The following is a 144,179-nucleotide window of genomic DNA, read 5'->3' on the forward strand; positions in this document are numbered from 1 at the left end:
AGACAGCCCACTATAAGAACGTATTTCACATAGTTTCTCTCAGCGCTTGCCTACCTTTCACGCAAGAAGCCGGTTCGGGAGACTCCATCGCGGCGACCGCGCGCAGTGGCGTTCACTGTGCGTATTCCGTAAAAAGATAGCGTCTATAAACGATTCTGTGCTTTCAGTTTGCCCAGGATTGTTATATGGACAGTCAAAAACTTCGCTCGTTTTGAGAGTACCTACATAAATGTCCAGGAGAGCTGCCACGTGTTCTTATTGAGCGCCGTAAGTGAAACCTATGAGGAGCGCCGCGTGATCGCTCATACTACGCAAGGGAGGCGTTTCCGACAGATGGCGACTCCGTAACTCCTCGCCACCAATACATATTCGTAAAAAAGAGTATTACACAACTTTAATAGTACATAATTCTGGTAATTCAAAGGCTACTCAGTGAAGTCCATGGTCAGTCAAGTTTATCTCTATAAATTAGTGCAACATATACACACCACAAACATATACAGAGACAGTGATATGGTAGTTGAACATAAGTACGGGTTTAGGCAGCATAGGAGGAGGCTTCCGAAGATTAGGACAAATTACAGGGAACAATCGGTAACAGATCAAGCTATACAGATTCTAAATAAACAGGAAGACATAATAAATTGTACAGACAGCCATGGTAAACTTACAAGAATGTACAAAACGTTGCTTGTCAGAACAGCATGTGTATTGTAGACTGTTTTACATTACTTTCTACTATATCCATAACATTTCTGATTTTCTTTTTTTTCTGTTTTGTAAGCACAATGTACTGGTACATAATCGTTCTCTACATATCTGTAACATGATAAAAGGTCTACTAGCTATCTAACACATGAATCCTGTGTGATCTTTTCTATATGTATACCTGCGTGATCTGTGTGCACATGTATGCATCTCATACTTCTTATCTGATGTATTAGAAGTCACTTTTTCCTTCATCGGCTGCACATTCAGTGCAACTGTAATTTTAATATAATGTGCACCTTATTGTATATGTTATTGTACGCGTGAATGGTGTATAAACTGAACGGGGGCAGGGGCCCAGTCAGGCTATTTCAACCTTTAGTCTGTCTCCGCAGGAAATGCCCTGAAATAGTGATTTTGATTTGATTAATTATCAACTCTGTAATTAAGACATCGGTTAGAGAGTATACAATACCAGGCTTGAAAATCTTAGGAATATCTATGGAATCCTTAGTATTGTCATTTAACTCGTACTTCTGTATGATTGGTCAAGCAATATCTAACTTACCCGGAAAGGACGACAAACTCATTTGGTTTCGTGGACATCACAGCGGAGGAGATAGTGTCCGTAGCTAACGGCGTATCATTCAAACATTCTACTGGTCACGATGGAATATCCACAGTGGCCTTAAAGCATCGTATTGATATACCGTGCAAGCCATTAGAAAAAAATATTAAATCTCTTTCTATACTGCTACCTATACAGACTTATTAAAGATCGCTAAGGTATTTCCAATTTACAAAAATGGAGATCATAATTTGTTAGAAAACTACCGTCCTAGATCTGTCTAAGTTGCTGAAACACCGTCTTTGAAAAACTTAGCGCCCAACGAATCACTTCATTTCTTGAACGTGAATCCATTTTGGCTTATTGCCAGCATGGTTTTCGAGCTAAAAGATGGACAAACACAGCAGTATTAGCTTTGTCTGCCTACATAATTTCTCACTTGAACAACAACAAAAGTGTCCTAGGCATATTTCTAGATGTGCGAAAAGCGTTTGACACTGTAGATCATGACATAATACTAAATAAGTTACAATGCTATGGTTTTCGAGGTCTAACTCTTCAATTTTTTCGCAGCTATCTCAAAACAGAAAACTAGTTGCCATTGCAGATACCAAATCCGACATTTCTGACATTGTTACAGAGGTCCCACAAGGCTCGGTACTGGGGCCAATGTTTTTTCTTTATTTGTAAACTATCTTCCTCATGCCTTAGAAAACTTCTCTGTTGTAATGTATGCAGACGACACTGTTTTACTTTGTGTGCTAGGCTCCTTGGACAAAACATTTCAAGTGGCTAATAATGAACTTCGAAGCGTTAACCAGTGGTTCGCGTCAAAAAGCTAACTGAATACCAAGAAAACTAAATATATTTTCTTTACTTCTTGTGGAAAGCACCTCTAAGAGAACGTCATTCGCTTTCTCTAAACCATAATATACTTGAGCGGGTGAGTTCAATTCAATACTTGGGTGTCACACTAGATGAGCACCTTCATTGGAAGCCTCACATTGCATTGCTGTGTAAAATGTTAGGCAAAGCTTGTTTTATGCTTTACAAATGCCATTACTACTTCGACACTGCCACTCTGAGAGCAATTTACTTTAGCATATTCCATAGCCATCTATCCTACTGTATTGCACCTTGGGTTAACACATACGTTTCAAATGTAGACCCTATTGTACTTCTTCAGAAACGGGCCTTGCGACTTGACTTTTTCATATTACAATGCTAAATCAATGCTGCTGTTTCAATGTTTAAATATAATGCCTTTTATTTATTACTGAATTTTAAAACTACATTACGTACTCATAATAGCATAACCACTAACTGCCCTTCAAGTTTATCAAATTTTTTACCTTCCAGAAGCAATACACGCAGTGCACTTAAGGGAAATTTTCTCTTGCCGAAAATGCATAACGTATATGGAAGGAGGTTAAACAGCACTGGAGCACTCCTATGGTACAGCTTACCATCGGAAGTAAAACAAGCAAAATTTTTTTCAATATCAGTGAAATCCGATTATCACTCACTACTATCTCGCTGGTGTACATATCTGTATTTTTTTTTTCACTTGCAGTGTAGTTACTACAAATTCCTTTCTGTAGGTTTCTCGTACCTATTACACGTACCCTGCCTTGTGTTTATAAATGAATATTTATGTATACTTTGTCATATTGCCGTTATGATTGTGAATAATAACTAGGTAGCATGGATTCCAACTAGCCTTGAGGTAGGGATACAGATGTCCTGTACAATATTTCCTGTGTACTTTTCTTATTTTGAATAAACTTCAACTCCTATAATTAGTTGGAATACTGTTTCAGGGGCCCTTCAGGAGGAAAACGACGACACTGGGCAGGCTATATAATACAGAGGATATAACTGATGGTCTATTAGAGCTGCAGAATGGGTGCATATATACTTGTACACGCACGCACGCACGCACACACACACGCGCGCACACACACACACACACACACACACACACACACACAAATGGAGAGAGAGAGAGAGAGTCAGCTGATGCATGATAAAAAGATCACTGGGAGATGCTTTTGTCCTGCAGTGGATCTAATCGGCTGATGGTGACATGGGCGTGCTTATTGTTCCCACATACAATGCACGTCTTAGCTGTTCCCGCACGTCAGGCCCTGAACTGTGCGCAGATTCAGGAATTAGTTGACCAAGGGTCGACCCCTCTCAGTAGTCAATAAAGACCAAAGTTCTCACGACTTTTACGACACTTGACTAACAGACCTTGGACATATTCTGCTACAGAATATGGTGTGACAGCCAAGACATATCTGAGCTATGGCATTGCAGCCTTGTCAAATATATCATTATTGAACATAGTGGGGAACTCGTTTTAAAGCAGTAAGGGGTAACAAGCTGGGCTAGTTGGTTTTTGTTTAAAGGCATTTTTTAGCTCAGACCTTGGCAGCGCAGCAGGTGCTTCCATTGATGGATGCGCACGCGGCATCGCGTGCGCTTCCACTGCCGAGAGGAGAGTTCGGCCATGTGACCCAAAGCTCAGCTCCTTGCAACATCACCAGATGGTCTTGCCTTCCGCATCACTACTCTATGCATCACAGGTGGCAGAACCCAGATTGTACCGGCAGTATTATTGCTGTAATATTGTGGAAGCATGATCATGCCATGAACTGTCATGGAGAAAGCAGGAGCTTCAGATACTCCCCCAGCAATTCGGCAATGCTTAAATATTCGCCTTACACACTTGTGACCATCGTGATTTTTTTTTTCTATAAAGCCTGCATTCGACTGCCGCAACTTGGTGTCAATGACTTTTATGCTTTCTTTTATGCATCAGCTGAAGACGGGCGTTTCAAGGCCTAATGGGGCTGTCTGTTACTTTGTCACGTGGGCAGCTGTACCAGAACGCTTAAAGACATTCATGTTTTTAAGGAATAACCCTACAGCTTACGTTCACCTTCCACTGTTGTTGACAAACACATATTCCCCTGGACATGTTTACATGTTTAGTCATCAAATATTTTTTGAAGCCATCACAACTATGCGCACTGCAACTTGTGGAATAGGGAACCAAAGATAACAAATATTAATCCCAGGATGATAAGATGAACAAGAATTTGTCACTGCATTCTTAAAATCAAGGACTCTACCTTACTTAACTGTAGAAATTATTGTCACAAAGCGTGAAGTTGCATACAGAATGAAAGTCAGAGGGCATGCAGATGGGCTTTTATCTAGTAGGCTTTGGCACCATGGCTTCGAAAGAATCACTTCCTGTTCGATTCATTGCAGGTTATTCAAAGCACCTGCCCATTACAAATCTACAAAACTGTGTTGCCTCCAATAATGATAATCTCAAACTTTACCTTTATCCGTCCAACAAGACAATCAGGAAAATGTTTCCAGGCGTTCCTCAACATGCCCTACTTACAAGCAGTTATACATTAGCCAGGAATTAACTTTAACTAGCACAATGAAGAAACATCGAATACTAGGATGGCCAAGTGGTAGCAACAGAAAGCCAGTTATGCTCACGCAGCGCCCTCCGCTTCTTTTTCTATCATCGTTTTGCTAGGAGGGCTGGTGATGAGGCATGCTAGAGTATACCTCAGAAATAGTATTTTGGATATGCCACAGGTAGTCAAGAAAATTGCAGAGACACAAGTCCACTTTGGGCACAAGCTCAACTTTATTTTTTAAACAGTTCTTGCTCATGAAGAGAATATAAAATGTGAATGATTGCTGTCCCGCAATGCTGTGGGCCAGCAAAGGTACAATGGAAGGCATATCCACTTTAACAAGGCGACTGCCATTTCAATGGTCACAAGTGCAGTGAATGGATGAAAATAACAATTGCAGGCATTCTTAAAGAAATGAGTGGTGAAAATAGTATAACATGCTGCATGCACACCAGGGCTGGGCAAGAGAAAACTGTTCAATGCAATAAAATGTTTGCACTGTTGATCATGTAAAATGATACAGAGCTTGCCATATGGTACTTGCTATAGCTACTTACTTTTGCATAGTATTAAGTGTTCAATACTTTACAGAAGTCGCACCTAGAAGGTTGTGTAAACTAAGGTTTCATTCATGCTGATAAACTTTCATTAGATAGCATGTATAATAGTTTACAGCTTGTACTGGTCCTAAAGTGTTGAGAAAAAAACTGCACTACATTTTTCACAACACATCTGGCATTGTTAAAAATATTGGCGCCATGGAAAATTTTTTGCACTTAAATACAGGCAGGAGAGGGAACACTTTCCTCAAAACGAGTCCACCTCTGGACTTGCGAGCCCAGCCCTTCTGATGGCAAATGGAAATGAGTTCTCACAAGAAAATTTCGTCAAAATGTTCTGAATAGTGCTATGTACAAATTACAAAGTGCTCACTCAAAAGATGCAGTTGCGCCCTTCTGTGTGCTCAAGTGAAATGTGACATATATGATACATGAAGTCACATTCAGTGTTGGTGTTCAGGTCAAGTTTTGTACCAATGAACTAATGTGATATATATATAATTGAGAAGCACCGGCAACATTTATTTTCAGCTGACAACCAGAAGCTGTTTTTCCTCAATGCCACCCTAGAGTTTCGTTTCTGTGTATATCCATGAATAAAAATACACTTGAGAAATAACCAACCCTTGCCTTTTTCAAAGCTATACTATTTTGACAAGCCAATAACAAGAGGTAGCTCCGAGGAAGTGTCTCACAACTTGCATCTTTGCAAGTGTTATTCATTTGCAACAGAATTGCTCACAACTCAGCCATACACTTGGCTTATTCTTTTTTTCACCCAACTTTAACAGGGGAAATAATACTCATATGTAAGTGCACCGATTTTGATTGCTCAAGAAGGCTACAGAGGAGTTTTCCATGTTCAGTAGTGCACAATTCAGGGTAGTATGCATGTTCTGGCAGCTATCATCAGGCAGGGAAGTGTTTTTTGAATCGCCCAAAAGTAAAGCTACTTATATGAAACTAAGAGGAAGACTTATGATCATTCAAAGCCTGCCTTAGATCTGTCTCGAGTAGGTAGAGGAAGGCCCATAATTCTTCAAACCAAATTTATACTCTACTTCCTATAATGCCACACTGTCCAATCTGTACCATACATTATAGCAAATGTTTTGAAAGCAAATGTTTTCAAGGCAACCTTTAACAATAATGGTGTTATGCTGCTTGATATGGCAGCACTTCTCCACTATGATCGAGATCTAGATTGTTCACTGCAGATATGAGCCTTCTGAACTGTTTCCTGCACATGTAAAGATGCTTAAGCACATATACGATCAACGCCCCCTTATATGGGCTTGCGATGCCTTCTTGTCAAAACTCGGCCACCTGACAACTACGTTTTTCAAAGGCGACTTTTGTGGTAGAAATCGGGTTTAAACCAGCTTCATAAATGCTTAATAAAGGTGCAAAAATCTTTTTACCTGAAAATGAAGGGCCTTATTCATATGATGGCTGCTTTGCAGAGAAAAAACAAAAACAAATGTACTGGGAAAGAACGAGCAGCAGGCACTGCTTCGAGAAAGACGACGACAATGAGTGGTCGGAAGCCTTGTGTCTGTGTTGCATAAGCTGTGTGACTGCTCAAGCCCTCGTTTATTCCCTATGAACATCACTGAAGTTGTTGCTGAAGGTATCGCCGTGCTTGCCTCCGGAACTGCGCCTTTTAGTTTTCTTTCACAACTGGAGGGCGGCGGACGATGGGGGACAGGGAACGTCGACGGGGAGATGGAGACCGATGAGTGTTGAAGCTTTGAGGAACAGGAGATGAATGAGCAAAGTGCGGAACTGGTGGCGAATAGCAGGACTGGGAGTCAGGAGCACTCCCTTAAAGTCTTGCAGTATCGGGAGGATACCAACCCTGCCGGCGGCAGAACCATGCCACATGGCCAGCAAAGCCACACGCGAAGCAGATCGGCCGGTTGTCTTGGGTACGCCACGGGTTGTCAACAGGGGGCCTAGGTAGGGGTGCACAGTTCTGAGCTGGGCGTAGGGGCTGCGGAGGCATGCAGAAGCCGCTTCTGGGCAAGTATTTTGCACCTGCAAAAGGCGAGGCGTAGAAGCCACTTGTGGCCGTGTAGTGCGCGACTTCGGGCGGAGGTCTTGGCCTGGCTACGACAGCAGTGTACGTGAGCGGAACCGGCGCTGAAGGTGGCTAATTAGCGAGAGGTAGTGCGTCGCTGACTTGTTCATGTATGACCTGTCGGAGTTATGGGGACAAAGAGGACTCAGACGACTGGGTAGCAGGCAGCAGTGACAGTTGGCGTGCGACTTCGTGAACGAATTGCTCCATTTGGTCGAGGAACGAACAGTGGGCGGGAGCAGCACTGGAACTGTTGGTTAAAGCCGAAACCGTGTCGCCTGGCACGGCAGATCGGCGCATAGTAAGGCGTTGTTTGCGGAGCTCATCGTAGCTCTGGCACAGGGTAATGACCTCATCGATTGTTTGAGGATTTTTCGCCAAGAGCAGATGGATGGCGTCATCCTCTATGCCCTTCCTGACATTCTTGATCTTTTCAGAGTTGGGCATAGAGAGATTAATGTGCCGGCAAAGGTCAACTACGTCTTCAAAATAGCTCGTGAAGTTTTCACCCTTTTGCGGAGCGTGCCATGCAAGCATTGTTCTGTGCGAAGCTTGCACACAGCAGGGCGACCGAAGACTTAGAAACAATGCGTAAATGCTGTCCAGGTGGAAAGGTTGGATTCATGATTCCGGAACCAGAGATTAAGGAACCCAGAAAGATAGAAGATGACGTTAGTCAGTTTAGATGTGTCATCCAATTTGCTATGCGCACTCACGCGATCATATGACGAGAGCCAATCCTCGCGGCCGCTGAAGATTGGGGGATCTCGTTGGCATAGAGCACTGGAGCAGACGACAGGCAATGCCAAGGGAGGATCAGGCTGCGCGGCGTCCTGAGGCATGGCAGAAACGGTAGGGAGCGTCCGGCTGCGGAGTTCCAGGTTTGTAAAGGACCAAGCACCTCCACCAAATGTCAAGAGGCGTTATAGTTTAATTGGTAGAACCCTCAGGTAGCAGAGCACCGCAGCGAAAGGTCACACAGCTTAGGCAAAATAGGCACAAGGCTTCTGACCACTCGTTGTCGTCTTTCACGAAGCAGTGCCTGCTGCTCGTTCTTCTCCAGTACACAAAAAACAATACACTGAACACCGAAAGAGCTTTAACACGATAATTTTTACAACTCTATCACCAGCCTGCTCACCTGAAGAAGCTTAAAAAACAGACCAACAGTAATAATAGTGGTGGTTATAGGCGAACACCTCCGCCTATATTCCATCATTATGCAATTCTCAATAGCACTCTGGAAGCTGCAGACAGCTTCAGCCAATAAATAGCATGGACACTTGTTTGCGTGAATTCACCTGTACCTAGCATGTGCAACATCTCATGGCACCCACAAATGCTTCAGTGCACAAATGATCATCACTTCCCCACATATCCTTATACAGGGTGTTTCACATAACTTGAACCAAGGATTTGAAAAAAAGTGGTTGGCCACAGCTGAATGAAACCAACGGCATATGGTTTGCGTCATGTGGCACTCCTTAGAATATCTTTTATATGCCGCTTAGTTAATTAACTAAGCTGAATTAAACAAAATTTGTAATATTCACTTTAGGGCCAAGTGTGTTTCGTTGCTTTGTAGAAGAGATTCAGAAACAACCGATTCAGTTTTTTTAGCAATGTACATGCTGCTTGGCAATTTTTTGCTGGCGTTAAAGAAAGCCCGTCAAATAAGAAAACCATGTGACTGCGCTCATGCGCTATGTTATTGCAGCGCTCTCAACCGCGCTTTGTGTGAAAGAAACATGTGCGCGGACCGTGGCGAAGTTAGCAGCCATCAGTTTCATCAGTCATCAGTTTCACAGGGCGCCAGTATCTTTGGTGGTGCCACATGGAACAGAAGCGCTGTCATTCCTGATAAGTGACAGGCTCGACGCACGGCTGAAAGCTCTGCAATACGATAGTGCACGAGCGCAGTCATGTGGTTAGCCACAGGCACAATCTGAGCAGATCTACAGCTTTTTCACGAAATGCACAGCCCAGAAACTTTTGATGCCAACTGTATGTCTTTGTGCAGTTGCAGACTGACTTGTGCGGCTGTTTAATACAGTACCCACTTTGGTAGTGTTGAAGGGAAATGCTTACATGGAGCACAGGAATACGAGTCTCTCGGGCACAAAATATGGCCTGAAGCTGGTGTCCAAAACACTTGTCTTTGTACAACTACACATTTTTGAGCAAGTAAACATTTTTTCACAGCTTTTGACCAGATCTCGTCAAATGCTTCCATAACATAAAATGGAAAACAGTTAAACTGTTGGCTGAAAAAAAGGTCTGTACTTAAGTCTGAGCTTATGCCAGCAGAGAGAAAATACAGGAGCTTTAGCTGTAATACGTTCTCATTTATGTATATACACTACTTCAACCTAGCACAAACTAGATTGATTAGACGTAGCAACCTAACTTGCTGTTGTAACAAAGTGCACCAGTAACCATGCCACTAGTCAATACTGAATTTTGTTGGCAACAAGGTAACACAGCAGCAGCAATGTGACTGACGGTCAAAGTCTGGGAAAAAAAAATCGACAAAACTGCAATGCAGCATTTTGTTTCACAAAAAATTATCAGTACAATGTGAAATCATAACTTTTAGCTGTTTGTAATAGCTGGATTAAAATTCAGTTTATGCATGCCATATTCAGTTTTATGCACATAGCGAGAAAAGCACACAAACATTTCCCCATTATTTACAGAAATAAATAAAACTTTAATGAGGATGGCTTCGCAGAGCATGATACATGCAAAGTTGGCATAATGAAAAGATGACAGTGCTTGTATGTGGTAGTACAGTCACACCAAGAGGGCCAAAGAATGTTGTATACTTGGTAGGTTTAGCGTGCTCATTGCATACTAACTGAAACCCTTTCAAGGCATTTGTTTTGAATATTCTCACAACTAAGCCCAAAGTACAAGTCACACCTTCTCGATACAGAATTGCACTGCTATTCAGAAAAAATAAATAAAAGGCAGAACTCAAGATAGTGCTGTAGATACTATTTTGGGAAACGTTCAACAGGTGGGCAGAGCCAGCCTCCCAATTCTCTGGGAGTCAATGACAATGTGTTCCCTTTTGTGTTTGCATGCTTTCGCAGAGGAAGTGGATGGTTCAAACTTGCATAATTTGAAGTGATTATTGAGCACCGTCACAGCATCGTGCATGTGAACAGGTAAAAGCTTGGCAATTCAAGCACCTGGAAAATGGATCACAGCTCATTTGGACAATACTGCTAGTCTATGCCTGCAGCTCATCTTCAGAACCAGTTATCCAAATATAATGCCGTGTCATGCTATTGAATGCTCCAGTGCACCAGAGTAGCATGCGCTTCTCTGTGCTACCAGTGTACTGGCAAATATCATCACAAGTGCGTAGTACTTGGAACCATCTTTGCATGCTGCTGTGGCCTTCTGAAAATTCTAACCACAAGAGCACTGCAACTGTGGCATGCAAGCAGACATGTCAAATGCTTGTTTTCTTCACATTTCACGTACTTTCTTTAAGATGCAGAATAATTACATAACAGGCAGAAAATTAGCAGCTGTTGATTTACATGCTTGCTAGAATGCTCAACAACCTTCTCAGTGGGATTTTTCCCCTAAGGTTTATACGTACAAAGTCAGTTTATTATTCTCAAATAATTATGCAATTCTGCGGAGAACAAAAAACATTGCAACATTCTCTACAATTGCCAGTAACCTGCATTTGGTCGCATCCTCCTAGAAAGTTTCCACATATTTTTAAACATTGGCTAAAGTTAGCTGGGAATCCTGAATATGAGCGTATTGCAAACGCCATGCAGAGGTTGTGGGTTTAGCTCCCAACAGCAGCAAAGCTGCCTTCTCTTTCACTTCCATTTTTCCCTTATATGAATGTTATGGTAAGTTTTAACCTAGTATGTATTTAATTACACAATTTAACAATAAGTTAGATTTCCCAGTGATTTATTTGTCATTTGTCTTGCCAGCACATGGTTATCTTAATACGTATATACTATATTGTAAATACTTGTGTAACTCACCCCCCCCCCTCCCCACTGGCCATGAAAAACATTTTCCCCCCCCCCCTCAAGTAATCATCGCACTCTTGGAAATTGCTGCAGCAACAGTCATCTGTTTGTTCCGGCATCAGTGTTGACGCAGACTCTGAATAGTTCAGGCCAGAGTCACTTTATTTATCCGTTTAGCGACTCTAGGTTCGGCTAGTGTAGAACCTGTGATCTTATTACAAAGGTAAGTGCGGTTTGGAAGTAACATTTAGTTTGAATTTACAGTGCCAGGCACGAGAAACCTAATTTACAGCCACTTCAAATTTTTCTATTTACCACCTAGAACATTCCACTGGAAAATTTTCTCCGCATAATTATTGCACCCCCCAACTTCATATCAATTTCCTCCGAAAGAATGTCTGACCATTAAGCGAGTATACAAGGTGTCCCAGCTTAACTTGGACCAAGATTTTGAAAAAACCTACGCGTTCTTCAGAACAGAAATCACATCGATGTTGCTAGCGTTTATCTAAACTTAGAGTACCATTTTTCTGCTCATCTTTTTTTTTTAGTAATTGGCCGAGGTAAATTAATTAACTTCTTAAATATGGCTAGAAACGTTCAGGCGTCAATAGGAAAGTTGTGAAGCTCCACAAATATTGCCCAATCCAGGCACTTCAAATGAGATAGACTTTGTGTGGCTGTTTTTTCTTAGGAAAAACGAAAGCCCGCGGAGTTTAAAAAATACCATGTGACAGCGTGCTCTGTGCGCCTGAATGCACCACGATTAGAGTGCTCTCAAATGTGATTTGTAAAAAACATTGCTTGCTTTGCACCTTTCGTGCTGCCCACGACAAAGCTTTGCATTGTGCTTTGTTCCGAGATAAACGCCAGTGGGATTGGGCGGCAGTTGAAGTACAGCGCGGCTCCCGTTTCTGCGGCAATAATTGCACTCTCACACTAGCAGAATGCATGCAGAGGAAAAATTACAAGCTCATGAGCTTGAATATGGGAGCAAGACACCAACAAGCACACATGCATTATAACAAGCTTGATAACGCCGTGTGAATTACGCTGGTTGTCATAAAAGGAAGAATTGCAAACTGACACGGAAGGTTGCTTTTTAGCTTCCTGCCCATTCCTTGTCAGCAGAGAATTTGTAATTTCAAATTACTTACGTGCCTTTTCCACGTGGTACAAAAGTTTCCTACAGATGGCTCTTTTCATGGATAACGGTTGCAGAGATTTATTCGCTGTGATGTCTGTCTAAAGAATATGTTCGAACAAGTCGCCACCTGCCATAATGCAGTATTGGCACCTTTTCATCACGTCCGATGTAGCTTTTTTGATGATGCAAGACGTTTAGCGTTTCTGGTGTAGTTGTAGCTTTGCGGTACACTCGGTCTTTCACATGTCCCCACAAGGAGAAGTCAAGAGGTGTCAAGTTCGGTGACATTGCAGTGCCACTGGTCCATGCCGCCCGACACACTGGCGTTTGAAGGCTTCGTCAAGCCAGGCTCGGGCAAGGCTGCTGCTGTGAGCTGTTGCACTGTCGTGCTGATACCAAGTTCGCTTTAAGAACGCAAGAGGAAGATCACAGCGAAAATCTTCGACTGGGCTTCCAAGATGTCATTCACGTACCGCTGAGCAGTGAGCATATGGTAAAAAAATATGGGGCTAATTATTCTTCCATCAAAGATACCACACTACACACTGAATGACCATTGGTACCGGTGTCTGGCCTGCGCCATCCAATGCGGGTTCGTATCGCTCCAGTAATGCACATTGTGGATGTTGACTTGAGAATTTCTGGAGAAGGTTGTCTCATCTGTCCAGAGCACTTTGTCAACAAAATCCGGTATTTCGTCACTGTTCACAAGGATCCAATTTGAGAAATCAAGCCGCCACTGCAAGTCTCTTTCTTGCAGCTTTTAATGCAGTTGGAAGTGATATGGATGCATTTCAGCCTTCCTAAGAATTCTCTACACTGAAAACTTTGAAATGCCGACCTCACCGCTCGCATCACACACGCTGGAATGAGGGTTTGCAGTCACGAAAGCCAAAATGTCTCCTTCAGCCTTTTCACTGATGATCTCCTTTCTGTGCCGCGTCTTCTTGAAGCTACTCGTTTTTTTTTTCAGCGTCAAGTAACTCCTCATAATTGTGTTCACGCTAGGTCTTCCCCCACATCACCAATTTCGGTATATTTTGGCAGCTGTCCTCTTGTCGCCCCATGCCGCTCGCAAGGCTAAGACCATGTTCACCTTCTGCTTGCTTGAGTACAGCATGCTTTAGGCACTGCAAACAAATTCTTCGAAACGGTTGCGCAGCACAACAGTAATAGACAGTTGAGCTCACATGCATCTAGCTGCTGGCACAGCTTGGAAGAAAAGCGGTGTTGCAACGAATGATGCTCTCTCTGGCACAGGTTCCAGATGTATGATGCATTTTTTATGTGTATTTTTTAAATTCCGCATCGACTTGAACGCTGGAAAAAAAAAAAAAATTTGCTCTTCTCGTCGTATCGGAATAAACTGCTGCTGACGAAGCGCTTTTTCGGAGCGCCATTGCCAGCCGCTGCCGGTAATGCCAGAGCTGAGCAAAGGTTGAAGCCCTTTCTCGTAAGTGAAGGGAAGGCGTGGCGCTGGCGATGTTTTTACGAATCACTCATGAGGGCACTGTAATCGTGGTGCATTCGGGTGCACAGAGCGCTCTGTCACATAGTATTTTTTAAACTCCACAGGCTTTCATTTTTCTAGAATAAAAACGGCCACGCTAAGTCTATCTCGTTGGAAGTACCTGGGTTGGGCAATATTTGTGAAGCTCCACAACTTTCCTATTAACGCCTAAATGTTTAAAGCTATATTTAAAAAGTTAACTTATCTCGACTAAATACTAAAAAGAAGACGAGTAAAAAAATGGTACTGTAAGCTTAGATAAACGCTAACAACATCCATGCAATTTCTGTTCTGAAGAACGCATAGGATTTTTCAAAACCTTGGTCCAAGTTAGCTGGGACACCCTGTATACGGTACATGGGGAGAGAGATAGAGATGAGCAAAAGAGGAATGGTGATTGTAGTGGTAGTGGTGCCGGTGGGGGGGGGGGGGGGGGGGGGTTGTGATGGGTGATTACAAACCCTCCTACACCGAAGTAAATTTCTGGTACTCCCCTTTGTTTCAACATTCTTACATTGGAATGTAGTTTGTAAGAAAAGCGACAATTCTGGGCTGTTTCAACAAGGCCAAGTGCTTACAGTCCAAGCACACTTGTATAACAAACGCTCGGTTATTTTGAATGAAGATAGCATGACAGCTATAATTTTCATGCAGTCTATGGCAGCACGCGTGTCAGCTAAAACGAACATGAGCCCTTGCCTGCTTTGAACAATCTGGAAACCACAATCATTGGATCGGCATTGAAGAAGCAACGCAAGCTTACAGATTATGCTGGAAAACATTAGATGTTCTTGCTATTTCGTTGGCTTATTGCTGCATGTCCACTTGTTACAAACACTCAGCTATAGCAAACGTATTCTGCTGACAGTTCGTATGCAGAATGAAGTTCTTACAAGGGACATAGGTTCTTGCACCATTTTTCCATGTTACTGGTGAGCTCTCCTTTTTCGTTAAAACAGCCCTTCTTGGACTTTGCTAACCCATTTGGCTTGAGGCAAAAGAAATCTAAGCCATTGTGCATTCACACACTTGGCTAAACAACCAATGCTTAATTTAACTATACTCTGTTTCAGCAGTGCCATGCAGCACTGTGGAAGCTACAGGCTTCTTCGACCAATCAAGAGGGCAAACACATCTTAGAAATGTGTTTCCGCGCTTCACGTGCCAAGCACGACTGCAAAACTTGGCTGAGATGCTCACAGCAGCGTATGCTATTTGAGGAGTATGTTTTTTCGCCAAGCTCGCGGGGTGGTTCAGGACTTCTTCAATACTTTTGTTTGCATGTTTTTATTTAAACAAGTGGAGAATTCTATTTTCAATATACTAGAGCCGTAATAAACATATTAATAAAAAATGAAGTCAAACAATAAACCGCAGCTGTGGCCTGCAGAGAAGCTTCCAAGTAAACAACTGCGGACAAGATCACTTGTCAAGGCCATTTAGTCAAGCAACGGGTTCTAAACTATGGCACTGCCTCTTGCTACGCAAGAATCTGTGCTTGCAGGTCTCACAGCCTTGGCTCTGCTGTGAAGAACTACTGAAACAGAGTATAGTCTCAATTTGAGCACAGCAGCCTGGATGAACAAATTTGCATGGTGTTGATGTCAGGCACACAATGAGTTTGGCAAGAGGTTCTACAGTCAGTTCTATACTTTCAATGTTGCACAAACCAAACAGCAGAATTTCTATTGTCATAATAATACACACTGTCTACACATATGAATCGAAAGAAAAGGCGAAAACATGAGGCCACAAGTCTTTGGGAATACTTAATTGAGATCAACTGGCAGGTTTATAACTGTACAAATATGATGCTCCCTGTAGACATTGTTTTGCCATATACAATGCAATGGGCAACTTGTTAAGATCTATATGAGAAATTCCACCAAAAACAGCTAAAACACAAGTGCAGGTGTCTTGCTTAACTACCTGCAAGACCTTGACCCACCCTTATGTGGCCAAAGGTTTCATATAGAACACTCAGATGATTCCCAGTAGCTATAAAAGAGCATAAAAAGGCTACTGCCTCAGAACAAATAAGTTTAAACGATATGTCCACTCGACAATGCAAAAGCTGTTAACTACAAAGTGAAAGTGAAATATGGCTCCCAACAACACACACATAAAAGGATGTTCTGAGCATGTCCCACATGGAAGACCGTTGTTATCGGTGAGATGTGGTTAGGTCTACTGACACCAGTTATATAATAGTCTGGCCATATGGTATCCATTCTGGCAATATGTACAGCAAAATGATAACATCCATAAATGTCGCACAAATCAGATTTGCACGGTCTTTTTGGGCATCCTAGATGCAACAAGAGCTCTAGAAGAGCAGAAAACACTACACCACTCTACCAGCCAATATTAATTTTTCACATGTTCTATGGAATACCACTAGCTCCATATGTGCATGAAAAACATGTTTATACTCTAGATTCCTTGCTTTCGTGCCACTTGATTAAATTTGCATTACCAATTCTCCACTTTCAATTCACATAGCTTAACATTCTCAAAGCAGTCACTTATAATCTTTAAAAGCAGTTTCAGAGCGAGAAAAGCTTAAAAGAAACTAAATGAGTTCAAAGGTTGGAGTTCTGGACACATTAAAATGACTGCACTTCAACATAGAGCCCAGGAAACATACCTGTACCTTTTCCCACTTAAATGTGTTTGCTGGCAAACAAAACTGTATGAAGCAGCGATCCAGCTCAGGGCTATATAATAATGGTAAATGTACAGAAGGAAAAATGACAAAAGCTGTGCGATGAGAAAGAAGTAGTGCTAAACATGAAACAAGAATTTTCTAGAAGGCAAAACTTCTCTTTCTGTTGCATCGTTGTAAAGTCAAGAGTTTTGCCTGGTGATGAGGTGTTGTCTACTGCGTGGGGTTCGAAACTGGTGTATTAGAGCTTGTGTATTGTTAATGCTGAGAACAACAATGTGCCAGCTGCAAAGCAGGCTTGACACTTTTCAGAAGAACCCATTGAATATAATGCAGGGTTGCGGTAGTCCAACTTCACGTAGAGAGAAAACAGTGGAAAAGAAAGAATAAGGAAAAGAAACATGTGGACAGAACTCCCAATACCTGGCTATTTCTCTGACACTGCTTTCCACCTTATGTGAAATGAACACATTGGCTACACAGCAACTAACAAGAAAAAGGAAGAAGTCATATTAATAGTTCAAAAGATAGGTTTTGCTGCACAAGTGATAAAGAATGCTCATTTGGTGCATTAAGTTATACTTCTTAATTCAACTTCATCTTCCTTTATACGTTCAGCAGATATACTGAAGCTGTATTATAGCAGATATATTGCGTTCAGCTTTGAGGTCTGAAGGTACCACCAAAGATTTCGGAAAGCACAGGCACCTGGTCAGGTAACACATGCTTAGCATGCCTAATATTTAGTGCACTTTTGTACAGAAACCCTACATTTTCCCTTCACCAGATGCATCATGACTGGGCGGCCCGTGCCCGCTAGTGGTGAGATACCACTAGGTGTACCACTAGGTACACCTAGTACCTAGTGGTACACCTAGTGCACCTAATGGTACACCACCTGGTGAGATACCTCTCCTCAAATGTTCCGTCCTCCGTGGCACAAAAGCACATCTGACAGGGGGGGGTTTCGAGGTGAACCTCCAGTCGTAACAATTCTACACCAGAGGAAAACCCACATGGCAGGTCATAACTATGAACTGGCCTTCGCACCTACTTCCTCAAATTCACACAGATTTCCTCACATCGATACGCCAATAGCCCTGTCCGCTCGAGGAGTGCCTCAGAGGTCGTCAGCTGCAATGGATTTCAGCTCGACAGGGTGCTCCACCGACTCCTGAAGCTCAAGCAGATGAAGCAGATGCTTCTCCATGATTGGCTGGTTCTTGTTGATCACTGTCTGAATTATCTGCTCGGTGTCCAGGTCGAGCTGAAGCTTCTCTCCCGCAAGAATCTGCACGGAAAAGGCCGAAGGTCAACAGTTGTAGTTAAAAGCCGCACTCACCATTTATGGTTGAAATGCAAGAACACCAAAGAAAGTATGTCAGATTAATATTCTAAATTTAGCTTTCACCTGTGGTGGCCTGTATCATTGCACCTTACAGAGAAAAGAACTGTGCAAGAAATTGTGCTGAGGAATTTTTAAATGTTGTCACATGGATGGAGCACAGGTTTATATAACATGCAAAAGGCATAAACTGACGAGGAAGAAACAAAAATATAATTTTTTCTTTCTCAACGTGAAAATTACAGAGACACTAATGAGGAATATAGGTCGAACTGTATTAGTAAGTTAACCATCTACAATATATCAAAAGGCCACCCTTACCATGACAGGATGCTTGATAAGCCAGAGGAGACGCGAAAACAAATGACACGAGTAGTGATTGCACCTTGAAGTTTTCATATTAGCTCGATGTGACATCATGCATTTTGATGACAACTCAAGACTAGTTAATTTGTTACTGGCAAAAAAAAAGGGGGGGGGGGATTACACTGTATTTTAAGAGAGCCAAAGCATGAACTTGGCAAGTTTCAGGAACTTTTACCAAGTCACAATGACCCAAATATGTGAAATACCTTGGAATCCCTGATGTCACACTGAAATGGTAGTGTTGGGGCTTCAGGGCAAAATTATACCCATGCCACACGGGTGCAGAAAATTACATTCATTTGCTAATGCTGTTGCCTAAAGGCATCTTTCTTTTTTTTTACCGCAGCTGCCACACGTACAAATTTAATGACACGACATGATGATAGCATCCTTTGAAGTGAGAACTTTTAGAGAAGTAATTAAGAATTAACTATGCACTTACAAGTTTAATAGTGAAATATAAAAATAGCTGCACGATGGTGCCATTAGCTTGAGTTTGTTGCTGTCTTTTACAACGTTGAAATTGACCATAGCAACTTCGGCCATTGCATGTCAAATCCAAAATCTAAAATAAAAATGGCACCTGCCGCTTCGAAGCTGTTGCAACACCAACCTGAGGAAGTTCACCAAATAAAACTCCTGGCAAAAGCAATGTAGTTGAAAATTATGTATAAAAAAATTTTTTTACATGATAGAGACTGTTTCAAGTAGTACTTCAACTTTGCAGCAGTGTGCGAGCTATCGCGATGAAATTACGCATTCCTCAGTTCTACCGAATGCATTTGGTAACGAATGACACTAAGGGAAATGAAATAAAGCTTGACCGTGTGGCATCACGCAAACTGCAGTAAAATTTAAGGCATTAGCAAGTTAATGTCATTTTCTGTGCCAGTGTGACCAGAGTATTATACGCAGGAAAAAAAAAGATCTGTTTATTAGCATGAAATTAAAAAATACTTTTGAAATAATTCTTTATCAGCCTGAAGGAATTAGTGTGTCTTTAGTGTCCCTTGAAATGGTGACCATAATTAAAATGATGGCATACTTAAATGCTTCTGGAATGACTGATTGATTTTTTTTATTCGCAATAAACACTTTGCAAAATGTATGGTCAAGGCTATGAGAGTTATTGTCAATATCCAAGTTTGTTTTGCACTTATTCTGCTATAAATAACACAATGAAGCAAACTCCTTTCTCTAACAAGATAACTACTGTTTGCATGATGTTTCGGCCCACCTTTTTGGGCATACTAGCGCACTGCTTGTACGATGATGACGATTGGATGCATCTCATGATCAACACTGCCAGTGTAGTGGTAAAAAATTTAGCTGTTTAACTGAATAACAACAAGCGAAACGAATGTCATAACATGACTACAGATAGAGTATGACCGGAAAGCTTGTAAAAGTCATGGTAATGACACTAAACAAATTTAAAAACCTTACATGTGAAAAAGCCATCAACAAACTACAAAGTGCCTCTCTGAACCAAACTAGTACAAAAAAGTAAGTCAAGACACTGAATCCTGCATGAAAAAATCGAACTAGTGAGTCAGTGTGTCATCATTCATGGACTATATACAGCTTGATAATTGGTCTTCCATGGAACAGACAAGTTGTGTGAGTAACCTTTATGGAATCTAGGAGAAAACAAAGGGGCGAAAATGGAGCAGTAAATGAGTTTCTTCCTCTTGCCACAATGTATGCATGCCATTAAGTATACACTACAAGTACCTTAGAACCTTAGCAAAATTGAAGATTAAAAGCATCCTGTAATACCACTTGTAAAGAGAAAACATGCTTAGTTGCTAGGCAATGCTGCCATAAACATTTGAGCGAATTATTATACTATCTGTGGATGGAGTAAGGAGCCTATAATTTTGTTCAAGAGACTGCCTGTAGTATGAATTTCTTGGAATCCCTGCCACTTTTCATGCATACGAATTCCTAAAAAACACAACAGTCATTGGTAGGATTTCTTTAGTTGTCATGATTAAGGAATGTTTCCAGTAGATGCAGAAAACAGAAAACAGAAAAACAGAATTGTTACTGACGAGGCAGTGGCATCCCATCCAGCAGCAGAGAACTATGCCGCTTGGCCAATGTGCTACCGGCCAACCTGAGCGACCATACCAGGTGAGAGCTCAGCGCTATGATAGACAGAGCGTGGCATCACTAAGTGTGACATACTAGAGTGTGAGAGGACCAATGAAAAGGCCATGAGGGTAAGGCAGGGGCAGCACTTCATTGACCACAACTCCACTCATGCAAGATGCATCCAAAATCTTTTTATATTAAAACACTCGTGAAGAAATGCACTTTAAAGAGGCCCTGAAACACTTTTCTAACTAATCATAGAATGAATTACTTAAGGGAAAATGAGACATCCACCCAGTCGTAGCAATTGCTACAAAGGAAACTCATACCGGTTCCTAGAAAGAAAAGCCTCGCAGTTGAAGAAAAATTTGGCCTGGTCTGGGACTAATTTTCCCTTAACTGCTTCTCTCCACCTTGCGGGTTTCCGCAGAACTATTATGTCAATCACAGAATAACCTCGTTTTTAAAATATGTCGACCTACAAATCTCGTGCCACAATATTTGTTAAATCCAACTACAAGTGGAGTTATCGCACCAATACCTGGCTTTCTCTCTTTTCGCCTCCGCTACAGTTGCGCTGGAAGCTACACAGCAGAGGAGTCAAGACGGCAAAACCCTGGTCAAAAGTTGAGTGCCGCAGAAGCGAAAGATTTCGCTACAGCACCTCGTGATGGCCGCGGTAGACTATGCTATGCAGCACGCCGCTGCCATCTCGGAGGTCATGTGCAGCAGACCCAGCTACGCGTACCAAGATGAAATTATTTTTGTGTCTTTTTGAGATCGCAGAGATATATTTTTCTTTTATTTAATGCAAAATTATCAATTATGTGTTACTGAGAATGTTTTTGCGATCACGAAATAAGCCAATAGTGTTGGTGGACTAAGTGCTTTCGATGATGGCACTGCGGATTCGAGAGCAAGTGGCCGTTCACTGCTTTGGACATGACTGTAAATTCCCTGCTGCAAGCAGTTCAATAATATTTGGCTCACATGTTCACATGGCACGGTAGAATAAGAGAGGTGGCCAAACGAGCGCCACAAGCGCGTTGCCGTACCTCTCAAGTTTCTACAGCCAATGCCAGGTGGCCAAAGAGGTTTATCGGCTCAAAGACACACATCGCAAGCTTTCGTTGTGCTGTAAAAGGTTGGTTATTATCGCAATTTTTCTGGCTTTAAAATGCTGTTTATAATTTTACTAGTTTGTAGAGGCTGGCTATTGGCCTTGCCCACAAAAATAAGTATGTCAAGCTCTATAGTATTTGAAAGTTTCTAATTGGTGCGGGTAATCTCGACAAGACTGAATCAGAGCGGCAATCACAAGGGATGTGCATAAATTTTTCTGTAAGCATAAAATTTCTTACCAGCGCATGTAGAGTGTAAAAAAAAAGTTAAACATTTGGTTTTCATGTCATTGTGAGTAGCATTGGGCTTATGGACGTAGTCGATTTACGATTGCCTGGCTCAAACAATATTTCACTGTGCACTCACCAATTGTTTAATTATTGTTCAGCTCCATATAGAACAGAAAGAAAGTATGCAAAATAAAAGTAACAAAATATTTTATTGGCAGTTAACTTGTGAATACAATTACGCTATGCTAGAAACTGAATACTTTTCAAGGTTGCAGTGTACAATTAAATAAAATGCACCACGAAGGCACAATTGAGTGCACGCAGGAAAGTATATGAACACGAAATCTCCTACGCCTTTTGTTGCAAAGCACTAGTTCAAACCAGTTTTGATAGCTTCCTTAGTTTTTTGTCTTGTCCTCCGCTTTTCGATATTTTTCTTTTGCATACTGGCGCATTCTCACTGATACGTAGTAGTGCAGCAAATGAACCACAATCACTTCCTTGTGATCACAGCATGCAAATGCAAATGTATTGATTACGTATATATATGTATCTGTATTTTGATTAACACGACAACAGTACTTCTGGGAAGACAGTAAATACTCTTTCTGTATAGACACGTACATGCTAATAATTTTTCATTAATATTGTAAAACGAAAGAAGAAACAGATGTACTTATTGATCGTGAACATATCAAAAATATAATCGTGTCAAACATGATTCATTTGACAATGATGCATTAGTCACCACATAGTTCTCAGAACCAATCTGTATCCAGCAAACTAAAGAAATAAACAATTAAATAAACAAGGAATAAACGACGTGTGTGAAGTCATGCGTAAATCCGCGAGAAAAGTCCGTTTTAGGCGACGGTAACTATTCAGTGTGATTGAAGATCTGTCTGGTGTACGGCACTACATTGCGGAGCTCTTTCTCAAACGTCAGAGATGTAAAAATACAGTTTGAATGCTTGCGAACGCCCGCCGCGTACGTACTTTCAAGTATGGTGCAGCGGAGAAATGGGCCCAGACTACCCTGCTGCCACCTTGCACAAAGCGGCCGCAACTGAGAGCCGTCACGTATTGCGCGGCACATCGGTGAAGCGGTGCCGTTTGGCCACCTCTCCTATTCTACCACCATGTTCACAGGAGCCTCTACGATAGATTGGCAACGTTTCTTTACTATGTTCAAAAAGTTTTTCAGATCCCCTTTAACATGAATTCTGGGGTTTTACATGCCAAAACCACAATTTGATTATGAGGCACGCTGTAGTGGGGGAATCCAGATTAATTTTGACGACCAGTGGATTTTTATAACGTGCCCCAATGCATAGAGCATGAGCGCTTTGCCATTTCGCCCTGTAGTGTCCATGTATGGCACTCTTTGGAATGAAGGAAGGCAACCCTGGGGTTCAAGGGAGCTTCCAAGATGGCTGCAGTTCCGTTGAAATAAATGTGTGTGTGTTCCCAACAGAATCGGTCGTAATCAGTCTCAATACTCGAGCTACCATACGTTTCAATGGCGACCAAGATGCGTCTGAACTTCGTGAAGGCTGCCAAGCAACGATTTTAAGCAGAACGAAGATACTAACACACATTGTCGAAGCTTCTACTTTGCGGTATGGCGCACAACATGTTTCCATCGTTCCCTTTCTTCAACGCGCGTGCCACTGACGCCAACAACGTCGGCACCGAGTGGTTGAAGTGGGTGAAACGCTTCGAAAACTTCATCGTAGCCTGCGGTATCACAGCCGATGCCCGGAAGACGGCCATACTACTACACTACGTGGGGGAAGAAGTGTATGACATATACTGTGCACTACCCGATCCTCCCGCAGCCGCAGCTGCGTCTACCATTTCAAGCACCGGTGGCTCCAGTAACGCAACCCCTCTCTACACCGCAGCACGTAGGAAGCTCGATGACTATTTCGCACCTCGAGTAAACACTACCTTCGAGGTTTACCGCTTCCGTCAAGCCAAGCAAATGGAAAACGAGTTGCTCGACGCATTTTATGCCAGGCTACGAGAGCTTGTTAGGCACTGTGCTTTCGCCCATGACGACACCAAAATCAAGAATAAAATATTGCTGTCTACAACGTTGACACGTCTACGCCGGTATGCCATGAAGCATGACCTCGACTTGCAAGGAATTCTCAAACAAGGCAGGTTATTTGAAGAGGTCGAGCACGACATCTCTGTGATCGAGCAAGAAAGCCGGCAGTGTAAGGAAAACTCGGCGTCAGCGTCTACACTTGCAGTAAACTCCGAGCGCACTTCGCGACCTCATCAGCCGAAGCACCATGGGAAAGAGCCGTCACGGACTCGTGAGCCTCCGCCCATCAACGGGCAAACGCGACATGCTACAACTGCGGAAAACCATGGCCTCACAGTAAGGGACGCTCTAGTTGCCCCGCTCTCGGCAAACGGTGTACTGCGTGTCACAAAACTGGGCACTTTGCTAGTGTGTGTCGTTCAGCACACAAAGCCATACACGCAGTCGTGCGCGACAGCAGCCCTGACAGTGATGAACACGTTTTCATGACCTCCTCTCACTGTCACGCAGTCACGGGATCTCCACAGGTGGACATCAAACTTGATGGCGAGGACGTCCGTTTTACAATTGATACTGGCGCTACCGTGTCTGTCGTCGGTTCGAACAACTTAAAAAATCGTCTAAGCAAGGAAACGCTGTTCAAGACATCTAAGAAAGTATTTGCTTATGGGGCAAGTTCTCCTTTACCGCTACTTGGAAAGCTTGATGTTGTCATGACCTACAAGGAGAGCAGCAGCCATGAAACTCTCTACGTTGTGTCTGGAGACTGTGCACCACTGCTCAGTTTCTCTGCAGCTTCCCGTCTAGGACTAGTCCAGATCACGTATAGTGTGGGACAGGTTACCAACAGACTGGATCCGAGGATGGCCTACCCAGACCTCTTCAAGGGAATGGGCTGTCTAAAGGACTTCCAGGTGCACCTCCATGTTGACCCCAGTGTTCAACCAGTAGCCGAACCTCACAGACGCATTCCCTTCTCTATGCGAAAGCCACTGGAAAAAGAACTCGAAAGGCTACAGTCCCTTGGCATAATCGAAAAGACTGAAGGAACAACCCCCTGGGTATCACCAATTGTCGCAGTACCGAAGCCACATGACCCCGAGCACATTCGAATGTGTGTTGACATGCGCTGTGCCAACCAAGCTATCCAGCGTGAGAGACACGTCACACCCACAGTGGACGACATCTTTGTTGCTTTGAACGGCTCCATCTTATTCTCTAAACTCGATCTGAAAGATGGGTACCACCAACTCGAACTTGACGCATCATCCTGTGTGATCACCACTTTCTCCACACATGCTGGGCTCTTCCGATAAAAGAGACTCAACTTCAGAATCAACTCGGCAGCCAAAGTGTTTCAGGACACCATCCGTCAGGTTCTAACTAACATCCCCAACGTGCTCAACGTAAGCGATGACATATTGGTGTATGGAAAGACTGAGAAAGAACATGATAAGGCTTTGAAGGCCACATTGGAATGCCTACTTGCAAGTGGTCTCACACTGAACGTCAAGAAATGCAAGTTCTACCAACGAGAACTTACATTTTTCGGGCATGTGTTCTCCAGCAATGGTGTGCAACCGGACCCCACTAAGGTGTCTGCGATCTTGGGTGCATCACCACCTTCCAGCGCCACTGAAGTGAAGAGTCTCCTCGGGCTCGTTAACTACTGTGGTCGGTTCATACCCAACTTGGCCCACCTCACCCAACCACTCAGGAAACTCACGGCCAAAGGAGAGGACTGGTGTTGGACAGACATACAGCAAGACGCCCTGGATGAACTGAAGAGAAAGCTTTCTGAGGCCACAACTCTCGCCTACTTCGATCCAGGAAAGAACATCACACTCATTGTAGATGCTGCTCCTCATGGCCTTGGTGCCATTCTCACGCAGACACCCGGAAGTGAAACCAGAGTGGTAGCATATGGGAGTCGTGCTCTTTCTCCTGTGGAGGCACACTACTCTCGAATTGAACGGGAAATGCTGGCCGTGGTGTGGGGAATCGAGCATTTTCACATCTACTTGTATGGGACAGCATTCTGCCTACTGACAGACCACAAGCCATTGGTCAGCATTCTCAGCAACCCTCGCTCCCTGCCTTCAGCACGGCTGGAGCGTTTAGCACTTCGAATTCAACAATACACCTATGAAGTGCAACACACTAGTGGTCCAAGTAACCCATCTGACTACTTGTCCCGACACCCAGTAAACTCCACATCACCATATCGGTGCATGGAGTCTGTCGCCGAACAGTATGTGAACTTCATTGTGTCTCATAGCCTGCCTCGTGCCATGACCAGAGAGGAGGTAACCGAAGCAACGCTCGCTGACCCGGTGATGAACTCGCTCAAGAAAGCCCTAAAGCAACCCCAGCAAGGCAAAGATTGGAAGACCACAACTCTGATGCCCTTCTCTCGCGTTGCAACAGAACTGTCAGTTTCCAAAGAAGGCCTTGTGTTAAGAGGCACGCGGATAGTACTGCCAGCACAACTTCACACTAAGGCAGTGCATCTTGCACATCGAGGACACCAAGGCATTGTCAAGACAAAACAGCTGTTGCGTGAGAAAGTGTGGTTTCCAGGGATAGACTCTTTGGTGGACCAGACAGTTAAGAGTTGCCTGGCATGCCAAGCAAACACGCCAGTACACCATCGAGATCCCTTGCCAATCCAGGAGCTGCCTCGAGGCCCGTGGACTGAACTGTCGTTAGATTTTGCTGGCCCTTTCCCTGATGGCAAGTATGCCATGGCAGTGGTGGATGATTTCTCCAAGTACCCAGTTGTTAGCATCCTACACACTCTTGCAGTACCTACAGTCATCAAGCAACTGCGCACTGTTTTCGCTCAGTTCGGCTGTCCAGAAGTTGTAAAGTCAGACAATGGCTCACCATTTCAGAGTGAGAGTTTTGCAGAATTCGCCAGTGAGCTCGGGTTCAAGCATCACCGCATCACTCCACGGTCGCCAGAGGCTAATGGGGAAGCAGAAAGATTCATGCGCACCCTCAAGAAGTCTATACTCGCAAGTCGTGTCAGCCACTTGGATTGGACTAATGAGCTTCAGTCGTTCCTCCTGGCTTATAGGTCCAGACTCCATAGTTCCACAGGAAAATCTCCGTTTGAACTTCTGTTTGGGAGACCCATGAAGAATCTTCTACCGACACTTGTCGCTGGTACTCACAACTCGGCTCAGCATGAGGCCAGACAGAATGACACTAAAAGAAAAGCATACAACAAGTGGTACGTCGACACTCGGAGGCATACGAGCAACAACCAGCTGTGTGTGGGACAACAAGTCCTCTGTAAACAGGACAGGTAAAACAAGTTTTCGCCTTGCCATGACCCACACCAATACACAATCACCAAAGTCAATGGCTCCAGAATCACAGCATCCACAGATGGAGTGTCGATTTGTCGCAACTCAAGTTTCTTCAAAGATGCAAGCACAGTTCAAGTGGAATGACATCAGGACCCGACCGACAATGCCATATCTGGATGATGAAGCTGTGCCGTGTAACAGTGACCTTCCAACCCCCAGCATAGCTACTCCTAGCCAAGCCATATCAGCAGCTCCCAAGACCGTCTCACAGCGATACCCCCAACGATCCAGGCAACGACCTAGGCACCTGAAAGACTTCGTGTTTAAGCAAAACTGATTTTTCCTTCCCTGAGGGGATGATGTAGTGTCCATGTATGGCACCCTTTGGAATGAAGGAAGGCAACCTTGGGGTTCAAGGGAGCTTCCCAAGATGGCTGCAGTTCCGTTGAAATAAATGTGTGTGTGTTCCCAACAGAATCGGCCGTAATCAGTCTCAATACTCGAACTACCATACGTTACACGCCCCCACTAAAATGCGGCCACTGCTTCCAGGATTTGATACCACAGCCTCGTACTAAGCAGTGCAACACCATAGCCACTAAAACACCACAGCAGGTGCCCCCTTTAACATCAAATGGACTTACCCTCACAAACGTTGTCAATTTAATTTTCTCGCCATCGCATGGCATCACCAGAATCACAAAGCTTCCATACTAGCTTCAAATGCAGCAAGATCAGTGAATGCTACCACTCACTCTCCATGCTTCCACAGCCGTGTTCTACTACGCAAGCGACTACCGTGGAAATGTGCAACTGTGGTAGCCCTTTGCTGAGGCCATTTCAAGGTCAATGCTGTGTGACTGTAGCTAGTATGTGTGCACTCAGACCACCCTCCGTACGACTTACTGTTACCAGTAAACGAAACACCACCTTTCAATAAATTTCCTTTCAGCATAATCCTCATGACATGTGGTGCTGCTGTAGAGATATGTAGAGCAACAGACAACCTTCAGGGCTGTATCAACAGTCGAAGCTTCTCTGAGGAGTTCAGCTCATTTCCTACAGAAAGAGAGTGACAGCTAAATTGTCCACCAGCCCAAAGTGTCATTAGCTATACCTGCTTAAAAGAAACTTGACACACTCTTTTCCATATCTTTGCCATTTTAGTCCTTACTCCTGTGGAAAAAACACCACCAAACGATCTCAATGAAAGAATGCGGGCATTAATTAACTAAGTAATTCATTATGGTGTTTTAGTTGCCAAAACCACAATCTGATTATGAGGCACGCTGTAGTGGGGGACTCCGGAATAATTTGGACCACCTGGAGTTCTTTAACGTGCACCTAAATCTAAGTACGCAGGTGTTTTCACATTTCGCTTCCATCGAAATGTGGCCACTGTGGAATTCGATCCCGCGACCTCGTGCTTAGCAGCCCAACACTATAGCCACTGAGCAACCACTGCATGTGTGGGTGTTCATTAAGGGCTGTGCATCTGTGCTTCTTACTCGACCATAGGTCAAACAAGTTCGGAAACTCTTGGTCTAGTCAAGACAATGCACAGCACAGGACAAATTACAATGAATTGGAAAGGTCATGCACTGCACTTTGCCCTGTTCATTTAAACATTTGCTTTCCTTGTTGTGCTTAAGCTAGACATTCTAGACCCATGCAGTGGCACAACAAAGACGAGGATTGCTACATAGAGCTAACTAAAGTGACCTACAACACAGAGTAAATTACTCTAGAGCCAGAGCCTAAGACATCCTAACGATTTGTAGCAATGTTAAGAGCAGAAAGTGTACCATTTCAAGACCAATTGATATGCCCTTGGAACAGCATTAAATAATTTGTTGCACTTACCTTTCTCTTCCTGTGTCAGTAAAATAAAGCTCTTAGGCAGCACACCACTAAACCCCGTATATGATTTCAGCAGAAGGAACAGCGGGTGGCCTGCTTTTGTACATGCAGGCTAGTTGTACATGCAGACAAACACAGGGGTCTAAAAGGTACTGAGAGCAGTTTGTTCTATTAGTACCGAAGGAAAAAACACCACCATTTGCTGTACTTACTCAGTTCTAACGTCCACTTTCTCTTTACTGGAAAAATTCACTAAAATATGACCATGCACATTAGAAAAGAGTACAAAACCAAAACTACAATAGGTGACATCCAAGCCCTCCCCCTTCATCAATGTCAAGTTCAACCTTGGAAACCTCAAAGAGCAACAACAAGTGAAGCGTTCTCCACTCTGAAGCCCTCTCCACCTTCCCTTCAGACGCTGACATCACATGTTATTCAGAATTTACAGAAACTGTTCAAACTTGTATTCTATCGTGACACCTGCCTTTTTGTGTATACATGTTAACCACCCCTTATGTAATATCTTGAATGGAGTCTTTAAGGTAATAAAATGAAATGAAATGCAATAAACTTTCTCCTACTTGCGTTCAGTCGCTACGGCATTGCGTTACTGAGCATGAAGCCAAATTTTTCTATTCCTATCCATGATGACTGCATTCCAATGGAGGTAGCATGCAAAAACATGTGTGCTGTACTGTGGGTGTCCGTAAATTAACCCCAGGTAGTCAATATTCATAGAGAGCCGTCCCCTACAGCATTCCTCATAACCCGTTGAGCAGTTTTGGAACACTAAACCACACAATTTATACAGTAGAACCTCGTTGATACGTTCCCGTTACGTACATTTTCCGGGTGCCAACATTCGCAATCGAGAACATAAAAAATGACCCAATAGAGTTACACTCATTTTTACAGCTTCATACGTTCCCGGAAAACATGATTTTTCAGCACCAATGTTCAAGTACGTCGCCAAACTGCGATCATGTGATACACTTTCCAGCCGCTAGAAGATCCCATGTAAACAAGAAAATGTGTGAAGTGCATGCGATCGAGAACAGTATATAGCTGGCCCCCGCAGAAGCTTCACAATACTCGCCTGCTCATCTCACGTGAATACGCCGGTGTGCACTCACACAGTTTCTCATTTCGGTACCAGCAAATCTGCTTTGGCATTGTCGCATGTGGCATTCACAGCTACCACTACCAATCCTATTGCAATAAGCACCTTCGCCCATCTGTTTCACAGCACGTGGTACCGTCGGAAGCATAGCGTGCACATTTAATAGGTGGCAAACGAAATCCGCCACTGTTCCCTGCCGCAGACTGCGATCGTATACGTTTTCCGACGGCTAGAGCTCATGTGAACAAGAAAAGGTGTGAGGCACACACGATAGAGAACAGCATATGGTCAGCTGTCTCACATGAGACGGCACGCACAGATTCTTATTCCGGTGCCAGCAAATCTCTGACTGGGTTGTCGCACACCACATTCACAGCTATCACCGCCAAACCTATTGCGATAAGCATCTTCACCTATCTGTTTTACAGCGCGTGGTGCATAGTGCCATTGGCAGTGTACTGCATGCTTTAAGTAGGTGATAATCCAAACGCACCGCCGTTCCCTGCTGGAAGTGGCGCAGTGTCGGCACCACGTTTCGCTATGGCGGCATCCAGCGTCGTGCAGCAGCTCGATTTCATTTCGGTTTCGCGTCGCCTTCTTAAAACACTATGCAATAGGGAAAACAACAAAACGAGTCTCATGCCGTTGGAGCACCACCAGCTCGACATGCGTCGGCGTCTCGTGCCGCAAAGATCCGCGCGACGGTTTGCACTACATAGATGTCAACAAGAGTTGAGTCTGTCAAATTTTTTCAGTTACTTCGGATCGTATGTTTTCCCGGTTAGTATGTCTTTTTTCGCGCGGCTTTTTCCGAAACTTATGAATGAGGTTTTACTGTATTTAATTTTAAGATTTGTTTTCTAGGTGAGAACAAATCACTATTTCTCTCTCTTACCACAAAAATCTGGTGAAGAAGTGAAAAGTGTTGCGTTTTGCATTTCATGGATTATGAAAACTGGGATGGAGTGCATTACAATTGAGAGCACATTAGAATCGAGTAGATACGATACTTTAAGTACAAGTAGCTGCACAAATCTATTACAGACAAAATGCCTTGTATTAGCTTGACTAAGTTTTTGAATCTGCGAAGCTAGTTTCCAAGTCCTTGCACATTACACACACACACACTAATGCCTTCATAACAAGCGAAATAATAATTAGCAACTAATATTTGGGGAGGGTTTTGCCTGCTAAGCAAGGTTTCACTATTTTCTGCGTGCATTTGCTGCATGTTCAAATGCTATTGCCAAGCATAAGCAAGCAGCTCTCAAGCAATATCCACTGCAGTAGCTTAATAGCTATGGCATTGCGCTACTGAGCTTGAAGCTGCAGGTTCGATCATGGCCACAACAGCGGCATTCCAACGGGAGTCAAATGCAAAAACACTTGTGCGTCGTGCATCAAATAACCCAGATGGCCAAAATCAATAAGGTGGTGCCTCATAATCAGATCACAGTTTTGGCACTAAAACCACGGAATTTCATTTTTTTTCTAACTCTGAAGCAAAATGCACTGATGTGTTATCTGTAGTGTCCTTTTGGCGTAGGTCTTGGTGTAGTCAAATAGCTTATTTATCACAGAAACAAGCACCTTTTGCGCAATGTCCAATGTACATATATACCCCATATTTATTCTGAATTTTAACAAAATAAATATATTGGAGCTGGCGTAATGTGCATTAATAAGGCATTTAGGATAAAAATGAAACTTATTTAATTTATTTTTAATATAATTGCTTTGTCTGTGTGCACGTAGCATTACAGAGCTGTTTCTATCATTTCCACTCGCAACAGGTGTGTGTTTAATGTGCTGCAAGCTAGCAAGACAAAGAAGATCATGGCAATGGGGCACGTCAAGAAGATTACTCCCTGGTACGTGAGCAACCAAACCCAAGTACTAACAGAGAGGACATCCACAGGTTTCTTTACTTCTAATAAGCAAAATCTCTCCTGCCTCTGCTCAAACTTGCGAATTGGCAAAAGCTTACGTGTTACTAGTGGAATGACAGATTTCTCCAGCTATCATGTCAGCCTGGCACTCTCTACAAAATAATAGGACAAATTGCTCTCTTTCAAGTCGGTTACCTTTTCCAGGCCAGTTCGTGGGATGGTTGCAGAGAGGTCAGCAGCAATCTGGTCAACAAGGCGCTTGACAGTCACCACAAATCCTTCAAGGTCACGCGAGTCACTGTCCAAGCGTTTTTTCTTCATCACCAGGTTCATTATGTACTGGCGGGATTTCTTGCAAGTGTCCAGGAGCCACGACATGGACTTGCCCTGTACAAAGCAGCAGTGGTAGCTGTTTCCATGCCATGCAGTGATTTGATACTTTACAGACATGACCGTAATTGCATTATCGACATGCCTCGCTTATTGCTTTGCAATGCTCAAACCTGATCAGAGGCCCCTTATGAGCTGAGGATAACCTACATAACTGCTGTAAAAATGCAAAAAGTTATTCATTTCCTGGAGAAAAACTGAGAATCAAAACTTTCCAAGCAATACAGGATTGCAACGAAGTACAGTGTGGTCCATTATTAAACTGAGACACTCATTGGTCTTCAAGACAACATAACTTGAATTTCTTCAGTTTCAGAGGGCAAAAAGTATTTGATTTTATTCAAAAGACGTTCTCAGGGTAAAAACTTTTCCAGGCCTTCACATAAGAACTGAGCTGTAATTGGTGCTGGCATACTAATTTGATGTATGTGTCGACTACAGTACCAATGTTACAGATAGCTAGCAAGATTCTTGTTACGCTACGAGGGCAGACTCCCAAGCATGCACAACAGTTTGTTTCGTTCTTGTACAAAATTAGCAAGCACCAAACTTCATGCTAAAATTTTCCAATTTAAATTCAATATGCAGCTTCTTTTTTCTTCATTTGATTCAATATTCAACTTCATTTGAAATCTACTATTCAGTATTTACACATCCCTAAAAACAGGTCTGTTACTGAAAATAGCACACACGTGAGCTTTATTTATGTCTAGGTACAAAGTATTCAGGCTGCATCCATCTTTCTAAAACTACCCAGCTGGTGCTGTGCTGTCACGGCATGTGCTGTCAATAATTTAATGCATGCTGAGCGAACTGTGTTAATCTTTAACACCTCCGTCTTTCTTTTATGCAGCCCTGTGAGCCATGGTGCTCAGCTGCGTGAGTGATTGTGTTCACCGACCACACTACAATAAGAGTCGCTGACCGATAATTCAGACTCTGCAGACTGTGTAAAGATCCAAATAATCAGGTAATGAAAATAATGAATTCACCACAAAATAAGTGCCGCAAGTTCACAAGTGACTAAACAAAGCTTGCCAACCACCTTTCTAGAAGACACATATACGCAGATTTGCTACAAAATAGGCATCTTTATTTCGCAGGTGTCTAAAAACTTTTATTCATAGATTGTTGCACGCACATCCACTGCATGCAACCTGTATTTTGACCATTGCCTTGCTGCCACTACATACAGACGAAATTATGGTACATGAACCAAATGTCCAGCCCCGGTCAACAGAGGTTGACCGTGTTTCAACAGCTGAATGATTGCAGATCTGAATGATCACAGTCAATGTCTGGCACTTCTCGCTCCATCGCTAACCTTGTCGGTGGTGTTGGCGCCATTTGTAGCTACTTGATGGCTAAAAAGTTTATAACAGCAACCATAGTTTTTCACAATATTGCCTAGAGGGAAAAGTGGCAGTGTAATGCTGTTGTATGCATAGGAACTGCTGGATGTGGTGGCTTCAAATCCGCATCGTTCTTGGAGAGCCAGGACAACTTGAAGGTGTGCCTTACTAGCACCATTCTGTCTGTAACAATGGCTCATTTTCTATTAAAAGAGCAAGTAAAAGGCAGTTTTAACTTAAATCTTACACAAAAACTCGTTTTATATGAATACGAAGACTTGAGCTTGGATGTAGAATTATATGAAATGTAAAAAGTATCAGCGAGTTGCTAAACTTCAAGGTCAGACAACAAAGTCCATGCTCGCTTTGCGACGGTTTGTCATCTGTTCTTGCTTTTGTTCACTTGATTATGCGCTGCAGGTAGATGTGTATGCAACAAATTACAGTTTTTACTTTTTTTCAGCAAGCAATTACATGTGGTTAGTTACGTTATTGGAGAAACAAGCTGCAACAGATGACGTAATTTTGAGAACCTGAATTTGGCACGAACTAGACTAGAATGTGTAGACCGATCAGCTTACTGTCCGTTGCCTACAATGTATTTACTAAGGTAATCGCTAATAGAATCAGGAAGACATTAGACTTCTGTCAACCGAAGGACCAGGCAGGATTTCGTAAAGGCTACTCAACAATAGACCATATTCACACTTATCAATCAGGTGATAGAGGAATGTGCGGAATATAACCAACCCTTATATATAGGTTTCATTGATTATGAGAAAGAGTTTGATTCAGTCTAAACCTCAGCAGTCATGGAGGCATTACGGAATCGGGGTGTAGACGAGCCGTATGTAAAAGTACTGAAAGATATCTATAGTGGCTCCACAGCCGCCGTAGTCCTCCATAAAGAAAGCAACAAAATCCCAATAAAGAAAGGCATCAGGCAGGGAGATACGATCTCTCCAATGCTATTCACAGCGTGTTTGCAGGAGATATTCAGAGACCTGGATTGGGAAGAATTGGGGATAAAAGTTAATGGAGAATACCTTAGTAACTTGCGATTCGCTGATGATATTGCCTTGCTTAGTAACTCAGGGGACCAATTGCAATGCATGCTCACTGACCTGGAGAGGCAAACAGAAGGGTGGGTCTAAAAATTAATCTCCAGAAAGCCAAAGTAATGTTTAACAATCTTGGAAGAGAACAGCAGTTTACGATAGGTAGCGAGGCACTGGAAGTGGTAAGGGAATACATCTACTTAGGAGAGGTAGTGACCGCAGATCTGGATCGTGAGACTGAAATAATCAGACAAATAAGAATGGGCTGGAGTGCTTTTGGAAAGCATTCTCAGATCATGAACAGCAGGTTGCCATTATCCCTTAAGAGAAAAGTGTATAACAGCTGTGTCTTACCAGTACTCACGTACGGAGCAGAAACCTGGAGGCTTACGAAAAGGGTTCTACTTAAATTGGGGACGACGCAACAAGCTATGGAAAGAAGAATGACGGGTGTAACGTAAAAGGATAAGAAAAGAGCAGATTGGGTGAGTGAACAAACGAGAGTTAATGACATCTTAGTTGAAATCAAGAAAAAGAAATGGGCACGGAAAGGACGGACATGTAATGAGGAGAGAAGATAACCGATGGCTATTAAGGGTTACGGACTGGATTCCAAGGCAAGGGAAGCGTAGCAGGGGGCGGCAGAAAGTTAGGTGGGCGGATGAGATTAAGAAGTTTGCAGGGACAACATGGCCACAATTAGCACAAGACCAGGGTAGTTGGAGAAGTATAGGAGAGGCCTTTGCCCAGCAGTGGGCGTAACCAGGCTGATGATGATGACAATAGAATGCCCAAGATTGCGTCACACAGCAGCCTTGCGGATGTAACGTTCAGATAGGCAAACCTGGTGGCTCAGTATCTGCTTCTTCGTGTTACCAGCTCCACCAGATGTTGGCCAACCTATAGAGTTCCCTAAAATATACTAGCGGAAGCTCTGGCGCTGCAATTGTTGAGCCACCATGGGAATGATGGGAAGTACATACATTTGTCTGATCTTCGTGCTTGTGGATTCGGACGTCCTTGTGGATTAATTTATGCTCTGTATGCCTTCATTGTAAATTTCAGAGCCATCTATAAAGTGCAGAAGATGCTGCAAACATGCATAATCGCTGCTAATTGCAACAGTTCAGCTTGTCGAGCTGGCTAAATAGAAACGCACCAAGCATCTAAAGGCACTGACTTGCCTGTGAAAAATTTATAAGAGCGTTATATGCCGCTTATCCATGCATGCGTCCGCAGGGTGATGGTTTCAATATCGAGCTTCTGTGCTAAAGGTTCTGTGTTCAAATCCTACCATGGGATAACTTTAATAATGTGTACTCAATTATTTATTATGCAGTACATTTCATTTCATTACTGTAAATATTCACGGAGGGTGTAACATGAGGGGTGGCAACAAGTATTCAGATGACTTACAGTGTTCGATACAATGAAAAGTGATTTGTAATAATTCCCACGAAAGTGGATGAAGACGTAATGACAGCACTGTCGTTGGGATAGGTCATTCCAGTCTGCTGCAACACGGGAAAAAATGAGGTGGCAAAAGTGACAGTGCGGCCACATGGCCGGGAAACTTCAAATGAATGACGCGTGCGGTAAGATATGCGAGCTGGCGGGACAATGTAGGGTGTGCAGCATAGTGCATTGCGGAAAAAGTTGTAAAATAAGCAAAGACTGACAATATGGCGACGGAGTGAAAGTTGTAATAAACCCAATTCCGCTTTCAAGGATGGTACACTGATGTCGTATGAATATGAAGAGTGAATAAATTGGGCTGCTCTGTTTTGAAGCAATTCAAGTGCACTAATAAGGTAAGCGTGATGTGGATTTCGAATGGGTGATGCGTATTGTAATGTTGATACGAGAAGAGTTCTGCATGCTAATAATTTCATGTATTGAGGGGCATGGCAGAGATGACGCAAGAATCCAAGCGTTTTATTAGCAGACAAAATTACATTAGTAATGTGCAGGGCCCAGGACAAATTCTTAGACAGGGTGACACCTAAGTATCTATATGATAGGATAGACTGTACAGGCATATTGGCTATTGCGTATCGGAAATGAAGCGAATGATGGCGGCAGTGGCAAGACAGGCATTTACATTTAGTATCAGGATTAAGTTCCATTAACCAATCGTCTCGCCATTTCTTAATGCTGTTAAGGTCATCCTGAAGCATTTCTTGGTCAGCGGTATGAGCAACAGTGTGATAAATCACGCAGTTGTCGGCAAAGATGTGTATATTAGACAATAATTTGGTCAGTAAATCATTAATGAAAATTAAATATCGGAGCAGACCTAGTACCGACCCCTGGGGAACGCCGGATATTACAGGTAGGGTAGGGGAATTGCGATCGTTAATAGCAACAAACTGAGCAATTAATCAAGAATTCTTCGATCCATTTTAAGATTAAGATATTGGGCGAGATGTTCAAATAGGAAAGTTTCAGTAGTAAACGTTTATGTGTAACCTTGTCGAAGACTTTTGCAAAATCTAAAAAAAAATGTTGTCGGTCTGTTGGTTAGAATCGAGATTAGTATGCAAATCCTGAACAAAGATAAGCAGTTGCATTTGACATGCGAAACCTTTTCAAAAACCGTGTTGTGAAGAATGGAAAAAGTTGCTCGAGTCGAGGAAGTTCATAATACGTGTGTAGATGACGTGTTCCATGAGATTGCAGGGCACGCTAGTAAATGGGACGGTAATTAAAGGCTGAATCTTTGTTACCAGATTTGAAGACTGGAATGACCTTTCCGGTTTTCCAGTCATCTCGTGGTCGTCCAGATGAAAGTGACTGTGTGAAAAGTAGACATAGAAACTTGGCACAAATATCACTGGTGTTCTTAAGAACTTCCGAGTCAATAATATCAATGCCAGAAGCGGATAAAAGATTTAGGTTTTGAATTAGTAATAATATACCCAAAAATTGGAATGCGAGTGGTATCATTGCATGCTCGATTCCTAATAATGGCCTAGGAAGCGACGTTTCTGTTTAGTTAGTAAAAACGGATGAAAAAGCGGCGTTGAATAAGGCGGCGCACTCAGTGTCAGTGATGATTGGACCTGTTTCATCGGTCAGGGTTATCTCTGGTGTGTGATGCGGATTTACAATTTGCCAGAATTTCTTGGGGTTACTGGTAAGCATATTAGGTAGGTCCAAATAAAAAAAGCACGTTTGGTGTCTCGAATTCCAATCAGATATGTTTTTTTCAGCCTCCCGGTATTTCGCCCATGCGTCCCCTGTTCCCCGAGTCCTGGCCGAACGGTAAATACGTTTCTTCTTACTTTCCAAACGTTTCAGATCGTTATTAAGCCACAGCTTTTGTGAAACACGAAAACTGAACTCGGGAATACATTTGTTAATTAGACTGTCAAGTTTATTTTTGAACAATGACCAATTTTCGCAAATGCTTCGAGAATAAAAACTAGGAGCAAAACTTCATAAAATGCACTAAGTTCATTATTTATCATCACATAGTTTCCTTTGTCATAAAGGCGAATAGTTTTGTTATATTTTGGGCGCTGGACCGGTGTGAGCTGAAAGCTAGCATGAATGACTTTGTGGTCGCTAATCTCAGGGAGGTATGTAATTGGCTGAACGCTATCTGGTATATTAGTTAGAAGGAGGTCTAAAGTGATTGCACAGTTTTGTGTAATTGTTGAAAATGACAAGTTTACAAAATCACGAAGCCATTTGAAGACAGAAGGACGAAGTTTAGGCAAATCCATGCACTTCCCATAATTCCTATGCTGGCTCAACCACTCCCATTTCATTCACTAGAGTTCCCTCTAGTGAATGTATAGGGGGTTCCAGCAAGTACAGACGTGTGCACAAGTAAAAGAAATGCGCAGGACAACTCTGGACTTACAACTGAAATTTACTGCGAATACATTCCACAAATCTCCGCCACGCATGTGTAGAAAACCAAGAACAGTAACAAGGTTTACAGTGAAAGATCAACACAAAAAAACACACAAAAAAAGCCTGACCAGACCTCCTCCCTACAAGGCATACAACACTTGGATTAAAGCGATACATTTAAAAACTGAAGTTTATTATCCGTGAGATGGACCAAAGGTTCCCTCACACATATATGTGCACCCATCTTTCTGGTGCAGAATGCTTCGCTTATTTCTCTCTCCAGTTTACTGCGCTCTCTCTCCAGAATCGATGCACTATCAAAAACTGGTTGGCATTCATGTTTTTTGCAATGCAAGGGCAAGTTCCCTCCTGTACCAGTAGGAAGCATATAGCGATGCTCACCTATGCGATTCCCTCTAGTAATTATTGTATGAAACTCTATGGGCCAACCAACTGAACCAGTGCTAGTTCTGTCTGCAAACGCATGTCTGCATAGCAAAGGCCACTTAGGACGTTAATGCCAAGCTATCACCTACGGTTGATTTTTACAACTTTCCATTGGCGTGTCCAGGAGGGTCTTCTTCAAATTCCAGCAACAAAGACACGCTGTGTGTCATAGAGGAACCAGATGCTGAGTAACGACAATCCTGCTCACAAGATGTCTGCACATTACAACACCGCTCTGCCTCACAGCCCACACATCCAGCAAGTTTTCGGTGTCACTGCTGCTGTCTTGACAAAAACAAAGGAATATGACAGATCTGTCAAGAAATATATAGAGCTGCAGAGGAACGCACTGAATGTGCCAGGCTGGCTCATTCTGTATATGGTACCTTTGCAATGTTATTAAAAGTTTGGAGTAATGTAGAAGCAATCAATTGCTCTTGAGTAATTCCTCAATTACTTTCATGGGGCAGTAATAGGTAACTGTTATCTATTGCATTTTTGATTGCATTGTAATCGTAATCGGTTACTTTTTTCTATAATGTGCAAAAGACTGACTACAGGTCAGTAAACATCATCGAAAGATGTAATACAGGTGAATGGAAAACTTTTACAAAGATTTTATTTTAAGAATGCATTGTCTGTGCAGCCATTCATGTTTTAAGCCAAGCCTCACTGAACATCGGCCAACACAAGCCTCACACACCCATTCACCATCATTTCTATACCGGCACAGAGCTCACTAGGAAACTCCCACAGGCGGTGGCACCATATTTCCCTCTAGGTACCGTATTTACTAGAATCTAACGTACACCTTTTTTCCGGTAAAACGGGCCCAAAAATTGCATGTGTGCTGGAATTGAGTATGACCCTAAATACACATTACCATATCGCCATTGGCATTCGAAAAATGGCTGCCTCGTAGGTGCTTCTAGCCTAGCTGCCGTAGCTTCCTCCATGTGCATACCTCCTCATTGTACGTGTAACCAGGCGCTGGTGTAACCTAGTCTACCGCCTGTCTTCCCATTTACTGCATTTATTCAATCAGCATGGAAGCACCAACTGCGAAAAGATGGCGAGTCCACCATGATGCCGCATTTAAAAGGAAAGTTATGTGCGCGGGGACGGATGGAAATCGGGCAGCATCACTGACGTTTGGAGTTCCCAAAACTTGCGTGTGGGACTGGCTCAAACAGAAGAATATTTTCACCAGCAAAGCAACAAGGAAGGGTTTCAGTGGACCGAAGCAAGGCCGCTTCGCCGAAATAGAAGAGCTGCTCGTGGAATACGTGCAAGAGCAGCGAGCGGCACAGCGGCCTGCAATGACCGATCTGAGTGGAACTACTGAGTGGGCACGGTGGCAACACATGAGTTATATGCTCAAACAAGTTTCTGCTTTTTCCACAGGCGCTTCTCATCTGTGCTTCCTTCCATGGAAGTGCACGGAGCATGCACCTGACCGATCCGGCTGCTGCTGCTGATTCTGCCGAATTGGAACCTCGCCTGTGGATTACCGACAACCTCGACACCAGGAACCATAGTGAAACATTGCCGTGGGAAGACCGTAGAAAGCAAGCATCGCTGCCGGCAGCATCCAGTGGGCAAGGCGGCAACGCATGGGCTATGTGCTCAAACAAGTTTCTGCTTTTTCATAGGCACTTCTCATCTGTGCTTCCTTCCATGGGAGTGTACGGAGCATGCGCCTGACCGATCCGGCTGCTGCTGCTGATTCTGCTGAATTGGAACCTCGCCTGTGGATTATGGACAGCCTCGACACCAGGAACCACAGTGAAACAATGCCGTGGGAAGACCGTATAAAGCAAGCACCCTTGCCGGCAGCATCCAGTGGGCAAGGCGGCAACGCATGAGCTATGTGCTCAAACAAGTTTCTGCTTTTTCAACAGGTTAGGTAGTTCATACTCGTGCTATAGGAGTGACAATCGCTTTCTCGTAGTGCTGCTATGCCCACGGGTGTTTTCTGCTTTTGCATCACTGTGTCTGCTGCTGTCGGGAGACGTTGAGACAAATCCTGGACCTGAATTAAAAGTACTTGTGCAAGGGTTGTGTGAAGGCCAAAAGGCAATTCAGGCCAACCTAAGCGGCCTAAGCGAGAGACTTAAGGCCCTGGAAGACATTGTACAGCTTTGCAGGGGCCAAGCAGCAAGTCTTGCTGAGCTAAAAGAGACAAACGAGAGGCTGAATTCAGCTTTGGAAAAACAAAGAAAAACTTGCTGGTTTAGAAGATAGAATGCGGCGAAACAATCTAATGGTGTTTGGAATATCGGAGAAGAGCAATGAAACTTCAGAAAAACTTGAAAAAAGAAGTAGTTGAACTATTCAAGAGAAAGCTCGGTCTTAACTTGAAAACAATAGAGCGGATGAACAGAACCGGAAAGCCACATAAGAACAAATCCACAGAAAAAAACCTTGACGCTTCGTCCAGTAATACTGAAGCTTTATGATTATAGGGAAAAAGAAAAGATTTTTCAAAACTGCGCAAAACTGAAAGGAAGTGGTATTTCTGTTGGCGACAACTATTCAAAAGAAACACTGAATAAGTGCAGGCTACTCTGGAAGCCTGCGTTGAAAGAAAAAGAAAAAGGCTTGCGCGTGCGCCTGAACCGCAACAGGCTTACTGTAGATAACAATCTCTACGTATGGGATTATACCAAGAATAGCTGTGTCAGGATACAGAAATTGACACACTCAATACTACACCGACAGATAGTAACCATTGAACCGATACAGCCTTCCAGGAAACAGTCTTTCGACTTATAAACCTTAATGCTCGAAGCCTCACGAATAAAGTTGGCGATATAGAACATGTGCTAGCCAGTTATGATCCCCATGTAGTTATTGGTAGCGAAACATGGCAGCGACTAGAAATACAAGATAGCGAGTTGTTACCTCCAGGTTTTAAGATAATATGTAACGATAGAGAAACTAGAGGAGGAGGAGTTGCAATCATAATACAAGAAGATACTGAATGTGTAAGGATGAACGGTCTCCCTAATCACAAGAGCGCTTGGTGCAAAATCAAACTGGGAACTACTTCAGTCGTAATAGGAGTGATCTATAGATCCCCTAATGCATCGATTGAATATTTAGAGGTCATCCAACACTACTTAGAAAAACATTAGGTGCGAAACCAAAAGGTAATAATTGCCGTGGATTTTAACTTGCCAGGGGTTGACTAGAACTCGATTACTACAGAGTCATGGGAACGAGCTCACTGCAAAGTGTTGCTCAATATTGCTTTCGCCAACGATTTAACACACCTGGTACAGGAAAGCACTCGAAAAACGGTAACAATGCAGTCCATATTGGACTTAGTATTTCTTGATGGACGGTTTGAAAATTATCAGGTGGCAGTTGAAGCTGGCATATCAGACCATCAACTTATCTTTGTACAAATTAAAACCAAGGTTCCTGCAACAAATCTTCAAGAATGCACTACCCTCGTCCCCAATTTTGATAAAGCTGACGACACGAGCATCATTGATTATTTGTCGTTTCATCTAGACAGTCTGAGCTCTGACGATGCCCTCAATGTGTTGTGGGCAGGATTCAAAACCATTATTTTGCACTACGTAAACTCATTCGTACCATTAAGGAAAAAAAGAAGAAATCAACGTAATCCCTGGATAATGCGAGAGATTGTTCGACTGAAGTGAAGAATAGGAAGACAAAGGAAAGTAAAAAATTGTGGAAAGATATCTAACCTACCAGCACAGCTGCGAATAACGCTTAGGCAAGCAAAAATGAAGTATTTCGAGGACTACGAGCCACAAGAAATACTACGAGCCGGACTGCGTCATACAGCGGACCCTGACCTGTGTGTAATGATTTGGGCGATTATCCACGAGGAACTTCAATCACTTGGCTTTCCATCTCCGTTGGTCCTTCCTCCTCAGCCTTCTGGTGCAGCGTTGCGCGACGTCATCAAGGAGGAGCTCGCATCCATGACTTGCTCTGCGCATGTTGACCCTCTTGCTCCTCGCCCCTTACCAACATACGCCCAAGTTGCTAGTGCGCCTCCAACCGGCGTCCGTTCAATGTTGACTTTACCCACATACACGCAGGTTAGTGTCGCTCCTCCAGCCAATGTCCCCTCAATACCATTTGAGCCCTCATCGCTCCATCTGACCGCATTATCCCCCTGCGTATCGAGCGGGCCCTACTACCCACCTTGGCGACCATCTCGTCCTATAGGCTATTAATGTGGTTATTGCGGCCACATATCCCGTTTTTGCCGTAAGCACCAACAAGATGAGCGTCGCGGGTACGACATGAGTGAACGCGATGTGTATTCCGGTGGTGCCACTTCTCAAAAGCGGCGTTACGCGTGCCCTCCGCGCCAATGCATATCTCCGCCCACAACAACCGAGACACTGAATGGTTACTGCAGCACCAGACGCCGTTCACCTTTGCCCTTCCGCCGCTCTTTGTCACCGCTCCAGCCTGCCACGTTCACCTCTGATCAGAGCCCGGAAAACTAAGTAACGCAGTTTTCGGAAGAAAAACTGCATTTACCGACAGAACTACAATTCCTCCAGCGCCCCCTTGTAATATGATTTCTGTGTTCGTTGAGGGTGTGCTAGTTGAAGCTTTGGTGGACACTGGTGTCACTTTATCTGCTACGCATGCTGATTTGTGTAAGCGTCTCAGGAGAGTTACAACGCCTTATGATGGACCACTGCTAGTTGCAGCTCGAGGGGAGGGGACTCTATCTGCCGTTCCACGTTTTGTACTGTGCGTATAATGATTGTCGGCATTATCCACGACATACAGCTTACTGTGCTGTCACCATGCTCCCACCAGCTCATTTTAGGATGGGATTTCCTAGCCTCTGCTTCTGCTATCTGTTGTGGGCAACATGTCGTATGTATGACCGACACCGATTTTTCGCTTGGCAATGAAAAGTACAAGCCACTTCGTCTGCTCGCTGCAGAAGATACCGTGCTACCTCCACGCTGTCAGCAAATTCTGACCATCACGTCTGACCTAATCGACCATGGAGATGCGTTAGTATTACTTTCTGCACATAGTTTCACAAAGGGTATAGCCATTGTATCAGGCCTAGTTAGATTTGACAATGGGTCTGCGCTTCTCACCACAAGGAACACAACACCCGAGAAAATTCTCCTTTCTAAAGGCGCCACTTTGGCTTGCATTGTTGATTCCGAGCCTCTCTGTGTCGTTCCCTGAAGGCGGCTCCCCCTGAAATCACTCATGCTGGACATTCTCCCTCTACCTCCACTCTTGCAGCCGCAATCAGCCCCAACTTGACCTCTTCGAAGACGCAACAGTTACTCAGTTTGTTGAAGAGACATGAAACTTCATTGGATGCCCATTCTTCAACATTGGGTCAGACTTCCATCACAACACATCGCATTCAGACAGATGGCAGATTCATTTTACGTCGCTGGCCGCATCCGGTATCTCTAGCCGAGTGCAAGATTATTGAGGAAAACGTCGCCGACATGCTGCAACGTGACATAATCGGCCCCTCTGCTAGCCCTTGGAAGTCTCCCATCATTTTAGTCCAAAAGAAAGATGGCTCCATGCCATTTTGCATCGATTACTGAGCACTCAACAAGATTACGCGCAAGGATGTATACCCTATGCCTCGCATTGACGATGCCCTCGATTCTCTGCAAGGTGCCAAGTACTTCTCCAGCCTGGACCTGTGTTCAGGTTACTGGCAAATTCCGATGCATGAAGACGACAAAGAAAAAGACAGCATTTGCAACCCCAGATGGCCTTTACGAGTTCAACGTCATGCCCTTCGGCCTCTGCAATGCTCCCGCAACTTTTGAACACATGATTGACAGTTTGTTTGCCGACAACAAAAAGATGTTCAAGTTCAGAGTACGAGGCTCTGCCTCCACCCTAGCCAGGTCGACGGTGCCTGCTACCCAGGCGAGTAACGGTCTGGTGGCCTCCTCGGTCGAGTACTCCGCCTGGGCACCGGTGTTGACGGGCCGTGTGTGGCAACGCTAGGTGCTGCCTGACACAGCCTCGCTCTGTCTGGAGGATCCGCAGTGGTCGGCGTTGTGATTGGTGCCGGACTTGACACTGGCCCAACGGGCGCCGCACCACTGACAATGCTTGGCGCCTCCGAGGTGGGCTGTGCTCCACTGGAAGCAACTGGTATTGCCGCTAGTCCTTCTGCGGGCTGGAACTCTGAAGTGGCAGTCAAGGGTGCTGGCCAGGTCCCGAGGCAAGGCCTAACATGGTCGGCGTGTCTGTGCCACGGGGCCCCGTCTGGCATGTGGACGAGCAGCGATGAGGCGCTGGCAGGAGGCACCACCTGTCCGGCGGACCAGGGTGGGCCAAGATGGAAGTTCCTGGCAAAAACTGGAGCTCCCGACTCCGGCAAAGGCCTGGGACGGCACCCTTGGTCAGCAGACAGCTTCTGCTTCAGCTGCTTCAGGAGCACTGGGGATTGGAGGTCCGGATGCAAGACGTCCAAGGGTGTCTTGACCATCCGACCCAGCAGGAGGTCACAAGGGGCACGGCCAGTGACATCGTGAGGCATGGTCCGGTACTGAAACAGTATCCGGGCAATCTGCATCCGGAAATCCCCAGTCTGGCTCTTGAGCTTGTCCTTGATGGTTTGTGCCACCCGCTCGGCTGCACTTTTTGAAGCAGGGTGGTATGGCGGAACCATCATCCGGCGGATTCCGTTCTTCCTCAACCAGGCCAAGTACTCTGTGCTGGCGAAAGCAGGACCATCGTCGGACACGATGACGTCCGGCAACCCATGGGTGGTGAAGACCTGTCGTAGCGCTGCAATGGTCGCGCCTGCTGATGGAGTGGTGATAGGTAGAACCTCTGCCCACTTCGAAAAGGGGTCCACCACCACCAGGAAGTAATGGCCCTTGAAGGGCCCCCCAAAATGCACATGCAGGCGGGACCAGGGTCTCTGTGGCAAGGGCCAGGGAGTGATTTCCACATGAAATGAGGCCTGCTGATGCTCCTGGCAGGTTTGGCAGCTCTGCACCATGTGAGCGATGTTTTGGTCAAAGCCAGGCCACCAAACATGGGACAAGGCCACCATCTTGGTCTTTTCCACGCCAGGATGACCCGCATGCAGCAACTGCAGGACCCTGGACCGGGGACTTTGTGGGATCGCCACCCTGGAACCCCACAGTAGGCAGCCCTGCTGCAAGCTCAGCTCAGCAGCCTTGTGGCTATAGGCCTGTCGAACCAATTTCTCCACACGGGACACTGCCTTGACCACCTGAGACAGGACTGGGTCCCGGCTGGTCATTTGTGATACTGCAGATCTGGAGAGCATCTCTGGGTACGCATGCTCCAGCATGAGCACTTCAGCAGGTTCTGGAACAGCATCAGGCAGCTCTGGCAGGGGCAGGCGGCTCAGGGCATCAGCAGGTCCCAGGTCCTTTCCCGGACGGTAAACCAGCTGGTAGCTGTAAGCTGCCAGCCTCAAGGCCCAGCGTACCACTTGAGGTGATGCCTGCACGGGAACTGCCTTGTCAGGCCCCAGCAGCCCCAACAGCGGCTTGTGGTCCGTGACAGCCTCGAACTTCCGGCCCCACAGATACTGGTCAAAGCATTCGACACCGCACATGAGGGCCAATCCTTCCTTGTCCAGCTGGCTGTAGCGTCGCTCTGCAGCATGAAGCTGCCGAGAAGCAAATGACACAGGCGTTTCTGGCCATCCTTGTCCCAGTGTGCCAGGACGGCTCCCACGCCGTACGGCGACGCATCTACGGTCAGGGCAACAAGCTTGGCAGGATCGAAGTGTACCAGCACTGGAGCCTTGGTGATTAGCTCCTTGCTGCACTGGAAGGCCCAGTCCTGTTCCTTCTTCCAGACCCATTGCTGACCATATCGAAGCAGAAAATGGAGCGGCTGTAGATGCTCTGACAGGTTTGGCAGGAAAGTCCTGTAGAAGTTGATGAGGCCGAGGTAGTTCTGAAGCTCTTTGTTTTGGGGCTTAGGCGCCTTCAGCACAGCATCAACTTTGCGGGGCACCGGGGCTAGGCCAGCCTGGGAAATGACATGTTCCAAGTACACAACACTGGGGGCCAGGAAAATGAACTTTTCCAGCTTGAGCTTAAGGCCGGCGTCCTGCAGCCATGCCAGGACGTTGTGCAGGTTCTGCAGGTGGTCCCTGTCATCGCTGCCAGTAAACACAATGTCATCCAAGTACACCGCCACGTGCCTCATGCCCCTGAAAAGGTTGTCCATCTCCCTCTGAAATATGGCTGGGGCTGAGGCCATGCCAAACGGTAAGCGCATGTACTGGAAGAGCCCCAAAGTTGTCGATATTGTAGCACTCTTCAATGAAGCACACTAAACACACTGGTTTATTGTGGGCGAACTTGTGCCCGGAAACTCAATATTAAGCATTCACACACTTTTTTAAAAGAGGAGTTAACAGCAGCCTATTCCACAGTCAACCGCGTCTCTCCGCCGAACGCACTTCTAACGCGCCCCGAAGGCCAAGAGCCACGCCGTAGCTTCTCATTGGACGGCAGACTCTGGCGCTGCCGTGAGCGTGTGCACGGGAGACACGCGCTGTATCGCCACGCGCGAGGCGTTGCTGGCGCTCTTCTAATGGCGAGGCGACGAGTAATGGGCTTTAGCGATGAGACGCTTGCAAAGGTGCCTCACGAGAGTGCTCGTACCTGGCATGTGGAGAGCTCTCTGCGGCATTAGTCCCCCCTCCGAAAACGCATCGTCCCGATGCGTATGAAACAAATTTATCTATAGATGTGTTTTCATTGCCTGTCGTAGTAAGGCTTCATGCGGACTACGTGTACGACCTCCGCATGGATGTGCCGCTTTGATCGCTCTTGCTCATGAGGGATGACTTCGTAATTCAGGTCACCTACTCGGCGAATAACTTCGTAAGGTCCAAAGTATCGGCGAAGGAGTTTTTCACTTAGTCCGCGACGACGCACTGGTGTCCATACCCACACTTTGTCGCCCGGATGGTACTGAACTTCTCTGCGGCGCAGGTTGTAATAGCTTGCGTCCCTACGTTGTTGCTGGCGGATACGGAACCGTGCCAACTGCCGGGCTTCTTCAGCTCGTTGTAGGAAGTCGTCGACGTCGTACGGGTTGTTGTTTTCATCATCTACCAGCAACATAGCATCCAGTGTGGTTGTTACTGTGCGACCATAGACCAGTTGAAATGGAGTGACCTGGGTTGTCTCCTGTACTGCCGTATTATAGGCGAAAGTGGCGTAAGGCAAGATTGCGTCCCATGTCTTATGTTCGAGGTCGACATACATGGACAACATATCGGCCAGGCTTCGGTTTAGACGTTCCGTCAGGCCGTTTGTTTGGGGATGGTATGCAGTACTTTTTCTGTGACTGGTGTGAGTCATCTTCATCAAATATTGCATCAAATCAGCTGTGAAGGCCGCTCCTCGATCGGTAATCACGACCATTGGTGCACCATGTCGCAGTACTATGTTACAAACGAAGAAATTTGCAACTTCAACTGCCGTTCCTCGCTCAAGGCAGCCAGTTTCAGCATATCGTGTTAAATAGTCCGTCGCTACTACGATCCATCTCTTGCCTGACGATGATGTTGGGAACGGGCCAAGAAGATCCATTCCAACTTGTTGAAATGGAGTCTTTGGTGGGTCTATGGGCTTAAGAAGTCCGGCCGGTTTCACGGGTGGTGTTTTGCGCCTTTGACATTCGCGACATGTCTTCACGTAATGCTGCACCGACGCTAACAATTTAGGCCAGAAGTATCTGAGACGAATTCTGGCAAAAGTCCGGCTGACACCTAAGTGACCCGACGATGGTTCATCATGGCAAGCTTCCAAAATTTCTGGTCACATGGCTGACGGTACGACGAGTAAGAATTTTTCCTGGTTGCGTTCAAAGTTTCTCTTGTAGAGCGCATTATCTCGGAGACAAAATGACGATAAACCTCTCATAAACATGCGTGGGACTTGGACGTCGTATCCTTCGAGGTGTTTGATGAGTGGGAGCAGTTCTGTGTCGGCCCGTTGACGCTCGGCGATTTCCGAAGCTGTCATCGCTGTAAGAAACGGGAAATCTTCTTCTTCTGAAGGAGTCGACTCCACTGGTGAGCGGGACAAGCAGTCAGCATTGTTATGTTTTCTTCCAGACCTGTACACGACAGTAATGTCGTATTCTTGGAGCCTGAGGCTCCACCTCGCAAGTCGTCCAGATGGGTCTTTTAGGTTTGCCAGCCAGCAAAGAGAATGGTGATCGCTGACTGCACGGAACGGCCTGCCGTACAGGTATGGTCGGAACTTGCTGATGGCCCATATGACAGCCAAACACTCCTTTTCCGTCGCAGAGTAATTTGTTTCAGCTTTCGAGAGAGTGCGGCTAGCATACGCTATGACTTTCTCTTCCCCATTTTGCCACTGAACTAAAACCGCACCGAGACCGAGATTGCTTGCATCTGTGTGGACTTCTGTGTCCTGTAGGGGTTGGAGGATGGACGTCGGGATGGAAACCAAAACTTGGGAGGATTTATTCTACATTTTGTACATAGAGAGGTGAGCGTCAATTAACAGTCGTACAGTCATTACGGGCCGGCAGCAACTCGGACGCTGTGGCCCGCGGCAAGAAGTTCGAGAGAGGTGAATCAGGGAATCAGGGAATGTCCCAGAATGCTCAGGTCTCTCTGGAAGGCTTCTTATAAACCCTTCGAGCACTGGAAGTCACGTCATGTTTGACCAATGGGAGAGTCCGCTCCGATGACGCCACTTTCAGCCAATGGTAGGCGCCCGTGTCGCGGTGTCACACCTGGCGGCTCTCTGCGGTCTTGCCTCGCAGACTGGCAATGCACTTCTTCTAACGAGGAGAAGGGGAGGGCTGCTCATGCTCCATTGTCCGAGGCCCACCTGCTAATCCCGGCGGCGCACGAACTTGTTGGCACGTGAACTTGTTGCCTTAAACTTGTTTGCTCGGCCGCTCCTCTGGAATGTGCTTTCCTGCTTCGGCATTCCTCAATTAGCTGTGCTGTGACTCGAAGTGGTTTGGGGAACTCGAAGTAATCGCAGGAAACAGCTCCATATCTAACAGCTCGTCCTCGCCCCGGTTGTTCTGAATGGCCGGTGAACTCAATTCGCTGGCCATGAGGAACGCTGAAAGAAGCTGCAGGGTACTGGGGTCGAGCCTCGTTTGACGAACTTCGGGATCCTAGGCCCTGGAGAACATAAGTCAAACAAACCAAACAACACAGCGCTGCACCACGCGTAAGCGCAGGCTCTTCACCCCTGACTCGCCAGGCTATTACTGAGTCAAAATCAACCCTGATCTTTTAGTTCCCCAATTTTGACAACAGTTCCAACCACCCTTCCAAACAGCTATCCATTTCTCCTCGATTGCCGACAAGACCAGACCACTATTGTTGCTGCAAAACAAAAGGTCGTTGACGATGCAAACAACAAATGAAAATAGCCGAACATAACTTAAGTGGCCTAACTACACGAACAGCATGTTTCCAATCTATCGCAGTGGCATACTTATCGCCCGTATTGGTGCCACTGAACAATCTGGTCAACCTCACAAGTACGTAATCACAAGCGCACTAGCCTTGTGGTCGCTAAACAGAACGCGTACTTGCGTTGTAGGCAAACTCTTCATTACGCTTACTCACGTTTCTTCCTTTAGTCCCTCTAGGACACGTGACTTAAACGAACAATTAAACTTGCGGGACTTACACACTCCGCAGAACCCTTAAACTAATGCGTCTTTTAATAACTCGTTCCACGCACGCTCACTAAAGAAGTCAGAATACGGCTGCCTTCCACAACACACACTAGCAACCCAGTCATAAATCTGCTTCCTTCCGTCCACACAGGACACGCGCTAAAGGAACTAAGAACGCTTCTCCGTGCAAATCATGCACTCACTGAAAACCTACGCGCTTAACCTTGCAAAATTCAAAAATACTTAAAAAGAAAGAAGGTTAAATAACACACGCGCTTTACCATAGGCCTTTCGACGATAACCTTCACCTTCAGGTTACTCACACGCACACAAAAAAAAACCTATCTACTTATTAATGAGCATCTCGCGAGACTACATGTTTACTTAAAACGCATCTTTCAAATCTCGAGCTTCTCGAACAAAAACACAAACAAAGCTCATACGTTTACATATTGAAAGAAATCCTAGTCTCAAATCGCGAAAAACTTTCCGATGCTCAAAATAAAAAACAAGACACTTCATTTCTACGGAAGCGCTCTTGGGCTCCCTTTTCAAACGCTTATGTCTGACTCATACTCTGAGCCGTCCTCGCGGTGGTCGCGGCTTGAAAGCTACTCTGGCTGCCGAGAGACAACAAAAGGGCTGATTCACTATCAGCTCCCCCAAGACGTTACGGTCTCCTGCCAATTTGCGTCCTCGCGCCCCGCTTTCAACACAAACTCGATTGACCGCGTCGCTACTCCCCACCTGGTCTCGTCCTGCCACCTTGCGTTTCTTCGAACTGCACGCTGAGCTTTGAAAAGAACTACGGAACGACGAGGAGATTAACTGCCTCGTGCCCTTTGTCCGCGTCCGTGCAGAACATTCTTCGCGGTCCCCCTTTGACCGGTGGTTTGAACATTTTGGGTGCGTCAACATCGTCCGTGACGACCGCACCTTCTTCCTCGCGCCCTGCCCTTTTGGGTTCCTAGCCATCTTTGGCAGCACGACATTAGTTACCGACTTTCGGTCTTTACCGCGCTTCTTTTTACGGCGCTTTCTCTTTGCACTCACTTTCATGTCGCCTTCTCGTGCCTCGTGCTGGCCGGTACACATTTCGTCGGCCCGGATCGGTCTCTTACCCGCACAGTCAGAGTGATTCTCACTTAAATCAACACTCTCTCTGCCTCGACTGGCGGACAGCCCAACCGACTCTGGAACAATGCAGCAGGCTTTACTCGAGTTAGACAACTCGCACTCTTGCGAACTGCCCTCTACTACATTGCCCAGCTCATGCTGTGCATCGGCCCACAGCCCGTCGGTATCGATTGCTGTCTCACGCACACAGCCCGAATGATTAACAACTGAATCATCGCTATCTAGGCCATCTAGACTGGCGGAGAGCCGCACCGATCCCTGAACAATGCAGTTGTTCTCTCGTGGACTACGGAGCTCGCCATCCCGAGAACTACTCTCAACTGCATCGTCCAGCTCGCACTTCACTTCTGCACGCAGATCTGGCTCTACATGGGTGCTCGCGTCTGTCGCGTCAACAGTACCCTTTTCCTCGCTAGCAACCTCGCTAACCTTACTAGCGACGCACACACGCGGTAACTGTGCCAATTTGTTCGCAGCTGGCCTAGCTGTCTCCACAGTCATCTGTTGGCACAGCACCTCGTCGCTCTCACTCTGGCCTTTAACGGCCTCTATTGCCACTAAGGCATCGTTAGCAGCTAGCCTTTTCCCTTCGCTTATGAATCTGCAGCCAATCTCACAGGCACTACTCTTTTCTTCGGCTTTTGGCGAAAATCCGATAGACACTTGCTCATTCTTTCGCTCTGTTCTTCCTACAGAATTTTCAGACAGCCGTTGTCTCTGTGCCAATAACTGATCACAATACTGTATCTCTTTGATCAGTGCTGCCTTCTCTCTCTCATACTTTTGCTCCCGCTCAAGCTTACGCTCCTGATACTCACGTTTGCGTTCATTCTCACGTTCGTGACGCTGACACCTAAGAGCAAGTTCTTGAAGCTCCTGCTTCCGTTCATTCTCGCGTTCTTCACGCTTATGCTTACTCCTAAGTTCACGACGCTCTCACAAACGTACACGACGCTCTCGCTCCCGTGGCTCCTGTATCACCTCCCAAGCAAGCTCAATGCTGTTGCCATCATTGCCACTATCGTTAATCGCCTTTATGATAGCTGGCGTTTTCATCCGTTCGTCCGCCTCAACTCCCAAATCGTCGCACACCAACAACAAGTCTAACCTCGTCAACCTTCTAAGATCCATGGCAGCTGCCCCGACAGGTGGTTAAAACTGTTTTCCTTAATTAATTTGTGCAAATACACAGTGCAACAAACTCCCGATTCCCAGAACTATCAAAATGAACACAGAACATTTGAGTCTGGCGAATCAAAAGGAAAAAAACCACGCGCTCACTTACGGTTGCAGCACCCTGCCATCCGGTTCATTTGTCCGCTGTTCCCGGTTCCTCCGGACTCCCTGGGTCGAAGGCTCGCTCCTTCTTCGCTACTCCCAGTTTCTTCGGACCTCTTTCGACGAAGGCTCTCTCTTCTTTGCTCTTCCCGGTTCCTTAGGATCTCTCTCGACGAAGGTTTATCCGTAGCGCTGCCACCAGCTGATGCATTCGGAGGCGATCCTACCGCTGCCAACCAGATGTAGGGGTTGAGGGACGGACTTCGGGATGAAAACCCAACTTGGGAGGATTTTATTCTACATTTTGTACATAGAGAGGTGAGCGTCAATTAACAGTCGTACAGTCATTACGGGCCGGCAGCAACTCGGACGCTGCGGCCCGCGGCAAGAAGTTCGAGAGAGGTGAATCAGGGAATCAGGGAATGTCCCAGAATGCTCAGGTCTCTCTGGAAGGCTTCTTATAAACCCTTCGAGCACTGGAAGTCACGTCATGTTTGACCAATGGGAGAGTCCCTCCGATGACGCCACTTTCAGCCAATGGTAGGCACCCGTGTCGCGGCGTCACACCTGGCGGCTCTCTGCGGTCTTGCCTCGCAGACTGGCAATGCACTTCTTCTAACGAGGAGAAGGGGAGGGCTGCTCATGCTCCATTGTCCGAGGCCCACCTGCTAATCCCGGCGGCGCACGAACTTGTTGGCACGTGAACTTGTTGCCTCAGGGCCCGTACATGGTCGCTCCGCCCGTCCGTTCCGCCCTCGCCCGGCCGCGTGCGGAAGCCCGAAAGGCGGAAGGTGTCGCAAAATTCGATGCACGCTCAATCCGCACGACCGGAACGCACGCGCACTCCTATTGGGCGACGCGGCCTGTTGACAGCTGGCAACCGTTCGGCGGAGCAAAGGTGTTCAAGGTTGGCAACGACCTTTGACAGCAGACGACACTGGCATATTTTCGCAGAGCTGATTTCAAGTTTCCGCGTTCCGGTGAAAATGCGACTCTAGGCTGCCACATTCTGTTCTTCAGCCGTATGTGTTGCATTGGCACCGTCATCCTTCTTCGAAACATTGCACAGTCGTCTTATCTGCGCCACCTTTTACAGATGTATTGCAATCGCATCACGTCGCAGCACGCGACGTATTCTCGGATGATTACTTTCAGTGCACGCTGCCTTGGCTGGTTGAACAAAACCTCTCTAATTATCCAACGTGATGCGTTCTACGTCACGCGAAACTGATAGTGTCGCCGGAAGCGCGGTGGCGCGGTTTCTGTAGTGCTAGTGACAGCTTGCAAGAATACGGAGCACACGCACATCTGTCGCGGAATGCATTTGCGTAGGTCGCCAAGACGCACCTTTTTACCACTGAGCACGCGTGTGAGGCTCCGAGTACAGCTTGCTGACACGCTTGCTCGTGCTTTTTTTTTTTTTCACTCTGCCAATTTTAAGAGAGTGCTTAAAGCAGTTGGATTCATGGAATGCCTTTTCCTTAAATTATTTGCTCAGCGATGACTGAAGTTCTCACCGTGTGCAAAAAAAAAAAAGTTATGCATAAGTGGTTAACTTCATGCAGCAAGGAATTGAAGGTTAAGCAGTGAATCTACAATTCATTATGACTGGCTTATAGCAATATGTATGTATAGCGGTGACCTTATGCAGATATATGCATACTCATGAGATATGTTTCCAAGGGGAGTACTTATTTGAAAGCATATAATTTACATTGCTGATAGGAAAACTTATTTTGAGTGAAATCAAACAATTGCATTCTTTCTTGCCAGCCTGGCTACCCAATATGTTGCCAGCTTACTACTTAACATACCTAATTTAACATTTCAACAATGTACAAACATTACCAAAGCACACAAAATTAAGCAGTACCTTGACAGGCATGCTCCCTCTCTCACCCATGGCACCAAACAAGGATGTTCGACTTGAGATTGTTTGATACTGTCGGCATCATACATGCGTGTTCTGTTTTGATTACTCTACTTATAAAAAATAAGCTCTAATCAGGTTATATGAGTTAGTTGGGCATGAGCTGCATGTTGTTTATGTATTTATGTAGTAACAACCTTGCTAGCTCATGCACAGCCATATTTTAGGAAAATGAAAAATGCATAGCATAACATAAACAGCTGGCTAGTGCCTGTATTTATTTGAGAGCAAACCGACATTATCAAGTGTAGCTTAGCAGTGAGCTCAGTGACCTCTTGTGGTGTGAAAAGGTTGATGTAGTTAGTAGTTTTGTGTTTGTCTTTCTTACTTAGTTGCTGTTTTAACATGCACATGACAATGAAATGAAGGTGCGTAGGGCAGAAGACAGGGCCACACAAAAAGCGAGGAAACATTCATTGTCATTTTTTTATTTCCATAACAAACCAGCGAATAGTTCCTTAGGTTCAGTTTTGTGAATAATGCACAAGGTGTTCTGCGTAAAACTGAAAGATTGTAGTGCTCTATTACCTATACACTATTTGGGTAGCCAAATGAAAGATACTCCCATTAGCACTGTGAGAGCACAGAAATTTGCAGTCAAGAGGCCGCAGTGGCTCAGCCTCTTGCCAAATGTAAAATTGTTCCAAAAGAAAACATGCATACTGGTGAATTGGGTATGCATTCACATCTGCTATTCAAATCCACACATCACAAGTAATCTTTCATTCCTTGGCACATTTCTCACCATTGTACAGACTTTGTTTCAGCGCTCTGTGTGTGCAGTAATATAACTTGGTAAATCAAAGCTGCGGTTATTCAGTACACTGAAAGCAACTTTGCGTGTGGGTTAGATAAAATATTGCTCCTACATATGGGTCAGCTTAGTATTATCAGCCGTTTTGTTTACTAGTTCACTGTTACGCCTGAACTATACGGTGCCACTGGACAATGCTGTATCCCTGCAGGCACGCTAGAACAGCTTGGATATGCACAAACAATCCTTTACATCGCACTTAAATTAAGGTGGTGTGGATTTGCTGTCACAATGTGCTTGTAAGCATAACTGCCGAGCATTCAAAAAAGTGTTTGAAATGTAAGGGTGGATGCTCAGGTTTGCAGGTGTGACATTTTACATTTATAGTGCAAGGACACACCGATGAACAGGAAGGATACCACGCAAATCCCATGTTGTGACCTCGCAGTCACAATGCAAGTAGTTTTCAGTGGTGTTTAGCTATAAACATGTGAAGCAATCTGTAAATTCAAAACTGTATTAAGTAAACTGAGACACCATGAAAAGCAACATAACACTACGGTGCACACATTTTTGTCGCATCAGCTCTTTGTGGTGCAGGTCAAATATGTATACAAGCTATTTGTAGGAAGTAGGAAGCCTATCCAATATAAACAAGAAACTTGCAGGCAAGGTAATCACAACAAACCAGCTGAGACGGTGGTACTATTCTACTTGTTTTCGTTTGGGATAGCACAAGTGTTCCCACTTGTGCTGCTGGATGGTTGCGACTGATATGCTCGCGAAGGTTTGGGTCATTCACATTTCAAGGGATGAGTAACTGTTACATACGTAAATCATCTTCCTCTGCATGCAGCCGCTGTGGCTGGCAGTCGATCCCGTAGCCACATGCTTAGCAGCCCAACACCACAACCACTAAGCAATCACGGCGGGTAACTGCTCCTCAGGTTGTGCAATCTGTGTGGCTGTATCAAAGAACTGATGTAACACGTGTTTCAGTGGGGTCCAACTACAGCACAGAAGTTGTGGTGCAGCTCTTCCTAATGGCAACATGTGTTGCAGCTGGGATACAAAGAGTTGAGCCTTTGTATCCGACGAGCATATGGTAAGTGGAAACTTTGTTTCCACTTCTAAAAATTTTTGAGTATGTTCTAAATGACATGAGCCAATGTTGTAATGCTATTTTAATTTTTATAATAGCTGTACACGTTTGTGTACATCAAGTACATCATGAAATAACAGTCATCGGGGTATGCTTGAAAGGCACCTTCAGCATCTGCACTTCAAACCGCAGCTATGTTGTAGCCATTGTAGGTGAAACAGCAGTCGTCAACGCGAAATTGACCGCCACTTTAGCAGTTTGCATGCAAACACACATTCATGTGGTGGCATTGTTTATTTTGGTTACCTGGCCCAGGCAAGTAATGTGAATAAGAGAACAATTATGAAACATCATTAGCTTAGTGAGGCCCAAAATACTAATTCGGGTAACTATTAATAGCAGTAGTCGAGGGCACGCTTGAAAGGCACCATTAGCAGTCTGCACGTCAAAGCGCAGTCAAGTCGTCGCCACTGTTGGTGAAACGGCAGCACTCAATGCGAAAATGACAGCCACTGTTGGCAGCTTGCATGCAAACACACATTCATGTGGTGGCATTGTTTATTTTGGTTACCTGGCCCAGGCAAGTAATGCGAATAGGAGAACAATTATCAAACATCATTAGCTTAGTTAGGCCCAAAATACTCAGTCGGGCAACTATTAATAGCAGTAGTCGAGGGCACGCTTGAAATGCACCATTAGCAGTGTGCACGTCAAATCACAGTCATGTCGCAGCCATTGTTGTATTTGTTTATCTCACGGCAAGTAACACCAATTTAAGCACAATTATTCACCCTGAATAGCTTTGCTAGCATTGTTTGTACTAAAAAATTCTGAGTGAAGTTGAATGTGTTTTATTGAGGCAATTATTTAATTCACAAGCCATCGGCATAGTGATCAACGGCCAGGTTCAAACAATGACATTTGTGAAGTCATAAATGGTGAAAGTTGCAAAAGCTATCAGTGCACTGCTTTGCTGGGCTCTATTTACTGAAAAATGTCTTTGCAACGACAAAAGTATCAGACAGGAAATGACACCCCACTGCACAATGTTATTCGTGTTGAACTTTTTTGACATCATATGTGATGGGCAGCGAAACCATCCGTTTACTAAGACTGATTGCATGAAAAATGCAACAGCATAGCAAGGTGTAGTTTCACAATATGGCACCCTTTCATGTGCACTTCTGGCGAGCTGCCACATGCACTGATGCATAAACATGAACTGAGGTAAGAGGCTAAGTTGCTGTGCAACCCCCATGACGCTTTTAAGAAAATCTATCTCTAAACCTTTCTGTTTTCATAGGCGATGAAAATCTGTTTTGAGCAAGTTGGTTAATCACACTGCAGCAACAACACAAGAAGCAAGGACAGAAAACACAGCGAGTAGGCAGACTGAGAAGACGAGGTAGACCAGTGAGAAAGGTTTTAATGAGATGGAAGAGGCCTGCCCTGCCGTGTACATGAGTTAGTGCTTTGAATGAGATTGGTTTATGAAAATGTCTAATGACTTTCCTGAAAGAAAACTAGCAAAAGCAAATGGTAATATAATATAAAAGGACAGATATAATGGTAAGCGAAAGCACGCATGGACACAGGCACGTATTCACACACAAATGCGAGAACTAAGAAGAACTCCAACGTAAAGAAATCTGGGAAATAGAAAAAAAATTGACAAACGCAAGAAAACATACATTTACAAACAGACGCGGGTCGAGGTATTATAGGAGCGGGTTCACAAGCTGCTGTGCTTACCTTCTCATATGTTTTCTTTTTTAACCGTTCTCTTAATACTGTCTCGGGAAATTTTAATTGCATTCATGACATTAGTGCTCTCAGGCGCGTCCACATTTCACGACAGCGCTGAACGTCTTGACGTATGCAATTATAATGTTGTTCCCTAATTTCCCCCCACCGATAGAAGCATCTTTAACCGTGCAGTAACAACTTTTGAAACAAACGATAGATGTACGAAGCAGAAAAGGCCGATGTGATAGGGCTTCTCTATCGGACTACATAAGAAAACGCAATCGGCAACACTTATGCTCAGCTCACTTCTGAGCACACGAACATCGCGTAGTACGACCACTTCTACACCCAGTAACGCTGCAACACATCGCACATATATATCATGATTTGTAGCTCGCAAACGCACTTCATAACGGCAAGAGCACAGCTCGAACGTCGCGGTCACCACGGCGCATCGCAGCCGGCAAAACGGCTCATACGCAGTACAGCACACGCAGAATGGCAGCGATAACTAGGCGTTAAAAACTTATCGCTACTGATCGTATCGTTACTTTTGGTAAGTTGCGAAGGGCTGGCGTTCACCACACCGCGGCAACGATCGGCATACACAGAGCAGAAACCAAACGTGTACGCTGGGTGCGCAAATCGGACGCTACTTATTTCGCCACGACTTGAACGTGTGTGCTGCTCAGAATGCACGTGTATGTGATGGAGTTCGCGTCTGCGACGCACACGCGAAGAATGGCAAAAGAAATCACGAAGTCGACGGCTTGAAATATTTCTTCCGACGCTCTCGTAAACACAACACACACTTCCTGCGCTCCGTCTGTTTCTGTTGGCGATCGCACGCACTGATGAGGTCTGGAAGCGTACACCGGCTTGCTTCTTCCGATGACTATCTCCGTGGGTGCCACATATCTCTGGTAAAAATCACAAAAAGGAGAAAAAAATAGACTGTTTCTCACGCGGCTGTAGCCTAGGCCTTGCGTCCCTGCTTCGCTTCGCTTCGAGCACGCGCCATGTTTGCTGTGACGACAGCCGAACTATCCGCCTCGGACCAGCCAATGAGAGACGAGCAGGCGGCCGGACGGGAAACTTGCGTCCGCTCCTCGCTCGCCAGTAGAGAGCTATCCGCACGCGACCGGACGAGGGCGGAACGGACGTGCGGAGCGACCATGTACGGGCCCTTAAACTTGTTTGCTCGGCCGCTCCTCTGGAATGTGCTTTCCTGCTTCGGCATTCCTCAATTAGCTGTGCTGCGACTCGAAGTGGTTTGGGGAACTCGAAGTAATCGCAGGAAACAGCTCCATATCTAACAGTCCGCTGTCTCATCGAAGTGGGCGAGGATCGGTGGGGCTTGCAATCGTTCCTTTAGTTCATTGAAAGCAACCTCTTGTTCAGCATGCCACATGAAGGGTACGTCTTCTTTAGTCAGTTTCGTCAGAGGTTCGGCAATTTTCGAGAAGTTTTCTACAAATCGCCTGTAATAAGCGCATAGTCCCAAAAATTGCCGTACCGTCTTCTTGTTTGTAGGCTTTAGAAATCGTGCAACGGCAACAGTCTTGTCGGGATCCGGAGCAGTACCTTGCGTGCTAATTACGTGACCCAGGAAACGAAGTTCTTGGAATCCAAACTGGCACTTTTCCGGTTTAATGGTTAGGCCTGCCGAGCGGATGGCTTGAAGCACTAAACGCAGCCTCTGGACATGCTGGTCGAATGTTGCAGAAAAGACCACTACGTCGTCTAGGTAAACTAAGCATGACTGCCATTTAAGACCCGAGAGGACACTGTCCATCATGCGCTGGAATGTCGCCGGAGCACAGCAGAGGCCGAATGGAAGCGCTTTGAACTCATACAGGCCATCTGGGGTTACGAAAGCAGTTTTTTCACGATCTCTTTCGTCTACTTCTATTTGCCAATATCCGCTCTTGAGATCTAATGAAGAGAAAAATTTTGCATGTCGTAGGCGATCCAACGTGTCATCAATGCGGGGAAGGGGGTATACATCCCGCCTGGTCACACTGTTCAATTTCCGGTAATCAACACAGAATCTCAATGTATTGTCCTTCTTTCTCACAAGGACTACCGGCGAAGCCCACAGGCTGTTTGATGGCTGAATGACATCGTCCTCAAGCATCTCTTGCACCTGACTCTTTATGATCTCTCGTTCAACCGGTGACACTCGGTACGGATGTTGGTATACTGGCCTGGTCGCTTCGTCTGTTATTATACGGTGTTTAACAATTGGTGTGCACCGTACCTTTGACGAGGTGGAGAAACATTCTGCGAATTCATTTATAAGGTCCTCCATCATTTCTTTCTGGGCTGGCGTCAGACTTTGGTTGATCGCAACTGATGCTACGGCGTCATGCATAGTTTGGACAGCAGGTGGCCTTGACGCTAAGCTACATACATCTGTGACCGCAGTAGCGCTGTGCAGGAAGGCGATGGCTGTGTTCTTTGCGACGTGCTGAAATTCACTTCCGAAGTTCGTCAGCAATACATCAGCACACCCATCGCGTAGTTGAACAATTCCTCGTGCTACGCAAATGCCTTTTTTCAACAGTAGCTCGACATTGGCCTCCGCTATACCTTCCGAGTCGTCGAATGCTTCGTTTCTTACGCGAACCAGCATGCTGCATCGTGGTGGCACGGTTATGTCATCGTCGGTAATCCGCAAGGCAACGTGTTCTAGCTCCTCCGACTCTCGCATGTCTATAGCCTGCTTCGTAGAAAATGACACGCTAGAATTCTGCAGGTTGATTATGGCACCATTTGTTCGGAGAAAGTCCATTCCGAGTATTACATCCTTCGAACATTCTGGCAGCACGACAAAATCAGCGACGTAAGAAAAACCCCGAATTCTGATTCTCGCTGTACATCTACCCAGGGGCGTAATGAGGTGCCCACCAGCCGTACGTATCTGGGGTCCAGTCCATGGCATCAAAACTTTTTTCAATTCCTTGGTGAGTGCATATCTTACGACGGAATAATCGGCACCTGTGTCAACTAATGCACTCAATTCATGACCGTCTATTGTAATGCGCAAGTCTGAAGAAATTCTCTGTTCACTTATCTTATTCATCCGCTTCTGTTTGTCGCGGCTGCTCGGTAAACTTGACGGAGGATCTTGGCTTTTTCGAACGTCAGTGGCCTCGCCTCCACAGGTCGCTCGCTTCAGTTTTCCGGACGTGGGCTCAGTGAACGACGCCTTGGTGAAATCGAGGATGGCCGTGGACTTGGTGATCGGTAGCGTGCAGACGTTGATGATCGGGGCTGGTGTTGGTATCTAGCAGCCGGATCTTGTTGTCGGGTCAAGTAGTCCTGAATTTCGGTGGGTCTTTCGCCATTACGGGGGCAAGGCGCATTTATCGTAAAGCCGCGAAGACCTGCTCTGCGATATGGGCACATTCTGTATAGGTGTCCGGCTTCCCCGCAGTGGAAACAGAGTGGTGTCCGGTCGGGTGCACGCCACACGTCACTTTTTCGTGGCCTCAGCTCTGCTAGAAGGGGTCCACTGCGCAGAGTCGGCTGGCGGCTGCTGGGAGTCGCGAATGGGGAACAATGCCCGGTCGGTTGGCATAACACATCAGCGTACGTTGGCACGCGACGTACGGGTGGTGGTTGGTCATGATGAACAGGCGGTTCCTCACGTCCTGGCTGCAGAATGGCGTGGCGAACTTCATCTCGAATGACGGCGGCGAGAGTTGAGACTGTCGGCGTGGCTTCCGGTAGCTGCAGCTTTCGAAGCTCCTCCTTTACGATTGATCTCACCAGTTCTCTTAGTGCTTCGGTGTTACTGCCTGGGCCTGCTGACAGGATATCGGCCGGTGCGCTGGTGACATCACGATTGTAGTGATGGGAACGCTGCTGTAGCGCCTTCTCTATGGTCGTCGCTTCGGTGCGAAACTCAGCAACACTGTGTGGTGGGTTGCGGACGAGTCCTGCAAACAGCTCCTGCTTAACGCCACACATCAGATGGCGTAATTTCTTCTCTTCTGTCATGTTTGGATCCGCGCGTGTGAAGAGACGGGACATATCCTCGATATACATGCTGACACTTTCGTTAGTGCGCTGGTTTCTGGCTTGCAGAGCGTGCTCTCCCTTTTCTCGCCGATCGGTGCTGGCATACGTGGCAAGCAGCTGTCGCCGAAATTCTTCCCACGAAGATAGTGTCGCTTCATGATTGACGTACCACGTCCTCGCTGACTCTTCCAACGCGAAGTACACGTTGCGAAGCTTCCGTGTCTCGTCCCAGCCATTGAAATCTGCCACTCGCTCGAACTGCTCTAACCAGTCTTCCACATCTTCGAACGTATCGCCGTGGAAGGACTCGGGCGTGCGTGGTGGGTACACGATGAGCTGGGATGATGCCACTGGGCTGGTCATGGTTGCACCGTCGCTGGTAACTGTTGCCCGCACTGCTGCAGCAACAGGAAGCGGTCCGAACTCGGGTGGGTCTCCTCGGATGCGGCGGCTTGTGCGCTGGTGTACTGGAGTCAGTTCGCTGGGTTCCAATCGCTGAGGGTCGGGGCTCCGTTCTCTTACGAACTGGGGACTTCCAATCATACCCCGCACCTCCACCAGAAATGTAGCACTCTTCTATGAAGCACACTAAACACACTGATTTATTGTGGGCGAACTTGTGCCCGGAAACTCAATATTAAGCATTCACACACTTTTTTAAAAGAGGAGTTAACAGCAGCCTATTCCACAGTCAACCACGTCTCTCCGCCGAACGCACTTCTAACGCGCCCCGAAGGCCAAGAGCCACGCCGTAGCTTCTCATTGGACGGCAGACTCGGGCGCTGCCGTGAGCGCGTGCACGGGAGACACGCGCTGTATCGCCACGCGCGAGGCGTTGCTGGCGCTCTTCTAATGGCGAGGCGACGAATAATGGGCTTTAGCGATGAGACGCTTGCAAAGGTGCCTCACGAGAGTGCTCGTACCTGGCATGTGGAGAGCTCTCTGCGGCAATATTGTCACATTCTTCCAGGAGGCATCCTGGAGCACCAGCTGCTGGTAAGCATCTCTGAGGTCGAGCTTGGTGAACTTCTTTCTATCCACCGGACAACGCTAACCAGAGATCTTCAATCTGGGGCAACGGGTACTTCTCGACGGGGTTGATGGTAACCTTGATATCCCCGCTGATTCTGACAGTGCCGTCTCGCTTGAGGACTGGTACAATGGGAGCGGCCCATTTAGACGCCTTGACAGGCGCCAGGATGCCCTCTCGCTGCAACCATTGCAGCTCTTGCGTGACCCCGTCCTTCAGGGCAAACAGCAGTGGGAGGGGCTTGAAAAAACGTGGCCGGGCTCCCTCAGGTACATAGATGCCAGCCGTCGTGCCGGCGAATGTGCCAACCCCTGGCTGGAACAGGGACTTGAGCACAGTCAGGAGGCTGGGGACGTCTCAGCACATGCAGGCCCGGAGTGCCCGGAAGAACACGTGGACTTGTTCTTGGTAATCTGGCAGACGAACACCCATTGCATGAATCCAGTTTCGGCCCAGCAGCGTCGCCGACAACCCTTTGGTAAAGTAAAGGGGAAGGGTTGTCTCCCTGCTGCCAAAGCAAACGCTGACCTGTGCCTGACCCTGGACCTGGGAGAGCTGCCTGGAGTAGCCGTGCAGCACGACGCCCGAAGCCCCGACGCACCCGCCGGGGAAGGTATGCTCGAACCGTTTCCCGGCCATGACAGACACGCTGGCCCCTGTGTCCAGCTCCATATAATTGGGGTGCCCGCAGATTTCAAAGGTCAGCAAGTACAGCGTCACAGACGACGGTACAAGGCCTGTGTGCCACATGTAGAAAATCGGCGGGTCCTCGGCCATGACGTGCAGCCTGGCCACTGAAGAACTTGAGCCTGCTGCCGCACGCCCCTGTCGCGTACCCTTGTGACGGCTACCCTGGCCGTGGGCTTGTGTGGTACCTGGGCTTGAACCTGGCTGCTGCTGCTGTTCATCCCCACCTTTCAGCATACCCGTGCCAAGTGCCCAGTTTTCCTGCACGTGAAGCACTGTGCTTGAGAGAACTGGCACTGTGAGGGGGAGTGGGCACCACCACAGCGACCACAGGTACTGTCCTTTGTCGCCAACTTGTTGACCGTCGCTTCCGCCGACGGTGAGCCAATCGCACAGGCAATCTCGTTGGCGTCCTTGGCGGCAGCTTCCATTGCCAGCGCTGCCTTCATGGCGTCGTCCAGTGAGGGGTCGGGAAGCTCCAAGAGTCGCGTCTGCATGGAGGAGTTGTTGATGCCGCAGATGAAAAGGTCCTGGAGCAGCGAGTCCAGCTGGTCCCCGAAGACGCAGGCACTCGCTAACTCTCGTAGTGCAGCAACGAACTGCCCGAGGGTCTCTCCTTCCTGGCGGCTCCTGTTGTTGAAGCGGAAACGCTCCATTAGTGTGGACGGTGCCAGGTTGAAATGCGAGCGCAGTATGGCGAGCAGCTCACCCAGTGTCTTAACATGCGGCATGGCTGGCTTGAGAAGGTCGAGCAGGAGACTGAAGACGCGGGTCCGGTAGCTGGCCAGGAAAATGTCCCTCTGTTTGGCCTCGGGTGTGTCATAGACCAAAGAACAAAGAACACATAGACTTGGTCCTCGTTAATCGGCCAAGCGGACCCATCTCTCTCGAATGGCTCGAGCCTTCCGTACAGCAGCATGGCAGCAGCAACGGGGGGCGGTGTTTCAACGCTCGCGGTGGCGTGGGACGATCCGTGGGTACTCGTCGCCAGTGTCACAATCTGCCCGGCTTCGTGAATGAGGGAGGGCTTGCGGCACCCTCTGTTAGACGGACGCTCCGCGTGATGGTTGACGAACGATGACTGACCGTGAGCAGCTGTGCTCGTCGGTGTTTATTGGGTGCGGTGCATAATGTTGCGTACCGAGCACGACAGGCCACCGAGCCTGGCGGGCCAACAAAGATTATGCCCAAGGGGACGTCACACGCTTGTTACATCATCGTTACGGACCATCATGCCTTATGTCGTTTCTTCACTTAAGAACTTGTCAGGACATCTTGGTCGCTGGATACTTCGTCTGCAAGAATATGACTGAGATCTGCAAGTCTGGTAAGAAGCACCAAGACGCAGAAGCTCTTTCTCGCTGCCCGCTTCCTACAGCTGCACTCATCAGTAACTCAGCAACCACCTCCAGGGACGCAATCTTTGACATCTCTTCTACGGCGATTTTGTCCTTTGCCACTCTAGACCATCTCACTTCGGAAGACCATGAATCATTTTCGTCTCAACAACTCGCCGATTTGTACTGTCGACGTATTATAGACCACCTTCGTGGAGCTTTGCACCCGCCTAACGCCAGGCTCCGTAGACAGCTGACACAATTCAAACTACAAAACTCCATGCTGTACCACCATATCCATCATCCTGACGGACAACGCTGAGTGCCCATACTGCCTCGCTGCCTTTGTGCTCGTGTTCTTCAGGCCTCTCATGATGATTTGACTGCTGGCCACTTTGGGCGTCCAGAAAACTTACGACCGCATAAGAAGTCGCTTCTACTGGCCTGGCCTGTCTACCAGTGAGGCGAGGTACCTCTCTTCCTGTGCCATTTGTCAGCGCCGAAAGCGGCCGACATCAACTCCTGCTGGGTGGCTACTACCAGTCTCGTGTCCTGCGGAACTATTCGAGGTTGTTGGCATTGATCTCTATGGGCCACTTCCCATGACTCCAGTCAGTAGTCGACGGATAGTTGCAGCCGTCGACGACCTCACACGCTATGCCGAAACAGCTTGTGCCAATTGTGCGTCTGCTTCCGAAGTTGCTACCTTCATTCTTCAAGCCATAATCCTGCATCACGGTGCCCTTCGTGTCCTTCTGAGCAACCGCGGAAAGACATTTCATTCAGAACTGGTAGGCAAAGTGCTCAGAGCCTTTGGCACAACTCACAAGGCTAGTTCAGGTTACCATCCTCAGACCAACGACCTGACTAAGCGGTTTCACTGTACGCTCTGACATGATAGCCGTTTATATTCAACCAGATCACAGAAACTGGGACACAATTTTGCCACTCGTCACCTTCGCGTATAACACCGCCACTCAATGCACAACTGGTTACTCGCCATTCTACCTTGTTTATGGCTATTTGCCCAGTTCCTTCCTCGACGTTTCTTTCTCTTCTACACCTGTCAGTCCATCTCCATCTTCCTGCGAAGAATGTTTCCCGCCTTGACTATTGTCGCCAGCGTGCCCGCTTCAACACCGAAGCCAGACAACAGGATCGCAAGGATCATTATGAAGCATCTCATAGCGTAGTTTTCTACCAGCCCGGTGATAAAGTGCTGCTACGGACACCAATTCCCATTCCTGGGTTGTGTGAGAAGTTTCAGTCCCGCTTTATTGGCCCATACACGATCCCAGAAATGACTTCTCCCATTCATTATTGTGTGACCTCTGTTGTTCCCTCAACTGACCGCCGTTGCCGCTCTACCGAAGTGGTCCACGTTTCTCATATGAAGCCCTTCACGCGGCGTTCCCCGTACCTTTAGGCTGCAGCCAGGATGGCCGCTCTCACACGGGGGAAATCAGTGTGGGCATTTATTGTGCACTTCATCATCTGTATATTATCACCATCACGTGTGTGCCTTTCTTCATGCGGGTAGTCGCATCATAATAGTGGACTCTGCCGAGGGTCCTTCACCACATCTCTCAGGCTCAATAAAGGTCGGCCCTTACTGTGACGTCACGATACTTAGGAGTAACCTCAACTGGACTCAACATATCACTAATATTTGCTCTACCGCTGAAGAAATGTTATGGTTCTTACCTCACAAATTAAAGCTCACTCCAGCCCCTGTAAAGTTAACAGCATATTTAACAATAGTAAGGCCTACACTGGAATATGCAAGCATCATATGGGACCCCTACCAAAAAGGATTAATTCATAAAGTTGAGAGGGTGAAAAGAAGGGCGGCTAGATTTATTCTTTCAAGGTACTCCTGTACTGATTCTGTAAAGAGATTATGCACGAATTAAATTTACCCCCCCTCTTGGAATGCCGTCGCATAGCTAGACTAAAATTCTTGTTTTTGATTTCTCAAAACTTTAACTTCGATGCAGCACAGGACCTAATTCCGTGACAAGTTCGGAGCCTACGAAGTGACCACTGCAGAAACTTTCTAGTATCTCAATCTCGTGTGAACACATTTGCATACTCTTTTTTCCCTAGAACCATAAGAGACTGGAATGATTTACCGAAAGCTATATGCAATTCTCAAACTAGAACATTTTGAAACCAAGGTTACAAATATTTTCTAAGTAATTCCTCATGATCTGACATATCTCGAGCAAGTTATAGAATGTAGTATTGTTATGTACAATGTTGTGATGTATGTGATGTAACATGTATCATGTAAGTTGTAGAACGTAGTATCGTGATGCATTTTTCGGCTATACATTGCTGCTTTATGTTTCACATGATGGTTGTTATGTCAGATTTTTTAATATAGTTATGTATAATGGTACGCTGTGACTTGTAAATCTATGTATTAGCTATAAGTGCTGCTTTATGTAAGCAACGATTGGTTTTGTGCCATATTTGTACTTCACCCCTGTAACGGCCCAATCGGCTAACAGTGCCTGCAAATAAATAAATAACGAAAAATCTGCTCAAAGTACGGGCGATGCAGTTAGCCCTACAGAAAGGACTAATGCGGAGTGACTTCAAAGCGAGCAGTTGCTGGCTATCAAATTTTATGAAAAGGCTTTTCTCTTCGAAGGCAGATAGGGATATGTCAAAAATTTCCCCAAAAATATACAACGAAATTGCAAAGTTTTCAGCCGTATGTTTTTAAGTTGCGCCGTAGAAATGGCTACCACTTTGGACAGATTGGAAATGCCGATCAGACGCCGCTCTACTCTGACGTACCTGCCACCACAACCGTTGAAAAGAAGGGGGTGAAGCCAGTGCGTGTTTTGTCTTCCGGCCACGAAAGAACTAGTCACCGCAATGCTTTGTTTCCGAGTGGCAGCAAGGTATGCCCTTACATTTGTGTTTTTATTCATCGCAACTTTAGTGTATAGGGAATAAATCTGTTTTTTCCAAATGAGAGAAAATAGTATTTCTACATGAAAGCACAAGGTGCGCATTATTGTACTCTTCTTTTTATTATCAGGGTGTCTACCAAGTTGACATTTCCAAATTCCCTGAGTTTTCCAGGTTTTCCCTGAGTGCCATTGCAAATTTCCCTGAGTGATGCAGAACTATGTTTTATGTCAAGACGGGCTGAAAACATGTCACCTGAGGCTGTCACTCCCTAGTAGGCACATGAAAAAAATTAAAGAAGCGACTTAATCCAATTTGAATACTAAAAAGTAGTGTTTATGTTATTCAAGAAGAGAATAGAAGGCAGTGGTTAGTAAAATGCACAGCAAATAAAGTGTCTTCGAAAAACATTGCAATGGGGTCGGACATTCTCAAATACGAATAAAAAGGAGATGCATATAGAAGCAAATATTTTCGAATATGAGCTATTCCTATCAACTGATTGCAATCTCAGTGGTATGAGGCCCGAATTCTGTCACAATTGAGATTCTCTCTCAACACTCGTAAGTCAACCTCAACTGTTCTGAAATACTCTCAGCCCGCGCACGACGCCCGAGTGTTGTGTTTCACTGCTTTAAAGAGTTTATTTTGGTTTGGATGAGGGACACCTGCATCTCGGCATCAGCCAAAACTTTATTTTTTGAGCTCAAGCTCCTTCAAAACGGCGGCAGCAAGCTTCCTTTCCCGTTTATTCCTCAATGCGTAGTTCATTTCTGTTCTTGTCCTCCTTCCGCCACTCGTTCGCCCCAAGGACCATTTGAAGCATCTTGGTCAGTTGCACAGTCCACGACCGATTTTTCGAACTCCCTAGGAGCCGCGAAAACGTCCGAAAATTCGGCCAGTTGCAAAAAAATAAATGCGTGTCATTTACTGCCCTTAGGGACTCAAACCGCCACAGGCACGTTCGAAAACGCTCTGAAGGCCTGTCGCTACACATATTAGACATATCGGTGCTCGTAATGTGACAGGAAATACCGGGTGCACGCGTGTATAATTAAGGAATACATACTGTTTTCCGTGGCAATAGCCCCTTCCCACGCTTGTTATGCTTCACTGCAATACTTTTGTGTATGCTTCACCAAGTAACATTTCTTTCAGAGGCGAAGCTGACTTTCAGGAACCGGCATTTTCTATGTCAATCGCGAGGATCACAAAGGCGGAGTCCATGCCATTGCTGGCAGCAGCTAATTCTTTCAATAAAAAACTCGGCACCCAACAACAAGAAGTTTCATAGCGAACGTCGAAGCAGCTAGGCCTAGCGTTGCCGCAGTGGTGGCAACGGCTGCCAGCGGTTCTGCGTGCGAGAGTGCCGGTTCGAGGTGGCGAAGCAATCAAAACGGCAGCCGTGGTTCCTTTGATTATTGCAGTTTCGGACCTGCCGTCACGGCAAAACGTCCGGAAAATCGGACGGCGAAGAGTTCTTGCGTCGGAAATTTCACACTTTCCGATACGTTGACTCTGTGGGGTACGTGACGGTGCCGCGAAGCCGTCCAAATTATCGGGAATCCGGAAAGTCAGTCCTTGACTGTACACTAGCAACTCCTCCAGCCGACGGCAGGGCGTCAAAGACGATTCATTACGATTCCTGTCTGTTACTCGAGCCAGCATTACTGCGACTTTCGACCCTTTCAGGAAAATTGCCGCTAATTTTCCCTGATGGAGGCCCAAATTCCCTGACTTTTTCCAGACTACTAAAAATCCCTGAGAATTCCCGGTTTTCCCGGTTGGTAGACACCCTGATTATTATTTTTTGGTCATGGAAAACAGGTGCGCGTTACAATCGAGGTCTACATTTTGTTAATTTTTTGGTCATGGAAAACGGGTGCACGTTACAATCGAGGGCACGTTAGAATCGAGTAAGTACGGTAATATTGTGAGAAACTATAAAAGCAACCAAAGGAATTGTCCATGACTATCTCCCTATATGATTAAGTGCTGGACATGTGAGACACAAGCAAACACACACACGCAGTCTTGATAGCCTTGACAACTTAGCGTCTTCGCTTGGCCTGTCCTGTGGTTTAAAGGGCCCCTCACCAGGCCCCATAGCAAAATTTCATTATATGCTGGAAGTTACGTGCCGTCAAGCGCATTCAGTTGCAAGAATATTTCGAATTGGTTCATTAATAGCCGAACAGAAATATTTCAGTGCCACGAACCCATTATTTCAGGAGGCGAGTGCCACTGCCAAGAGACACTAGAGACATTTAGCCTGCTCGCCATTATGGCAAAGGGGGCGGTTTAGGTGGATTGTCAGATTTGCGAGGGCGTAAATGTGAGCGACCGGAGCAGTGCAGCCGCTTGGTGGTGTAGAGTTCTACCAGACATACACACAGCTAAAATTGCAGTAACCCACAATATCCTGCTTCGCTGCTGGTGAAAATTTTCGGCAGCGGCGTATTTGTGAACACGATTACACCGCTGTCGAAAATTTACACCAGCAGCTGAGCAGAACATAATAATTGGCTTTGTGTTTGTGTAGTTGAGCTTCGCACTACCAGCCGGCGCCACCAGTCTGGCCGCTCACGTTTACGCCCCCACACAACCGGCAAACCGCCCGTGCTTGCTGGAATACCGGACGCACTAAAATTTTCTACTCTTTCCACTAGCCCCGTCTAGCTTCCGCAAGCGAAATTCCTTTCCTGCATTCTCCAATACTGGACCACAGGGATCGTGTGACGCATACATCACGGGCCCCGCCTTCATTTTCTTTTCCCTTGCTTTTTTGCTGCGTGGTAAGCTTCCACTGGCGGTGTTGCGTGCGAATTGTGTTGGTCACGTTTTGCGCATTGCATGATTGTGCGTGCTGTACATGAGAACACCTAGCTAGCGGTACAAATCAGTGCTACACGAACACTGAGGCTTACACAAGCGGATCACAGAGCATGATCGCACGCTGGAACATGGTAGAAAATGGCATAGTTTTGGTGTCAGCGTGAGTGACTGCATGACATGGGAACAAGCAGACGAAACGGAAGTACATTTCTCTTGCTGCGGTGCGAAGTGAAACATAAGACACGTAGACATTTGGTTTGTGTGTTTATTTCTCGAAACTTTATTTGGTCTATCGATGCAACAGATTACATAGATAACAAATAACTGCTTTGGATAATTCACGAAGTCACAAGTTGCCAAGAGCAACGTCACAGCAAGGACACATATACGTAGGCGCCGTAGCACGTATACATCATCCCTCTGGCTTGGAGCGCGGCACCCACGAGGAGACAGGGGAATGGTGTTCGGTTTGAAATTTCAGCTCTTTCTGCGGTGCGTAGCGATGTAATACTTAGCAGACTAGATCGTTAGTTCATTGTATGCACGGCACTTGTCAGCTCAAAATGGCCAGACCTGGTGAGGGGCCTCTTTAATCTTGGTGGGTAGCATACTGTACTTGCACGATAAAGTCGACCTATTTTTTTTTTAATTTTTAAATCTGAAGTGGGGGGGGGGCGATTTACAATCGAAACCAAAACATGGCACCACCAAAAAAGCGAGACCAATGAGACATCAGGGGAGCTACAACGTAGTTACAATTTCATGTTTGCTCTATGGCCCTACCCATAGCTTTTCACATTCCCACACATTTGTTCACTTTTTGGAAGGGTTTTTATACATTTATTAGAGTTTTACAACACACACAACACTCATGGGAGGGGGGGGGGGTCGATAGTTGATAGAAGTGCTGCTGTTCCATTCGTGGTGGCACCCTTCACTCTCACGCAAAGTTACACCCTTTGGCTTGCCCCTTCTGCCACACAACAATAATCGTTATCTGCCTTGATGCGTTTCCTTTCTTTAACGCTGCGAGCTCGGAACTTTCCGGTAACGAACGGCACGCGCGTTATCAGAAGGGGCACTCCAAAGGGTGTAAACTGTTCTATGCTGATAACGCGCGTGCCGTTCGTTACTGGAAAGTACCGGGCTCGCAGTGTTAAAGAAAGGAAACGCATCAAGGCAGATAACGATTATTGTTGTGTGGCAGAAGGGGCAAGCCAAAGGGTGTAACTTTGCCTGAGAGTGTTAGAACGGCGGCGCCTGCGGGGAGTATCGATGCTTCATGGAAGAGCAGACACCGCTCACATGTTTCTTTCCCTGTAGCTCTACCAGGGGGGGGACACTCCCCGGTTCCGGTGGCACAGGAAATTGGCGCCACCTCTGTAATGGGCGACGCAAAAATCCGTTTCCCTTGCATGGCCTCGTAGATCGTCGCGCGCACACGCGCCGATCCAGGTGGCCAAGCCCTTCCCCCCGCTCAACTCCTCTTCCTACGCCCTCTCTCGTAATACCCTATCAACTCCCTCACCTTCGACTGTCTACGCGCCGCGCCGCCGTGCCATCCCCGCCGGCCCGGCTGCTGCTTAGTCCGCTACGTAACGCTTTATTTTTGTTATCTACTGTCATCGAGATGCGTGCGCTGCTGTGCGTTGACCGACGTGGCTAGTTTCGTCAGTTCTGTGGTCCTCTGTAGCTGTGTGCTTGTGCTCCGCGATGTTTCACCCGTTTCACGACTCGTACCGCTCGTGCATCGTGCAGTGGTGCACAAATACCTCAAAAACAAGTCCTGCAAGGTTGTTCTGGGTGCCTAAAGACAACAGGTGAGCGCTCAGACCCAAGGACATCAGAAGGCGCATGTACACGAACACAGCCCTGCCCATTTGTGTACTCCATGAGGCTCCGGACGTCGTTGCGCCTTGATTGTGCTACACTTGCTTCTTCCCGGTAGAGAAAGCTGACAAATAGATGTTCCTCCTCATTGTCACCTGGTCTGTGACTTGTGTTTTTCTGTGCCAAGTCTCATTCTGCAACTTCAGTAACTTGCCCAGCTTTGCATACCGCCCTCAGTGCTTTTTCTGTGTATCACGTTCTGCAAACCAACTAACAGCTGAAAAATTACTGTTAGTGTTTGTGTACTATCTCAGTAACCCCCGATGGGAAAACCGCGCGAACAACCTTCATGTGTAGGCATGATACGCTTTTTTTTCCTCTGAAAAGCATGAGCATTGCAAGTGTCCTACATGCAGATTTTTGCAGTTCGTGTTTATTATAAAAGGGGGAGCCCAGTAGGTACGACTTAGTGCCTTAAGTGACGTAATTTTATTGCTAAGCATTGCATTCGGGTAGAAAGAAAAGTCGTGTTGGCTTGTTTTACCTGGTCTTTGAGGAATAAGCCTTTCTGCGAATGTTTTCTATGTGCTGCTGCAAAAGCCGACTACCTCCTGTTCTCCTTGCCACCGTTACTCAAGTTGTGGCCAAGTGCAAAATAATGTGATAATGTGTGTTTCAGGTTTTAGTACAATGTTATCTTTTTCTGCCATGTTTTTTTCAATTTGTTCAGCAGTAATGAACATGTCAAGCATTTCATATACTTTCGTGCACATTTATAAGTAAGCTTTCTTTTGGTATGGCTCTCAATCAAACAATGTTAGCATTTTATTCTATCTTTCAGGTATTTTGCGTGTCATTGTTTTTGCCATTAGCAGTGAGTTTTCCCTTTTTATAGTTGTCATGACTGTCATACACGTCGTCCAATTTTGTGCAATATCTTAGTGCACATATCAGGAGCCCGTCTACATTTAGGTCTTGAGGACGTTATATAAAAATCTTGTTTTTATATGTGTGTACATGAAATGGCCTTCGCGTTTTCTAGCACTTTCTTTTGTTATTTAACCATCTGTGAACTTTTGTCTTTAGTACTCTTGTATATGTCATGCACCTCTCACTTTTGCTCATTTTTTGATTGTGTATCACACCACGTTGTAAGAAAAATCTCTTTTCGGAAACGAAGTCAATAAAGCGAGACTAAACATCTGTTGTGTTGGAAGTGGAATTTTTTTTTATGTCCCTGCACATGCTGGTATAATATAAGTATGGGCAAGACTGCGTGCGTGCCAACGCATAGCCCACGGCGCACCACGCGCCAGCTCGCAAGCAATGCCAATGCGCGGCGTAGCGCGCGCATTGCTTGCGAGCTGGCGCGTGGCGCGCGGTAACAAGCGCGCTATAAAAAAGAAAAAAACGCACCGCTTACGGGTAAAAACAAAAACAAAAAGTGAGCGGCGCGCGCGGCATGGGGGAAAGGGAGTGGAGCGGGTTGGCATAATAAAAACAAAAAGGAAAGAAAAACGTTTGGGAGAGGAGGTGCCGCGCGGCTGCTGTTGCTGTTGCCATGACAACGTAAGCAATCATGTGCGCCGCCATTTTGCTTAATGCGTCGCCCATTGGTTAGGGCCGTAACTGAAGGGGACCTTGGCGCTAGCGTCGAAAGAGCGTCTGCTCGAAAACGGCCAATGGGATGTATACGGAGTGTCCGCCCCCTGGCTCTACGTTCGACTTGCTTCTACTACTACTACTTCGACTACTACCATGCTTCCTCAGTCGTCATGAGTGCTCCAGGCCCACTAAGCAATCGGCACTCATTCAGAGCAGTGTTCAAGAGGGCTGCCATCCTTTACGCTGAAGAAACAAATCATTGCGCTGCAGGCAGCAAGTTCGATGTTTCTAAACGGGTGGTGTGAGAGTGGTGACCGCAGCGAAGCAAAATTTTCACCTGTGATGGCAAGTGATGAATTTCCCTCGGGCCGAAGCCTGGATGCTTTCCGGAGCTGTAGGGCAAGCTTGCGGCGTACGTCGCTGAAATGCATGATCGGTCCCAGCCAGTGAGGTGCGACATGGTCATGAAACAAGCCTGGACCTTCATCTTTTATGGACCTGCTCTGCCGTGAGTACGAGTGGCTGGAGGCAGAAGACTGCAAACTTACGCCATCTGGACCTGTCAAAAGAGCCTCCATGATGGCTGCGTGTGGTTGGGTGCATTCGGCATGAGCTGCTGTTCCACAAGACGTCGTGGTGCAGTCGTTTGCCAAATGTGGAATTTTGCTGGACGACGACGTGCTGTGGGACCGTAGCAGCGATAACGATGCCAGCACTAGTGAGGATGATGGCACAAATGAAGACGAGTGGGTCGAGTGACCATGTCAGCTATGTACTAATAAATTTTCGTTATCGAATGCACCCTTGGGTATGCTCTTTTGTTTTTTCCTATCACAAGCAATATGGGGGGTCGGCTTACAATCGTGTAAATACGGTACTTCCCCAGATTTTTTTTGCTGTAACACGTACAAAATACCGGTTGTCCTTGTACAGCTAAACCTCGATAATTGATTCTCAGCTTATATAGAAAATCAGATAATTTGTTAAATTTCTGTGGCACTGTAATTTGCAGTGCGAATTATACCAGGTCTCTTAATAGCCTGGGCGCATTCACCTGGATGATATGCAGTTTCCATGTGGCCTCTGAGACCAGCAAGCTGCAACACGCTTCCCACTTCGCAAATCTTGGCAGTAATGTACAAAATATGGTGGCCATGACGTGCTTCTATCTCTTGCTGGTGTATACAGTACATAAAAGGTCTATTCAATTTGGCTGCACTTTCTGAACCAGTTCTTGAGAATGCAATGTGGAATGCTATGAGATTTCAGATTGTGCAAACGCGGCACGGCATCTGCGCGCCTCATGAGTTTTGCAAACAGAGGAGAAAAGTGCAGCCATCTGCTGCAAGCGGTTAAGCTTTTCTGACAAATACGTATGTGGCAAAAGGGAGGGTATCTTTCTTTATTGCAATAATAGCTATCGTGTTAGAACTAAATGTTGTGGGAACAGAATGGTGGTGATGGATGCTTTTTGTCACAAAACTCGTTAGAAGAAAGAAACATACGATAAAAAGTAAGTTAACACATTAGAATCCTGTACTAATGTGCTCTGAAAACCAATCAGGCATTGAACTTGTACATCACATTCTTACATCAACTAGAGTAACCGTTGTAACCAAAGTGGGAGACATTTACATCCGCACACCAACATGTGCACTAAGAACCAACTAGTGCTGTGCCATATCGAATTATGCTCTGTATCTAACTGATAGGCGTTTTCTTGCGAGTTCAATATAACCGGGTTCGACTGTATGCCTGTATTTCTGCCAGTTTTGTGCTGTCGCTGTATGCCAATGCAAGGACTGCAAAGGCTCAAATCTGCATGTGAAAGCTCCGGAGCACATAGCAAATCATCATCATCTGAGTTTGAGTTGCTGTTTGATGGTGGGAGAACTTGCTTAATTATTTTGTCTTTGTTAAGTTTAGAACATGACAACACCACGCTCCTTCGAAAACACTGCGCTCGTCCGTCTCGTTCGGATGATGCATGAGACAGGCAGCCGAGACAGTTAACTGTGTGGTGCACGTCCCTCCAGACGCGACTAGTGAATTCGTGGTAAGTGCTGAAAGTTCTTTCATTTCCTTATTTTCTTTTTTCCACACTATTTGAAGTGCCGTTCAATTTTGCCGAAAATATATCGCATTCCTGGTCGCTTGTGTACGGGAGACTTTGAAATCACGATATTAGAACCATTGAGAAATACTATGCCGTGCCACCTCTCGCGATCATCAAAACCCATATACCACAGATAATTCAAGCATGTTTTCAGGCATTTCAGATATACTATATGGACTTAAAGTGACCCTACCGACATGCCTTGCGCTGACTTTCTAGTGAGAGTCCCCCTCCCCCCTGCCCCCCCTCCTTTCTGCCCCCCTCTTCTAAAAATATTGTAGCGTTAAAGGAAGAGAAAAAGTCATGAGAAGTTTTGCAGTATCACGCAAACAATAAGAAACAAATAACGCAACAGTTGCAAAGTTTGCATACAGATTTTCATCAAGTAAAAAAAGAAAAGTAGTTTGTGTCCAGTTATTTCTTCTACATTTGCACTTTTATTCATTTTCACGGGTTTCTGTTTGTACTCCTGTAGATCACAAGCATGTACAGTCGAACCCACTTATAACAATATTCAAATGCCACGAAAATTCTATTGTTATAACCGACAATTGTTAAAACCGGGTTGCATGAAAAAACCTAATAGGGGGATGGCAGATCTGATCCTAGTAAACTATAATGGTGAGGAGGCCAGTGCCCTACCCCACCACCTTCCTCCATTCGGCTGCTGATTGCGCTCACTTGTTTAACTGCTTCCTGGGCGCTCTGATCATGTGTAACAAGCGGCGGCTGTCAGCGTTAAAGAATGAAACTGCTATAACTGCAAAGAGGGGGTCACGGGTGGCAAGCGATATGCGAGCACCGCCGAGGCAGCACTTTGGTGGGCCTAAAAGGGGCCTTTTAAAAAATGTGACGAGGTTGCCGCGGCAGCCTGTCAGCTTGAGAAATCCAGAAGAAGTGCTAAGGCGAGATCACCACAAGCATTTCGCCATGTACGTCGCACTGCATTGCACGAAAAACCCTATGTCCATCAGCCTTTCCGACATCCTTCTCCAAGGTATCCAGGTGCTCCATGTGGTGCAGCAGAATGTTCCTCGCAAACGAAGCCCCGGAGGGATTGAATCATCTGCGGGGACTCCCGTGAGGACAACGTTGAGGCAGCCTGCCCTACCACATCATCGCTGCCGCCGTCGCTATCTGACGCAAGCACGTTCACGACGATCGCCTCATCGGTTAGACACACTTAGTTTCCAAATCTATAGCCATGCGCTTTCTTTTCCCCGGCAACGTCATGCATTGCCGATTATCAGCGGGCGGGTAAGTCATCTGTTTCGGCAGTGAGTCATAAGAGGCTGAGAAGCCACCTGGCCAGGAATGATTTCGACACAAAAGACGAACACAGGTGATTACACTGTTTGCAGAACTGCGCTGAATGAAGAGCCAGCTAGCAACATGCGAGCAGCGCAGTTGGTGCGGTCCGTACATGTTTCGGAGGGTGGCGCAGCGTAGAGATGGGTGCAGTCCATTTGTGTTTGGAGGGGTGGAAGGGCAATGGGAGAGAGGCACGTGGAGAAGGCTGGAAAATGAGCGCGCGGCGGCCGTTCGAGCAGCGGGCAATCATGCAACGGCTCGAATTTCTCGTTTGCTTTTTTCCATTTCAAGGATTTCACATTTCACTACCTTTCGGCTCGGACTCTGAGCAGCTACACTTCATCGTTATAACCGATAATGCTGCATCGACGCATTGTAGTAAGCGGGTTATTTCACCATGCAAAACATACAAAAGTTGACGGTGCAGCAGCTTCTCATTGTTAAAACCGATATATTGTTAAAACCAGTATCGTTACAAGTGGTTTCGACTGTATTCACAACTGTGAACGGTCGTCGGTAAGCCCGTAGGGTTTGCCTAGCCGAGTTCACAGCCGCCTGCGCACGTCAGATTACAGAACTACAAGGTCTACATCTATCGCAAATAAATGAAATGAGTTCTAGGCACGTAGGACCCTCTGGGCTGTACTTGTCGACGATAAGGTAGCCTCGCCGCCTACGGGATTATCTGACTGAGCTATGTCGAATGCTCGGTTGCCATAGTCAGAAGTTCGAATCCTTCTATAAGTTTTTTTTTTTTAATTTGACGATGGCGAGCTCGAAATTCAACTCCTCCAGTGCACTACATCAGCAGGCTTGGAGTGATGCCTGACAACGGCAAAAGATGCTGAGAGCGAGTGGGGCTACACTAATCCAGGTACAACCAAATTAGGAAGGCCCTTTAAGTTTCAACAAGGACACTTCCTCGCCAGAACAGGAATTGGCCTCCCTGGTGCAGTATTCGGCCACTACCTTCCACATGATTCCTACAATAAAACCATTGCCCTCAGTCCCCAGCCGCTGCAGAGCACCTGATCAAGGCAGCGGTCAGACCTGTAACGCAGCAGAGGGTGCTAAGAATCTCTGCGTCCGGACAGGCCGCCAATGGAAACTGACCCTGTCAACCTATAATTGCTGAGCTCTGTCGAGTGAAGCTAGCTTAGCAGGACACCTTGAGGAACTATCAGACATTGGGATATTATCGGCCTTGGTGAGATTGCAAGAACTGGTGAGGCTTATACATTGCTGAATAACGGCCATGTCTTTTGCTATAGAGGTCTGCCAGATAAAAAGTAATACGGGGTAGGATTCCTAATTCGTAAGGTCATAGCGGGCAACATTGAAAAATTCTACAGCATTAATGAGAGGGCAGCTGTAGTTGTAATCAAACTTAATAAGAGGTATAGATTAAAGGTAGTACAAGCCTTCGCTCCATCATCCAGTCACGATGATGATGAAGTAGATAAGTTTTATGAAGATGTTGAATTAGCGACAAGAAAAGTACGAACTCAGCACACTGTAGTGATGGGTGACTTCAAAGCAAAAGTGGGGAAAAAGCAGGCTGGTGTAGAAGCAATTGGCAACTACGGTGTCGATTCTAGGAACGCTAGGGGAGACATGCTGGTAGAATTCGCAGATAGGAATAGGCTTCAAATAATGAACACCTTTTTCAGGAAGCATAGCAACAGAAAGTGGACCTGGAGAAGCCCTACTGGTGAAACAAGAAACGAAATTGACTTCATACTTTCTGCTGATCCCAGCATAGTGCAGGATGTTGAAGTGATAGGTAGGATAAAGTGCAGTGATCATAGATTCGTGAGGGCTAGGATTTACCTCAATTTGAAGAGAGAAAGAGTAAAATTGAAAATGAAGAAACAGGTCAACCTAGAGGCAGTGAGGGTAAAAGCAGAGAAATTCAGACTGGTACTTGCAAACAAATATGCAGCCTTAGAACAGAGACATGAAGATGACACAGAGATAATGAAAGACACCATAACTAGGCTGGCTTCAGAGGCAGCAATTGAAGTGGGAGGCAAGGTACCAAGGCAACCAGTAGGCAAGCTCTCCCAAGTAACAAAGGACTTAATAAAGAAACGACAAAGAATGAAAGTGTCCAACTAAAGAGATAAGATAGAATTCGCAGAACTGTAAAAACTGCTCAACAAGGCAAAGATAAGTGATATTCAAAACTATAACGTGAGAAAGACTGAGGCAGCAGTAAAAATGGACGCAGCCTGAAAACAGTGAGAAGGAAAGTAGGCATCGTACAAACCAAGAGATACGCACTGAAAGATAGACAGGGTAATATCATCAGCAATCTCGATGATATAGTAAAGACAGCGGAAGAATTCTATGCTGACCTGTACAGTACCCAAACCAGATAATAATAATAATAATCATCATCATCATCATCAGCCTGGTTACGCCCACTGCAGGGCAAAGGCCTCTCCCATACTTCTCCAACTACCCCGGTCATGTACTAATTGTGGCTATGTTGTCCCTGCAAACTTCTTAATGGCATCGGCCCACCTAACTTTCTGCCGCCCCCTGCTACGCTTCCCTTCCCTTGGAATCCAGTCCGTAACCCTTAATGACCATCGGTTATCTGCCCTCCTCATTACATGTCCTGCCCATGCCCATTTCTTTTTCTTGATTTCAACTAAGATGTCATTAACCCGCGTTTGTTCCCTCACCCAATCTGCTCTTTTCTTATCCCTTAACGTTACACCCATCATTCTTCTTTCCATAGCTCATTGCGTCGTCCTTAATTTAAGCAGAACCCTTTTCGTAAGCCTCCAGGTTTCTGCCCCACACGTGAGTACTGGTAAGACACAGCTGTTATATACTTTCCTCTTGAGGGATAGTGGCAACCGGAGCCGAATTCAACCGGAGCCGATCAAATATGTCTCAAGCGAAATAAGTGTTGTTCTAGCTTACATTGTTAATTTTTCAATATCTTCAGAAATCTTTCCAGATGCGCTATTTACCGCTCGCATAACACCAATCCATAAAGGTGGAGCGAAACATCAAGTCTCAAATTACAGACCAATTTCTGTCTTAAATATATTTTCAAAGCTTTTTGAAAGCGTCGTGGTTGACAGGCTGTGGTCTTTCCTGACTAAACACAGTGTATATGGTTTCCAAAAGAATAAGTCAGCAGAGCAAGCCCTTCTAGATATCAAGGATAAAATAATTGAGAACATCGAAAAACAGAAGGTTACACTTGGCCTTTTTCTAAATTTGCAGAAGGCTTTCGACTCGATCGATCATAAAATATTATTCCATATAAACTAGAAATCTACGGAATACGCGGTATCGCTAATGATTTAATAAGAAGTTACCTAACAAATCGAAGCCAATTTGTTCAGATGAATTCTATTAGCTCTGACATTTTGCCTATAAAACAGGGTGTGCCTCAGGGCTCAAAACATGGCCCACTATTCTTAATTTATGTAAATGATATTGTACGAATACCCGACTCACCTGACCTGGCAATGTTTGCTGATGATACCAACGTGTTTTTTACTTCCAGTGACACTTCTGAACTTTCTGTCAGTGTTAATGCGTATCTAAATCGCATATCAGTTTGGTTGAGTGCAAATAGTCTTGAATTAAATACTGCAAAAACAACATACATTTTATTGAGGGCTTGCAACAAGAACATACCTAATGACATTAACATTAATTACAATGGTACAGCAATTAACCATGTCCAAGAACAAAAGTTCTTAGGCGTTTGGTTTGAGGAACATTTATCTTGGAGTTCGCATATAAGGATGCTATGCAATGACCTTTCTAAATCTGTTGGTATCATTAACAGGATAACCCAGCTGATTCCGCTTTGGCTCAAATATCAGTTATACAATACTCTCCTTTACTCTAAACTTTGCTACGGGGTCCTGGTTTGGGGTACAACTTCAAAAACAAACAACAAATTAATTCTTTTACAGAAACGAATCCTTCGTATATACTGCAATTACCATGGCCGTATTGTAAACCTTGAAACGGCTCCATTATTTCAGCGCTATTCTCTTCTTCGAGCAGGCAGAATACATTATAAGAAACTTCTGTGACCATACACAAACAAAAATTATTCACTAAAATAGACAACGATGAAATACCTCGTTATTCACTGCGCCAGAATACCAGACACTTACCGAAAACAAGAACAAATTATGGTAAACAAACTTCCATATATCAGTCGACAGAAATAGTAAACAAGGTAGGAGAACTGTTAAACGTTAGTGCTTCAGCAAGCACCTACAAAAGACAGCTTAATGCATTATTACTCACCGATGACATTGCTTTCAGTAATTATTAACATATTCATTTTATTGCATCTGTGTGTAGGCATGTATGACCTAACAAAGAGCACATACTGATAGAATTTGTGCTAATGTTTATGCGCCTTACTGGTTCTAACGAACAAATATTGTAATCATTTTTGTTACTGAAATTATCATCTCTTGTGCGAAATATATATGTGTTATATGTGTACTCATTTGTACTGATTTTATCCGCTGTTGTAACCGTGGGGTCTGGAACCTCTGTCAGGCCTTCGTGCCTTTAGTCCCAGTCTCCCCTCGCTTGGACGAGAAATAAAGTACATATGATGATGATGATGAACCTGCTGTTCATGATTTGAGAATGTCTGATAAACGAACCTCAGCCCATTCTTATTCTTCTGCTTATTTCAGTCTCATGATCCGGATCCGTGGTCATTACCTGCCTTAAGTAAATGTATTCCCTTACCACTTCCAGTGCCTCGCTACCTATCGTAAACTGCTGTTCTCTTCCAAGACTGTTAAACATTACTTTAGTTTTCTGCAGATTAATTTTTAGAGCCACCCTTCTGCTTTGCCTCTCCAGGTCAGTGAGCATGCATTGCAATTGGTCTCCTGAGTTACTAAGCAAGGCAATATCATCAGCGAATCGCAAGTTACTAAGGTATTCTCTATTAACTTTTATCCCCAATTCTTCCCATTCCAGATCTCTAATACCTCCTGTAAACATGCTGTGGATAGCATTGGAGAGATCGTATCTCCCTGTCTGACGCCTTTCTTTATTGGGATTTTGTTGCTTTCTTTATGGAGGACTTCGGTGGCTGTGGAGCCACTATAGATATCTCAGTATTTATACATATGGCTTGTCTACACCCTGATTCTGTAATGCCTCCATGACTGCTGAGGTTTCGACTGAATCAAACGCTTTCTCATAATCAATGAAAGCTATATTAGGGTTGGTTATATTCCGCACATTCCTCTATCACCCGATTGATAAGTGTGAATATGGTCTATTGTTGAGAAGCCTTTACGAAATCCTGCCTGGTCCTTTGGTTGACAGAAGTCCAATGTCTTCCCAATTCTATTTGCGATTACCTTAGTAAATACTTTGTAGGCAACGGACAGTAAGCTGATCGGTCTGTAATTTTTCAAGTCTTTGGCGTCCCCTTTCTTATGGATTAGGATTATGTTAGCGTTCTTCCAAGGTTCCGGTACGCTCGAGGTCATGAGGCATTGTGTATATAGGGTGGCCAGTCTTTCTAGAACAATCTGCCCACCATCCTTCAACAAGTCTGCTGTTACCTGATCCTCCCCAGCTGCCTTCCCCCTCTGCATAGCTCCCACAGCGTTCTTTACTTCTTCCGGCGTTACTCGTGGGACTTCAAATTCCTCTGGACTATTCCCTCTTCCATTATCGTCGTGGGTGCTACTGGTACTGTATAAATCTCTATAGAACTCCTCAGCCACTTGAACTATCTCATCCATATTAGTAACGATATTGCCGGCTTTGTCTCTTAACGCATACATCTGATTCTTGCCTATTCCTTGTTTCTTCTTCACTGCTTTTAGGCTTCCTCCGTTCCTGAGAGCTTGTTCAATTCTATCCATATTATAGTTCCTTATGTCAGCTGTGTTACGCTAAGTTCTGCCAGTTCTATTCAAGCTGTAGGGTTAGAGGCTTTCATGCATTGGCGTTTCTTGATCAGATCTTTCGTCTCCTGCAATAGCTTCCTGGTATACTCTCTAACGGTGTTACCACCGACTTCTATTGCACACTCCTTAATGATGCCTATAAGACTGTCATTCATTACTTCAACACTAAGGTACTCTTCTTGAGTTAAAGCCGAACACCTGTTCTGTAGCTTGATCCGGAATTCGTCTATTTTCCCTGTTACCGCTAACTCATTGATTGGTTTCTTATGTACCAGTTTCTTCTGTTCCCTCAAGTCTAGGCTAATTCGAGTTCTTACCATCCTATGATCACTGCAGCGCACCTTGCCGAGCACATCCAGATCTTGTATGATGCCAGGGTTAGCGCAGAGTATGAAGTCTATTTCATTTCTAGTCTCGCCATTTGGGCTTCTCCACGTCCACTTTCGCCTAACCCGCTTGCGGGAGAAGGTATTCATTATCCGCATATTATTCTGTTCTACAAACTCTACTGATAACTCTCCCCTGCTATTCCTAGAGCCTATGCCATATTCCCCCACCGACTTGTCTCCAGCCTGCTTCTTGCCTACCCTGGCATTGAAGTCACCCATCAGTGTAGTGTATTTTGTTTTGACTTTACCCATCACCAATTCCCCGTCTTCATAAAAGCTTTCGACTTCCTGGTCATCATGACTGGTAGTAGGGGCATAGACCTGTACGACCTTCAATTTGTACTTCTTATTAAGTTTCACAACAAGACCTGCCACCCTCTCATTAATGCTATAGAATTCCTGTATGTTACCAGCTATATCCTTGTTAATCAGGAATCCGACTCCTAGTTCTCGTCTCTCCGCTAAGCCCCGGTAGCACAGGACGTGCCTGCTTTTTAGCACTGTATATGCTTCTTTTGTCCTCTTAACCTCACTCAGCCCTATTATATCCCATTTACTACCCTCTAATTCCTCCAATAACACTGCCAGACTCGCCTCACTAGATAACATTCTAACGTTAAACGTTGCCACGTTCAGAGTCCAATGGTGGCCTGTCCGGCCTGGCCTGTTCCAAACCAGATATGACACCTCAATTCAAAGCAGCAATGAACAGGTTAGAGAGGCTCCTTCTATAACTAGCGATGAAGTTAGAAGGGCCTTGCAAGACATGAAATGGGGAAAAGTGGCAGGAGAAGATGGACTACCAGTCAATTTAAGGGGGGAGGTAGGGATCAAAGCTAACTTTTTTGTTCTTTGACCTAGAGCAACGAAATTTGGCAGCCACATTCAAAAGTGTCTGAAATAAAGAAATATGTAGTTTCATTACGATACCTCAACTAGTTTTCAAGTTACAAAATGTTACATGTGTTCCGCCTGTGGAAAACCTGGCACTGCAACGAAACATGCAGGGAGCTACCTGTAGTTTTAATCTTTGCCCAAAAGAGCACTACAGGGTACAACAGTTCCAAAGATTTTTTAACTGCTTTATATTTTTTTACACAGAACATCATGTTCACTTTTACTAATTATACCAGAACTTGTCATTTACAAATTAGTATGCTAAAAAAAAGCTAAGCCTTCAGCAAGATATTGAAGACTGTCATACTCTAAAGCACACTTCAGGCAATACATAAAAACAAACAGGATCAAAATTGGTCCAGGCATTCCAATGCTTCCCTTTCCACAGACAACGCAGAATGCCCAAAACACACTTTTGAGAAAACGTCTCTCAAAGTTCTTGGAGCAGTTCACATCTCACAAAATGCACCAGGATTGTAGTTTTTGCTGTCTTTGCTTACAGGTGACTTTTTGGGTATCTGCCCTTTGATTCCCACAGTTCGAGGTGCCGATGCGCGAAATGCCTAGTCGCAGGCTCGAGGAGTCGACACTTGATGTGCTTAGTCGCACAGTCCGAGGTGCCGAAGCGCGAAGTACCTCGCCGCGCAGTCTGAGGTGCCGATTCGCGAAATGCCTAGTCGCGGGCTCGAGGAGTCGACACTTGATGTGCTTCGTCGGGCATTCGGAGGCTCCGATGCACAAAATGCTCAAGTGAGGGTCCGTGGTGTTCACGCGCGACGTGCTTGGTCACGAATTCCGAAACACCAAGTGCTGAAAGGCTTAGCCATGTGTCCAGATTCCGTGCGCAAATCTTGTTCTAGATGTCTGCGTCGCCGATGCTCGGTATGCTAGAGCCTAGCAGACGACGCGAGCGCCAGACCAATGGCGAACCGCGCTGGATTCGCGTGACGGACGCGGCCAATCGCAGACTCTGGCATGACCTTCAATTATTTGCTTTTTATGTGCTTGTTTCTGTATGGAGGAGGTAGCTGAAGCAGCAAATTTGAAGACGGAGAAATGCGCTTTCCGACGAGACCAAGATGGCGGCGCTCAGTTGCGCCGTTCCAGCGATATTGTGGCTTGAAAAATGCTTTTTTTTTTCTCTTTATTTTCGCCACTCTCGCTGATTAAACAAATTTTTTAGAGCACTTCTACGTGGTTTACAGTAATGATATTTCGGAATCAGATAGAAAAAGAGCAACAAAAATTGAAAATGTGATTTTCAAAAAATTCGATATTTTGGCCATTTCTCGCTATGCAAAAGCCGCGTCCCCCCTTAATCAAAGATGGTGGAGACATAATGCTTGAAAAACTAGCGGCCCTTTATACAAACAGCCTACCGACTGCAAGGGTCCCAGAGAACTGGAGGAATGCCAACATTATTCTAATCTACAAAAAGGGAGACATTAAAGAATTGAAAAATTATAGGCCCTTAGCTTACCTCCAATATTATATAAAATATTCACCAAGATAATCTCCAGTAGAATAAGAGCAACACTGGACTTTAGTCAACCAAGGCAACAGGTGGGTTTCACGAAGGGATACTCTACAACAGATTCTATCCATGTCATCTATCCGGTAATCGAGAAATCTGCAGAGTACAATCACCCTCTATATACGGCTTTCATAGATTACGAAAAGGCATTTGATTCAGTCGAGATACCAGCAGTCAGAGGCATTACAGAAGCACGAAGTACAGGACGCTTAGTTAAATATCTTGGAAAGTATCTCCAGTGATTCCACAGCTACCTTAATTCTACACAAGAAAACCAGGAAAATACCTATAAAGAAAGGGGTCAGACAGGGAGACACAATCTCTCTAATGCTATTCACTGCGTGCTTGGAAGAGGTATTAAAGCTATTAAACTGGGAAGGCTTAGGAGTAAGGATCGACGGCGAATATCTCAGCAACCTTCGGTTTGCCGATGACATTGTTCTATTCAGCAACAATGCAGACGAGTTACAACGAATGATTGAGGACCTTAACAGAGAGAGTGTAACAGTGGGGTTGAAGATTAATATGCAGAAGACAAAGATAATGATGAATAGCCGGGCAAGGGAACAAGAGTTCAAGATCGCCAGTCAGCCTCTAGAGTCTGTGAAGGAGTACGTTTACCTAGGTCAATTAATCACAGGGAACCCTGATCATGTGCAGGAAATTCATAGAAGAATAAAAATGGGTTGGATCACATATGGCCGACATTGTCAGCTCCTGACTGAAAGCTTACCATTATCATTGAAAAGGAAGGTGTACAATCAGTGCATTTTACCAGTGCCGACATATGGGGCAGAGACGTGGAGACTGACAAAGAAGCTTAAAAACAAGTTAACGACGACGCAAAGAGCGATGGAACAAAAATTACTAGGCCTAATGTTAAAGGACAGAAAGAGAGCGGTTTGGATCAGAGAGCAAACGGGTATAGATCATAATCTAATTGACATAAAGAAAAAAAAAATGGAGCTGGGCAGGTCATGTAATATAACAAGTATGCCAGTTAGATAACTGTTGGACCATTAGGGTTACAGAATGGGCACCAAGAGAAGGGAAATGTAGTCGAGGCGTCAGAAGACTAGGTGGAGCAATGAAATTAGGAAATTCGTGGGTGCTACTAGTTGGAATCGGTTGGCGCAGGACAGGGGTAATTGGAGACCGCAGGGAGAGGCTTTCGTCTTACAGTGGACATAAAACAGGCTCATGATGATGGTGATGATGAACACTGCGCTATTTATGTCTGCAAAATCTTCAAATATAAAAGCGGCAGAAATTGGCACACTGCAGTCTAGCAGGTAATCAGTGACATCCGCATTTGAGCCTGTTGTGGTAGGTGGCAGGTTCATGCTCTTCGGTTATGGAGTCATATGGACAGCGACTCGAGACTCATTCCGAGTCGGACTGCGAGGGTACCCTTGGTGCCATTTCACACAGCCTGTTGATAAGTTCATCAGAAAGACTTCTTGAAGCCAGCAGAGCACTGTTTGGAACGCAAACTAAACAAACAGAACGGCGAGAGCAGGCCATGTGCGAGGTTGCCCGAATAGGATGTGATGAACGTGATGTTGATGTGAACTATAATTCAGGCAAAGTCTCCAAGATCGGTATTTGGAATTAAATCTCTTAGGTGTAGAGCTGCGACCGAGGCAAGGCCTTAGGGATTACCGTCTAATTTGTAATCTCTGAGGCCACACTTGATGTCTCGAGCCTCTGAGGCCATACTTGGTGTCGATGTTGCCACAGGAGATAATGTTGGCAGAGTTGGCATATACACTACAGCCACCGGCGGAGTCTGCAGAACCGAATGTAGAGCTGGTGGCTGTCCGAAATGTTGGTCATCTTTACAGATTAAGTCTATGGGGTTATTGGCGGTGCCGTGAATCTGTCTGAATTACCGAGCATGTCTGGATTATCAGTGTCCGATTTATCAGTCGGCGACTGTAGAGAGTGCAGGAGAACTGAACTCATGCTAAACTTGCCTGGCATAAAGTTAAATCGAAGAGCACAGTGCAGACAGCGCGTGCTACACTGTCAAATCGAGGACAAACATGCAGCCCTCCCTGAACTAAAGTGGCCGACTAATAATTCGGACATGATTATTTGCACTGCTCTGTGCCCCCGTCATTAGCCCTGTAGACTTTAACGTATAAGGGCGACTGAAGTTTCGGATACCTTGGAGCGCACCATTCGATAATTCGGACTCAGATTGCATGACTGTGTGCTAATTTGGCCAACAAGTTATTTTCGTTTTTATACGTCGCTGGCCATGTTGCCAGCACCTCCTCGAAACCAAAACTAGTGAAGCCTAGTCAATTTAATAGTTACTGTTGAAGATTCGGTGCATACGTTGACTGTACTTTCATCTACCTGTAGTAGCAGCATGATAATGGTCGAGATACGAGCCGTAATTTTGTAACAACACCTTTTGCTTGATTCTATGACACTCTTACAATCTAATGTTTCACAGTCAGCTGATCCTGTTGAAAACACGGGCGTAGCATTACTATAACCCCTGAAAAAGCACCAGAAGTCTAAAAACGAATAGCATAAAATGCATTGCTAGATAATCGTGGCCACAGATTGTCTAGTACAAAGGCAAACGTATGTGCATAGCAACTCTTTGACAAACTTGGGGTGCGATCGGAGATGGTTGTTCGGCGCGTTCGTTCAGTTACCGGCGCGCGCGATTGGCCTACTCCGCGCCGACGTCGCCAGCCACGGGGCACCGCCCCGTGGCTGGCGTCAATCTGTGGCTGGCTCCTGTCAATCATCCGCCCACCGAGCATTTTGTCCGAACGCGATGGGAGTTGAGAAGTTTGGAGCGATCATACGGCTTAGCATGGCGTGTCTGGTGGATTGGATTGGATCCAACAGGCGGCCTTTTTGGCTGCGGAACAGCAGGTTTGAATCCAATCCATAGTTTAATTCTAGAAAATGGCGCTTCCGTTGGAAACTTAAGTTGTTGCGCTGGCGTTTCTAGAGGAAGGAGGCGAGCGGGTGGCGGTGCGAAACGCGTTTGAAGAAATGGCAGAAAGTGAATTCCGGCGTCGTTTTTGTTTCTCGAAACAAATAATTCGTTGGTTGTACAGAGAAATCGACAACATCATTGGTGCCAGCGAGCCACCGGGATGTTGTCGCTGCCTCTTGAAAAGTGCGCCACTCTTCCCGTCGTCTTTTTTTTTTCTTTTTCCTTCTCGCTGTACGCGACACCACCTAGGGACGATGCAAAGAACCTAATAGTTATAAATTGCTGTAGTCACACGTACTACTATTTGAAAACGTGTTTGGGCTTGAGAAGAAAAAATACATTTTTTTAGACAAAGATTTAGACGAGAAACATTTGGCTTTGTAGTATACTGTTTGCAAGCAGACGACAAACGACGGAGGTAAACTTCCGGGGAGGTCACCGCTTCCTGATTGCTGCTCTCTCCGCCCCGCTGTCACAAATTTTGCATACTGCAACTTTGTGACGTTGCAGCAACTGAACAGAACGCGTATCGAACAAAATATCTCCGATCGCGCCCTTGGGCCGTATTCTTGGATTATCACTTTAGAAGATACTTTATTTTCACAAACTGGACGCATCAATGCAGCATTTCCACACTGTGATAAGGTAGCATGCTTGGCACTGCGCTAAGAGTGCCGTAGCTCGTAGACACCCAACGCGTCTTGTGCTTGTTGCACAAAAGATAGCACGTGCTTGGCACTGTGCCAGGAAGGGCATCGCTCGCATAGATGCACCTTGTGCTCGTTGTTGTAGCTTCGACGGGCCGGCCGGATGGAAGGGTTACGGCATGAGGCCTAAACGGCCGGGGCGCGCAGCGCCGCAAGATAAGAGCCGAACTGCTCCAGTCAGGGACCAGACAAGGAATGCACTTTTATTTCTCTGAGGGGAAGCAGGAAGGCAGCTTACAGCGTTTGGCGCTGAGTGGCGCCCTGATGTAAAGACCCAAAACCAAAACCAGAAGTTAACACAGGATACCACATCACCTCTCCCTTGAAAGGAAAAATGCTCTACTATTCGCTCTCCTCGCAACAAAAGTAAGTCACGAGTCAAAGAACACATGTTAGCACTGTAACATACATGATAGTGATGTCATCTTTACACAATAGAAAATTGTATCTTTGGCTTCCCCCTTCAAAAAAACGCACTACACTGAATATGAGTTATGGCACTCCAGATCTGCAGTTCCAGTACCCGTCTTGGGGAGGAGTGTCGCACGGACGTTGAGGAGACTGTTCTGCACGGGGTGAACCCGGAGGTGGTGGTGGTGAGACAGGTGGTTGCAAAGAAGGGGTTGCAGCAGGAAAATGAGTACGAGTAGGAACTGGAAGAAAAGCTGGAAACCATCGTCAAAGGATGTTCCGTCATTGAAATGACTCCTTTCATTTGTTTCCTCCTGACGTACTGAGTACTTCCCCAGTTTAGACGCGTTCCAACGCTTGCCATTTTTAAGCTGGAAAGTACTTCGACCTACTTTGCGGTAAATCTTGAACGGACCGGAGTATTTAGGATCGAACTTTCTCGAGTTGCGTACTCGAACAAGATCTCCTGGAAGAAATTGAGGAGATTTTGGGGCACGACGATGGTCCACGTACATCTGAACACTTTTGGCGTAAGAGCCGAGCTCGCATGCAATCACCTCCTTAATGGTCTGGAAGCTATACTCGGTATCCTGATCCCAGACAAACGGTTGTCCTTGCTTTAGCAGTTTCTTAAGCGGCTCTACCAATTCATCGTACTGCGGGATCAGTTTAGTGTAGTATCGCGTGACACCGAGAAATGAATGCAGCGACTTCTTGTCAGTTGGCTGCGGCGCCTTAACAACTGACTGAACTTTGTTTTCCCGCAGCGAAATACCGTTTGCAGTGCAGACTTGCTTACGGAGAACCCTAGGTTGAGGACACAGTTTCGCGGAGACTGGTTGCACTGACGCCCGAAGATGAACGTCGTGGATGAAGTCATTTGCAAGTCTCGATTGTCCTGAGTATGGCTGGGCGAACTCCGAGGGAGGGTTATGCGGAAGAGACGGAAACTGAACGCTTGGGTCAGCTGGAACTCCTAACACTTGTTGGCACGTAGCGAAATCAAGCTGCGTACGAGCAGGGGACTGTCGATGCTTTCGGTTCCTCGAACGGCAAACTGAAGCAAAATGTCCTACTTTTCCGCACGCACAGCAGGAAACGTGCTTGGCTGGACAGCCTGGATCAGATGCGATGTGGTGAGGTGAACCACATCGGTAGCAATAGCCCGCGATGTCTCGACTGGCTTCGCAGAGTTCGAGCCACGCGCCATGTTGACCGGCCTTCCCAGGTCGCGACTTTCCGCCATGCCGCCGAGCGCCATTTTGAAGCCGCTGGATCGAGGGAGAACCGCCATCTTGCGCGCCCGGGCAAGGAAGGTGACGGCTGTCGACGCCATCTTGGCGTTGCGTCGAGACGCGCTGAACAGACGAGCTGTTAAAAGCTTGAAGTTCTTAAGTTCTTTGTGAACTTGCTGTACAGTTCGTCCGATTTCCTGGGCCTTCTTGAGCGTGAGGGACGCTCCTTCGTAAAGTAACCTTTCTCTAATTCTTGTTGATGCGACGCCTTGGAGGATTTGGTCGCGAAGAGGCTCGTCATGCCAAACGCCGAACGCACAAGCAGGCGCTAGCCTTTGTAGCGCGGTGACGAAGTCCTGAAAGGTTTCTCCAGGTAGTTGCTTCCTGTCACGAAAGATAATACGGTGCACCAGGGGATTGCTGCTTTCTTCGTAGTGCTGGTCGAAGATGCGGAGAACGTCTTCGAACGTAGTAGCCGCCTGGTCCGTTTGCGACGTAAGGTCGTAGTAGATACGCTGCCCCTCGAAGCCTAAGTTACTCAGTAATATGGCTTTCTTCCTCTCGTCTTGTAGTGCCTCGCCTCCGGTTGCCTCGAGAAACGTGCGAAAGTACCGTTTCCACGTGAGCCACGGTACCACAGGAGTGCCGGGTAGCGCCAGGAAAGGCGGCATGTGGGGTACGAACGCCATGCCGGGCACCGAAAACAAAGGCGGAGGAGTTGAAGTTGACGGAGGAGACGTAGCTGCGGCGTCTTGCATGCCGGAAGCAGGAGGAGGAGCAGAAGTACGGCAAGGGCACGTAGGAAGCAGAGCAATGGTTTACCTCGTCGCCAGTTTGTTGTAGCTTCGACGGGGCGGCCGGACGGAAGGGTTACGGCATGAGGCCTAAACGGCCGGGGCGCGCAGCGCCGCAAGATAAGAGCCGGACTGCTCCAGTCGGGGACCAGACAAGGAATGCACTTTTATTTCTCTGAGGGGAAGCAGGAAGGCAGCTTACAGCGTTTGGCACTGAGTGGCGCCCTGATGTAAAGACCCAAAACCGAAACCAGAAGTTAACACAGGATACCACACTCGTCATGCAAAATTAGAGGTAACCCCGAAAGTAACAATCTGAGAACGTGGCGCACCTTTCTTGGCTACTTATGGACTAAAGTCAATTTTCTATGAAGTCGATCAATTTTCGATGAAACGATGAAGTCTGGCTGCTGAATGTCCATGCCAAAAGGTAGTGAAATGCGAAATCCTTGAAAAGAAAAAAAGAAAACGAGAAATTAGAGTCGCTGCACGATGGGCCGCTGCCGCCAAACGCTCGTTTTCCAGCCTTCTCCGTGTGGCTCTGTCCTGTACCCCTTTCACACCTCCGAAAACGAAAAGGCTGCACCCATAGGTTTACGCCGCCCCACCCTCCGGAACACCAATGCACCGTGTCAACTGCACTGCAAGCAAATTGCTCACATGTTGCTCGCTGGCTCCTCATTCAGAGCAGTTCTGCGAACAGCTTAATTGCTCGCGTTCGTCTTGGTTGATCATGTTGAAGTAATTCCTGGCCACGCAGTTTCTCAGCTTTGCTTGACCCACTGCCGAAGCGGAAAATGGCTGATCCGCCTGCTGATCATCGGCAACGCACGACGCTGCTGGTGAAAAGAAAGCGCACCGCTATAGATTTGGAAACTAAGTTCTTCTAACCGATGAGACGATCATCGCGAATGTGCTTGCATCAGATAGCGACGGCGACGACGGCAGTGATGACGCAGTAGGGCAGGCCGCATCAACATTGTCCTCACAGGAGGCCAGGCAGATGATTCAGTCCCCTCCGGGGCTTCCTTTTCGTGAGGAACATTCTGCTGCACTACGTGAGGCACCTGGATGCCTTGGAGAAGGATGTCGGCAGGCTTCGCGTAAAGCATGCAGGGCTGACGAACATAGCCTTTTCTGTGCAAGCCAGTGAGAAGTACGTGGCCAAATGGTTGTGGCGATCTCTCCTCAGCATTTCTCCTGGACTTCTCAAGCTGACAGGCTGCCGTGGCAGCCTTCTTGCAATCTTTAACAGGCCGCTTTCAAGGCCACCAAAGCTATGCTTCGCTGGTGCTTGCATATCGCTTGCCACCCGTGACACCTCTTTGCATTTGTTATGGCAGTGCCATTCTTTAACGCCGACAGCCGCGGCTTGTTACACGCGATCGGAGCGCCCAAGAAGCAGTTAAACAAGTGAACACAATCAGCAGCCGGGCGGAGGAAGGTAGTGGGGAGGGTCACTGGCCTCCCCGCCTATACAGTTTTTTCGCATCAGCTCTGCCATCCCCCTATCTTGATTTTTTCATGCAACCCAGTTATAACAATTATCGGCTATAACAATGCAATTTTCGCGGCACTCGAATATTGCTACAAGTGGGTTCGGCTGTAAAGACTACTCTTCCAGTCAAGACAAGGGAAAAGCAATGTGACCTGCATCACGAACTTCTGCAAAGAGAGTAACCGGAGTCAGGGGCGAGGCTTTGCGGACTACTTAAAGGGACACTAAAGGCAAAGACTAATTCGACGTGGGCTGTTTAAATACCATTCAGAAACCTCACATCGCTTGTTTCGTGCCAAGAAGACTTAATTTACGAGAAAATTGCACCTGAAGGGTCCAAATACCTATATCGCAATTTACATCTCCCACCACCTAACCGGGGAGTGGTGACGTATACGCCATCACTCATCGGCTGTAGCTGTGGATTCACCACTACAGTTGCTTTTGGCCAAGTGGCGTGGACCGTTCAGGTATCCTGCGACATCTCATGGAAGTGGAAGTCTCTACTACTTGCAGTTTGTGCGAGTTTCGCAAACCAGCAAAACCAGTGCAACACTACACGATAACAAAACCTTTCGACTGCCTGCTTCATCGTCAAGGGTAATCTCAATCAGTTCTTTTTTTTCTAAAAATGAAATAAAACTGAACAAGTAGCATTTCCTTCATCCTATAATGCAACACAATGATATTTTCATAATGAGTGGCTGGGTACTTGTGACAGAACTTAAACGCAGAGTGCCTAAATCATCGGGCAAGTATTTGATTGTCTCTGGGGAGCCTCTAATCGTGGCCTGCGTTTACATCATTTTCCCTAATACTAAGGCTCCGTTCATGATAATATTGAAGCCTTAGAGGTAATCGAACACTATCACTTTAGCTTGACTTAATGTTTGCCTCCACACACACAGTGTGGAGTGTCCTTTAAACACTGCACACACAGTGTGCAGTGTCCTTTAAAGGGACACACAGTGTCCCTTTAAAGATCGAAGAACATGTGCAGACCTTGTACGCCAGTGTTGCAGACAAAGCTACCAACAGTGTGCCAGTAGACGATGGCGGGGGTGATAATGAGCCCACACGTGCACCTGCTTTAGTGACGGTGATCAAGTCTGAACGTTGTCCGCAGCTTTGTTGAGAGTAGCTGTGATTACTGAAATACTGTGCATAATTTGCAGGCTAGAGAATGTGACCTTTGCTGCAGCAGACTAATGTACCAAGCAATCATCCATCAATGATTATTCCAAGTGGTCCACCTATATGAAAAATAAACAGGAAATGGTCTTCTAATTCACCCTTTTCTTTCTGTTATTTTAGGGCAATTCAAAAATCCACTTCACTTGAAAATTGTTCGTAGTCCAATGGACTTCGAATTAACCCTTTCAAGGTAAATGACATAAATATACAGCGCCGCAAACAAATCCAAAATGGTCGATGCCGTATATTTATGGCGCGGTCTGTACGTTTAAAAAGCGCGCCAATTTCATAACTTTTTCTTTCCTGGCAGGTGCTGCCACAATGAGGGAATACAGGAAATTATTTTCTCGCACCTCCCTCTCGGTTTTCGTTGCATGGCTTGTTTTAGAGCTAGTTTGCTCCGGCGCGTCTATATACTACCGCTCGAGCATTGGCCCGCATGCGGGCGGGCAGCGGTTTCGGTTTTGTTCCGCGGGCAGTTTCGGCTTCTTGCGCTCGCAAAAGTGACGGCTATCTCGTTACTAATCGCTCAAACGGCGACCACCTGTTTCTCGCTTGTTTAGTGCTCACAAGGGTGTGCATAGGAAGGATGCCGCTGTGCATGCTTTTCCTTTTCTTTTTTGGAGACTTGCAAAAACTAATCACCGCTGGTTGGTGATGAGATGAAGATTGGCGGAAGTTTGTCACATGTGCGTTTTTTAAGGCACACAACCACACAGTTTTTTTTAGTACGCTCACATACGCAGTTCAATTATGCTATGGACATAAATATTAGTGTAAGTGCAGGAATATATGACACTTGCAAAATATTCTCTTGAATGCATTTTCTAAGCCTTGAACTATGTGTATAACAATGCATCAAATTTTTAATTCTTATAAGTTTATTTACTTTTCCTTAATTGTTATTTATGAATAAACAGTACATATATAGCAATGCAAAATATTTTTTTCTCACTTTACAGTCACCCTAGAAAAATTACGGTACATTTTTTTTCGAAATAGGTCCTTCAGAAGAATTGGAATCTGCAATAAAAAAAATTGACCTTGGGCAGTCGCATATGGCGAAAAAATACAACCCTGTAAGGGTTAATGAGATTTTACTGTACGCTACATTTATAGGGCTAGTGAAGGTGCTGCATAGTTGTCTGAATAATCAAACATGATTCAATCATTGGTCAGCGACTGTATTGTGGTGGCTATCAAAGATGAGCTATGACTGTTCTTGGCTATGGGCATGGAGGAAAGAAACAAAAAGCACTTAAGAGGGCTGATAAGAGTGGGCAGTCTGCATTTGCAAGGCAACCCGCTTTGATCTCTCCCTAGTTTCAGTCGCCAACTGCATGCCTGACCCATTGAATCCCGAGAACAGCATGTTTGGTTAGTGGTAGGTTTCAGTACCTCTGGCTGCTACAATTGCCATCACTTTCTCTAGTCTGTGCTGCTAGCTCTTTTCCATTACAACTTCTGAGTGGTGCGGCAGGCAAGCAAGCAATGAACCGAGTGCAGCTGCACAGAGCAACCAGAAGACACCGCATGATATCACATGCTTAGGTGCCTTTCCCGTGATTCCTCTTTGTTTTTTATAACTAGGCTTCAAGATGGTCATATGGTGCTCCCTCCCAAACTTTCTTTTTTCTTTTCTCCATGGCTGCGGGCCACCTACAACAGCCAGGCCTGAGGCACATGTGCAGGCACAATCAATGCCTTCCTACCTTGAGAGAGTAGGTCTGACCGAACTCCTTCCAGGTAGAGTCCGTGGGCTGTGGAAAATATGCATCCAGCTTTTCCAGCACATAGCCAGGTGGCATTGCCTTTTCAGCGTACACAATGATCTCCTGGAAAAGGTAGAGAAGTTGGAAGAACAAACATGAGAGCTAGACCACTGCAAATGCAATGCAAACAAACAATCTGAATCATGCACTCCTGCAATGCACAGGTGTGGCTCCTGCTTTATACATGAAAATAACCAACAGGGCACTTTGTGAACACATTCACACTTTTTATGCACCTATTATTATTATTTAAGAAAGCACAGCATTAAAAGAAAAGCCAGCTGCAGGTGGTTTCAATGTTTAGTTAAAGGATGACAAAAGGAAGATGTATTCCAAATACAGTAGCCTCTCTTTAAGATGACCTCTGAGTGTTCTACACATTCTACCTTCCAAATATATGGAATTTTTTCTCTGTTCCAAGGTTTAAATGCGTTTAGAGAGCAACATATAGTTGTCAAAAATGATTCGATTTAGCAAGATCATTCTTTACCTATGACACAAGAAGGAGGCCAAAAATGGCATTGCAAACGAATGCAACCTGTGCGGCGAGTCCACAGCGATCTGGAACACATGTAATGTTTTTTCATATTATTGCGAAGTATCCAGAATGCGTGGCAATAGGCAGTCAGACAGGTGTGCGGGAAAGATGGTGCCCGTTTATATGATGGTAAATGCGAAACAATAGACTGCCCTGCAAAACATACAAATGCATTTTGCTCTTATGTTAGCGAACGAATTCTGAGGTTTTCCATGCCAAAATCATGATTTGATTATGAGGCACGCTGTAGTGGGGGACTCCGGATTAATTTTGACCACCAGGGGATCTTTAAAATGCCCCAAATGCATAGGGCACGGGCATTTTTGCATTTCACCTCCATCAAAATGTGGCCGCCACGGCTGGGATTTGATCCTGTGACCTCACACCAAACAGCACAACGCCATAGCCACTAAGCCACCGTGGCGAGTGCTTATCTTGGTCATCAAAGCGACTGAATAAGTACTACAGGGTTTGCCCATAAAGTAACGAGACAGCCTGCCACACAGCGCTGAAGTCACCAGTAGCGCACTCCCCGGAGGCGGGATTTGCGGTCGAGGTTCCAAGCTAAGTAACGCTCCAGGCAGCAGTTGCGTTCGAGCTCTGATGCAGTGAAGATCCGAAGTGGCACAAAAGCTGTTTTCGAGTTTTTTGTCAAGCCAGAAAACATCAAAAATGGAGCGTTCGCAGGAGCAGCAGTACGCGATTAAATTTTGTTTTCACCTGGGCAAAATCGCTTCCCATACACTTGCCATGGTTAAGAAAGCTTACAAAGACAACACCCTGTCAAGGGCCCAGGTTTTCCAGTGGTTCAGCAAGTTCAAAAACGGACAGGAATCTGTTCAAAACATGGAGTGATCTGGGCCCCATCATCTAGTGGTTTGGACGAAAATGTAGCCAAAGTAAAATATCTTCTGGACTCCGACCATTGTTTGAGTATCAGGTTAATCCCTAAAGACCACACCATGTGCAAAACAACAGTTCACAAAATTATTCCTGAAAATTTGAACATGCTGTAGGTTTGTTCGAACATGGTGCCAAAAGTGTTGAATGACGAACAAAAATGACAAGTTGGCGTTTCTCATGAGATGACGGTGCAGTTAGAAAGTGAACATATCTTTTTAGATGGCGTAATAACAGGTGACGAAACATGCGTGTTCCAGTATGACCCTGAAATCAAGAGTCAAAATTCGGAGTGACAAACCGCAAACTCCCTGCGCCCCAAGAAAGCGAGAATATCAGAGTCTAAGGTAAAGGCAACATTCTGTCTTTTTTGACAAGCGTGGGGTGATCCACAAAGAATCTGTACCTCCAGGACGAACCACCAAAGCCGTGTTCTGTAAGAAGTCCTTGAGCACCTTCACAGAGCCGTCAAATGGAAACAATACGGGATTGCCGATTGCTGAAAGCTCCACCACGACAACGCTCCAACCCATACTGCCTTCATCATGACTGTCTACCTGGCCTGGATAGGGGTTGCAACCTTGCCACAGCCACCGTACAGCCCCATTGTGAGCCCAGCAGACTTTGCTGTTCTCAAAGCTGAAGAGAAGCCTGAAAGGTCCCCATTTCGACAATGTTCCCGTCATCCCAAGAGCTGTCACACAGTCGCTGAAAGAGGTTATGGTGGCCGACTTCCAGGGAGCCTTTGCAACGCGAGAATAACATTGGCAGCAGTGTATCAATGCCCACGCAGACTATTTTGAAGACTTGATAATATGTACCGATCAGACCAATAATTTTTTTTACCTGACCCAGTCTCATTAATTTAGACAAACCCTGTATTTAAGCATGTATGAAAAAAAAAGAGTACGTAACATTATTTGTAACGTTGTTAAGACTTCAAAAATGTTTTTAGTTATTCACCATGCAAGCGCAAGTAAACAATTACAGAGAAAGCGTATCATTAACAGGAATTAGAAGAGTTGAAATGGACAAATTCCCCATTTCAAGGAGATAAAAGGAATTACGGGGATCTCTATTCCCTGGAAGGGAGTGGGAATGGAGTGGAAATAGAGTGGAGGGCTTTACTCTGCAACTCTGCTATCAAGTATCGTGCTCAGGCCATCATTCTCCTTGCACTTGGGACTTCATTCTGGACAGCATAGTGACACTGATGCCAAAAATGCACCTAGAGTGTCCAAGCAATTGCTCCAATTCCAGTACATATTATCCTACAGGATGTGCCCCTTCACCACCAAGAGGACAATAATAGATTACCTTGTTTATTGCTGCTGCCACAGCTCCATTTTACAATTTGTTCTTTCCATGGTTCTCCCTGTTACCCATACTCTCGGACTTGCATGTTTTTTCTCACTTGTTTTCATTCCTTATCATCGTTTAGACCTGCAGTAGTAGGCAAAGCTTGTCGCTAGGCTAACCTGTCTAGTTATCATCTAACATTCTCTCTCATTTGCACTGTGATACTGGGTGGTGTAGCTTATTTACTCGCATAAGGCCCACCCTCGTACAGGTGTAAAGCCTGCACCCCTACTTTGCAATGTGAAAATCCCTGGGGGGAAAAAAAGAAGCAAAAAAGAAAGCTTCACCAAGAGTCCCACCTGTTGGTTTGCTCAAGCCACTACCAGATTATACCCGTTGTCCTACCAATAAGGGGATTATCCTCATCACTGTATCCTGCACTTTGTACCAAAGCGCAACTTAGCTTGCAGAATCCACTGAAGCTGTGCTGATTAGAACTAGTGGGCAGATGTAGCAGCAATAAGCCATTGCTGGAGATCGCAAATGAGCTGGATGACCATATGCGTGAAGCAGAGTTTGGGTCTGCAAATAAGCAGCCAGAAACTACTGTGAATGCCTACCCAATTCATGCATGTGCTTATTGGATGCAACAGCTTGAAGCTTGCACGTGGGTATAGAACCAATAAAACGCAACACTGATTTTGCACAGCAAGGCCCGAACTGACAGTGTAAAGGAGTCAAGGCTATTTCAGCACATTCATTTGTTATGAGAGATGTGAAATTATATTGTGAAAGCAATTATAAGGACACTTGAGGCATGTTCAAGCCGTTGCCCAACTGTCATGGTATCCATGACGCATGTGAAACCTGCTTGCTGAGGGTTAGGTTTTCCAAGATGCAAAATGATAAAAAGTGCACTTGGCAGCAAAAATGACGAAGCCAAGTGGACGCACTGTCATGCTCTGCTCAATCATCTGAGCAGCAAAGCCAGGGCAGCAAACATAAACTGGTCCGAGCAGAACAGGCAGTAGATGTCAAGCTCGAGCTATCAAATCCTTTCCTTGGGCAATGACTAACGCCGACAGTGTTTCATAAATCTCATCTCGTGCACCATTAAAGGGACCTTGAAACAATTTTGACGACTTTGGACAAACATACTGAGTAGTAGTTAGGGTAGGTCCTTCTGATCATTAAGTGACACCTTTAAGCGCTTTACCCAAAGCGTGTAATTTAGTATAAGGTTTTAAAAACAAGCATCACTAATGATTGCAGTACCACTGCTGCCCTAAGTTTTCAGCTGCCCCATTACAATATATGTAGCTGGCGCGCATGATGTTAGTTGGGCGATCTGCCCGACTGGCTGAGTTGAGTCACAATAATTTTTTCTGCATTATGGTGAACATTGTTCACAATAGCTGGAATGTTGGTTAAATTGTTCTTATAAAAAAAAAATTAACCGAAAGAGAATACACAATGACAGTTTATCCCTACACTCAAGCACTTCTGGCACAGAGCAAGTGTAGTTTGCTCATGTTACAATGTGCTCCATGTTGACACGAGCTGTGCAGTCAATGTTGGTCTCGAGGTTTCTTTTCGCGAGGACCATGAATTGCCCTTGTTGCATTATAGGCTTCAAACCTAGTGATTGGCGACATGTTAAGCTGCGACATCGTGTAACTCTGAAAGGCAACAGGTGAGCAGAGTGGGTGCAGCTAATCAGGCTGTCTGTATCCGATCAGCACAAGGATCTACATGTTTGCAGCCATCACTTCACGCTGGAGGATTACTACCACAATATCTCAGTAAGATGACATCTCAGTAAGGTGCCTGGTGGTGGTCTCGTGCTGACGATGACCTCTCGGTGAGCGCATATTTCCCCCCTCATCTCTTAAGAGGTCCAATACTTACAAGCATTTGTCTCGCAAACTATATTTATTTCAAGGGAATTTTCCATGTCTCAATAATTTCTCTCGTCGTATTCGAGTGCTGGTTGCCGTGTTATAGTTTGTTACCGAAGCTTTCCCCTCAAGTCTAAATATTTTAAGGCAGTTTGTCGTGTGCGTATCATGACCACGCACGCTTATATCGCCTTAAACTGGCTCTTTTAACTACTACACGCAGAGACAAAGCAACAGCGCGCGCATCAGATCCCATAGATGAGACGAATATTTACAATTATTATTAGGGCTATAATTATATTCGAATGCTGATTGCTGTGCTATCGTTTGTTAACGAAGATTTCCCTCAAGTCTAACTATTTTGAGGCAGTTTTTCGTGTGAGTATCATAGCCACACACGCTTATATCTCCTTCCGTTTCTCTACCACGGGTGTGCTTTAAAACCACGGCGCTGCAATTTTGCTTTCCTTTCCTTCATTCTTGTCCGCCCTTAAACTGGCTCTCTTCGCTACTACACGCAGAGACAAAGCAACAACGCGCGCATTAAATCCCATAGATGAGATGAATATTTACAATTATTATTAGGGTTTTAATTATATTCGAGTGCTGATTGCTTTGCTATAGTGTGCGTATCATAGTCACGCACGCTTATATCGCCTTCCGTTTCTCTACCACGGGTGCGCTTTAAAACCACGGCGCTGCAATTTTGCTTTCCTTTCCTTGATTCTTAGAGACAAAGCAACAATGCGCGCATGTGATCCCATAGATGAGATGAATACATATATATATAGAAAATTATCAGTCATAGCTCTCGTAGTCATAGCTCTCGTAGCCCTCTGGGCCGTTTCCTTTTTTTTTTGTTCTTTCGAAAGTAGTCCTATTAGGGTTATTATAATTACACGAAGGTATTTCGCCATCGTCAGCAGCAGTCCTTGAGATTAGCTGGCGGCTAGCCTAGCTAGTCTGGCGGCTTGCTCCCCACGCTATGCATGCCGCCCTCGCACCTTTTTAAGCTTTTCCTAAACGCTAGAGCTATACTATTGTGTCCGCGCAACCTTGAGCGATCGGAAAGCGCGTTTCCCCCTCTTGGCCGGCGGATAAGGGAGGCTTCGTTCCGGCCGCGAAGCCCCCCCACATCTCAGTAAGGTGCCTGGTGGTGGTCTCGTGCTGACGATGACCTCTCGGTGAGCGCATATTTCCCCCCTCATCTTCCCCCCCCCCTTTTCCCAAGAAATTATGCCCTTCAACCTGTCGCGGACTGTCGCGGACAACATCAGTCCCTTTCCACGTAAGTATGAGGCTCGGAGCAGGAGCTATGGCGCTTGAAAGTAACCTGGGGCCTGACGAACCAACCGACTGAGCCATCTTTCCGGGCAACATCCAAGGGTCATGAGTTCAAATCACGTGTCATGTTCCTTTTTTTCCCCTTTTTTCTATTTTTTTTTCTTTCTTTCTAATGTCTTTTCCTTTATTTAATCACTGTACGGGAACCCTCTTAAAAAATATATATATATATATACATCCTCAATTAGGTATGACGACACATGTGCAAGTCATAAATACCAGGTTCTCTGGTCGAGTGCCATCCGTGCGGTATAACCGATCTCAGATTGGTCAACCTTGACTGATCAAATAGGGCACCACTGTAGGTTAAATGAGGCATACAACTCCTGCGGGACCCGCCGTGGTTGCTCAGTGGCTATGGTGTTAGACTGCTGAGCACGAGGGCGCGGGATCGGATCCCGGCCACGGCGGCCGCATTTCGATGGGGGCGAAATGCGAAAACACCCGTGTACTTAGAATTAGGTGCACGTTAAAGAACCCCAGGTGGTCGAAATTTCCGGAGTCCTCCACTACGGCGTGCCGTATAATCAGAAAGTGGTTTTGTCACGTAAAACCCCATAATTTTATTTTTTAATTTAACTACTGCGGGGACGGTAGAGTATCTGTCTCCCTTGCAAGAGGACCGTGGTTCAAATCCCGGTGCCGCGCTATTCTCCACCGGAAAATACACAAAAAAAAAACGTGTGTTGAGAAAATTGCACAAACAGGCCTGGAGTGCGGCCTGATCCCGGCGACCAGAACCGGTAACGCACTCTCTCACCAGAGCAGGATTGGCCACCCTGGTGCAGTACTTGGCCACAACCTCCCATATGAATACAACAATCAAACCCCGGCCCTCAGTCCCCAGCAGCCGCGAAGCAACTGACCACGGCGGCGGTCAGATCTGTGACGCAGCAGAGGGTGCTAAGAATACCTGGCTCCGGACAGCCGCCATTGGAATCTGAACCTGGCAACGTTTAACGTTAGAACGTTATCTAGTGAGGCGAGTCTAGCAGTGTTATTGGAGGAATTAGAGGGTAGTAAATGGGATATAATAGGGCTCAGTGAGGTTAGGAGGACAAAAGAAGCATATACAGTGCTAAAAAGCGGGCACGTACTGTGCTACCGGGGCTTAGCTGAGAGACGAGAACTAGGAGTCGGATTCCTCATTAATAAGGAAATAGCTGGTAACATACAGGAATTCTATAGCATTAACGAGAGGGTGGCAGGTCTTGTTGTGAAACTTAATAAGAGGTACAAATTGAAGGTGGTACAAGTCTATGCCCCTACATGCAGTCATGATGACCAGGAAGTCGAAAGCTTTTATGAAGACGTGGAATTGGTGATGGGTAAAGTCAAAACAAAATACACTATACTGATGGGCGACTTCAATGCCAGGGTAGGCAAGAAGCAGGCTGGAGACAAGTCAGTGGGGGAATATGGCATAGGCTCTAGGAATAGCAGAGGAGAGTTATTAGTAGAGTTTGCAGAACAGAATAATATGCGGATAATGAATACCTTTTTCCGCAAGCGGGTTAGTCGAAAGTGGACGTGGAGGAGCCCGAATGGTGAGACTAGAAATGAAATCGACTTCATACTCTGCGCGAACCCTGGCATCATACAAGATGTAGACGTGCTCGGCAAGGTACGCTGCAGTGACCATAGGATGGTAAGAACTCGCATTAGCCTAGACTTGAGGAGGCAACGGAAGAAACTGGTACACAAGAAGCCAATCAATGAGTTAGCGGTATGAGGGAAACTAGAGGAATTCGGCATCAAGCTACAGAACAGGTATTCGGCTTAAACTCAGGAAGAGGACCTTAGTGTTGAAGCAATGAACGACAATCTCATGGGCATCATTAAGGAGTGCGCAATAGAAGTCGGTGGTAACGCCGTTAGACAGGAAACCAGTAAGCTATCGGAGGAGACAAAAGATCTGATCAAGAAACGCCAATGTATGAAAGCCTCTAATCCTACAGCTAGAATAGAACTGGCGGAACTTTCTAAGTTAATCAACAAGCGTAAGACAGCGGATATCAGGAACTATAATATGGATAGAATTGAACAGGCTCTCAGGAACGGAGGAAGCCTAAAAACAGTGAAGAAGAAACTAGGAATAAGCAAGAACAGATGTTTGCATTGAGAGACAAAGCCGGCAATATCGTTACTAATATGGATGAGATAGTTCAAGTAGCTGAGGAGTTCTACAGAGATTTATACAGTACCAGTGGCACCTACGACGATCGTGGAAGCGAAAATAGCCTAGAGGAATTCGAAATCCCGCAGGTAACGCCAGAAGAAGTAAAGAAAGCCTTAGGAGCTATGCAAAGGGGGAAGGCAGCTGGGGAGGATCAGGTAACAGCAGATTTGTTGAAGGATGGTGGTCAGATGGTTCTAGAGAAACTGGCCACCCTGTATACGCAATGCCTCATAACCTCGAGCGTACCGGAATCTTGGAAGAACACTAACATAATCCTAATCCATAAGAAAGGGGACGCCAAAGACTTGAAAAATTATAGACCGATCAGCTTACTGTCCGTCGCCTACAAAGTATTTACTAAGGTAATCGCAAATAGAATCAGGAACACCTTAGACTTCTGTCAACCAAAGGACCAGGCAGGATTCCGTAAAGGCTACTCAACAATAGACCATATTCACACTATCAATCAGGTGATAGAAAAATGTGCAGAATATAACCAACCCTTATATATAGCTTTCATTGATTACGAGAAAGCGTTTGATTCAGTCGAAACCTCAGCAGTCATGGAGGCATTACGGAATAAGGGTGTAGATGAGCCATATGTAAAAATACTGGAAGATATCTATAGCGGCTCGACAGCCACCGTAGTGCTCCACAAAGAAAGCAACAAAATCCCAATAAAGAAAGGCGTCAGACAGGGAGATACGATCTCTCCAATGCTATTTACCGCATGTTTACAGGAGGTATTCAGAGACCTGGAGTGGGAAGAATGGGGGATAAAAGTTGATGGAGAATACCTTAGCAACTTGCGATTCGCTGATGATATTGCCTTGCTTAGTAACTCAGGAGACCAATTGCAATGCATGCTCACTGACCTGGAGAGGCAAAGCAGAAGGGTGGGTCTGAAAATTAATCTGCAGAAAACTAAAGTAATGTTTAACAGTCTCGGAAGAGAACAGCAGTTTACAATAGGTAGCGAGGCACTGGAAGTGGTAAGGGAATACATCTACTTAGGGCAGGTAGTGACCACGGATCCGGATCATGAGACTGAAATAACCAGAAGAATGGGCTGGGATGCGTTTGGCAGGCATTCTCAAATCATGAACAGCAGGTTGCCACTATCCCTCAAAAGGAAAGTGTATAACAGCTGTGTATTACCAGTACTCACATATGGGGCAGAAACCTGGAGGCTTACGAAAAGGGTTCTGCTGAAATTGAGGACGACGCAACGAGCTATGGAAAGAAGAATGATAGGTGTAACGTTAAGGGATAAGAAAAAGCAGATTGGGTGAGGCAACAAACGCGGGTAAATGACATCTTAGTTGAAATAAAGAAAAAGAAATGGACATGGGCCGGACATGTAATGAGGAGGGGAGATAACCGATGGTCATTAAGGGTTACGGACTGGATTCCAAGGGAAGGGAAGCGTAGCAGGGGGCGGCAGAAAGTTACGTAGGTGGGCGGATGACATTAAGACGTTTGCAGGGACAACATGGCCACAATTAGTACATGACCGGGGTAGTTGGAGAAGTATGGGAGAGGCCTTTGCCCTGCAGTGGGCGTGACTAGGCTGATGATGATGATGATGAGAGTAAAACTCGTCTCCGGCATTCCGTTACACGGAGGAGGACCAGTCGTTTAGCCAGATGGGTGGAGGTGCAAATGTGAGCGGCCTGCAGCCATCTGGTGGCGCACAGCTCAACCAGGCAAACACAGAGCTAATAAAAAAAAATTATGGGGTTTTACGTGCCCCAATTACAATATGATTATGAGGCACTTCATGGGGGGGACTCCGGATTCATTTTTACCAACTGGGATTCTTTAATGTGCACCTAAGTCTAAGTACACGGGTGTTTTTACATTTCACCCCCATCACAACGTGGCTGCTATGGCCGGGATCTGATCCTGCAACCTCATGCTTAGCACCACCGCAACACCAAAGCCACTAAGCAACCACAGCGGATAGAGCTAATATAGCAGTAACCAAGTGTATTCTACTTTGTATATTTTCAACAGCAGCATAACCGTGAAAAGTTTTTTAAAATATTTAAAATGTTTCACATTTGGTTAGAGTAATATTAGCTTTGCGTTTGGTTGGTTAAGCTCTGCGCCATCAGGTGGCTGCACCATGCAGGCCGCTCAGGTCACTCACGTTTACACTAAAGCCCCTCCATCACACCAGCAGTGGTATGGAGGGACTTTTGTTTATGCCTCTGCTTATCCATCAAAATGCCTAGTTTGCATGCGTTTACTGGACACGCTTGGCGCTGTGACAGAACGCTCGCAATGCATACAGCTTGGATAGCTCTCACTGGGGATCAATGGCCATGTGGCTATATGTATACTCACTACAATATGTATGCTTAAAGAGACCGAAGAAATGGCCATAGTACAAGCTTTCGGTAAAAGAAACGAATTTTCTGCCATTTGGCCAGTTATAGTTGCCAGTATCTCACAAAGCTCTTTCTGGTATAGAAAACTTTTATTTTGGGGCTTGACATCCCAAAACTGCACAGTATCTTATGAGGGACACTGTAGTGGAGGTCTCTGAATTGATCTGACCACATGGGCTTTTTTAATGTTCACAAAAAGCATGGTACACAAGCATGTTTACATTCTACCCCCATCAAGACGCAGACACTGCAGCCTTCTGGTCTAAGTCAGCTACTGGCATCTTGAAGTAAGATGTGAAAAGAAAAGCAAGAGAGAGCAAGAAGAATGTGAGGTCCACATACCAACAACCGGGCACGCAAGATGAGAGGGACAAGGACCTTCTCGGAGGTGAACTTTTCTCGGGAGTACATGTCCATGAAAGCATCTACCAGCACCTTGAGGACTGCAGGATCCCAAGTGGAGATTGTTTGGTATGATGAGGTCAGGTAGCCACTGAAGATGTGCACCAAGTACATAAGGCAGATGTATGGTGAGCTCAAATTGTACACAATGGTCTGCTTGTTACCCCGGCCACGTAGAGCTGTGTAGGAGACATCAATAATGAACGATTGGTATCGGACACACAAAAAGCATTAAAAAATAGCTTTGATGGTGCTCTAAAACAAAGCTCCACTCTAATGGAACATGTACATTTTTCACACCGTGAATGCATACATACACACATCACCTCTAAAAAATAGAAAGCAAGAGCATATGGCCTGCGCTCCACATCTGATGCTTATGGTACCAACAGCCAACTAGGAAAGGCTTGACAGCTACTAGAGCCAACAATAGGCAGCCGGAAGAACTATGAATGCCAAGCCACAGCTACGGTTGAGTAAAGAAAGCTCTAAGCAGCATCTGCCGTTGCTGGGAGCATCCGTGAAGGTTACGGCAGTGGTCTCGTGACAGCATATCATACATGTGTCCCAAGTCATACATGTGTCCTCACACTGGTTTTTCGTAAACGGGATTGCATAGATAACCATGACAGGGTGCACGTCGTCCTGAAGGCAACAGCATAGCAGCCGATACTTGCACTGGCAAGTGCCTTGAGCGCTCGTACATACTACCGCCAAACTTGGCGTTATAAGGTGCCAACATGCCTTGTCTTCGATGCTTGTGCAATATTATTAAACATTCGGGAAGTCGTACAATTTGAAGTGAACACAACCATTTAGTCATAGTTTTATGTGTGCAATGCATAAGAGCTGCTATGTCAGTGCTAGCCAATGCATGTAAAATCCAAACTTTAGGTGAGCAACAGGTCACACTCTAATTTATTATATATGCAAGGTGTCCCAGCTAACTTCAACCATAGATTAAAAATATGCGAATGCCACATAGCTGGACAGAACCAAGGTAATGTTGTTTGCCGTCGCATGGAGACACTCAATTTTTTTTTATTCTACCTAGTTACTTAGTCTGAAGAAATCAACTTCTCAAATATTATAGTCAGATGAAAAGTGTCAATGAGAAAATTGAAGAGCAACACAGAAAACTCCCGATACAGCTTTCTGTTACTGAATACGTGCTACATGAAAGTGTTTTTCTGAGCGTAAAAAAAGCCTACGAATGCACACAAAGTGCCTCGAGCGGCCAGTCTCGCGGCAATTTTAGTTGCATTTGCAGGCTTCTTTCACGCTCGGAAACACACTTTTATGAAGCACGCATTGAGCAACAGAAAGCTGTATCGGGAGTTTTTCATGTCGCACTACAATTTTCTCATTGACACTTTTAATCTAATTATAATATTTGAGAAGTTGATTAATTAAGACTAATGATATAATTAGGCAGGATGAAAATAATAATAATTTGACTATCTCCAAGCAACGGCAAACATTACCTTGGTTGTGTCCAGCTACACAGCATTCGCATATTTTTTAACTCTGGCGAAAGTTAGCTGGGACACCCTGTATGTATGTATGTATGTATGTATGTATGTATGTATATGTGTGTATATACATATTACCAGACCAAGGACGGGACAAGAAAGCAAACACAGACATAGCACATCTTCTATGTCTTTCGTGTTCCATTGTCGCATTTTTTTATTTGTTTTTCATAATAACTCCTCACCGACTAGCTCAACTCTGTATCCAACCCCTTACTGACTGCAATGCCTGGATGGTTGTTTTCATTAACCTTTTTTTTTTTTTTTGGCAAGCACACACCCATTTCTGTGGGCTCGTCTTTCTCCTGAACACCCGCCGCTCATGTATCCCGCTCTTCCTTTTTCCACTGTATTTACTATGTACAATAAGCTATCAAATCAAAGCAATGTGTGCCTAAAATGTTGACAAGCCTTCATGCTTTGATGCCAAGGCCAGTGGAAACAGCATCGACATGAAGGATGACGGCAGTAGCTTGTTAACACCGCCATCAAGCTATAGGTCTCGTGCGTTGCCGTCAAATCAGATATGCAGTTCAACTGCGACGAATGCTGGCAAAAGACCTGTGTTCCCTGCTTGCTGGCCCGCAGGGGTGGTGAGGGTGCCCACTACTGATGCAAAAAATGTATGCGGTGAAAAAAAACCAACGTCTGTCTATTGTTTACATGCATAAATGTCACAACGGCTATAATTACACCACCTGGAAGCTTGCGAAAGTGCAATTTTATCGATTTTCCTGAAAATCATTTGAGACACAAGGTAAACAAACACATCTTTTCTTAACTTCTGCTCACTCTCTCAGATATTATTAGGACATAAATGTGCCCATTGCGTTCACTTATTATTTTTAGTGAATGTATAACGAATCAAAACACAAGCCAATCCATGCAGGTGCACCAAGAAAAAAACTGGAGAGTTCAGTTTTGTTGTACCTACTTTCATTTACGGCCTTACCTGACAGCGCGAGCTCGCTTTTAAGCTCAGCCAGTATTCACAAAAACTTGTTACACTAGAATATTCGCAAGAGCAAATTACAGCCAATAACTGCAATGCCTAACAGTTATTAGCGATGGCGGCTGGCCGACAGCAAAGAGTACTTATGAACAAGATTTAGGAGTTCAAGCCGGGCTCAGGTAGCCTGTTCTTGGTTGGCACGTGCAGAGCTGTAGTGCCAGCCGCCGCATGCACCAAGCTGGCTATAAGAATGTAGGTTTCTAAAATGCAAGCACTACAAAACAGGGTTACAATTATAACAGAAATGAGTAGCATAAAAACAGCATGCTCAGGTCTATGTGCACATCATACTCCACATTTTTTAATGTGATTAGCAGTTTTTGCCCACGCATTTTGAGCCTATAAATCTATCTAGCCTCTTACACCAACCCAGTGACAACCAAGTTGACTACCAGCTTGGGTCACTAGTTATATGCTCCTGTTCAGGATCCAATCGTGGTCACTCTATCGTCTTCTAGCTTCATCATCCGAGTCTCATCATGCTTTCATCACACCTTTTACACAAACTAAGTGGATCAATTTTTCTAATAGCTTGGACCACTAAGTTTGTGCTCTTGGTTGTGATGCCGATGTGGTCGTTGCATGCACAGGATTCCAACTTCATCGTCCGATTCTCATCATGCTCTTATCATGACACTGTTGTCATACAGTTATGCATTTGTTGTCGTACATTGTCATGATGCCATCGTCATTCCAGCTTTGTCAACCGACTCTCATCATATTGCCATTGTCAGACTTTTCACAGCAACAGAGAGAACCAAGTTCTCTAACAGCTTGTACCACGAGGTGTGTGCTCATGGCTGTGATACCGTCGTGGTCAGTGCATCGTCGAGGTTCCAGCTTCGTTATGCGACTCTCGTCATCAACATTCATCATGAATTCATTGTCACTGTCATACTGTTGTCGTGATGCTAACGAGGTCATTCCATTGTTGTCATTCCGGCTTCATCCTCCAACTCTCGTCATACTGTCATCATCACACCTTTTATGCTGACTGAGTGGACCAAGGACCAAGTTCTCCAAATAGCTTAGGTCATTAGGTGTGTACTCAAGGTTGCAAGGCATTTGTGGTAGTTACAACATCGTGATTCCAGCTCTGCCATCCCACTTTCGTAATGCTCTCATCATCACGCCATCATTGTCAACAGTTGCCCTGCATTCATTGTCATACTGTCGTTGTGAAGCCATTGTCGTTAACAGTTACCACGCATTCACTATCATACCGTCATTGTGAAGCCATTTCGATCATCCCATTGTTGTTATCCAGCTTTGTCGTTATATTCTTGTCCCACCTTTTACGCCAAGTGGACCAAGATCTCCAATAGCTTGGACCACTCGGTGTGTGCTTGTAATGCCGTTGTAGTAGTTAGTAGTTGCAATGTTGCGATGCCAGCTTTATTGGCCAACTTTCCATTGCACCATCCTTGTAATACAGCCATGCATCCACTGTTGTGATGTTGCCATGATGACATCGTAGTCATTCCATTGTCCTCATTCCAGCTTCGTCATCTGGCTCTCATCATGCCGTCATTATCCCGCCAGCCCAGTGAAGCAAGGTGTTTAAAAGTTTTGGCCTCTAGGTATGTATACATGTGATGCCATTGTAGTGGATGCACGGTCGCCACTCCAGCTTTGTCATCCGATTTTCATCTTGCCGTCGTCGGCGTTGCGTCTTCATATAGCCGCTGTCAAGCCATCACCCAGTCTTCATACCATTGTCGTCATACATTCCTCATCATTCCATCATCGCCACGATGTGGTTGTCATGCTGTCATGCTCATGGGCGCCATGGGCAAGCATTATAGCAACACAGCTAAATACAGGGGGATATTATATGCGCATATATCTGAACCAACAGGAGTCTGACAATGACCTCTAGAGATTTGAAGTATGTGTCGCCTGCATTACAGTGTTGCTACAGTGCTTGAAGGCTAATTGCATCACCGTCGACAGTCATCGTGGGGCTCTTTCGGATGTTTTTTTATTTTTTGTCACGCACTTTCCGAAGATTTTCGGCAAAGCGACGGTACTGCTGATTTCTTTCCTCAGCAATACATGGTTAGTGGGGTACAAAGGAGCTTCGCGAACCAAACTACTTCGTCTGAAGTACTCGTCAACGTTACTTTTCCTTACGCTGGCGCCGCCATACGAGCGGACGAGGCGAAAGACTAATGCACAGCGCGCCCGCTCTACGAGCACTCCACTGATGCACAGTAACAACGCGAAGATTACGCCATGAAGTGAAATGTTCAGGCAAGTCGCGCTTGGTAAAACGGGGCGCAACGAGAACACGACGGCATGCGGCTGCTAGTGCTGTCAAGCGGAAATAAAAACACGTTTTATACACCATCCAACTTATAGCTGAATGAAAACTCGTGGTGCGTCACCTTTCACGGCATTGCCCATCTGGTATTTGAGGGCATGCTCGAGCACGAAGATCTCCACCGGTCTCATTGTCGCCGGTGTCAACGGTCTAAAGACTTCAGGCTTCGATCGCGGCGACAGATTGCTGAAAGGAAATCAAAACAAAAGTATACGTGTAAATAGCTGCGTGTCTTCAGGAACAATTAACAGCAATAGTTACTCTTGAACAATTGCAGTTACTTGAGGGCAAGCAGGCCCTTGTCCATGGAGAAAAGAAAATGCCCCTGTCGTACGAGAGAAGTTAGCAACAGGCGGCAACGTAGAGCCTTTGGATACGACAGCTATCAAGATTTTTTGGCCCTTTCGCCGCTTTGGCTTTGGCTTCGCGCCATGAGATTGTTGCCGACTTGCAAGCGCCGCTCCTTCAAATTCGTCGTCTGGTACACTTCGGAAAGCTCGGAAAGGGCCGGTGGCATTTTTTAACGTTACTTGCGTTTTCGGAAGACACGAAAAAAAAGAAAAGAAAGAAAAAGCTACAATTACAACACACATAAATCCTAAGCATCCCAGTGAATGCGTTTTTTATGGTTTGGTCGGTCACGTCAAAGGCGACGAGTTCGTTTGCAAGGACGAGGTCGTCGACTTTGGTGGCGAGATGGGACGGCGTCGACTTCAAAAGTAGCATGACAAAGTGAGAGAAAAATTAGAGCTAAGAATCCTAGGAAGGAGAAGGTGAATAACATCAACAAAAGCAACGACCCGCGAATGTAAAACCCAAGCGAAAGTAATCCTAATATTACTAATATCTGATTCCCAGCTCCTAAAGCAATTAGTTTGCTATTTTGTGATGGTTTTAAGCGGCCTAAAAGGGCTACTTTTCCTTTTTACTTAAGATGGAGACAGTATATAAAGCCCCTCCATCAACGTTTTCGCCGACTTTTAACGCGATAGCGTTAAGGAGCTCGTGTCGCAGAAAAGCCGGTGTCGTCGGCGTCGGGTGTCGGCGTCGGCGGCGTTGACCGTGAGCGATAAATCACGGCAGGCGCTTCATAAATAAAAAGCAACTTCCAAGATTGGCCCGGTGGGAATCGAACCCAGGTCTCCGGAGTGTGAGACGGAGACGCTACCACTCAGCCACGAGTTCGATGCTTCCAAGCGGTGCAAACGCGCCTCTAGTGAATGCGGTGTTGCCTTCGAAACGAGCCGTGGAAAGTTATACTGCGGTGTATATCGGTAATTATGAACATGTAACGTACAGAAGTCACAATTACACGAGTTGCGAAGTGCGTTTCCGCTGCATTTCTTCTGCGCTTTCCGCACACGCAGAGCCATCTTGCGGCAAACACAGAAGACCCCCTCCTCTCAATGTACGGCGCTGCCCCGACAGGAGGCGCGCCGCGCGCGCATTGGGACCGCTGCCAGGCGCGTCGCAGGACTCCCTCTCCCCTGACGACGCTTCGCCGTGCATCCGGTTTAGATTACTATCTATCTCTCTGCCCGTGCCGATCACGACGTTTGGCTGGCGTAGATCGTTTCCCCTCCGAGACACCGAGTTCTTTGGTTCGTTTCGTTCGCTCAGGCGCACGTTTCGTTGACGCGCCGAACGCTGCGTTGCTCGACGCTCACCGCGTGATAGGTGGGCGCTAAGTCCGATGCGGGGCGCATCGTAAGTGATTGCTGTGCCGTAGCGCATTGTCTTATACCCCTTGGCGGGTCGACGGGAACGCTGTCGCGTCCCACTCTTGAAGGCGAAGCTTAAGCGTCCTCCAATTTTTCGCCGACTTTTCGCCGACCAAAGGCGTCGGCGTCGGCGCGTGGATGGAGGGCAAGGAGGAAGGAAACTGAGGAGACATGCGTTTCCCCGCAGGCCGGCTGAGGCCGGTGAACACGGAGGAAGGAGGAGAGGCCCTACCCCCTCCGCACGCTAGGAGAAAAGTGTGGCGAAAATGACGTATAGGTTCTCATTTTTTTTGTTGCTTTGTAATTTTTTTTTTTTTGCTGCATGGTTATGTTTTTTGGCGCCACAATGGCGGCGTTGTTCTGATTTTTTGAGCGCTCACACGTGTTGCTCTGGTAGGTTTCGTGCCGTGGCAAAGGTGCTGTGTGCGCGGGTTTGCGTTAGTCACCGTGTCTTGTTGCGCTGTGTACCTGCACCGTGCTCTGCCGGATGTTGCGCGAGCGCGCGAAACCACGCGCAGCGCGGCGTGGTTTCGCGAAAGATGTAAACAAGAGAGGAGGGTGGCACAAAAGGCGGAGCATCGCCTTGAGCAACGCCAACTACCGGCTTCACTTTTGCTTCACAAAGAGTGACGTCAGGGCCTCTCCTTAGTTTCCTTCCTCCGTGCCGGTGAACAACCCACGAAACACAAAACCTCTTAAAAACTTCTTGAAATGGCTACAAACGGCTATAGACCTCTTGGTCTATGATAAGACTGAAAATAGAATTTCTTCTAAACATAACCTCAGCACTTGGAATATGCTAACATATATTCTATCTGCGGCAAAACCCACTACGGGTGTCACTAGAGTCTGTTTTGGTAAACGCATTCAGAATGTCTAACTCAAGAACTTTTCTAGATCTTTTTGTCTAAAAGTGCATAAAATGCCAAACGACGTGTTAAATGTGCGGCTACCGTCGGCCGTCGACGTTAGCGAATAAAATACGCCTCAGACAAATCGAACTCGTTCGAAGCAACATAAGTTAATTGGCTTTAATATTAAATAATTTCACACCAGAACTTCAACAATCAAGGGCGTGTTATTGTTTTCCATACAGGGCGCGCACACGACGCCTGGAAACCATTCTATGCTCGCGCAGAAGCAGGAGCGAAATGCCGGTGTTGCACAGCGGTGTCACAGAGCCACCGCGCTGCGACCACTTCGGCGGCACAATCCAAATTTGTCGGACATCTCATTCTGTGCTGGAAACACTGGGAGGCAGGAAGTTTGAAAAAAACGGCCACTCCCGCCCGCAATGTCTCGGTCGTAGGTTCGTTATGCCAGTTGTTCAAGCCGTTCTGTACATTTATACTGGATATTAACTGGAGTCATTTAGCTGTGCTGATGCTGTTTGCCGTGTGTTTTGCATCAGTGCTTCGTGACATCGGCTGTATTGCGTGTTTTCGCCGACGGCTTAATACCACAATGGCGGGATCTGCGTTCGCCGCCTTCGTGTCTCGGTGCGTCTTTGTACGTCGCACGTTCGGATAACACTTTTTCCGGTAAGTGAAATACATTGCGCTTCGTTTTTCGTCAACAATGTGAATATATTTAGGCGTTAGCCGCGGCAATTCTTGATATATGGGCTCTTCTGCCCTGCTAGTTTTCGTCATTACTTTTATACACGAGGGTTCTGCTTGTGTTCAGCCGTTCAGCACTACCGCGCTCCACGACTTCCGCAACAACAGTCAGAACTTTGCCCTGGTTGTTAGCCTGTGGTTAACGTAGCACGAGCCAACCGAAAGGAGTGCATTCGAAGATGACGCGCTGGCTGTAATGCTGAACCAGACTGAACTCGCCTTATTTTGTGTCCTTTTGTACTTACGTGTGCGCGCGTGTGTCAGTGACTATGCAGTTTGTAGCTATCCCACTTTATAGCAAAACAAAAATTATAACTGCAATGTTTACTTCATCTATACAATTCCAAATTAAATCGTCTGCTGATGTACAAATTTCACTTGTTTTGTTCTAAATAAGCAGCAAAACCTTTAACCTAGTAGGTGCTTCATCTGGGAGTGAAATCACGACAGCTGGAATGAATGACTGTGACTGGGTCACCTTATGTGTAATTGCAAATCTGCCTTTCAACTGACTTGATGCTATCTTATTTTGTCCCTTTCACTCTATAGACGGCTGGACATCCTTCTTGTACCTTGGCGCTAGCTGGATGATGGGACCTCATCATGATCAGTGTAAGCCAATGTACTGTACCCTCTCTGGTCCTCCCAGTGCTTTTTATGTGGGTTAAGGCCAGGGAGCGCTTCGTGGTAAAATAGCTAGTTGGTGCCTCACCAACGGCCATTTTTTAGCTGTGGTCCATTATAAGCTGCCACTATTATAACCAATTTCTCAGTGCCAGTGTACATACACAGTTCTGCTAATAATTAGTTTCCCTAAGCCTTACAAAATTTACCTGTAGGTAGTTATTGCTATGTAAGAACTCACAAATTAACTCTGCTTTGTCATAGAAGTATTCCATACATGAGTAAACATTTTCTACAACAGTGTACATTACACCTTGCTTCCCTAATGCACAAATGTATTCAAGCCATTATTTGATTAGTTTGGTATTCTAAATGTTTTCTGTGTGATTTAGTTTCTTTACAGGAACTTACTGTACCGCATCAGCAAGCAGTCTTATTTAAGATTTATGTGTGCTGTAAAAGGTGTGCTTTGCCGCTAGAATTGATAAAACATGGGCCAAGGCTTCCATACAAGGACAAACTTCAATTTCGTTCTACCACCATGAGCACTTGGCTGGTGCTTGCAAAATGAATCGCATCAAGTAGCTTGTGCCAGACTGTTTTTTAACCTTATTTTGAGGAGATCACAAAGTGATCTGTGGATGCGCCTGCGTCTGAGATATAGATTGCGCTGCAACATATGTGCGTGTAGAACAGGCATGATGCTGAGGGTTCCAGCAGTTTGCAGAGGTGCTTTTAAAATTTTGTCATGACTGCAATTTTACCTGTGCTGTTTTTTATCACCTATTTCAAGAATATCATTGGATGTGTTATCAGAATTTATCAATCTATTTGCCCTGGCCCATTAGCCTGCCACATTTGCCTCTTCACTAGGTGGGCAATTATTCTGCATGGACCATTACTTGAATACACCTTTTTGTGTGCAGTAGCTTCTCAGTTGCAAGTCAGCATAGATGCTCAGAATTACCTGAGAGTATAGATACACTGATAATTTGCCACCTATACGAATCACTTCGCACTTTCTCACGCAAACAGCATGTTAACACTTCCAAGTCAGCGGGCAATGTTATCGTTTGATCACATCATGAGATACTTTCAACTTTGTATGAAGCATCATCCAAGGCGTTGCATCATTTGTGTGAGGTATTGCCCGAAGCCAATTAGGGTCACTTGAAAATGTATCAACAAAAGTGATTGATCCAGCTAGGAGTGTTACTTTGGAACACTACTTTATCACCAGTCCTCCTTTGCATGCTACCTGCTTACTCTGTACTGTGTCATGTTTAAGTTTGAAAGAAAGGCAACAGCTAGGCAGCGCAAAATGCCAAACTTGCTTTTAGTTCAACAATATAAGACGCTATTTAACTTAATTAAGTTAGTATATCATTTACCTGCAGAGTGAATTACTGTTTTAAACTGATTATATTTTGCAGGAAGCTTCTCAGACTTGTTTGACAGGTTGATAAGTGGCTTTTTAGCCACAAAACACCATACAATAATTTAAAGGCTGACTTTGACTCTGCTATGCAACTTAATGACTATATGCCAGGAACAAGGCCTCTGAGTTGGGGCGCTGGCTAACACTCCCAGTGTTCTACTAGGACACATAAATACCCAAGAAAGTGGATGGGAAAACGACGCCGCTGTAGCTCAATTGGTAGAGCATAGCACGCGAAATGCGAAGGTTGTGGGTTCAGTTCCCACCTGCGGCAAAGTGTTTTTTCATCTACTTTAATTTCCATTAATTTATCGTTTATTTAATTTATTAAGCACAAGTAATTTCCCCTATGTTGTCCTTGGTGTCAGTGTTTGTTGGCTTCTCATGATAGGAAATATACTAGTCATTTTAAACATCATCGCATACATACCTTAAGATACCCGTAATTTAAGAGAAAGGAATGCTTAAATTTATTTTTAATGTGAGCCAAACTTCTTACGTAGCACATATTGCTAATTGAAGTTCCAATTTCAACATTCCCATTTCCTCCCTTGCCCTTTTTTTCCTGTTATGTGCAGGTATTGCTTTCCTATGTCTACAAGAACCGTCATGGGTGGCCTGTGACAGCAAGCTTTTGTGGGCAGCCAGTGCTCTCCTACGAAGGCTGGCCTACTCTGGCAGCGGCGGCAATCATCTTCAAGATTTATCGATGATCACCTTTGCTGCTATTTGTCACTCTTCTTAATTACACTTTCTGCATCTTTTCTAATCTATTAGGTAATAAAGTATGAGTATGTGATATGGTGTGAAGTTGATGCCTTGCTGTATTTTAGCTTGCAATCACCTTTCATGCATGAAAAGCTCATCATACAATTTATGAAAAAAGAAATAACAGCATATTATGATTTATCTTTCAGTATCTTGTAACATGCAACATACAAGGAATTCACTAATGGATGGTATGCCGAAGAACTGGCCATTATTTCTGCGTGATGCTGTGCAAGCATTTGGCGTTGCCTTACAAGAGGCACCCGGAAAGTAAGTTACAATTTACTTTTAAATGAAGCATGGACATCAGAAAAAATATATTTATATGTATTGCTAGTTAGAGTGGTTCGCAGAGTGTTTTTTCCAGATGTGTACTATCCTTTATTTCTTAACTCATTGCAGCACAGTGTTCTGTTTCGTATACTGGTGTAAGGCTATTGTGCCCCCTGTAGCTGAAACCAGGATATAATTTTTGCCTGAACTGCAGCATCACTGACAAAATTTTTCTTTGCTAGAAACTCTTTCAATTTGGTGGAGACCCAGCAGGGCGAAGTTTTGTCAATAATGGTGTGTTTCACGCAGAGATGTTCTTGTTTAGGTCAATGAGTGAACATTGGAAGTATATCAGCATACAATACAGATCTTGTTTGATTTGCAAAATAATTCTGACAGGTGGCATTCAATTGATTGGTCTAATTAAAAAGCACAAATTGACCAATGAGGCTGTACTACACTATTCCCATGTTTCACATCTGGAAAAACTACCTCTGCATCACTCTATCCGACAATATAAACTTTCTTTTTCTGATGTCCATGCCTCGTTTAAAATAAATTGTAACTGTGGGCAAACGTGTTACTGTAAGAGCTGCCGCAAAAATTTGAGGGAATGTCTAATAAAAGTCTTCTGTTGTTCTTGTCAAGCTGTCCATTAGCCAACTTTTAGCGTAACGTTAGCAGGGCTAACTGAAGTACTTCTAGACGTCCATGGCTACAAAATGTCTTGATCAAGACAGCTACTAGGCTTTTGAATTAGCCGTTGAAGACAGCTTTTAGACATCAAATAGCTGCTTGCGTGTTTCGTGGGAATAGAAGGCAGCATCCACGTGACCCTGCGTTCCCGGATGTTGGTTCCCTAAGTTGGTTTCCAACTGTCTCTATGAGGCCACTGAATACCTATAGTGTGTCACGTGATTGGGGAGGTTTCTTCCTTGTATCCACTCAGGAGCCGAAAAAGTTCGCTTAAACCCCCTCTGTCCTCCCTAGGCCAGGGAAAACTGCCGCCCCTCTCCGTACAGTCGGAGCGTCCAAAATCGCGAAGGACCCGTTACGCTCGAGCCGCCCATCGCCGCAAGCCGCACCGCACGCGTGCGGTCGCGCAAAAGATTGCACGTACCAAACACTTGTGCACAAATTTCGCTGTACCATGTGTAAGGAATACACTGTGCACACAGTGTAAATGGTAATTTGTGCACAAGTGCTGGATACGTGCAATTTTTCGCGCGAACGCAAGCGTGCGGTGCGGCGATGGGCGGCTCGAGCGTAAATCGGCCCTAAGGGTGAGGGTTCACAGAACCACTCCCGCACATTATTCAGTGAGAACACACAAAGGAGGGGAGCTTCGTAGACGGGGACTGTCACGCTTGACTCAAGCTGGCGCGTCTTGGTTCCTGGGATGCTCTCGCAGTTAGCTGGAGCGTTTGTCAAATGACCGCGACGGTTACCGAAGTGAAAACGCCTTAGCACACCCTTTTCCTGGAGTTTCTTGCTCCCCTTGCTCCATGAAGGCGACAGTGAACCAAAAAACAATACTCGGTCCGCCAAACGTGTCTCACCTTGCTGGTGCCGCCAGTCTGTCCGATGGGGTCGCATTGTTAGCTTCACGAAGCGATTCGTCGCAGTGGGGCAGGAGTACCTACAAGGTCGCTACTCCCCCTGGCCGATCGTAACATTTCAATAAGTTAAACGAGGTTTGTGAAAGTAAGGAGAATGTCATGGGTAATGTGTAGGCAAAGTACAAAGTATCTAGGTTAATTGCAGCCTTTATATAGTAAATTACTTATCCAAGCGCCCCGAAAGGTTTTGGGTGCTTCACAAATGGCCCAGAGTTCAGCCCACTTTACCAAGAGAATTGTAATTGCCACCAAGATCATATTTGGTGAAAGTGGAGGAAACATGAAAAATTATCGTGCAGAATAAAATGTGTGTTGTGAAGTTATAGTCATTATAAAAATTGCTTCAGCAGGTTCCTAAAACGTGGTGTAGGCCTTTAACTGTGCCTGACATCAAGTTTTCTCTTATCACGCTTTCGCCATACCCTCCTCCTCCGCATTCCCCCTCATCGTTCCGCTGCACCCTCCTCCTCCGCTTGTTTAGTATTTGGTGAAAATAAGGGGTGAAGGAGGACGTGTAGGCAAAGCTCAGAGTGTGTGGGTCGATCAATTGTGGTTTTTCGAGTAAATTGTGTATGCAAGTGCTGCGGAACGTTATAAGTGTGTTTTACGAACGACGCAAAAATTATCATGCCATTCTGTAACTATACTACCTATTGACAAAATTTGTTAAAAAATAAAGACGATTGGGGGGATATTGCAGCCAACGTGCATGCGTAGTTACATGTGTGTTCATCAATTGCAGACTTTGTAATAACAGCCGATGTAATTCATCGAGTGCTGGATGCGTTACGTGGTTGTTAATTAAAAAACCTGTGCATAAAGAATGAAACAGTTCAACCTTAGGATTGAGAACGAATTTTGGGTAAATGATGACGGGGAGAATGACTTATATTGAAACATCACAGTGCTGCCCTCTCCTTCAGAGTAGCTTCTTTGCCTTGGTTTATCGTCATCGTCAAAGGGTTTGCCGTTCATGCGATCACAAAAGTTCTTCAACAAAATGTTAGCACTGCACCATAACACATATCTCATGACAACTTCACAGGTGTGCCCTTCCTCGCATTTGGGACACATGTACTTATTCCAGTCTAGATTAGGCTCTAAATGAATTTCACTTTCCAGGCATTTTGCATACAGTAGCGCAGCCCAAATATTTACGCCACCTAAAAATGATCGAGTTTAGCAACAAAGATACAAAAAACTTGTGCAAATATTTACGAAGATACAGCTGCCTTATTCCACAGAATTCCAGCTTTTTTCTTCCTTGCCTTAGCATGGCACCCAATATTCTGTCATTGATCTTGCGGAAACATCAACGCATCATTTTTTGGCCCCGATATTTAATTGCTCCAGCAATTGGGCACGCAGCACTTACTAGGCATATCCTTGCATGAACGTAATCCACGTTCCGCGGCAATGAAGGCTTGCCGGACACACAATCGCAGCACAAGCACAGAGACTACATGCACGGTTCACGTCTCTGCGCACCTTCTTTTGAGGATACCTCAGTCATCATGAAACACCACGGTCAGTGCACATGCGAGAGCGCTGAGGCACATAACACAAGGACATGTGTATAACAAAGCCGTCAATTTTCCTAACAAATGAAGAGATCGCTTCCATTGATTGCTCGTAATTGTGCGAAGATTCTTTACACTTCATCCACATACATAATTTCATAATCACTGCCTATGTAACCTGTTTTGCACACTAAAAACTTTCAGTTGTTAGAACCAGCACTTGTCCTGTATTCTTTCTTGTGTTCCAACTTGCTCGCATTTCAATCGCTCTGCATCCCAATCACGTCAGAGATGGCACGTTTTGCAGAACTTGCCAACTAGGACATCGCTTAAACTGGAAGTCCAATGGACGTCTTCATTATATGTGGGACATATAGATCTTTTTGGGACATCCATGGGACCTTTTGTGTCATAGCTGGGTCCTGCTCTGACGTACGTGAACACCTTGTGTCAACACGTCACGACACGTACACACCTCCTCGGAAACCAAACTTTAGCACAGAGAAACGAAACCTAAACTAGTTCATAGTATTGCCGTTATAATACATTATTAATGGTGCCCTAAGGCTTACCAGTATCATTCGTGGATTTCGAGTCCCAGGACAATTATTTACCGGAAAAAAAGAGGTGCTCGAAAATGTTGCGTCACCACTTCTTCACGCTTTAGCCGCAGGAATTAAATAGCTTTTGTTTGCTGTACAACTTTCTCTGTTACACAACCTAACCCTATACTACGACTAGAAATTTCCGAATCTAATCGCAACACCTAATCCTTTGTCTTCAATTGATATCCTTTCTATTTGCTTGACACCCAATATATTACTCTAATAGAACAATCATTATATATAGAGCTGGGATTTCTGGGACATGTACCGGTTTCGAGAAACGTCCCAATGTTAGTGTCAGCAACATAGAGCTATGCATCTAAAAAATTACTTGCATCTGGCTTTAAGCAACTCTGTTGTCCCGAAATGCCCCTAATTTGCATTGGGTGCCCCACAAAATTACAGACAGTCCCAGTTGTTTATGTTGTCAGTGAGCTAATAGACAAACTAGTATGCTTACTTTGCCATTCAACTGCTGGTAATATATTTAGCTATGACAGGCACTGGCGTAGCAACAGGGGGGGCCGGGGTGCCGTGGGCCCCGGGTGCAAGGAGCCAGAGGGGGGGGGGGGTCATATACGTCTGAAGACGCCCCTCTTTCTGCCAACTACACCCGGGGGGGGGGGGGGGGTGACAGAAGACCTATGGGCCCCATGTACCAGATGACCTAGCTACGCTACTGATGACAGGGAACACTAGTGGTTTCCTCTGCCTATGCGCCCAAAGCGTCCGGATCACTTGCGCCTGACAACTGTATTTCATCCCTTCAAAATTGCAAGAGATGTGAAAGTACCACAATTATTTCATGTACATCACGTGTCATGCAGTGCTTGCCACAGCGGTTAATGGTAGGTATACGTCCACTTTCTGAACAGCTCTTAAACTGGAAGGTTGACCTTATTGCAACTACATGGTGTTTAATTTTCATTCCAGGCACTCACCTACACAATGTTAGATATTCGCTGTAAATTAATCCAATTATTGTACAGCTTGGCTCAGCATACTTTGTGTCTTCTGCGCACTGCAGTGCATGCAGTTCTAATATACGAGACTGTAAAATAATTCATGAGCTACTGATGGAGCTAGCTATCAAGTCCAGCATTGTTGCATATATATTGAGCCAGAGTTAGAAACAAAAGCAACATCTGTTTGGGTTCCTTACAGACTTCTTCGCTCCTTCCTCTCGAGCATATGTGCTTGACACTTGCAGACACACTTACGCAGCTTCGAGATCCATCAATAAGTATGGTTTTATACAGAGTTCTACTGTAAAGCTGGAAACAGCATGTCTTAATGTAGCGTAGACACTTAAAATCTTAGACTCTGTTACAGAAAGGGTCGATGAAGTTGCTAATACCAGCAGTGCACTTCAAGCAAGATTCTATCAAGTCACCATTTTTAGTGACTGGCAAGCTGTTCAAGGCTAAAGTAAAGATTGCCGTCTACTATGCGTGGTTTTGTAAATTGAAAAAAAAAACCGCTAGGAAACCAGACAATGAGTAGGTGCATTCACTATAAGAACTACGAATGGTGATTCTCACTTAGATGTAAAGCAAACACTCTCGTTTTTACCTTGTGTCTCAGTGGAGCTATTCTTCTCTAGCTTTAAGAATCTTAAAGAAGAAAAGACACAAGAGTGAGCAGCGGCTTGAAATGTTCTTGACAATTTATTTCAATGGCAAGGAATAAAGCGGCATGCGCTTTGATGACCAGAACATAATAAACATTTCGATGCCAATAAAAACAAACCTGAATGTATTTTGAAGCTCGATGCACAGTTTTGGAAGGTGTCCAGGTTTTAATAATGTTGCTGTCCAGGTTTTCACAACTATAGTTATGTGCTCTATGCATAACATGATCAGCCCAACTCTACTTGATGTTCCTCTAGCTAGAATATTTTTGGTTTAAGGATTATAATGGAAAGCTGATGTTCATGATTTAAAAGTGCCTTCCCTATATGTAATCCAACTTTTTATTCATATAAATGAATTTGTATTAAAAAAAATAAATTCTGGGGTTTTATGTGCCAAAATCATAATATGATAATGAGGCATGTTGTAGTGGGGGACTCCGGATTAATTTTGACCACCTGGGGTTCTTTAACTTGCACCCAATGCACGGTACAAAGGAGCTTTTGCATTTAGATTCCTTTGAGGTGCGGCTGCGGCAGGCGGAACTTGAGCCTGTGCCCTTGAGCTTAACAGTGAAAAGCCAGACACTACATCGCCACAGTGCGTGATACAGATGTTCTCCTGATTTGTGTACCCTGTGGTTGTTCGACCTAGACAAAGGCATTCTTCCACAGCTTCAGGAGGCACCAACCCCTTGGTTCACATGATACGCTAAGCCTCGCAAGTTCAAGTTCTCAATTATTTGTTGCAAGTCATTGTCATTGCATTGGTAATCACAGGCGTGGGCAACACTTTCCATTAAGGAGGTGAGGCGGCTATCTTGAAGCAACCTGCACCCCATCCAGCTTTCATTTTTGCTTTTGTCTGCAGTAATATTACTAACTTGCACAGTGAGATCATTGAAACCTTTGTCAAACCTTTCCTTCATGTATTCGAATTTCATTTTTTACAAGTCTGCCCTCACCAAGTTCTGTGTACACAATGTGGCCATCAACTTCAGTATGCAGGTTACACGTTCATTCAAGCCATGTTTTCCATGGGTTGCCACAGCCACACTTTCAGAACGCATGAAGAGGCACATTGTGTCTTACACTTCACTCACAGTTATAGAAACCATTGAGAGTAAGAAGACAATCATTGGAATACCTTAAATTCTATCAAATGGACGTTTATGAAAGTAGGATGCGGTGTTTACGACAATAATTTGGGAAAGATATATGCACCGTCGTGCAGAGAAAGAAATGCCAGTTGAACTGCAAGAAAATACCTGGCAGGTTTTATGCAAAGCATGCCAACAAGTTTACAGAATGCTGTATGGTTTTAGCTTTCTTACAGCGCTGTTTTAGAATGTAAAACAAACAACAGGACACAGGAAGGAGGGCAAAGTAACTGTTTTATTTTGGGCACGTTAGCGTTACATTTATGTGAATAGGAAGTATAGTGTCGTGAGCCAACATGTAGATAGCAGAATAACCGTTAACCCCAGACATCATGCACGCACATTGCCTTCAATTTCTTTCTTGTTGCCATATACATTATTTCTTCATCTGGGGTTAGACCTATGGATGGTTTTCTCAGACATCACATATCAAAAGCTTTAACATTTCCTCTCTCACTCTATCATGCACATTTGTAATTACGCCGACTTCATTGAACTTTTGTGAGATCTGCAAGGCGTATGTGCTAGTGGAACCAGGAGAACAAATAAACCAGCAAAAGGCGGTGCACATTCTCAATATAACAGAAAATAAAAGCATGCTTGAAATGGTGCGGTACACTGTCTCCTCAATCTCTGGCCTGTTCGCATCCTATTCGTTTGTGAACCAAGGCTATTCTGGTAAGTTGAAGTGGCATTTTTCTCCACTGTAACAACAGGGGCATGAGCTCTCGGTGGTCTGTCATAATTTTGTAATTCACAAAGAGTTAAAACATTAACAGGAAGTTTCAGCTGCAAATGTCGTGGTAGATACCCTTACAAAGACTGTCACTCCCTAAAAACAAAACCAATAATATTTAATATTAACAAGATCCTAATATTAATCTGTGTGCATGTGAAAAAATAACAGTCATTCCACGTTAATATTCACAGTATATTGCCACCGTCTAAACGAGTTATGTACGAGGTGTGTACTGCAGCAGGACTCCTCTTTCGGACTCCACTGTTGCTGTTCTACCTGCTGCTTGAATGGGTAAGCATTCCCACACAGTCCTACCATCTTTAAAGAGGCCCTGAACCACATTTCATTCAAGTCGAGAAAGGCATTTGACGTTGAAATACACTATTTTATAAATACCGTCAAACGCCTTTACAAAGCAGTTGTCAGGCCCTTCAAAATTCTTCGTTGTGCAGGTCACTCTGCTGTAAAAGTGGTGCACCATACCGCTTGCACTAGAGCAGGCAAAATATGTTCAAGAAAACTTTTATTTAACATGAATTCAGGGGAGACTTACTAAAATAAGTCGTTAATCTTTTTGTGCACAGTTTGTCTAACAGAACGTGTGGTTGCAGCCAACCCTATTGCATAGTATATATGGTTGCTCGACGTTGAAACACAGGAGCTACGCAATGTAAAGCCACAGACCACTGAATGCCGCTAGTTTCTCCCTTGCCATCTAAATCCTTGGTTTATTAGAGGGTCTATTTTCCTGTTGCCTTCGTTGAGATTTGCATGTATAGTTTCCAGCCTAGCTGGCATTGAAGACACCGTCAATCGCAATGAGATCGTCACAACGTGATCAACTGCAACGCATTCGTCGCAGTTGATGAATTGATGATGAGTTGAACGATTTGTGTAGCAGTACAGCAGGAAACTGTAAAGCTCAGTTGTGTCACTAATGCTTCCACCAGCGCAAGCACACCTTGGTGGCATCTGTGAAAAACAGTGGCGGCACTGCTATGTGGCGCTCGTTGTAAAGCAACAAACTAGCAGTGGGGGAGGTCTAACTTTCTTCGTTGCACAGGCAAATTCGTTTTAGAGGTCTTCTTTCTGGAGGTACTGAAAGATAGGAATTTAGCCAGGACATCATCAATTCATTGTTGTACAGGTCATTTCGCTGTACAGGCTTTTGACTGTGTGTTAAGCAGAAGTGGAGTTATTGGCAATCAAACAATGCCTTTGACCTCCTTCGTCGTGCTCCCACAACTTCTTTAATGTGTTGCACTGGGAAGGCGACGGTGGAGTGGGGCAGTGCCCACAACTGTAAGCCTACTGAACGCAACTGTGGCATGCAGTTCAAATAGGATTCTGAATTTTCAAGTAGGCACCCCTACATCTGATGTTGGTGCCTACAACGTGCCAAACTACTTAGCAGCTGTTCCTCAGTGCATGGTTGAGTTCGCGGCGTTCGTGGTGTCTCTTCACATTGCTGTGCAACAATGTACTAGATAGCTGTGCGCACCTGTGTATTCTTGCACCAAGTGTAGCACATTTTCTTTGCACTTATCTGTAAAGCAATCACACAATTTCCGAGGGTTCAACAATGTCATCTTTAAGTTTGCTTGTGTGAGTACACTGGCTAGCACGTACATCGGCTAATCAATGGATGTCGCATTTAGTACTTGCGTTGAAAGGATTCCTAGAGTAACGAGCTTCGACCATGATGGCAAGGCACATTAAGGATGTGCACGCTGGTAAGCAGACAACCTGTCCATCTGATGTTGGTGCTCATGCCAAGTCGCCACATGCCTGGAGTCGCGTCACCCAAAGATATCTATGTCTTCCCTACAAACACCACATTTACAAAATTTTCAGATTAACGAAGTTTTCAGAATATCCTACTGACTGCTTATAGCTTCCCAATGTAAAAATATTTCAGTACAACTACGAACTTCAGAATACCGAACTTTTCAGAATAACGATTGTTATTCACTTTCTCTATCACGTTAACAACCCCTCAGTACTACTAACTAATATTCTGTGCATCCTTCATGGCAGCTGGAACAGTAGGCTAGCATAAGACAAGGTGCAGAAAGCAGACGTCGCGGCGCATCGGTTTGGAAAACTCGACACGACGCCGGAGGAAAAAGATGTCCAATGAGGACTTTTTTTCTATTACGGAGGCGACAATGTATCAGGTTTTGCAAGTGCATGCTCCACCCAAACAAGTGTCACCTAGAAACAGAGGTGTGCGTCTTCCTTCTCTCATCCTTTTCTTCGGTTGTCCCAGCTATGCGCACGGAGAAATGTAACTTCTGTGTACGCGGTGCTGCCACACAGTCACACTTTCTGGACAGTGCTGTTTACATGCACTTGCATTTTGGAATAGTTGGTATCCACCTCAAGCAAGGCACCTGCAGTGTCCATGGCAAGGAATGTGGAAAAAAGAAGAAAGCGCAACGCTTTATAGGCGACATAGAGCTGCTTCTTTGTCATGTTTTTTTTGGCATCAGCATCTTTTTGCTTGAGCCATGGTGCGTGACGGCGGAATCTATGGAAAATAGCAACAGCATGGGCCAAGAGCCAACAGCGACGTTTTCGGGGATAGCTCATATGGTGAGAACTGAGGGGTCGATGGGCGAAATTATTAATTTTGGGGCTTTCACTATAATAACCTTTCAGAATAACGAACAATTTGCAGGCGTACCATGAAGTTTGTTATATCGAAATTTCACTATACACGGTTGTCCTCAGCGAGTCGTACCAATCTCAGCGAGCGGGCTGCAGCGGCCGCGGTACGTATGCCTTGCTGCAGATGCAGCTACATGCAACTACAGTGCGTACAGCTAGTATAGCGCAATGTTTATTATCTGCACGACAGGGTTGGAGTGTGTGTTTGCGCTCATGTGCTCCAATCTGGTCGTGCTACATGGTATGTACCGGCTTTTTCCTGCACCAGCTCGAACAACGGATAGTAGCCTCACCCAAATTGCACATTTTGAAGTGCCATCAATAGCTCAATACGATATGAAGTCTGCAAAGGCATCTAGCAAGGAGCGGCCAGAAGTGATTGTGCGCTGGCAAGCGTATGTATGCTCTGACCTTAAGTTTTGTGTGGTTTGAGGCTAGTTGAGTGTCCAAAACTAATCGAAATTAGCGAGAGCCGATGGCTACGACACTGATAAGCAGTGTGGCCAAATTTTCATTCCCGCATGTACGGGTGTGGCTGAGCGTTGGCATACGGCAGCCGGGGATGGCATAGCAGTTGTACTTCCGTAAGTACACAATTTTTATCGAAATCCAAATGCAGATTTTGACTTCCTTCAGCCTGTTTAATAAAATGTGTCAATACATATACACAGCAATAGTAAGAAGAAGAGCACTAATCCAAACACCTTTCTTGATTGAGCTTCCAGCCAATAGCAACAGTGGCATCAGCACGGGGGAACTGCCTTGGGTGCAGCGCTCGGGGGTTGCAGCTGGGCAGTGGAAAGGGGGGGGGGGGGGCATGATATGGCAAACAATTAGTAATTGTCAAAAAAGCAGAAAAGCACCAAGCACCTTTAGACGAATGGAACAGTGATAGCCAAAAATGGAAATTTGTAGGAGGGTGCCCTTAGCAAAGCTTAATGATTTAGGCTGCACTATGCATTAAAGACATCTTCCTTGAGAGGTGCACAAATGTTTCGCAGATACACCCACGTGGCGCTCACTGTAACTGGTTTAGGAATACTTTGCCATCGAGGTCGACTGTGCTAGCAGACAGTGTGAGATTAACATAAACTTATGCTTTAATTTTCTTACGAAAGCTCCTTTAAAACACCACATAAAACTATTCTGCCTCGCCTAGTTGCCTATTATTTCTGGCTCATCTTTTTCTTCTCCTTCGTTTCCTCCTTCCAAAGTGCTTCTTTCAACTTCCCTTAAAAATGCAGATAATATATTCTTGTATATATCCACATGGCTACGTATGTCATGTACACTGCATGCGGCTCTGCATGCAGTGTGTGTATGCCAATACATATTGTCACAGTCTTTCTACATGTTCAAAGCATGCATTTCTTCAGTTTCAAGTGCATGTTTAATTTCATAATCTCAATATTGACACTTATCTGATGTAAACTATTTGCTTTGTTTTTTCAGTAGTGTTGTTTTCAGAAATTAAACAAAAATTGCAAATTCCCAATTTTCTGCCAGCTAATACAAAATAAAAGCGTAAATAGTACACGTTTTCTATGCGATGCCAAGCTGAATTGGGAGATTTTTGGTGCACTCGCCACTTTGACCATTTCAAAAAGAAATAAAAATAGTTAGGCATTAGCTGCAGAACAAACTCCATTGTCTATGGAGAGCAGTGGTTCCTTGTGATTCTGCAGATGGCAGCACCCACTGGCCTCCGTAAGAGACACACGAATACCTCGAATGTAGCAGCAGCTGCTGCTGTTGGCGATTCGCAATACACCGTGCTCGAGTGTCGTCCGTGGCCATGTCCCTAGCAGATGCTCCAACAGCTTTGCGCTGGAGGCCTTGTGGATTGATTCTGAAGCTGGATGGGGTGTACCATTGGGCATCAATGTGGAGATAACTTGGGCCTGAGCCCAGGAGAATTTGTCCACGGCCAGTACTGTCTTCCACTTCTACCTTGTTCCTGGCTCTGATGTCGCTGCTGCTTCTATGCCCACCGCCTGAATGAGCATCAGTTCCCACAAGCTTTACATTTACAAACCAATTGCAGGCATACAGCGCAAGTTCCGTGCAGCACAAAGGGTCTTCCCAATTTATTTCGCATGTGCAAACACAGCCGTAGTGGTCACAATTATATTTACCATTTATTTTGCAGTGCAGCTCGACAAGTTTCATGCCCAGGCAGAGAACTGATAATCAGATAAGTGTTTTTGGGACATTATACTCAAGATTCTTTTAAAGTTTGGTTTCTGTGCTAGTTGAGATGGAGTAAGTGTGGACCCTCATTTAATTATAAAACATATGGCATGTTCCTTAATGCCCTATGCTTATGGCTGAATATATTTAATTACTTTGAAGCATTCTTCTGTTGACGTCTGAAACCAGCATATACTAAGCTGCGAATTGCTTGGTTTGTAACTCATGGTGTCTCCTTCTGTAGGCAATACAATAACAATATATCAACTATAATATATCACTTTCTTTATATGTTAAAGGGACACTAAAGAGACACACTAAATCTGTTTCGATTGACTAAAGCATTGTTTCAGAACTCTATTTTTGCTAATTTCATGGTACATAATATATTTATAGTTACAAGGAAAATGAAGATCGAAGTTCCATATTTCCATTTTTCTAATTTCGTGCTGAAATCAGCCCCTGTGTCGGTATGTCAGTTTGACATAATGGGTATCAAAGTACTTTTTCTTATTTCCGCCACTGTGGCCAATTAAAATATTTTGACACTTGCCAAGTTCAGACTTCTTATAACACAATGTAGCCCATCATTATCAATAAAAAGTTAACTTGGCTCATGCCGAGGCTCTCAAAATACATGACAGCACGGCAAGCTGATGTGAGAACTTCAATATAACATCGCCACAAGTTTTCTTTTTTGCTCTTTTCTAGTTTATCAAGCCTCTATCTAGCCTTTATCAAGCCGACCGTCTTACTCACCGCAAGCTTTTTGAAGAGCTGCAGGTTGCAGAAGCGGCTGCAGAAGTGGCGCATGATGCAGTCGTTCTTGGGGTCCCAGGAAAAATCTGTGGGACGCCTCGCATAGGGCTCTCATGGAAAGACTACAAATTAAGCTGTGCACGGTGATATGGGCTGGACAAGTTTTGAAGTGAGGGAAGCTTATAGTAAAATTAATTATTAAGAACGAGTGAGGAATATGGAAGAAAGTAAATGGGCTAGGAGAGCGTTCAGGTATTTATACAGGAATAACATTGATTCACAGTGGACGAAAAGAACTAGGAAGCTCACCAGCAAGTATGCGGCCTGTACGGTGAGCAACGCAGCAACAAAGAATGTCAAGCTGAAAGTAGAGAGGCCGTGATAATCTCAAGGGTGGTGGCAATGGAAAAGAAACCCGACATGAGAAACTACTTAAGAGGAAAAAACGAAATCAGGAAAGAAACAATTTATGATAACTCAAAGGGAAGCTCATTACTTTTTGAAGCGAGCTCAGGATGCCTTAGAACACAAACTTATAAAGCGAGGTACAAGGAAGAAGAAATAAAGTTTAGAAGAACTTGTTGTTGGGTGAGTTGGTGCATATCGGCAAACATTTATTAACTGCACAAACAAATGATCACAGAGGCTAGCAGACAAGGACTGCATCTGTCCTTGTCTGCTCTTTCAGTAATCATTTGTTCGCGCAGTTAAATAAACGTTTTGAAGGAAAAAGAAGCATGCACGTACTGCAGTAAAGCTAGAGAAACGCTGGAGCACGTTTTATTGGAATGTGAAGATATCTGCTCAGCGGTCGGTTTAGGTACCACTGGCCTCCTTGAAGCCCTTGGGTTCAGCGAAAGCAGGGGGAAACATGTCCACAGCAGAGATTAGTAAGAGGTGATAGGAAGACTAGTGAAAGAAAAGCAGAGAAATGGGAAACAACAGAGGCGTACAAAAACAAAGTTGCCGATAGGGGGTTCAGAAAGTTGGCGGTGGGTATTCTTTGTGGGGCATTTCTTTCCTTCTTTTTTAACATAGGTAGGACATCAGGCAATATAATAACAAGAGCTTGGTGGTGCAACCACTGGCCTATTCCAAAGGGGACGCTCATAGCATCCATGCATCTATCTATCCATCCGACGTGTCGCCTGAGCAGTGTCAGGAGCCCATAGGTGTTCTGTGCACGATAACTCCAGACCTGCATAGATCTCGCTGCTCCAGCATGCCTGGTCTAATTCGCCCCTTTTGCTGCCAGGGACAGAGCACACGAGCACAGTGGCGCTAGTTGTAACCTGTTCGCTGTGGTCTGCCTCTGTGATCTGCTTTGCACTCGTGCTGCCATTTCGGCAGGCACAAAGCGCTTGTATTGGTTGTAAATGAATAAATTCACAAATACAGAAAGAAAACAAAAATTTGCGAACGCGTTGCGTTTGAATAGTAAAATCAGGGGAAGAGGAGTGGTGCAAGAAAGGTTAGTGTCAGCTGCAATGCTAGACAACAAATTTCCCTTTCCTAGCTACTGTAAGGGACTGGAAAAATTGTTTTAAAAGATTCATAGGATAATCTAGCTTTTTTAAGTTGATTACAAATAGCCTAATGTCATAGATGACATTAGTATTTACTGCTGCGTGCCTTAGTGAAAGGCAGATGATCTAGTAGAAGTATTCACAAGTAAGTTCTGTGCCCGATACGTGCAATAAGTTTATATAGTCTGCTTCAAGGAAAGGTGACATAGCTTGTTTTTAATCTTGTTGGATGTCTAGCACAGAAAAGAGCTTGCAAAAGCGATCCCAGTGCTTTAAAACGTGCTGCACTGCAGGCCTTTTCAAACTGCAAAGCTAGTTTTTCTGCGTGGTACGGCGGCAGCATAACGGTGGTGCGAAAGAAACATACATGGTGACGCTGTATGCGTAATTCTTTTTTTGAACTCTCAATGCATTCATGGATAACTTTTAATAGATAAAATCGGTGGTAATCGTGCTGTTGTCATACGTTACTGTGGTACCCAGTTTCTAAAGAGCGCAGAAGTGAACTTTACAATGTATACAATGAATCTGTTGTGTACTTTACAAACTCTATAAACAATGTGACTTATACTAATGTGCAAGATCTGTGTAGTTTCCTACTGCCTGAAAAACACAATAGGAGAGGCTATTTAACGCTATTTTAGAAAGCAGTGGACTGCTTGCACCGCCATTTTTCAGGTTCGGGCAGTCAATTTTGGAGCCGAGTAACCGATCAACGCCTGGAGACATCACCATCACTGTGTTCGCAAAAATCACCAACTAGGCAAGCAGTTCGTCACAACAGCCGCCGTACTAATTACAATGCCGCAGCAATCAACCGTAGAGTAGCAGACGGATGGATGGACGGATGTTACGAGCGTCCCCTTTGGAACGGGGCGGTGGGTTGCGCCACCAAGCTCTTGCTAATATACTGCCTAATGCCCTTCCTAGGTTAAACAAGACGAACAGGTGAACAGGTTATGAAAGCGACACCAACGGTCAACGGTTGAATGAGAGTGGGCGCAAGTGGCTCCCATAGAAGCCCGATATCTGTGCAGGTCTGGAGTTCCAGTAGGTCGTGGTTCTGTGATATGGCTTTGCGCCGCTGCGTCCGAGGACGCGGGTTGGATCCTGGCCCCAGCGGCCGCATTTCACTGGGAGAGAAATGCGAACGCACTCGTGTACTCTGATTTAGGTGCCCGCTAAAACACACCAGGTGGTCAAAATCTCCCTCCACTACGGCAAGTCTCGTGATCAGGTCGTGGTTTCGACCCTAGCGCACGTAAAACCCCGATTTTATTTTTAAGCGTAGAACACTTTCAAAGAAAGTACGTATTACAATACGATACGCAAAACACTTGGTGAAACCGCAACATATTGATCGATCACGCTTAAGACAAGTAGCAATTTAAAATTTCCCGGGCAGTTGACGCCACATGGACGCCGGTACAGCCGGACACTATTGCCTATACATATATTTCGAATGCTACGACCGCTTGCACCAGTCTACGTGGACTTTTACATTTACCAACGGCTATTCGAACTGCGAACAGAACAGAAGGATGCACACATGCAGGAACAGGCGTCATCCTACAACGCAACGAGAAAGCAAACAAAACAAATGCATCTGCGCGCCAATTGCAAACTCCTGCGGCAACACTACTCTTTGACTGTGGCGTGTATGTGAAGATCGAACACTAAAAGCTGTTAACTGGGATACATTGGAGTGCAAGTTCATGCACGCCCACAAGGCGAGAGGAAAACGCCGCAGGGCACACGTCAGGCTACAGACTTTCACGGAGGTTACGAAGAACAAAAGTAAGCGCATCCATTCCTTGCTTGCGAGCTCATGCTACATTTCGACATGTTTATTTTAATGTCAATTTTGCACATGTATACTTACAGGAAACTGCCTCAACGAGTCCGTTCTCCACTCTACTGTCCACGAGTCCAACACATATAGTGCAACGAAGAATAAACGCTGAACGGCTCACGACCGTTCGTGAGAAATGGCTGGCCGGTAGCGGACGCTCGAGTCACCCAGGATACAAGATACTCCGTCACAATACTCGGTCTCGAGGAGGAGGCTGTGGTAGCCGGAACAAATTAGGAAAGAAACTTCAGGTTGAATGATGATTTATTTCACTTCGAGACGCGCACAGCGTAGCAGACGAGCATGCGAGCCGCGAAACGGCAAGCGGACCTAACGTCTACGTTGCGAAACAAATTGTCACGTGTGAGAAAAAAAGAAAGAAATTGCAAATAAAAAATTGTAACGCCACCTGTCGTACGCAAATAAACTAATCTCTTTCGTTTGTGTTTCGATTTAGAACTGGTGCAGAGATATTGGTGGCGGCGCGCACAACTGCAAGTGCTTATACATGGTGTGCCCATATTTTGTGAATTTTTGTCAATGACATTGGTCTACTATCTATTCTTTAGGCACCTGTCGTCGTGTTGAAAGTAGTCCGTCTGCTGCATGATTGCGTACATGTTACGTATAAGGTGCTAACGAAGGTGATTAGACGGGCGGATGAATACCACTTTTTCTTTGTGGCCTATTGTCGGCGCGGACCCGCGCTCTCAGCACGTGCTGCGGCGGACACTTGCGGTCTCGTGCAACCGTGTTCCATTTGTGCGAATGCGCCTTTGTCTGCCTGCTCGCTGTTGTTGAGAATTTTTTTTTCCTGCAAACATTTCGTTGTCACCGGGTCTGTTTTATATTGAGTGGGCCTATCGTATCTTGCTGGCAGCGGCCATTGGCCACGAGGCGCACATCTGACGAGCCTCGCGCACCACGACCGTCGTTCGTGCTGTTACGCTGTATCCCCTGTTATGGCAGCCGCTTCGAAGAATGGAGATTACGAGTGGATTGAGGAAGAAGATGACGTTCCTCCGCCTTCGCAGCCGACTTCAGGATTCAGGCGTTACGGCGAAGGAGGCAACCTCGGCGCCGCGTCTGGTAGGGGCCGTGGCCGGTGGAACTATGAACGACCCAATGCGCCTCGCCCGGATTCCGAAGTGATCACGGTGTCAGTCAAGGATGTTCCCAGGATCATCGGCAGAGGTGGTTCCCGGGTCCGCGAGCTTCAGGAATCAAGTCGTGCGCACATCTGGGTCAAGAGAGACGACGGAGATTACTTTGAAAGCAAGATCGAACTCTCGGGCTCTGAAGAGGCGCGTCGCAAAGCTCGCGAGCTCATCGACGCGATCGTCCATCAGCCGCGCCCAGATTCTGAAGTGATCACGGTACCAGTCAAGGATATTCCCAGGATCATCGGCAGAGGTGGTTCCCGAGTCCGCGACCTTGAGGATTCAAGTGGTGCACGCATCTCCGTCCAGAAAGACGACGGAGATTGTTTTGAAAGCAAGATCGAACTCTCGGGCTCTGAAGAGGCGCGTCGCAAAGCTCGCGAGCTCATCGACGCGATCGTCCATCCGCCGGAAGAGCCAGCATGCACCAGCAAAAGCGAAGAACGCGAAGAACCGCGGCCTTTGGTTGACTGGGACAAGCTGCGTGCCCAGAGCGACGAATGGGCGAAGAAGCGCTGGGCCTTCCTCGCACCGATAACCAAAAATTTTTACGTTGAAGATCGTCAGGTTGCGTCCATGTCTGCAGAGGACGCGGCGTCCTTCAGGGCAGCCAATAATAATATAGTTGTCAAGTACTTGGGCCCAGAACATAAGCCGCCACCAGACGTAGCGACTAACCCTGTGGAGACTTTCGAGCAGGCGTTTTCAAACTATCCAGAAATCTTGGACGAGATCTACAAAAACAAGTTCTCGAAGCCGTCTCCAATACAGAGCCAGGCCTGGCCAATCCTACTGCAAGGTCAAGACCTCATTGGAATCGCACAGACAGGTACAGGGAAGACTCTGGCATTCCTGCTACCAGCTTTGATTCACATCGACAGCCAGCCAGTTCCGAGAGAGGAGAGGAAAGGTCCTTCGTGCCTGATTCTCGCTCCGACGCGCGAGCTTGCTCAGCAGATTGAGCGGGAAGCAAAGAAATACCAGTACCGAGGGATAAAGTGTGTATGCATCTACGGCGGTGGCAGTCGGCGAGAGCAGATACAGACCGTCAACCTTGGCGTGGAAATCGTCATCGCGACGCCCGGCCGCCTGAACGACCTCGTCATGAACAAGGTAATCGACCTTAACTTTGTCACTTTCTTGGTCCTGGATGAAGCAGACCGCATGCTGGACATGGGCTTTGAGATACAGATCCGGAAGGTGATGCTGGACATAAGGCCTGACCGGCAGACAGTCATGACAAGTGCTACTTGGCCAGACTGTGTGCGTCGCCTTTCCCAGCAGTACATGACAAACCCATTCCAGGTGTTCATCGGCTCCTTGGACCTCGCCGCAGTGCACACAGTGACGCAGAAGGTCATCCTGTGCGAGGAAGAGGAGAAGAGGGAGCAGCTCCTGGCCTTCTTCGACTCCATGGAGCCTGAAGACAAAGTGATCGTCTTTGTCGACAGGAAGGCCACTGTGGACCACCTGGCGAGCGACCTTGTCCTGGCTGGCATCAACTGCGATTCCATCCACGGTTCCAGAGAGCAGTGCGACCGTGAGCAAGCACTCGACGACCTACGGGATGGCAAGGTGCGCATCTTGATTGCCACCGACGTTGCCGCACGAGGGTTGGACATCAAAGATGTGACACACATCTTCAACTATGACTTCCCTCGCAACGTGGAAGAGTATGTCCATCGCGTGGGTCGCACGGGTCGAGCTGGGCGTACAGGCACAGCCATCACGCTTATAACTCGTGGCGACTGGAGGCAGGCTCGCGAGCTTATCAGCATCTTGGAGGAAGCCAGCCAAGAGGTCCCCACTGAGCTCTATTCAATGGCTGAGCGCTTTGATGCTTGGAAGGAACGCCGTGCCAAGGAAGAGCATAGCTTTGGCCTGGACCGCGGTGGCCGAGGTGGTGGTTCCCGGAGAGGAGGCGGCAGTTGGGGCGGTGGCCATGGCAACCGTTGGTGAGGAGACGGTAGCTGTGATATGCTGTCATCAAGGTTTTTGGAATCACCAGTGTTGAAATGTTCATCAGCGTCATGTGGCAGTCTTCCCACTACCATGCAAGGACTTTATCATTTGCTATGTTTTTTGGGAAAAGTTCTTTTATCACTGGCTGACAAGTAAATGAACTGTTGATAACCCTGCATGCATCTTTGCTTATGCTGAGCATGAAGCCAAGAGAGCACATTGCCCTCCTCCTCTAGTCATGTGCAACATAGCCTGCCGGCATTCGCACCTCTAGGTGCCACTTTGCATGCTGCATGTGCTTTGTTAGCGATTTCTGTTTCTTGGTGCATGGAGGAGAGAAAAAGCAGTCTTAAATGAAGGTAAGGTCTGTTCAAAAGGCACAGTTGGCTAGGAATCGAGACACATATAAAGCATGCGTTGCAAACTTATGCCAAGGCGATATGAGCCACAAGTACACAATTATCCATCACATGCAATTAATGTGGCAGTGAGACATTGTAGGCTAGCATGATACAACTGTAGGTTCATAAGAAGGCTTAGTGCAAACTCTACACAAGGAGATGGGACAAGGCGTCTTGTCCTGTTGCTGCCTTGTGTCGTGTTTGCCGTAAGCCTTATTGTAAATTTGCACCGACTAGCCCAATCAGTGAATGCATTCTGCAAAACAAAGTGTATTTTTGCTTTCTGTTTGACTATAATACCTGCTGATTTGGAAAAAGTAGTTTTTCTGTTTTTGGAAACAAGTAAGCTGTTGGTGCCATTGGCATGCTTTGAACAATGTGAGTAAAGGTGTTTGTTACTGCCTTAAGCAATTATTGCATGTTGCTTCTCTTTGGCCCTGAAATTGCTGCACATTTCATTTCCTTCATTCAAAATTCCCATGCTGCACTTCCATTGTGCATGCACTGTTGCAAATTGCCATGCTCTGCCGCACTTGTGTATGTGCATGCTTATGAAAATTTTTGTCGGGAAATCTCCAATGGCTGATGTTGCCATATGACTCTGAAGTGTTGGCATTGTGCTTTAAACACATCAATGTTGCATTGAAGCAGGGTCAGTTGGTTGTTGCTAGCCACATATATACAGGGTCTGCATAAAAATAAGCGAAAAAGTGAACTGGATTTAGCTCTAATGCACATTTCCGTTGCCGCTACAGCTCATAGTCTCACATCGGCAGCATGTGTCATTATCGCATGCACATCTTGCCAGACTTGAATGGGGCAGAAAAAATTGGGTGATGAGGGATCCGTTACTGGGTCAATAATCTTCACAGTAGAGCAGCATGCATTGTCGCATAGATCTGATATGCAAGATTTTATTTTGTGTTGTGCTTAAAATGAACTTTGCATGTGAAGTTTGAAGGAGATGGGAGGCTTCCAATTCAATGTAATTATAGGTGAAGCATGGCATGGATCATATTGCATAGGCAGTGTGGCACAATATTGAGTGCAGCAGGAATGATGAAGCAGAATTCTCTGAGAGTGTGGCATTGGCAGCATTTGATGGCTGGTCGCTCAGTTCATAAAAGGCGCATTCAAACACTTTTTTGTGGGAAAGGAATCACCAGGACGTGCTCACTCACTTCTCATAAATTATGCTTAAGGGCCCATTTAACCATTGCAGCATTTAAAAAGCAGGTATCGGTGTGTTTGGGAAGGAGACACTCCACGCTAGCACTTTCATCGCACTCTGACTTGGAAATTTATGAGTGTGATCAGAGGTACAGTCGATCACAAAATATTGCGGGGCGCCTGGGCACGGGGCAAAATGGCCCTCCGCACCTTCTGGTGGCGCACCCCTGTTGTCGAGGCTGATGTTTGCGTGAAGGCACGTCCCTCCTTGACTTCCAGTTCGTGTAGGCAAACAGGTGAAGTTTCGAAAGTAATCTTTGAACTTTTTATTTGTGTAGCAGCTGCACCCTTGCTTTTTACACAGTATCATGGAAAGCAAAATAAATGAATGTGCACCTACTATATGAGTTTGTATGGCAACTCCAGCATTGCACTTAATACCGCATTTACACGATTGTAAGTCGACCCCTTTTTTTAAATTTGATAGTCTGGAGTTGGGGGGGTTGACTTACAATGGAAACCAAAACATGGCCCCGCCAACGGGAGCTACAACGCAGTTACAATTTTATGTTTGCTCTATGGCCCTACCGGTATCTTTTCGCTTTCCCGCGTGTTTGTTCGCTTTTCGCAAGGCTTTTTCAACATTTTTAAGAGTCTTAGAATGCATGCAACACTCATGGGGGGGGGGGGGGTGGAGGGGGGTGTCGATAGCTGATGGAAGCGCCGCTGTTCCCATTTGCGGTGGCACCCTCAGAACGGCGGCGCTTGCGGGGAGTATCGGTAGTTCATGGAAGAGTAGACACCGCTCGCCGGTTTCTCTGACGTGTTCGACTTGACTGCCGGCCACGTGCTGCTTTCTCGTTCTATGCTTCCTCACAGCAGCGTTCAAGAGGGCTGCCATCCTTTACGCCGAAGAAACAAATCACTGCGCAGCGGGCCGCAATTTCGATGTTTCTAAACGGGTGGTGCGAGAGTGGCGACTGCAGGGAAACGAAATTTTCACCCTGTGAAGTGAGAAATTTCCCTCGTGCCGAAGTCTGGACGCTTTCCGGAGCTGTAGGCTAAGCTTGCAGCGTACGTCGCTGAAATGCGTGATCGGTGCCTGCCATTGAAGTGAGACGTGGTCATGAAACAAGCCCGGACCTTCACCTTAATTTTAAGGTTCTGCTCCGCCGTGAGTACGAGTGGCTGGCGGCAGAAGACTGCGAAATTACGCCAACCGGACCTGTCAGAAGAGCCTCCCTGACGGCTGCGTGTGGTTGAGTGCATTTGGCGTGGGCTGCTGTTCTGCAAAATGTCCTGGTGCGGTCGTTTGCCAAATTTGAAATTTCGCTGGACCACGACGCGCTGTGGGACCGCAGCAACGGTGACGATGGCAGCACTAGTAAAGACGAGTAGCCCAGTGACCATGTCAGCTACTAATAAATTTTCGTTATCGAATGCGCCCTCGGTTATGCTCATTTTTTTTTTTTTCGGTCAAGCGATATGGAGGGGGGGGGGGGGTCGACTTACAATCGTGTAAATACGGTATTTTCGGCAAATCTGGTGCTAGAGAGCCAGGCAAACAAGCTCGGCTATTGGATTGGCCAGCCGGCTCTGCTCTGGATGTCCAGTCATGGGGCTTCATCTGCAGCCGTATGACTTCAGCGCGCCTCGTGTTCAGCACCCCAGTGGTGCCAGTCAACTGTGTTTGGTCTGCTGTGCCAACTCTTAAGCATGCCCCTGTCTGGTCTGCGGTTTGCTACCATTTCTGCGTATACCTCAGTAGCCTGGTTTTTCACAGGTGGTGGAGTCCTGTTCTTATGTTTCCGAGTTCTCTGCTGCCTGCTGGCTTGGTGCTGGCGTGCCTGGTTACGTGGCCTTTTCCACAAATTGAGTCTGGAGTTTGGCTGTAGCATCTGCCATGGCATGTTCCAAAATTGCTGCGGGCAACATCTTAAATCAAGCGTTGGCCTAACAGTGACGGAAAACTGTATGATTCTTAAAAAATTATTTACAATACCTGCAGTGCCCGAATGGGCATTATTGTAGGGGGGAGTCCAGAAAAGAGGAAATCAAATTAATCCGTACATACATCCATAAAATAATGCTTCCAGACACCGCTGACACTGACAGGTCAACAACACTCTTACACATCTATAGAAAAATACAATAGAGTACTGTTGTATGCATATTAATATGCAAACTCTGCAGGACGTAAGAACAGACATCGAAAACCATCAATGACGTTTCACTTAGCAAAGTTCTTGGCTGAGTTGGTACATGTTTTGAGTATGAAAAACAAGCATGAAATGGTTTGAAAATAGGGAGGATGAGATGAGTGTTTGCTTGTCCTGCACTCATCTTCACTCATCACTCATCAAGCACTTATACTATCGTCATCCTTTTTTTGGTACTATAATTCATGTGCACTTTTTTGTACTCGTGAGCTTGTTTCACAAATTCGCACGTTAAGCCAAGCTCAAGCCCAAATTACAGTGCTCCTGACTACACATGCTTCCTGTTGTTATGTGGTGTTTGTGTTGTGCACGAATTTAACGGTGTTGTGTGTGCACACGCACACCGTGTCTGCATTGTCACTTGGATGCTTGTGGCTTCACTGTTACTGCCTCAGACATTTTGATACTCAGTATTTCAAAAATTGTGTTTCTTTTTTAAATCTCAAGTCTGATATGTTTACATATTAGAGCCTGCATGGAATGAACAACGGTACAAATGACAGCTGCATGGCAGATACAAGAGCTTGATGTTTACTGTCCTGAACTTGGGTAGGAGTGCTTTGCCATTTTACTGCAAGATCTATTCCAAGTGAAAGTCTGCTGCCGGACACACCATTGCCGCACAGTAGCGGTAGTTTCTAAGCAAATATGTAGAACTTGTGCGGGCCAAACAAAAACAGCCTTTATTTTAGACTGCCTTACAGCTTTTCTTTTTTTTGGGTCTAAAAATTAATCTGCAGAAAACTAAAGTAATGTTTAACAGTCTCGGAAGAGAATAGCAGTTTACAATGGGCAGCGAGGCACTGGAAGTCGTAAGGGAATACATCTACTTAGGGCAGGTAGTGACTGCGGATCCGGATCATGAGACAGAAATAATCAGAA

The 144,179-nt window shown here is 45.6% G+C and overlaps 2 protein-coding genes and 2 long non-coding RNA genes across 6 annotated transcripts; 2 read left to right on the plus strand and 2 right to left on the minus strand.

The window, feature by feature from the left end:
• Positions 1-15,551: 15,551 nt before the first annotated feature.
• Positions 15,552-114,108, minus strand: LOC135909089 (uncharacterized). 3 transcript variants are annotated; one of them, XR_010566567.1, is made up of 7 exons: positions 113,954-114,108; positions 113,737-113,858; positions 108,746-108,984; positions 97,793-97,915; positions 32,286-32,477; positions 17,587-17,982; positions 15,552-17,546 (listed from the first exon to the last, which is right to left on the minus strand). XR_010566567.1 is itself a non-coding variant. In XM_065440924.1 (6 exons), the coding sequence occupies exons 1-6, from the start codon at positions 113,977-113,979 to the stop codon at positions 17,812-17,814; spliced, it is 873 nt and encodes a 290-aa protein (XP_065296996.1). In that variant the 5' UTR covers positions 113,980-114,108; the 3' UTR covers positions 15,552-17,811. The 3 variants fall into 3 exon arrangements, 2 of the variants coding, with proteins under 2 accessions (XP_065296996.1, XP_065296997.1); XM_065440924.1 differs by having other exon boundaries at positions 15,552-17,982; XM_065440925.1 differs by having other exon boundaries at positions 15,552-17,982; positions 113,934-114,087.
• Positions 114,109-116,552: 2,444 nt separating this feature from the next.
• On the plus strand, positions 116,553-119,873 carry LOC135909116 (uncharacterized). Its single transcript, XR_010566582.2, has 3 exons — positions 116,553-116,934; positions 117,562-117,624; positions 119,653-119,873. It is a non-coding gene; the product is annotated as an uncharacterized lncRNA (long non-coding RNA).
• Positions 119,874-130,686: 10,813 nt separating this feature from the next.
• LOC139052479 (uncharacterized) lies at positions 130,687-136,554 on the minus strand. The gene is made up of 4 exons (XR_011509921.1): positions 136,416-136,554; positions 133,008-135,666; positions 131,785-132,052; positions 130,687-130,846 (listed from the first exon to the last, which is right to left on the minus strand). It is a non-coding gene; the product is annotated as an uncharacterized lncRNA (long non-coding RNA).
• Positions 136,555-137,083: 529 nt separating this feature from the next.
• On the plus strand, positions 137,084-139,683 carry LOC135909090 (probable ATP-dependent RNA helicase DDX43). The gene has a single exon (XM_065440926.2). It carries the CDS (start codon positions 137,348-137,350, stop codon positions 139,502-139,504), a length of 2,157 nt encoding a protein of 718 aa, XP_065296998.1. The 5' UTR covers positions 137,084-137,347; the 3' UTR covers positions 139,505-139,683.
• The last annotated feature ends 4,496 nt before the right edge of the window (positions 139,684-144,179 follow it).

This window comes from Dermacentor albipictus, unplaced genomic scaffold (assembly GCF_038994185.2).
Source record: "Dermacentor albipictus isolate Rhodes 1998 colony unplaced genomic scaffold, USDA_Dalb.pri_finalv2 scaffold_24, whole genome shotgun sequence".
In the NCBI taxonomy this organism is placed as follows: domain Eukaryota; kingdom Metazoa; phylum Arthropoda; class Arachnida; order Ixodida; family Ixodidae; genus Dermacentor; species Dermacentor albipictus.

Bases quoted from the DNA above. Each gene is read 5' to 3' on its own strand.
- LOC135909089 (XM_065440924.1), bottom strand. From the start codon at position 113,979: ATGGACAAGGGCCTGCTTGCCCTCAA. The intron at 108,985-113,736 runs GTGACGCACCAC...TCTCCTACACAG, and splicing joins GATGGGCAATGCCGTGAAAG to CTCTACGTGGCCGGGGTAAC. The intron at 97,916-108,745 runs GTATGTGGACCT...TACCTTTTCCAG, and splicing joins TCTTGCGTGCCCGGTTGTTG to GAGATCATTGTGTACGCTGA.
- LOC135909090 (XM_065440926.2), top strand. From the start codon at position 137,348: ATGGCAGCCGCTTCGAAGAATGGAGATTACGAGTGGATTGAGGAAGAA.